This window comes from Mixophyes fleayi, chromosome 6 (assembly GCF_038048845.1).
Source record: "Mixophyes fleayi isolate aMixFle1 chromosome 6, aMixFle1.hap1, whole genome shotgun sequence".
Lineage (NCBI taxonomy): Eukaryota > Metazoa > Chordata > Amphibia > Anura > Limnodynastidae > Mixophyes > Mixophyes fleayi.
Window position 1 is genome coordinate 141,967,361 of NC_134407.1, and position 105,587 is coordinate 142,072,947.

The 105,587-nt window shown below is 41.6% G+C and overlaps 4 protein-coding genes across 7 annotated transcripts; 3 read left to right on the plus strand and 1 right to left on the minus strand.

Annotated features, from left to right (window-relative positions):
* Window positions 1–13,637: 13,637 nt before the first annotated feature.
* On the minus strand, window positions 13,638–26,771 carry ARFRP1 (ARF related protein 1). The gene is made up of 8 exons (XM_075176628.1): window positions 26,674–26,771; window positions 25,313–25,414; window positions 24,964–25,051; window positions 24,708–24,790; window positions 23,278–23,359; window positions 21,247–21,317; window positions 14,823–14,923; window positions 13,638–14,486 (listed from the first exon to the last, which is right to left on the minus strand). Exons 2-8 carry the CDS (start codon window positions 25,403–25,405, stop codon window positions 14,399–14,401), a joined length of 606 nt encoding a protein of 201 aa, XP_075032729.1. The 5' UTR covers window positions 25,406–25,414; window positions 26,674–26,771; the 3' UTR covers window positions 13,638–14,398.
* ZGPAT (zinc finger CCCH-type and G-patch domain containing) lies at window positions 26,772–43,933 on the plus strand. The gene is made up of 7 exons (XM_075176624.1): window positions 26,772–27,074; window positions 35,847–36,453; window positions 39,358–39,491; window positions 39,647–39,805; window positions 39,884–40,006; window positions 40,387–40,798; window positions 43,661–43,933. Exons 2-7 carry the CDS (start codon window positions 35,897–35,899, stop codon window positions 43,797–43,799), a joined length of 1,524 nt encoding a protein of 507 aa, XP_075032725.1. The 5' UTR covers window positions 26,772–27,074; window positions 35,847–35,896; the 3' UTR covers window positions 43,800–43,933.
* A 113-nt stretch (window positions 43,934–44,046) lies between these two features.
* On the plus strand, window positions 44,047–55,799 carry LIME1 (Lck interacting transmembrane adaptor 1). Of its 3 annotated transcripts, none has more exons than XM_075176625.1 (6): window positions 44,047–44,505; window positions 45,454–45,585; window positions 48,491–48,563; window positions 53,178–53,265; window positions 53,847–54,178; window positions 54,788–55,799. In XM_075176625.1, exons 2-6 carry the CDS (start codon window positions 45,476–45,478, stop codon window positions 54,995–54,997), a joined length of 813 nt encoding a protein of 270 aa, XP_075032726.1. In that variant the 5' UTR covers window positions 44,047–44,505; window positions 45,454–45,475; the 3' UTR covers window positions 54,998–55,799. The 3 variants fall into 3 exon arrangements, with proteins under 3 accessions (XP_075032726.1, XP_075032728.1, XP_075032727.1); XM_075176627.1 differs by having other exon boundaries at window positions 44,048–44,505; window positions 48,509–48,563; XM_075176626.1 differs by lacking the exon at window positions 44,047–44,505 and having other exon boundaries at window positions 44,940–45,585.
* A 15,537-nt stretch (window positions 55,800–71,336) lies between these two features.
* On the plus strand, window positions 71,337–95,782 carry SLC2A4RG (SLC2A4 regulator). Of its 2 annotated transcripts, none has more exons than XM_075176629.1 (9): window positions 71,337–71,577; window positions 77,681–77,865; window positions 78,839–78,912; window positions 91,469–91,674; window positions 91,767–91,867; window positions 91,979–92,231; window positions 93,225–93,308; window positions 95,061–95,143; window positions 95,353–95,782. In XM_075176629.1, exons 1-9 carry the CDS (start codon window positions 71,350–71,352, stop codon window positions 95,462–95,464), a joined length of 1,326 nt encoding a protein of 441 aa, XP_075032730.1. In that variant the 5' UTR covers window positions 71,337–71,349; the 3' UTR covers window positions 95,465–95,782. The 2 variants fall into 2 exon arrangements, with proteins under 2 accessions (XP_075032730.1, XP_075032731.1); XM_075176630.1 differs by having other exon boundaries at window positions 95,279–95,371.
* The last annotated feature ends 9,805 nt before the right edge of the window (window positions 95,783–105,587 follow it).

Genomic DNA, 105,587 nt, shown 5'->3' on the forward strand with positions numbered 1-105,587 from the left:
GTGTGTACCCCTGATTCTGTCTGATGTCACAAATGTCTTAGCCACATGAATGAGACCATGTCTACGTGGTTTTTTTGTATCTCTTTACAAGAAAAGAATGAGATACTGACAGAGATGTAAAGGATGAGAAATAGGAGAGCAACAAATAATAATAAAAAAACATTTGCAGACAAACAAAAAAGTAGTGAAGCAGAGAAGCAGCTAAGCAAAGTATGAGATTTTACAGCAAAATGACAGCTGGATTGGACACTATGGGAAAATGGTTCTACTTTTCCACTAGCTATTCACTAAACTATGACCCCTCCCCATTCTTCTCAAGTTTAACTGGGAGTTACGTCACCCATCCAATTCAGTGTCGTCCATCGTTAGCTCGTATAAAACTCGGTATCTCATGATCACATTACCTATATACCTTTGTGATAGACTCATGACTATAATGGAGAAGTGCAAAGTTAACCCATTGTGACACATACTTTATATCTCTCATCTGTGTCCACCTGAAATACATAAAATAACATTAGAGCGAAGTATATGCAGACTTCATTTTAAATAATGATTCTCAACCAAATAAATTATCATGAGTCACTGCACTTAGAAGAATGTTACAATGACCCATTGTTAATTTGTCTTTCAAGGGAAGCTTTGTACTCCTGCAGCAATCCCCTTAATCACTAAATATATATATTTCTTTGTTTGTTCTTATCTACAGAAAAAGGGGAACAGTCAGTTTCAAATAACAAAGAAAAACAAAAATTTTCATTCCTTACCATCGACCAGCGACAGTGAGTAAATACAAGACAACATGATACAAACAGCAAAAAGAACATATACATTTAGGTTAATTTCTCTCTAACCCTGCACAATGACACTTACCACAGATTAATATTCACCCTTAGGTGGTCATAATCTCCTTGCTTTCGCTCTAGTTCTTTCTTTACAATCCTTCCTCAAGTGTCCCTTCTTATGGCAGTTAAAACACTTCAAAGACTTCTGTTTCTTTCGTCCCTTATAGTGGGTTTTATAAGTCTGAGGTTGTGAATGTAATCTTTCTAAAGCCTGGATACTCACCATCATTAGCCTATCACTCTGTGCATTTTCCCTTTTACATATGTTTTTAGCATGCTCCCCGGCAGACTCTCTAATTGCATCTACCGTGATGCCTCTCCAATTAGGTAAAGAGGTTTGTACCCGGGTCTTTAGATCCTCCCTGAGACCATCCATTAGTTCTTCCCTGTGTTGCACATTTTCCTTTATATCTGGTATCCCTGTGTACTTAGTCATTGCTGACAGAGCTCTAGCAAAATAGTCAGCTGCAATCTCACTATCTTTTTGTCCGATAGTGAAAATGTTGCTCCAGTTCACTATCACTGGAAAATATATGGTCAACTGTGAGATTATACGTTTAATATTTTCCTGATTATCATCCTCTGTTAAGGATCTATCCTCCTCCAACATACAATCCTTATTGAACTTTTGTATATCAGTATCGAGATGAAGAAAGGCCCTCAACACCAGTCGCCAATCTTTATTTGTGGGCTCATGTACATTACCTAAATGTCTAATAAATTTCTGACAATTGGCCAAATCTTTTCTAGTATCAGGGTAATCAGACATAATTGAAAACAGCTCAGACCTAGTCCATGGACAATGCACTACTACATATTTTATGGGAACTACACCATCTTTGTCCGCCTTCCCATTGGGAACTGCTATTGTGCAGACAGGATGCAAACCTACCAAATCACTACATTCTGGACTAGTTGCTGGAATTACTGAGACAATAAACAAAAATGGGGTCCGCGCTCCTAGACCTATGGGTAAGCAGCCAATGGGATGTGGATGGGGCTAGTACTAATCCCCAGAAATTTAAATAGTAGTAGATAGATTCCCAGGCGCTAATGTATCGTGAGAGAACATAACAAACAATATAAATCACATTCGGCTTCAGCCTGATTTATTATGACAATAATATGATATTGAAAGCCAATAATCATGTGCCGGCACACATAAAAACAATCACAATGAAGTCTGGATCACAGTACATAAATATACTTTGTAGTGCTATATATCGATACTGCTCCACTGGCATGCAAAATGTGCAGGACAACAATGGCTCAATGATTGCATGCACTAAGTGAGTGGTAGCAGAGAATTCAACTGAGTCCAAATGTAGGGGGCTTTTTAGTCCAATAGTCCTTGATATAGAGCAGTGGTGGCTAACCTGTGACACTCCAGGTGTTGTGAAACTACAAGTCCCAGCATGCTCTGCCAGCTATCAGCTAGTTATCTACTGGCAAAGCATACTAGGGCTTGTAGTTTCACAACACCTGGAGTGTCATAGGTTAGCCATCACTGATATAGAGGATGCTATGCACCAGGAGATGAGAGTCCTGGAAATTGTAAAATACCAGTGCAGATTTGTGAAGCACTAAGTGTGGTCATAGAGTATGAGTTCATACACATAGTGTGGAATTGGTTAAACTGAACAGCCACTGACCTATATCCGGAGGTAATACCCAACGCAATACTGGTCCGGTGTTATGGATTCCACGTGTGGCTGGACACCCTTCCCGGGTCTTGCAGCAGTGTGATGAGGAGTTCCCAGCCGGCCGCCCCTCCCCTCTGTACAGTTGGATAGTCGTGTCTCTGGCGGTTGCCATGAGTGATGCGCATGCGCAGAGACGCGTTATCGGTAGTAGAATAAATGAAAGAATATTAGCTCATGAGCTGAGAGTGAATACTGTGTATTAATCCTACACGTTTCGCCCACGTGGGGCTTCGTCAGGGAGTGTGCTAGACTGTAGTCCTCGATAAACTTTTTATAAGGGAGGCGGCTATGGAGGAACAATTTCCAATTGGGTCCTCTGCTGGATTGGCATCTGCCTGGGGTGGTCACTTAAACACATGTTCAGCATGATAATTACAATTCCCAATGAGAAGTCACATACTAAACTGGGGAAGCTCTCAGGCTAAAGCCCTTATTCGAGTTGGAGGGCATACATTAAATAATAAAGATAATGGAGTAGTACAATACAATATAAATTGGGTGACTTCATATAACCGATGGTAAAGGAAAATAAATAAAATAAAAATAAAGCATACCCAACGACATACATAGCAGATGATGCTAGCTGATATACAGTCAATAGTACATAGTATGCGGGATGCCTCTGATATAGTGCATGCATATAATAACTTGACAGCGAACATCTTAGTGAAGGAAATAGATGGTTGTACAGAAATGGTTATTCACAGAAAGCTGTTAATGTCGATGTCAATGTTCAGACCGTTAGGTAATAGGGTTTTTAGATTATATATCCATTTCGTCTTGATTTGTGAGATATGTTTAATATAATCTCCACCACGCCATAGTTTATTAACCTTGCAAATTCCCAGAAATCTTAGTAGTGAGGGGTCATGTTGGTGGTGTGTGGAGAAATGCTCGGAGACGCTGTGAGTCAGAAGTTGTTTTTTGATATTTCTGATGTGCTCTCCTATTCTGATTGAAAGTTTTCTGATTGTCCTACCAACGTATTGGTGGCCACAGGGACATTGGAGGAGATAGATAACTCCAATAGAGTCACAAGTGAGTTTGTCTTTAATACTGAAACTTTCACCAGTGATTTGTGATTCGAAAGTGGTGATTGGTTTAGTATTTTTGATATTTGTTGTTCTACAGGCCTGGCAGCGGTTACAATGGTAGAAGCCTGCTGCCCTTTAAGCCATGTAGATTTGATATTTGTATTTCCGTCTCCTTTGTCTGGCGGAATAGTACTATGTACCAGACTGTTCTTTAAATTTGCTGCCCGTTTGTAAATAAATTTAGGCTTTTTGGGGAGAATCTTCATTAAATCTTTATCTCCCATCAGTATATGCCAATGCTTATTGATAATTTTTTCAAACTTTCGGTGATCCCTATTATATTGGATGACAAAGGGAAGTGCTGGTGTGGCTTGGTCTGCCTTTTTTTCACAGTGCTCTTTTTGGGTAAGTAAAACTTCCCTATCTGTTTCTCGAAGTGCGGAACAGGCTTCCTCTATGATTTTAGTATCATAGTTCTTTTCTTGGAATCTTTTCTTTAAAGTCTCTGCTTGTTCATCATAATGAGCGATGTCAGAGCAGTTGCGCCTGAGGCGAGTAAACAGCTCAGACCTAGTCCATGGACAATGCACTACTACATATTTTATGGGAACTACACCATCTTTGTCCGCCTTCCCATTGGGAACTGCGATTGTGCAGACAGGATGTAAACCTACCAAATCACTACATTCTGGACTAGTTGCTGAAATTACTGTTGCAGTACAATGAATGTTCCCCCTTCTATTAATTTCTACATTATTCTCACCAATTTCAGCCGCTGCCCCTGCTGATGGGACTGTTCTTTTTCCTTGTCCGTGTGATGTCTCTTGCATGTTACTGGCATGGGCAATGGCTGAAATGACTGTGGGTTCATTTTCTTCTTCTGAAACATTACCTATAACATGACTTAATACATCATAAAAATTACTAGTTACATTTTGAAAAATTTTGGCATTGGCTGTACCTATCACCCCAACCACATTTTGCGGCCGGGGCGCGCTTGCACTCAGTTCTCTTCGCTTTGCAACGCTTACTTCCAATACGCATGTATTATTACCATGCCACGTGATACCTTCCTGTTGCCACAGTTTTAAACAGTCATAGTGTTTAATTCTCTTTTTCGTTGGTTCGATCAACCGTATTTTATCGGTTACAGTATTTAGTTTCATCATCCAGTATAATGGGAGAGTATATTGCTTCGTTTTTCTAATAGCTTTATAAGCAAAATTGCGTTTCCTACTGAGGGTTCTAAATATATCTATTAAGATCTACAAATAAGTTGAACAGGTTCTCTTTAGTTACTGGGGCAATCTTGAGCCCCTTCTGTAGGAGTTTCAATTCAGACTGTGACAATTTCTTTGAAGACAAATTAAATAATCCCTTGCCGGTTAATACAGGCGCATGTTTTCTAATTGATTTGAGAATCCCTCCTCTGAATCCTCTAATTTGTCCACTCTTGATATTTTGGGTGTGTGTAAATTTGGTCCTTGAACTCTATGTGCATACGATTGGGGAAGATGACCTAAAAAAGAAGAAATAGCGGAAACAGACATTATTTAGAGGGACAGAATTCTCGCTAGTGTCAATGTAGACCTGGTGTTTCTTATCATCATCACCATTTATTTATATAGCGCCACTGATTCTGCAGCGCTATACAGAGAACTCATTCACATCAGTCCCTGCCCCATTGGAGCTTACATTCTAAATTCCCTAACATACATACACAGAGAAAGAGAGAGAAAGACTAGGGTCAATTTTTGTTAGCAGCCAATTAACCTACTAGTATGTTTTTGAAGTGTGGGAGGAAACCCATGCAAACACGGGGAGAACATACAAACTCCACACAGATAAGGCCATGGTCGGGAATTGAACTCATGACCCCAGCGCTGTGAGGCAGAAGTGCTAACCACTTAGCCACCGTGCCGCCCCATGGTACATGGTAATCACCAGTCCCATGATTTTCAAACAAGGATTTTCTATTTCTCACCGATGTGGTCTCAAACTCAGAAACGTGACCCCTTGAACCCATTCTTTTCTCTCTAGGGACGGGTTCTCTACCAGTGAACCTTCTTCCCAAATCTCTACGGGAACCTGATCTGTGTGGAGAAGCAGGGGCAGTGCTGATGCCATTCAAAAAATGGTGCCCTCCATGTCCAGACTCATGGCAGATGTATCTATAGTTGGACCTATCTCCCCCTTTGGATTGATTCCTGGAATATCTATTATAAGTCCTAACCACGCCCTTCTTGTAATCCTGAAGATCCCTCATTAGTTTATTATCTTTATGTGTTATTAATGATTTTTCAAAATCATTATTAATAATAATAATAATAATAATAATAATATTAATAATTAATCACTTGTTTTTATTATAGGTTTTCTTTTGATGGGGAATCTGAGCCTATCCATACTCTTGTGATTCACTATTCGCTGGTTACCTGATTTTATGTTTTCTTTCATGTTTTTATACATGCAAATAGATTTGTTAACAGTTTATGTGCTAGCACGGTGTCTTTGATCTTATGCACTGTTTTTATATGCTTGTGATTGAATATGTTATTATATCCGATCTTGACCGGGAATGAGTTATCAGGTGGAACGTAAGGATGTCATATATAAACATGACTCTATTCCTGCTATATATAAATATGACTATTTCCATAATATTTTCATAATTGCATATGATATGTGAATGTACTAGTTCACAATTCTTAAATCCATGATGTGTTTTATGTTAAGAATTTGTACTCGTTTACTCTGAAACCATGAGAGGCATCACTGATTCTACGTGGGCCGCACTTTTCGATTAGTTTGAATGGAGACTTTTTTCGACTGGCTGCCATGGATCATGTGACCATCGGAAAGGCCATTGATGGATTCAGAATAGGTGATCGTGGCTGGGTGCTATTTATAGTTCCCCGATATGCACTCTAGTCATGCCTCTGATGAATCGGCATGCTATGAACCGAGAAACGCGTCAGGCAATCATCAAATCTTTTTGGTGTGAATTGTTGTTTCACGAAACCCCTGGATTAATCTACTCAGCAGCAGCTCCAGGTGCTCAAAGTTAAGCTAGGTACCCACTACAGGGTTTTTGTCCAATAATCGGCTCCACCAGCCAACATAAGATCATACGTTTGAAAATCGGGCAAGTATGTGTAGTGACATGATGGTCGAAAGTCTTCCCAAATGGACGATTGTCACCTCATTTGGTTGGTAGTTACGTTCAATATTTTTGTTCCAATTTCCTTTCCATTGTGTAGTGTGTATAAATTTCGGACCCATCCAAGACAATCCTCTGATAGTTCCTGGACCTGGGGGACGTGTGTATGTAAATTTATGATGCCTGCACCAGTCCCATGTGGTGCGGTGTCCGCACATCACGGACTTGTGTTTTGTATACATGTGCATTGGTATCAGTGGTATCTAAACAGTCCTTCTCACTGTTAATTCTTTGTTCTGACAAAAAAAAAATCTCTGTTACAAATCAGGCATTCGCATTGCTTTGTGTGAAACTAGAATGAAATACATACAGTCCTTTAAACAAGTACACTACACGTGCTACTCACTTTTTTTAATGTTGTAGTTGTACTGGTCCAGTACTTTTATCATCATCTCCACTTCTCTTGGGCTCATTGGCAATGCTCTTCTTGAGCATCTCCATCCCCCACCTTAACTTTTTCAACAGTTTTTTGGCCCTTTCAGCACCATCTCTGACTCTGTCTCTAGCGCTGCAACCCCCACTGACATCTTCTCCTCACCCGCCATCTTCTCACGTTCCTCGGCACCAGACATGCTCCTGTCATTTTATACACTCAGACATGGGCGTTCGTTTCTCCTGTGGATCAATCAGAGATGATGCCCGCAGAGAATGGAGCATTGTGGGTGATGCCTATTCTTGTATAATAACCTCGTGTATGGAGTTTTTGGGCTATTACTTTAACCCATACAGGACCATTACATACGAAGGGATTTTAATATTAGGGAATAATTATTGCATTGCACTTTACAAGTTAAATGTCTTCTCTTGTTATGCGGTTTTGAGTGTTAACTATAGTGAAAGCTCTGCCCCTTTATGCTAATGTCTTTGGTATTTCGTTACATGCCCCGCAAATGATGCTTCAGTGTGTACAAAATTAAAATCATTGCTCGTGACAGCATGGCTGTAAAAAGTCGTTACATGGACAGCAGCTCTTCACTTTATCGGCTGAAATAAGACTAGTTTGTATGCAGTTATATGGACCGTGCGATCAGACCATCGATCGGATATAAAATCGATAGGCATAAAAGGTTGGTAGAAATTCTGTAGTGTGTACCCAGCTTTACATGTTACCTGACCAAGTAAGTAACGGATTTTCAAAACACTTTACTCTGCAGACTGGAGAATCGGATAAGTACTAACTTTGTTGTTTGGAAATTATTTCTCCTATACACCGTGAGTTGTTCTTTCTAATGAAAATCTGATGCACACAAAGCTGTAATATCTGGGCTATACAGCCTATCAGTATTTTCAATCTGCCAATTTCAAATCCCTTATCCCATTTGAATTATAATATCTACATGAACTGTGGACGTTTCCTAACAAGGTTTTCTATTCCTAAATCAAGATTGTCTGGAGTTGGACTGTGTCAATGTGAAAAACATCATGATTTGATTTGTTGCATTCCACCAATAGATATTTGCCTTTTCATCTATTAAGATTGTGGCTATATGTATTAATTGATTTTATTAAAGAGATATTGTTTGGTTTTAAATGTAGCGCTCTTTTGTTGCTTTTTCTTTTCTCACTGTTGATGCACAGGTTCCAGAGCCTGTTATGAGAGCTGCAGCTTAAGACTACTGATCACATAAAACATCTAAGGAATGTGTCCGTTAACATAAAAATCAGGAGCTCCTGTGAATAATTTTGACCTGTTTTTAAGAGACCACGAAAGAAGCATAAACATCCACTTCAGTGATGCTGACTTTAACTAATCGAATTAAGTCTTTATCTTTATTTAAAGTTTATATTGTGTGTTATATTCATTTTCTTTCACTTAAAAACATATGATGTTTTGCACTGTCTAGGAATTATCTCCTTTGAGACATTCTAGTTTTCCCCATGTTAATCTAAAACAATTGGCTTAATTCCACATGGATTAGAAGATTCAAACTTTAAATCTCCAACCTAAAATAGTTCCTGTACTGCAGCTGCCCTCTGGGATTACCTGCCCCCCACTATTGTGCTAAGCACAGCAGGAGTAGGCCCAATCCACACAGTACCACCAGGGAGAGGTAAAACATCCTTTTTTTTAAAATTATATCTACATTTCATACTTATAGGAACAGAGCACCGATCATTGACCTTTCAGGTGTCAGATCACCAATCATTAGACGGGTATAACACGGCTGCCCCAATAATGTAATAACATTTTGAGCAACAGTTCAGTGATTCAACACATTTTGTGGCTACATTTCTGTTCAAGTTGGTCACACACACAGATGGCCAATTGCAAAATGTTATCTTATGACCGCACCCATGTGGGCATAGCAAAGAAACACCATTCATACTGCACCTCGGACCCGGGAATTTCCCGGGTTGACCCCATTCATACTGCACAAGTCTGTGCCCTGGCAATTTGTGGGAGTCATCACCAGAGCAGTTTTCATTGGCTGAAAAATGGTGATGTCATTGAAAGGTGACTGTTTTTTTTTTCTTCCACGGGCTCCCACCGATGACATCATCCTCCAGAGACAGGCAGACAGCCAATCAGCTTGTTTTCTGTGCAACCCGGGTTGAAAAACCCAGGTTGCACTATTCATAGTGCAGGCAACCCGGGTCCGACCCGGGAATTACCCCTCGATAAATCCCGGGTTGAAGACCCGGGATTTTTGACTTGTACCATTCATACTGCACCAAGACCCGGGTCGTTTGAGCTCGCCCCGGCAAAAACCCGGGATTTTGGTGCAGTATGAATGGGGTATAAGATGCCAAATTTTCCACCTATCCTTAATATAAACATCCATTTATTTTTTTTTACTTTTTTTGGCGAGGACAAGGCTGGAGATCATTTTGTCAAGCTGCCCGAGTTAGAACAGCAGACTGGAAGCTTTAAAAGGAGGGTGGTGCTTGAAATCAACTTTCTTCCTGTTAACCATGGTTAACTGCTTCACAGGCAATGATATTGCTACTTGTAAGATTGCGCATAAATCAACCATTTATTGGATCATCAAGAACTTCAAGCAGAGAGGTTCAATAGTTTTGAAGAAGGCTTAAGGGCGCACAAGTACGTCCAGCAAGCACCAGGACCGTCTCCTTAAGTTGATTTAGCTACAGGATCGGGACACCACCAGTGTAGAGCTTGCTCAGGCATGGCAGTAGGTAGGTGCGAGTGCATCTGCACGCATGGTGAGACAAAGACTTTTGGAGAATGGCCTGGAGTCAAGAAAGCCAATAAAGAAGCCACTTCTCTCCAGGAACAACATGAGGGACAGACTGATATTCTGCAAAAAGGTACAGGAATTGGACTACTGAGTACTGGGGTAAAGTTATTTTCTCTGATGAATTAATCCCCTTCCAGATTGTGTGGGGCACCTGGGAAAACGCTTGTCCGGAAAAGGAACGGTGAGCGCTACCATCAGTCCTGTGTCATGCAAACAGTAAAGGATCCCGAGACCATTCATGTGTGGGATTGCGTCTCTACCAGGGAGTGGGCTCACTCACAATTTTGCCTAAGAATACAGCCATGAATAAAGAATGGTACCAAAACATCCTCCAAGAGCAACTTCTCCCAACCTTCCAAAAACAGTTTGGTGATGAACAATGCCTTTTCCAGCTTGATGGAGCACCTTGCCATAAGGCAAAAGTGATAACTAAGTGGCTCAGGGATCAGAACATCAACATTTTGGGTGCATGGCCAGGAAACTCCCCTGACCTTAATCCTATTGAGAATTTGTGGTCAATCCTCAAGAGGCAGGTGGAAAAAACAAAATCCCACAAATTTTGACAAACTCCAAGCATTGATTAGGAAAGAATGGGCGGCCATCAATCAATATGTGGCCCAGAAGTTGATAGACAGCATGCCAGGGCAAATTGCAGAGTTCTTTAAAAAACGGGATTTATACTTACAATAAATCTTTTTCTCCGAGTCCATCTGGGGGACACTCCTTAACCATGGGGGTTGAGTCGGGGGGAGGAGTCTGGCACCCAAAGAGTTAACTTTTTTCAGCTAACAACATATCAACCCCGCCCATTCCCATACACCTCAGTTTGATTACAAAAGCCATTAGGAAGATAGGCCAATCAACCAAGACACACCACTCAACTGAGGGGGGAGTGGAGACAAAATAACGAAAAGACGGGGGGGATCGGAGTGTCCCCCAGATGGACTCAGAGAAAAAGATTTATCGTAAGTATAAATCCCGTTTTCTCTTTCATCCATCTGGGGGACACTCCTTAACCATGGGGACTTACAAAAGCAATCCCTCTGAAGGGTGGGACCGCTCTGATCTCCTTGCACTCAGAACACTACGGCCAAAGGAGGCGTCCCCAGACGCAAATATATTAAATTGGTAGAATTTCGTAAAGGTATGGACCGAGGACCAGGTGGCTGCTCTGCACAGCTGGTCCGCCCTGGCTCCATTACGAGCCGCCCAAGACGCCCCAACCGACCGGGTAGAATGGGCAACAATACGTTTCGGCACAGGGAGATTAATACGGACATAAGCCTCCCCGATAGTCAGGGTAAGCCATCTGGCAATAGTTTGCTTAGATGCTGGCCATCCTCGTTTGGAAAAGTCAAACAACACAAATAGAGACTCTTACGTATCTTTGCAGATCTCTTAACATATATACGTAATGCCCTCACTACGTGCAAATATTTGTCTTTGTTCCAGGAGTCTGAGGGTCCTCTCTCTACGGGACCCTGTAGGGCAGGTTTTACCTGCAGCCCCAAGGCCTTGCTAGGACGTCCCTTACCAGTGGATCCCTTGTTCTTGCGCAGAACTCTGGGACTTCCCTGTCTTTTGTTCGGTTCTTGTCCAGCAACCACCAGCTGAGGACCTACCTCCTCCACTGGTACCTCGAACACGGGAATGCTCCTCTGGGGTGGGACCCTGCCCAGGGTAAGGACGCGAAAGATGTCACCATCTTTCCCAGCAGCTTCAAAGACCTGGCTACTGACAGCCTCTTGTCTGACAGGATTCTGCCTGTCCACTCCATCTAGGACCTCAACTTGTCCTGTGAAGACAACCTTCTGCTGCATACCAAGTCCCTCACTAGTCTCAAGAAACTCATTCTTAGACAAGGGATTCTCTGTGACCCTTTCAGACTCTAGAAGTTCGGTCATAGACTGAACAACTCGTCTAGCCTTAGCACCCTGAATGGGTGTGACTAAAACCTTTTCCCTTACTGGAAATTCTAAGCCTGTATAGCTTCGTCTGAACGAAGCAAATCGACAGCCCTGAGCTCTTTCTGATTTGACAGAAGCCAGCGAGGTATTTTTTTTCAAAACCTGAGGTGAGCTGGTCCCATGAATTCTATCAAGATATTCTGGAACTACTCGTCTACCGAGGACCCTGCCTGCTTCCGGGCAAACCCAAGCAGCCGTCCTCCGACCCCACCCTCTGGGAATAACCTCTGGCCACAGAGGACCTACCCCGAACGGTTCTCTCACAAAGGGACCCCCCTGAAGGGATTGGTTAAAAGACCCAAACCTCAGGACCCTAGGTTTAGGGTACTCACCAGAAGAAAGGTACTTTTACCTCCCATGGCCTGAGACCAAAAAGGGCTGAGTTTGAGTAGGGAAGAGCCTCCAGAGATTTCATTTACTCTGCATCGGTATCCCAGGACCTGAACCAGAGAGTCCTACAGGCCACTGTTGTCGATGCAAAGATAGATGAGGAAACTGATTCTGTAACCTGGCTACCAGCTGGTCAGCCCAGGTCCCCATTGCCCGGACGAACCACGCTTAGGATAGCATAGGTCTTAGTGAGGCAAACCGCCCGTGTCTGACTGTACACTAGGAATCTTTACTTTACATTTGGAACAGGTGTAATATTTAGTCTGGGCAGTCTTACTCTTGTCATGGTTACATAACAAGGTAGTACTTTTACCCCCATTACCAGCCACTCGACTAGTATAGCAGCAGAAGGTAACAGCTCAAATAGAGAAAAAAAAAAAAAATTATATATATATATATATATATATATATATATATATATATATTTTTTTTTTTTAGAAAAGGGAAGGGGTTGCACAGGTGATATAGCCTGTTGGTTGTAAAGTTAACTATTTGAGTGCCTACTCCAAGTTCCCTCATACAACCCTAGGTAAGCAGGGTCCCCCAGGTGGAGGTAAGAGAAAATATGTTTTTTCTTTGTAAAGGAAGTTTTGCTTTGCTTTGGAATAAGTTTACATGTGCTTAATATGCAACTGTCTAGAAAGGAAAAACAAAGAAAAGAATAAGAAGGAGGTCTATAGAAAAGGGGTTAAAGGATAAGTGTTTGCAAACACCTAGCCCCTCTGCCACCTCAGCATCTGGCTGTCAGCCGTCTGAACTGACTAAAAGCCATTCGCATTCGTCAATTCAAGCCCAAAGATGTTGGGTAGATGATGCGACAGTGAGAGTTGCAGAGGACTGCATATACGTGGTCCACTGAACATCAAAACTTCCCAAAAAGTTGCCAGCTAGATACACTCTCTAGTTGAGTGTATGTAATAAATTATTAGAGGCAGGAAAATAGGGAGGAAAGAAACCCCAAAAGACCCTTTGGTCTATTTTGCACAGTTAACTGTGCATAAGTCCACCTTTGTGGCCTTTTATTTTTAACATGCAACTGTCAATGTGATGTCACAATTCACCGATTGTAAACTTAATGTGCACAGGTACATACAAGTATATTACTGCCAGTTTTCTGTGGAAATAGATAGAGAGATGGAGAATGTTGATTGATAACCGGGAATAACACTATAAACATGAGCGAAATATTTATAGCAAAAAAAGAAAAAACAACTTGGCAGTCATGTTCACTGTAACATTCAGTAGCTGAGTAAGTCCCTGCAAAAATACAGACACTAGCAGCTTCCAATATTTTTTATTAATGGTTTCTTCTAATGGAGGAGACACCACAAATATATTCTTTCCTTGAATAACCAGTAAGATCCCTCCCCCCGCACACAGTAAAACAGTTGACTGACCTTTAGTATATCCACTGTCTACACATAATTGGGGCAACCATTTTGTGTGCTAAACCAATATTGGTTGGAATGTAGCCTATCATGTAACTAAAACCCTGCAACATCACTTTGGCATAAAATGCCTCACAAGTCATTGAGCTCACCTGCTTCAGCTGACAAAACTGCTGAAGTGCCTCATACCTCATTGATGCCACTAGTTCCCAATGAGTTAATAGGATCCATTCTCAGGAATATTGGTTCAGACCACAAAATGGTGACCTCCACTGCATGTTGGTGATGAGTGAACTTTAAATAAGGTTGTCAACAGTTTAATAACCCACAAGGTCCAAACATGACGTTACCACCAGATGAAGTAACAATTCCTAGGTAAATGTTCCTCCTAGGAGTGGCAGTCAGTACACAATGGTTTCCACGTTACCTACATCCAAGTATATTAGAGATACAGAGTTACGGTAACGGTCACCATATTGGTTAAATCACCCGCAGTGCAGAGGAGTTTGCAGTAAGCAAAGAAATAAATAGATTGCTATAAACGAGCCTCTCTTCTTTATGTGTATATATACATTCCAGTCTGCTGAGTGAGTGGACACAGCTCCACATTAAGATCATCTCCAGTCTCTGGGTGGTGATGTAAGCAAGTGTCTATGTGATATCCTTTTGTCTGGGAGGGCGATGAATATTTCTCACCACGCATTTCACCATCCACTCAACACCTTCGTTCAGTCCCCTCCTGCAAAATCGGAGTAGAAAGTGGTAGGTCAATCGTATAACTGGACACAAAAATCCTGCAACTTGGGGAACAACTTATGCAAACTATAGTGTACAAGAAAAATGTGCTTTAGGCCACACCAACAAATCAGATTTCATCTGTCATTTTTCTAGTACAGTTTAACAAACAAAATAAAACATCCTCTGGTTTACTGTACCTTTTCCCATGCGCATCACTATTCACCAATGACATGAATACAGAAAAGATATGGTGAATGATACAGTGATCTAAGCAAGGTAATATGTTTTTACATGAATCCAATTATAATGAATATCCCCCCACGCAACTAATTCTTACCCTGAGAGAGCAGAGCAGGCTTGGGTCAGACAGTCCCTCTTGCCGATCTTATTGATGCAGTCACTGAATGCTGTTTTGATGTCTGGAATTGACAGACAACCCTAGGAGAAAGGGACAATTAGATAGCATATTATTATTATTGTTGTTCATTTGTGTGCTCCACATCACCAGACATTAGCTGCCTCACACATTTAGGATCAGGTCTAGCCCCAAGGTTCATTACACATCAATGTAATAAAAACAATTGCAACAGGCAATCAGGCACTCACTTCAGGTTTAACTGCAGAAGCCTCTTAGAGTGGTATTGTATGGACAAGAAAATGTGGAGGCTTTGTCTCCTCCTTCAGGTATAACATTAGCAGTGCATGACTACAGTTTTTATCTCACAATCCTGAATTGCCTTCATGTATAGGAATTTACAATGGCTATTTGTGAAAGGATTATAAAGTGGCAAATTAGTAGGTATGTTTATATAACATCTACCCGGCCCTCACTGACAACATCAAACACTGAATTCGTCTCCCCGTGCTGCACTCCAGAAATTATATCCTCCAGCTTAAGCTGGGTACACACTACAGAAATTTCAACCAACATTTTACATGCAATCGATGTTCTGATCGCTCGGTCCATGGACTGCATACACACTAGCCTTGTTTAGGACGATAAAGGGAAAAGCGGATGTCCCTTTAGCGACTTTTTACAGCCATGTTGTCGTGAGCAATGACTAATTTCATACTCACTGTTGTGGATCGGTCGAAAGTTTATACACACTACACAACGGAAACGAGATTGGAACGAAAATATTAAACGGTACGACCAACCAAATGAGGCGACAATCGTCCATTTGGGCAGACTTCTGTCCATCTTGTCACTGCACACACTGACCCGACTTTTAAACGAGCGGTCGTATGTCGGCTGATTTAGCCGATTATTGGATGAAAACTGTGTAGTGTGTACCCAGCTTAAGATCCATTCAACAGTAGCAAAACAGAAAAAGAACCAGGGTACACGCAGGCTTCAGCAAAGGCTATACTTTGCAACTTAGCCATATTTATTCATATTTGCCAGCTTGGGACATAGCTGAGATAAAGAAAGCACAACAATTTTGCAGTAAGTGCCTTCTCACATGTTTTGCACCTGAGAAGAAATCAATTGTACTATATATACACATATGGCAATGAGTAGCCAAGGAAGAGCCATTATTAATACTTTTTGTACATGTATATGGATTTGCTAAGAATCATGTCCGGAAAACAGAACATGCACATCTACCAACCAACAGACTCTGGTAATGGCAACATTATCCAAAGTCTCTATTAATCTCCAGCACCAGCACATTCATACGTTTTTACATAAACTACTTCTGGTTTTGATATGAAACATGCACAGTGGAACCAGAAATGCTTTGTATTCAGTAGATATAATCAAATTTATATTTGGTGTTTTATATGTATTTATAGTGAATACTGATTTATCTTTATGGCTCAGAGTTTCTTTATAGTATATGAATGTACTGAAGGTCTTTTTTTTAGATCATGTGACAAGTTATTTAGGTCCATTTGTGGACTCTACACTCCATTTCTTATGCCATCCGCCCGGCTTACTGAACCCAGAGGAAATCTTAACAATATACATAGTGGTAATCACAGAGGCTGCTGTCTGGACACATTTTCCTGGGAACAGGTCTGAATCTACCTTGTGCCTATGTGAGGCAAAAGGAGCACTGGGCTTCCATCATATCCAGCAACCCTGGGACTTTTGTCTTTCTACATAAGCTTATAGGCATAATTTTAATGGGTGTGCATTTTTATTCACTATTAAAGGTTTTGTAAAAATTTTACACCATATATCCAATTATGTTATTCTGAGATTCTAAAACTTGAATTGACGTAACCAGTGTCCACATCCTGTGAAGGTTTCCTCGAAACCAGATTCATCCAGATAAGCCTATTTTTATATTAATTTGGTATGAACCACCTATATATTTTCACAGTGCACTTTTATCTTATCCTTTTCAGATTTTAACAATTTTGTTTTTAAAGGATGATTGCCACCCTAAATGCACAAGGAAATATTTATATTTAACTATTTTTATGGAACTTAAATACTTTATTCAAAATTTATTACATTTATTATTTATTGCACATTAAGCACATGTAATACCATACTGTTTGGTTTAACAGATATGTATTACTTTACTTTAATGATTGTGACAGTGTTTGTCTAGGAACCCTATGGGGGAGTCAAGAAAAAAAAAGGACATTGGGCACTTTGTAACTTGGACAGTAGTAACGGCGCTAATCAAAGCCGCCACATCATCCCAGAAAGAGGCTATTCCCGGGCATGACCACCAGATGTGGATGAAGGACCTCCGATTCCCACAGCCCCACCAACATAAGTTTGAAGTGGACCCGTAGATTTTCTTCAGCCGGATAGGAACCAGATACCAGCGGTAATACATTTTGTAGGTATTTTCCTTAACAAGAGAAGATGGAGGTCTTGTAGGATGGAGGTCTTGTCTCCCATGTGTCCTCATCTGGCGGTCTACCAAGTTCAGCCTACCATCGAAGTACAAGGACAGGGGTACGGGGTTGTTTGGATGAGAAAGTTTTATAAAGTGAAAATTCCCCTCTGCAATAGTGATTGGATACATAAGGATTCCAGGGGAGTAAGGGGTCTCGCTATATCAGACCTAGAAAACGAGTCAACAGTTTCTCACTTGAAGGTAAGCAAATTGGCTAACAGCAGGGAAATCAAATTTCTTTTGTAACAGTTGTAACATTGGTCTTCTGTTAGAATATTCCTCACTATCCTGATATCCTTCTCCTGCCATGCCTTAAATTGAGAATGAGATAGCCCAGGGGAAAATACTGGGTTGTCCCAGAGAGGTGTTACAAGGGAGTGGGTTGAGGCGATTTCAAAATGAAGCTTGCAGTAGTCCCATATCTGACAGGTAAATAAAGCAACTGGATGAGCTCGCAGTGAGAGAGGTCTAACGCCCATTGTGATTCCCAATGCCGAGCCCAGGGACAGCACCAGGCAGCAGGAAATCAATCCACCTAGGGCCTTGTCTTTTTGTAAACCACACCACCGTTTGACTCAGGTGAGTAGCAGTGTAGTATAAGCAGATGTCCGGCAAGTCCATACCACCATTATTCGTCACCCTACGAAAAGTGGCAAAACTAGTATGCGAGGGTTTATGCTGCCACACGAACTGAGAGAACCAGCGACGTAGTTGAATGAGGGTGGACCTAGGCACCTGCACGGTCTGAAAAAGACAAAGAGGGGCAGGATATTCATTTTAAAGGGCGACTATTCTGCCCAGCCAGGAGAATATAAGTTTTTGCCACCTGAGCAGATGTACCTTAATTGTATTAATTATGGTGGGGAAATTTTCTGCATACAGAGAATCATAATGGAGGTAATAAAGACACCTAGGTATTTTAGCTTAGACTGACGCCAGGAGAAGCTGAAGCTGCTTTTAAAGGAGACCCAGGGTTGAGGGAGTTATGTGGAGAGCTAGGGATTCAGTTTTGGAAAAGTTTCTCTTATAGCCCAAGATGAAACTATAAAGCAGGGAGTGTGGCAAACAGATTTAGCAGTGAGGTATGGGGGGAGGTTAATGTGAGGAGGATGTCATCTGCGAATAGGCTGAGTTTATATTCATCAGAACCCACAGTAACACCTTTGATATCTGGGGAGGTGCGAATTTTGGCTGCCAGGAGCTCAATCACAAGCAAAAATCAGGGGGGAGAGGGGGCACCCCTGACGAGTGCAGTTAGCGATCAGGATTGGGGAGGAAAGCTCCCCATTTACCGAAATCCTAGTAGAGGGATTAGAATATAAGGCCTAAATACCTTGGAGAAAGGTGCCCGCAAACACAAATTTCTGAAGAGTTTCCAGCATAAAGGGCCAGCTAATTCGGTCAAAGGCCTCTCTGCATCTAGGGACAGTACTTTATCCCGCGCCTGGCGGGTCGAAATAAAATCCACTTATGGACCAAGTGTGGCAATATGGTATTAAGAAGGTCAGCAAGAGCCTTCGCATAGATCTTAACGTCAGCATTCAAGAGTGAAATGAGCCTATAGACGGGTCTTTGCCCTCCTTCAGGATAACAATAATACAGGCCTCAAAAGTCTCTTTTGAAAAGGAACCACCCTTTAACACATTATTGAACATGTCAACAAGATAGGGCGACAGAATCTCACTAAATGTCTTATAATACGTGGGCGTGAAGCAGTCAGGGCCCAGTGCCTAGTTTGATTTCAAGTGTTTGATGACTAGATATTTCCGGAGTTGTGAAATCCGCCCATATTTGTTCAAGTGTGCCCGGCAATAGTCTAGGTAAGTGGCACTGGGAAAGAAAATGTTTTGGAGGCCTCTGCTGAAGGTGGAGAGGGAGCGTTAGAGGAGTTTAGAGCCTTTTACAACAAACTATATAATATCTCACAATCTATTATATTTGTGGGATCCTGTGTGAAGCCGCCCGAGTGGGATTTAACACGGAGTACATTGCTCTGAGAGTTTAGAAAGTAGGCTAGTCGCCAGCCATCTGTCCGCCTTATCTCCTTTTTGAGATTCATAATTTTAATATATTTACAGCTGCTATATAGCTGAAATTTACAGATCTGATCAAACTGTATCAAAGCATATTTTGAAGCCACTATAATATGAGCTCACACACACTTATAAAATATATATAAATATATATATATATAGAAAACGACTGCAAACACTAATATTAAAGCCATGAAGGTAAATTACACTATTCAGTGTTACCCTGACATTCCAATGTAGCTCCATTATCATAGGAGTGCACAGCACATTTCATTAAGGTATGCACTCAGAGAAACCTAGAGGGGGATACTCTGCGCCGCAGTGATGCCCCTTCCCCACCGAAGTTCATATTACGGCACGCAGTAGTAACCACCCCTCAAGTTCATATTACTGCACACATTCATGATAAATCATGTATTTACTTTAAAAGCCTTTAAAACCTAGCACAGTCATGCCGGTAAATAAGAAAAAAGTATTTATATAGCTTGTTTTTCCATCTCCCTCTTTGTAGGGCCATCTCCATACTAAATGTATTGCAATGGAAAATATATTGAACAACAAATACCAATTCAGCAAGCTTTAGTTAGAGTAGGATTGCTAGCTGCTAGGACAACTTTCCCCGATGCTGGTGTAAGCCCGGGACTGATCTACAGCTCAGCCAATTTTCTGCTTGCAGGTTCCAGACCTTGTGTCACGACACCTAGGGCCTGATTCATCAAGGCATGTATCTGCTGTTTATAAAGGTATTGTTCGCAAAATCACGCTGCGCGTGCCGAGAGGAACGTCCTTGAATGCAGACCGCTCCACTGCGTCTTCGTATGCAAAGGACACTTGCTACAAGCTACAATTCTAAGAAGTGAACGAGGTGGGGAAGGTGCGTTTTGCCAAAGTTAATGTACAGTAGAAGCGTGCCAAACTCAAGCGCACGCAGCCACGTCCGAATCCAACTGAAAGTGTCTCAAAGTTACTTATTTTTCTGCCGTATCTCTTGCTCCAGCTAAAGAGCTAGTCTAAGTTCTGATCACTAGTCATGACAGCCTCTTATGCATGCTATAACATGTATTTTAGTATTTTATGTTAGCAAACATTAACATTCTTATAAATGTAGTTCATGGAAAAAAAAACTTTTTATTTTAACAGTTTTATCATAAATGCCTTTATTACTAACAGGTGACATTAAGTCAAGATTTTTTTTTTCCTGTGCATTCTTTTGCGAATTTATAATCCACATAGGTATTGGACGTATCCTGCAGCGTCTTGTGTAGTAGCGCACAGCAAACCTACACCCGATTTCAAAGGCATACGTATCTTGAGATCCATGCCTTGATGAATTCAGGAGTACGCAAAGCCAGCTACATGCGTATAATACTGAACGAAGGTTGCGCTCAGAATACATGTCTTGATGAATCAGACCCTAGTGAGAGAAACCATTAAGGAATCTGTAATAGTCAGTGAAGGGAAAACTCACCTGTTTGCCATGGCTACATTATTAAGTGTAAAGGAGATAGCTATAATAATATGCCATTTGGTATGATAAACAATTTATTTTTTCTTTTTGGTTAAAGGAAAATCATTAACTAGATAACTAGTATCGCATTGATCATGAATCTTGATGGTTAACCTAATACTTGACTCCTCTTCATTGCAATTTCGAATTGATTTGTGGCTTCCTCCACTGGCCGATACACCCAATCATGCCTAGTGTGCCAAAACTGAAATTTAGATTGAGTTTGGCTCTCTCTATACACACCACACCGCTGCAAGTCTCCCCATTCTTTTAAATAGACCACCCACATACAAAATGACATTTTGGAGATTATTATTTTGACAAGAACATGATGGTCACAAGAGTCACCGCCAAGATTACCTCCACATCCTGTTTATTTGCCAGCACTAAGATGGGTACACCTTCCAAGGCTTCACTGCTAATCATTCGCTCTGCAAGACACAGACATGAATGAGATGGAAGAACAGAGCTTACTGTACTATATCAATCCAAATAAAAAGTGGGGCTACCAAGCCTTTCCAGACTGCAGACTTTGGAGTGCCAATTCCTCCGAGCTATCAGCACCAGTCTGTAGATGGATATTTTTACTTATTTTGTTCTTTCTACACTTCCTCTTTTCTTGTCCGCACAAGAAAAGAGGGAGTGTAAATGGTGGACAACGGAACCTAAATGCACTAGTAGTGATTATTATTATTATTAGATTTAACTTCCCATTATTAGTACAAATTTCATATTTTTAATTGTTTGGAAGGTGCTATCTTCATGACTGATTTAAACCAGATATATGTGTAGAAAGAACAAAATAAGTCATATGTAATGGATACTTAGAACCCGTATATTCATAATATATATATACAGTGTGTAATAGATAAACAGAATTTAGGCAAATATATACTGAACAGCAAGATAGTGCATTGCCTTAAAACATTTTTATAACAACTATAGGGAATCTTTGAAGTTAAGCGGATATCAGTATACAGAACATATAGTTTGTAGACATTTGAATTACAGATATTTTAAATCACTGATGGACTACACTAGCTGAACAAGCATTACATATGGACTAATAATGAAGTAGAAGACAAATTAATACTGCTATATACACCAGACAAAGTGAAATCCACACATCAGATCAACCACTGGCTATTTTAAATAACCAATATATAATTTCTTATTCTTTCACCTCCATTTTTATATTTCGCTGCAAAATCGTGTATTAATAAACTTTGGTAACAATGACATTTTCATTTTAAATAAAAATTAGATTTAAATTACTTCGATTGTGCACCCATTACATATAACTTCTTTTGTTCTTTCTACACATATACTGAAAAACAAAACATTACTTTATTGGAAAGTAAGTGCACCACAAGAGGGGGCTGTTTGGTCTCATACTGGAAGCAGTAAGGTCAAAAGTGGGTGAACTCATTTATCACTCGATCTGTTTTTTCTATTTCACCCCAGTCTATTTTTCACCAAAAGGATTGTTGGGAGTTATTTATATTAGTGCATGTCCAATATGAAATAATATATGGAAATTCACCTTTAATAGGGCATCAGTATTCACCTAAACTCATGTGGAAAGTGAAAGTGCATTTTGTAAATTTTGTTTGTCCACGTTTGAGTGAATAAACAAGAACGAACTGCCAAGCTGATATTATCCAAAGTGGAATTTTTTTTAGTGAAAAGCTATTTACGTACACATTAGGAGAATTTGTGAATATATATATATATATATATATATATATATATATATATATATATATATATATATATATATATATATATATATATATATACTGTGTTCACCTACTTATTGTATTCCTAATGAGTAAGTGTTGTGGCACTCTTGGGTAACATCTGGGCAGCATTCGCTGAGGAGTATTTATTAAGAGAGGTATTAATTTATATACCGGTTGCACACCTCACAACATTTCGACATGCCAAATATGGACAAAACCTGTCCCATCCAGATATGCCCACTTTTGGGTGAACCTCCACCCATTTTTGAGTAAGTGCCACCCCTTTTGAAGTCTGCACCTTGGGACTTTCATGTCAAAAATCAGAACATTTGGGAGGTATGAGGTTAGAAGCAAGGTGGCAGGTTTTGCAAGTTACACTTCAGAACTTATCTCATCGAGTCATCCAGTAAATTATAACAGACACATCCCAAACAGTGTGTTCAGGATGCACGTGTGCTTACACACTGCAACCCTGTATTTCCACGCAATAACATAAGCTTAGCTGCCATGCTAACACATACTCCAACACTATGGGCACTTATAATATCATAGAAGCTTCCAGAGGAAATGCTATGGGAATCCATACATTGCATCTACAGTTAAAGTGGTGTGATAAAACAACACAAACATTTCACATTTCCTGACTCACCGAAAGCTCGTTTTGACTCTGATAAACGTGTCTCATCCGTGGAATCAATGACATATATCACTCCGTGGGACTCTGCATAATACTGAGAGAGCAGACATTAGCAAGTACTGGAAAGCTGTATAAAAGGATGACTAATAACATATAATAATGTACAGCTGTGCTATACACCCAGTGGTTTTATGGATGATACAAACCACATAAGTACAAGATGAGGAACAGGCAAAAAATGATAACTACCCTTCTCAATAGAACCCATCCCCCCTCCTCAAAAAAACAAAACAAGGGAGCCCCATCACGTTCCCTACCCTTGTCCTCTAATGAATGATCTTTTATTTGTTGGTATGCAGTATATTAGTTTAGTCTATTGTATATGACAAATGGTCAGATACATGTGGTTTTGATTCTGTATGCTTTAGGGAGCATTGTGTTCCATTCCCTTTATGAACCCTTCCCCCTTTTTTTTTTCTTCTGTACCCCTTTTGAAAAACTTTAAAAAATCAATAAAATATTTTATTCGTTTAAAAAAAACAAAAAAAAAAACAAAACATTAACCTGTCACATACACACAGTGGAGGCAGACATTTTGTGGGTTACATCAACATTTAAGAGGATGCAGTCTATAAATTCACTAGGATCCAGTGACATCACTGAGGCATAAAGTGCCCTTTAACTTTTAATACAATGTAATACAAAACAAATTGCTGTTAAAATATATAGCATTAATTTATGTTTGAAATAAACACTCTGAGGACACTTAATGATTTATAAAGATTAAAAGTGTATACAATGCAAACAATTCATATGTAATATGTACTGAATGCCTGCAAAACTGCAGAATTGAATATATATGTAAAATAGATTAAAAAAAAGAAAACCAAGAAAACACTGAAGTCTGTTAAAATTATTTATTTAAATCACTACATCAAAATTGATTGTATTTATTCCACTGAAGATGATGTTTCATACAGGATTAATGTATAAGCTTAACTGCAAAGAGTCATATGGGTAGATTTACTACAACTTCTAAAAAGGAAAAGTGGATGTGTGGCCCATAGCAACCAATCAGATTCTAGTTATTTTCTAGAATCTATTAGATAAATTATAGCTAGAATCTGATTGGTTGCTGCAGGCAACACCTCCATTTTACCTTTTTAGAAGTTTAGTAAAGCTACCACATATAGTGTTCCACTACGAATTCTAAACTTAGGGGTATATTTGCTAAACTGCGGGTTTTAAAAAGTGTTGATGTTGCCTATAGCAACCAATCAGATTCTAGCTGTCATTTTGTAAAATGTACAAAATAAATGCTAACTAGAATCTGATTGATTGCATAGGCAACATCTCCACTTTTTCAAACCCGCAGTTTAGTAAATACACCCCCTTAGTGTTATGTGGTCCGGGGACTGACCCGGGTCATTATGAGGACTCACCTTGTCCCACAAAGACTGCAACTCTTCCTGTCCCCCAAGATCCCAGAACATTAAACGGGCTTTCCCCACATCGATCGTACCAACTGCAAGACAGAGAACCCATCCTGAGACTATAATTGGGAACCCAACAAAGAACAAGGAGGAGAGACCAAAAGAAGTAAAACTATTTTCTCCAGCTATAGATTATTTTGATATTTGTTTCCCACCTTATATTTGTTAGGGTCAACTCCCAACACTGCTTATATCAAATACTCACTGTTGAGGCCAACTGTAGTTGTAATTTTGGAGAGATTCATCCCTTTGTAGTTACGGCAAAATCTGATTTTAGTCTGTTCCAAAAACGTCTGGAAGTGAAAGTTCAACAATGAGCTATAACCGATTATTCATATATAATGATAAAACCCATCTTACTAGTATTGCCATTTAAACCCATAGCCACTCCTGATATACTACATAATCCACCGCAGCTACCTCTGATTCACTACCCACCCCATATTAACTCACCATCCTCACCACACAACAACCTAATATACTACCCTCTCCCATGTCATAACCAAATATATTGTTTACCCAGACCCCATACTAGGAGACATTTTCAAACTCACCGTCTTCCCAGCATTGTCCAGCCCTAGTATCAGGATACAGTACTCATCCTTCTGGAACATGTACTTGTACAGCCCAGATAGAAGTGTATACATGATGAAATCCTGTAGGGGGCAGTGTACTATGTTATCACTGTAACATCAGCAGAAAAATACATCACAATGTCACAACTGTCATCAGCAGTTCAGTTTCTCAACGAAAAGAGCATCAGACATTTATAAGAAATCTTATCAAAATGTGATAATAGATCATCATGTCATAGTGAATCTATTTTGAAAAACTGGGGGTAAATGTATCAAGCTGCAAGTTTCCAGCGGGTTTGAAAAATTGAGATGTTGCCTATAGCAACCAATCAGATTCTAGTTATTTATTTAGTACATTCTGCAAAATAATAGCTAGAATCTGATTGGTTGCTATAGGCAGCATCTCCACTTTTCAAACTCGCAGCTTGATACATTTACCCCCTGGTATCTTGGGAGCCACCTAACTGATGATAGAAATCCTATTTAGACATTTACACAGCTCGTTAGTTGTACAATATCAGCCAATGTCAAAAAGCTGTGGCCACGATCTTAAAGTGGTTTAATCTATACTGAACGCAAATAAGTTTCCAGGATAACAAGGCATTGCTCTATTTGCATATTTATCAAAGCTGCTTTAGAACAATATTTATATTAAAATATGTGTATATGTAACTGCACAAATTCATTAACATAAATCATGTAAGAAAACTTTATTTTCTTACATGATTTATGCTATCCACTGTGATCATGCTGTTGGGATATCAAGTTAGGAATTCATGATAATCTCCAAAACTGGCTCACACATTTACCCATTTCTGAACATCTCCTTAAACATGTCAAACTGATGTTTTGAAAGTATCTCAGTCCGATAAACGTAACCAGCAAATTGTTATACAATTAGATCTAGTTGTGACAATTAGAACTAATTGTGGGAATTAGACTAAAACAGACCAATGAGCATCATGTATAAGTATATAGCTAAATTTCTATGTATTATACTTCCAAAATAAAAGTTTTGAAAATTATAACCTTCTAGAAAAGTTTTCTATAACAAGTTTTTACATTATGATACATCTGATCTAGATATTCATATGAATCAGCTATTATACAGAAAATGTAGCCTAGACTAATGAAGGTCCCTGAGGAGCACCACTGGCCCCTAGATAACACGCAGGGGCCAGTGATACCAGTTATCCTATCAATAACACAGCTGACTCTCTCCATGTAGCAATAAAATAATAAGCATGAATGATTAGACCTTGTACTAAACACACATAAAATAAACTGCCCCTATCCAGGGAAGAGGAGATCTGCCACCTCTCCCATCAACCCATACTCACCTCCACCTCTACAGATCCCCATCAGCACAAAGCACAAATCAGGCCTCGGCCAACACTGACTTCCGTCGCCTCTCGCAAAGCATTCTGGGATAGGAAGCCTATGTGTGACTAGCGAGCGTCCATCTTGTGTGTGGCACTTCCTAAAACCTGAATCGATCGATTATATTATTTTTTTATTTTATTTTTTTCCCCCTTGTTAGATTGGTACAAATATCGTCATGCGAATATATGCGTGTGTGTGTGTGTGCACGACTGAAGCTTAATAATAATATACAACGAGCGGACCGCTGGCGTTAATGAATGGTTTCCACCAAAATGGCCGCAGGTTACGTCTATGCAGAGCTCTATGGTCAGTGACGCCATTAAGCCGGTGTCATGTCGTCTTTGTAAGAGTGAGATAGGTAAGATTTAAAATGACTGTGGATAATATCTTGTAACTTATAGCTACAGAACATCCCACGGCAAGTTGTGGCTCTGCAGCTGTTGTGGAACTATAAGACCCAGCATGTCTTTCCAGCCATTGGCTGAGACGCCAGTTGCCTAGTTGAAAACTAACTTCCAGGGACAGTCCCAGGGTTTAAACATCTACCTAGAAATATCTCCATTTTTCAACATTCAGCAATTGCACGACAAAATTACTCGTGCATATAGATGCAATTCTTACAATCTATTATTAAGTTCTGTGGTTTATAAGTTGATATTTAATGAAGAGTATCAAAAATGCTAAAAAAAAAAAGTATGTTGTGGTTTAATTATCGTTTATTATTCTGTAAACATGACATGGTTTGGAGTGGTTCAAGATCTGCAGAGATAGTATTAGGATTGTGTTCCTGGTAACTATTTTAAATGTTAACTGTACATTTTACACCATTTGTGGAAATACGAGTCACAGTATGGCTTTGCTGTTAATGCACGAGACTCCTACGGTACATATAGGTCATACTTGCTTACTTTTCTGGGGAGTCCAGGAGAGAAAGCCACCCTTCCACTACCCGTAGACTTGTATTGCGCACTAAGGGACAGGGTGTGATGATGCAAATTGTGTCTCCATGCCCCAACTCTTACCACTTAGACCTCCCCTCCAGGGGAGTACGATAATAGTCATACTTGCCTACTCTCCCGAAACTTCAGTGAGACTCCTTATTTTCGGGGAGTTTGCCTGGACTCCCAGCAGAATAATCCACATCCTGCTTTACTTTCTTCTGAAGTGGGTGTGCTCTTGATGATGCAAACTGCATGACATATAATTCGTGTTGTCACACCCCCACACTTGTATACAGCCTTGCAATTTTAATTTTTTAAAACTTTTTATTTGTAACAACAGGTAATAACAATACAAGTTATTGAGTACATTTAAATATTAATGACAAAGACTTCAAAAGAATAAATGCGTCCTTCGCAATGTGGTATAATACAGATAATAGCTAGGCGCGAAAGGTCTAGCTGACGTAGATAGTAGTGACGATCATGCCACCACAGTTGAGAGACCCTATAAGGTTGCGGATAAATGAAGATTAGAAAAGACTGCTGTTGTTTTTTTTTTTTTAGATTTTTGTAGGGAAAGGAAAGTGTGTGTGTGTGTGTGTGTTTTGGGGGGGGGGGTGTCTTCAGTGTGGATGTGATGTACGTCCCTGCACAGGAATACCAGGGGCCCCACACTTTATGAAAAGCAGGGACTGTATAGTTGAGGAGACTTGTCACATATTCCATGGAGGCAGTGTGCCAGGTTCTATTTATAACAGCCTCTCTAGAGGATTGCAAAGCTTTCTTCCAGTCACCGGCTATCTGAAGTTGCACTGCGTTATATATGTGGCAAATAAGTTTATCCGAGGATTTGGAGATCCCTTTGATAGGCTGACACAGGAGGCACAATAATTGAAGTAGCCTGCTTAATCAGGAGCAAGACATCATCCCAAAATTTAGCAACTATAGGGCATTCCCACCATATGTGGTGGAAGGTTCCCACTGAACCATAATTATGCCAACAAAGATTAGAGGCGTGGGGATAAATAGAGTGCATTCTCACAGGAACCATATACCATCTAGTATAAGTCTTATAGGTATTTTCTCGAATGGCTGTACTAATGGGCGATCTTGATATCCTTTGTCAAAGGAGCGACCACTCCTCCTCCTCCAAAACTACTCCAATATCCTGCTCCAACGCCCGTTCAAATGGTTGCGTGGGAGGGGATGTGGAAGACACGAGAGAACTGTACAGGATTGATATATAGCCTCGGCGTCCCGGGCTGTAAATGCAGTGACCAGTGACGTTCAAAGGGTGTTGGGGGGGGGGGGGGAAGGGGCGAAGCTCAGATGATTGTGTCTGGGCTTGTATAAAACTTTTTGCTTGCATATAGTGGAAGTATAGGTTGCTTGGGTGATCGTGTTGTTCACGTAAGTCATAAAGGAACATGGTGCATGCTCACCAATCAGGTGAATGAAATGGTCTAGACCCACCTTCCTCCAGGGGTAAGCAAAATTTTTAATGCACCCCAGTGGGAATCGAGGGTGTCTCCAAAGCGGAGTAAGTGGCGAGGGGTAGGGGGCCAATGCATATTGCTTGTTCAGTTTGTCCCATATCTCCAACGTAAAATGAATGGAGAGGATGGCATAGGCTGATGCCAGGGATCCAGGGTAAAAAGCTTACTCCCATGTCTAAAGACATCATTTCTTCGATGTCCACCCACTTTTTAGACCTACAGGCGATAGCCAAGAGAGGAGATGAGTCAATTGTGTGGCATTATAGTATTTATCAAATAAATATTTTTAGATTTGGCTAAACAGAGCCTACTACGTCTGGGTCTTTTATCTTGCCACACGTAATTACCACAGAGAGACTGAATAGAGCTCAGGAAGGAATCTGGTACTTTGACAGGGAGGGTTTGAAATGGGTATAACAACCTGGGCAGAAGGTTCATTTAATGGTATTTATTCTCCCGAGCCACGAGATACAAAGAGAATTCCAGGTGAGTAGGTCTTGTTTAATAGTAGATAGCAAAGAGGGATAGTTGGCCTGAAACAGAGTTTCATAAGAAGTTGTGAGGAAACGTCCAAGTATCGAATTGCACGAGGACACCACTGAAAATCAAAGTTAAGTTCCAATAGTTTCTTAGTGTGAGGCGGAAGGTGTATTTGGAATTATTCACTTTATCTCCGGAGAGAAAACCAAAGTTCTGCAGCTCCACAAATAGGTTAGGAAGGGAGGTCTGGGGTGAGGATAGAGTTAGGAGGACATTGTCCGCAAAGAGAGAAATCTTTGTCTACTGTTAGCATGGATTCCCTTCACATCTGGGTTCAGTCGAATCCGAGTAACAAGTGGTTCAATACATAGCGCATTAATGAGTGGGGAAAGAGGGCAAATTTGTCTCGTTCCATTTTTACTACCAAACATGGAGGAGCTCAAGCCATTCGTCGAGACCGAGGAGGACGGGTTATGGTATAGTGCTTGATTACCTTGAAGAAAAATATTAAACAATTCAAAGGTTTTAAGGGTTTGAAACATAAATGGCCAAGACAGCCTATCGAAGGCTTTCTCTGCATCTAACGCTAAAATTACCGAGGGTAGTTTGGATTGATTTATATAGGAAATCAAGTCTATTATCATCCTGGTATTATCAAGGGCTTGTCTATTAGGAACAAACTCATCTTAATCTGGATCGATAAGTTGTGACAGGTGATTGTTCAACCTGTTTGCTAAGATCTTAGCAAATAGCTTGATGTCCGTGTTTAGTAGAGAAATGGGCCGATAGTTGGCGCAAATTGTGGGGACTTTGTTGGGTTTGGGTATGACTATAATAGCGGAACGTGTGGTGTCTTTGTGAAACTTCCAACAGTGGAGAACCGAGTTAATAGTAGAAAGTAGATGCGGGGTCAGGACCAGGAGCCTTAGATGCTTTTTGGGACTTGAGGGTTACTTTAATCTCATTCTCAAAGATTTTCTTGTTCAATTTGGAAGCTATGATCCTATCTAGTTCTGGTAGTTTATAAGCCTTTAGAAATTGCTGAATAATGGCAGGTGAGGAGGATGAAGGGGGGCCATCAGTATTTAAATTATAGAGAGAGTTGTAAAATCTGTGAAAAGAGTCATTGATAACTGTTGGATTAAGTGTACCCTTTTTATCTCTTATTGTTATGATTTCCTGTGCTGCTTGTTTAGCTTTAAGTTTATTTGATAGCATAGTATCTGACTTGTTACTTTTTTCATAGAATTTTTGATTGAGCTAGCGAAAGACTCGCTCAGTTTTTCCGCCAGTAGCGATTGAATTTCGTCCCTAATGAAAATAATTTGTTTATAAACTGATTTTGAATGGTTTTGTTTATGGATATGTTCGAGCTGCTGCAATTGGGCAGTAAGAGAATTTAATTTCATGGTTTGCTGCTTTTTGCGAAAGGATGCATTATTGATAATGGCCCCTCTAATGACTGATTTGTGTGCCTCCCATACGGTGGCAAGAGAGGATTCAGGAGTCAGATAAAGGTCAAGATATTCTTGGATTTGGGAGCCCACCTGTTCTTTAAACTGGGGAAGTTTAAGCAAGGATTCGTTTAGTTTCCATGGCGATCTGCCTTTAGAATTATTCAGGAGATCAAACGAAGCTTTGACTACCGAGTGATCCGACCAGGGGTTGGGGAGTATATCAGAACGAGTAAAAAGTTGAATAGCTTTACTGCAACCCATTATCATGTCAATTCTGGAGTAGAATTTATGTGGGTGTGAGTAGATGGTATAATTACGAGATGAGGGATTAAGGGCCCTCCAGGAATCAAACAGACCAGCTCCAGCCATGTGTCTGATTAACGCTTTTGAGTGTGTAGTAAGTGGGGAGATATGCCGCACACCACCGGGTCTGTCCAGTTCCTCTGACATAATTATATTAAAGTCCCCACCAATCAGGAGAATGGCCCTCTATAATTTATTTAGTTCTAGAAAAAAATTGTTAAAGAAGCTAGTCTGTCCTGAATTGGGAGCAAACAAATTTGTCACAATAATAGTTTGGTGACCCACCAGTATAATGAAGCGGCCCTCGCGATCTAGACTAGAAGCGGTAAGCTGAAAAGGCACGGAATTCCTGGTCATGATGGCAACTCCATTCCTCTTGGCAGGCAGGGAGGCATATTCCACGGTGGGAAATCTACGAGAGGGCAAAGAGGGGTGGTCGCCCCTTTTAAAGTACATTTCCTGCAAAAATACAAAATCTGCATTTAAGTTCTTAACAGTTCTATGTAGAAGTGATCTCTTCTGGGGGGTGTTAAGCCCTTTAACATTAATGGATACAAAAATGAGTGACATGGCTCTCCGAGGTAGCACTAGGAGACGTACGAGAGTGAAAGAAGGGAGAGGGGAGAGACAAGTAAGGTTTTGAGTATCAGGGAGAGGAGAAGGTGGAAAGGAAGGGAACAGGAAGTGGGTGGTGGTAAAGGGATAGGGGTAGACAGTGGTCAACTACTCTCCCCAAGAAAGAATGAGAGGAGACGTGGCCACTGAGATTGAGCCCATGGAACGGTGGGAATTTGGTACATCCTGGTTGGAACGGGTGGAATGGGCTCATAGATTGGGTTTACAAGTTTTTGGAAGTGAAGTAATGGTATCAAAGAGAGGATGGGAACTATACCGTCCCCACACTCCTAAAACCCAGAATATAGGGGGGCAAGGCCGGGCAGGCAAACCCAACCCGACCCACCCAGAAACACACAATACAGTTAAGCATAAATCCTATAAATTGTAACAATGAAACAGCAAAATGAATGCAAGTACATATTAAACATTAGTAAGGACATAAAATATGAACCTTAGGATTCCACATAACCCGAGATGTTGAGGGGCAGTCAAGCCCTGTAACTAGCCTCCAGGAGCCCCAGACAATAGGTGGAAACAAAATCTTTGCCCGAACCGACCTGCGGTAGACAGACAGGACAGAGCACCCGGAGGGGCAAGAGGACAAGTCCGTGGCTCTTACTGTAAATGGCTACATTAAGGAACGGGTAAGAAACCAAAATGTAACAAAAGCATATAAACTCTAGGCATGTAGAAACAGATATAACTAGTGAATATATAAGCACAGTAAAGGACGAATGGAGACAGGGGGTGCCGTATCGCTCTGTTCGGGGCCCAAAGGACTCCACAGGTGCCTGGAGATGAGCTCCACAAGTGGGTACAGGTAGTAGCAGTATCAGACCCGTTTAACACGGGTAATTTGGGTCTTGTGAAGCGCAGCTCTCGGCAATGTCAACCGTCGGAAATGGTGCCCAAGCCATGCCCCTGCACTTTTTATTTTACTGAAAGTCAGTAATATTATAATAACCCTGAAGTATTTACTTTTTGTCTTCAATATTTAGTATCAATATACTTGGATGCACTCGTAGTAGTATAATTCAATACAAAGAAAAAGAACTACTTTCGGCGCATGCCACTCCTAGGTTATTGATATGGAAAGTGTATTGTTGAGGATCCAATACAGAGTCTTCATATCAGACTTAATGACCAACCTGGGCAGAATTTTTTTTTTTTCCGTTTAAAACAAAATGTAACTTTTATTTTGTACCCATAAAACCTTACTTGTGTTAAAAGCTAAATATTAAAAAAAATTGGGTTAATGGAGAGGTGATCAATATTCTACTGATCAATTTGATACTGAATGTATAGTGGGGATATTCCACTAACCTCATACTCCTCCTGCTGCTGATTTGGCAAGGTACCAAGCCCAAGATCGTTTAATGCAGCCTGTCGATCTTATGAATAGGCCAAAACTCCCCGGCTCTTTGTGGACAAATGTAAAAACTCTTGACTTGTTCTCGTGTCTCTTTTGTTGTAGAGGAAGGCTAGAGGTTGTGCAAACAGGATGGCATTGTGTGTATATTAGTATTGGAATAGTACTATGTTATTTATGCTATGTTTTAATAAAAAAGTATGAATTATAACAGATGCTGAGAAATTATTACTTATGTATGTAATCTGCTGTCTGTTTTGATATAGTATTTTCTTCTTCGTGGAGTCATCCACCTCCAGGAAGTTGGTGTTAAAGTCCCTGGGGGGAATTCAGTTGGCTGAAAGGTACTGCAATGTGTCTCTGGAACAGTCCGTGGAGACACATCGCATCAGGGTTTTTACTAAAATCTCAGCTCATTTTCCCAACTGCCCCATAGAGGTGTGAGGGAAAAGGAGTGGAGATTTCTGTGCAATGTGCACAGCCAGAGATCGAGGTGATGACCAGTGGGGCCGCAGCCAATTGAATCCCCCCTGTAGGTGTAGGTTATTTTAAACATGTTTTTCACTTTCAAACAATTTTACATGACACCTGCAACTTCTACAGTGTAAACTACTTTATCTTTATGGCTTCTTTCTTGTTGTCCTCCAAAGCCTTTATATTACACACACAGTAGTTTTGTTGGATAAGACAAATGCTTTGTGTATTGGATAACGTTTTATTCACAGACTAGTCTTTTGTCACATACAAAGGCAATGGAAATAGGCAGTTCAGAGTGGATGGTATATAGCCCATGGAAATTATATAAGGAGAAGTCAGTCAGTCAGTCTTCCAGTCGGGGTCCCTCAGGGCTCTGTTCTGGGACCCTTACTCTTCTCTCTATACACCTCCTCCCTGGGTGAACTCATCAGCTCCTTCGGCTTCAGCTACCACCTTTACGCTGACGACACTCAACTATACCTCTCCTCTCCTGATCTCTCTCCCTCCCTCCTCTCTAGGGTGTCCGCCTGCCTCTCTGCCATCTCCTCCTGGATGTCCTCTCGATTCCTCAAACTTAACCTTGCCAAAACTGAGCTCATAGTTTTTTCTCCCTCTCATACCCCATCCCCTTCTGACCTCTCCATCACTGTCGACAACACCTCTATCTCCCCTGTCCCCCAACTTCGCTGCCTTGGTGTCATCCTCGACTCCTCTCTCTCCTTTGGCCCCCACATCCTCTCTCTTGCTAAATCCTGCCGCTTCCAGCTGCGCAACATCGCTCGCATCCGGCCCTTCCTCTCCCATGATGCCACCAAATGCCTTATCCACTCTCTGATCATCTCCCGCCTGGACTACTGCAACCTCCTCCTCACTGGCCTCCCCCACTCTCATCTCGATCCCCTTCGATCCGTCCTTAACGCTGCAGCTAGGCTTATTTTCCTTTCTCGCCGCTCTTCTTCTGTCTCCCCCCTCTACCTAGCCCTTCACTGGCTCCCATTCCCCTTCAGAATCCTCTTTAAGCTCCTCACACTCACCTACAAGGCCCTCGCCAACTCCACTGCGCCCTACATCTCCACCCTCCTCTCTATTCATGCTCCATCCCGCCCTCTCCGTTCTGCCTCTGACCGTCGCCTCTCTTCCCCCCTTATAACCTCCTCCCACGCGCGTATCCAAGACTTCGCCCGCGCTGCCCCCCTCCACTGGAACAAGCTCCCTCCCTCCATCAGAACTTCCCCTAATCTGTCCAGCTTCAAACGGGCCCTAAAAACCCACCTTTTTCTTAAAGCCTTTCTGTCTCCCACTTAACTTCCTACCTTATCTTCTGCCTCTGTCCCCCTACTCTCCCTCTCTCCCCTGCGTCTCTCTGTCTGTCCACCCCTCCCCTTTGATTGTACGCTCCTCTGAGCAGGGCCATCTCTCCTCCTGTTTCCACCACTTCTAACTCTGCTCTCCAGCTACTTAGCCCTCCTCCTCAAAGGTCCTCCACCCCCCGTCCACTTTCGCTCCCTCCTCCCCCCTGGGGGTCTCCCTGTCTTCCGCGCCCCCTTCTTGGGCCCCGTCGTTTTCGGATCCTCCCTCCCCCTTCCCCGCCCTCTCTAGCTGTGCATTGAGCGTACTGAGTTGCTGTGTTTACTGTACTGTGCTGTCTCCCATTGTATTGTGATTTTGTTTGTCTCTGTACGGCGCTGCGGATGCCTTGTAGCGCCTTATAAATAAATATTAATAATAATAATAATAATAATAATAATAATAATAAAGGAAAGCAGTGTATTTGGTAAAAAAAAGTTCAGGAGGGTGCATGTTCACAAATTAATACATTAAAGTTGATTGAAGGTTTAACTAATTTAAAAGGCTTCTGTATAAGTACAATGTCCTGTATTAATATTGTCATTTATATTTTATAATCTTATATATGGAGGTTGTCATTAGAAATATCGCCTCTATTTTTGGCAGTTGATCTCCTTTCAGTCTTGGGATTTTATCTTGCAGATTAGAAAGCTGTGAGTACGCCATAGCTGAGTGAAAGCTTGTTCCTGTACATGATGGATGAGGAGAGTCTAGGAGCTGCTTTACAAACCTACAGAGCTCAACTGGAGCAAGTGAGGCTTACCCTGCATGGTGATGTGGACTCCTCACAGAAAGCAGATCTCATTCAGCTCCAGGGAGACTTGCAGCAGCTAATAGAACTGACCGAGTCTAGCTTACTGTCTGTACAGAAGTACAATTTACTGTCAGCGCTTGATGGACCGTCGTCATCCTCAGCACAGGACGATGAATATGAAGCCTTCAGCATCGCCATTAAAGAATTGAGTAATAAAACTGATCCACCTGGGGCCAGTGATGTGAATACTAGTTCCAATAATTCAGAGGATGGAGAAGAGGAGGAGGAGGATGGAACCAGTGGAATGAAAGTGAAAGCCCCGTATTATAGCACATGGGGGACATTAGAGTATCACAATGCTATGATTGTGGGGTCAGAGCAAATGGAAGATGGAAGACCAGGAGTCCGAGTTCTATATCTCTATCCTACACACAAGGCCATGAAGCCTTGTCCCTACTTCCTGGATGATAAGTGTAATTTCAATGAAAGTTGCAGGTGATGAGAGATCTTTTGTCTGTTATTTATTTTCATGGCAGTAGCATACTCCGCAGTGGTTTACAATTGGGATCAAATACAGTAGTAAATAAGACTGGGTATTAAGACAGACAAAATGGTAATAGGGCGCTGCTCTCTAGCTTACAATCTGTTGTAAAATAGGAACTTGCTAGAGCTGTCACTTATTGCATATTGGTCCAGCGAGATGGCAGTGGGAAAAAGTGCTTAGTGGTTCTATATGATCCAATCATAGAGCAATGTTAGTTTGGGTGTCTGTAGGTTATTTGAGTATAGAATAAATGTAAGTTTTGTGTGAACTGTTTGATTAGGTAGAATAGCCTACAGAGGGCTATAGGGTGGTTCAGACATTTCATAAGTTTGCATGAAGAGAGTTTTCAGTGAATACTGGAAGGTTTCGAAGCTTGGGTAAACTCTTGTGCAATGAGGGAGGGAATTCCACAGTGTAGTTGTAGCTTCAAAAAGCCCTGTAATTGAGAATGGGAGCAAGTAGTGAGTGAGAAAGAGAGGACAGATCTTTGGCAGACTGGGGTGCTGAGTTGGGAGATATTTTGAGTCAAGTGAAGAGATGCAGTTTTGTTAATGACTTAGGCAACCTACATAGGTACTAGAGCAGCAGTAGAAGAACATTTTGTAAAGAAAATTATATATAGTTAGGTGTAGACCAGTAAGGAGGGAGGGATTAATGAGCAAGAGATAATGAGGGCTCAAATTCAAGTTTTTGCAGTGTCTTGTGTGTGGTATATGTGTGTTCTGTAGATGTTAATTTCATGTATGGAACGGTTTGGATGTGGGGAACAAAGGACAGAGTTGACTTAAGGATGACACTGAAGCAGCAAACGTAGGGTGTTGTCCATAGAAGTAGAGATGTCAGATTTTTAGCTTCTAAAGACTAGTGGAAAGATTTCTAGCTCCGTTTATTAAATATTGGGTTTAATATGGTGAGGGACATCCAAGATGAAATGGTAGAAAAAAATTCAGTAATACAGGCCAACATAGATGTTGAAAGATCTTTGGAGGATAGATGAATGTGGGTATTAGCCACATAAAGGTTATACTAAAACCCAAATGTGCATTAGGGTTTCAATATAGCCTAAGCTAGGAAAGAGCAGATAACCTAAAACTAAGGGGTAGATTTACTAAACTTCTAGAAAGGAAAATTATATTTTAGCTATTATTTTCTAGAATGTACTAGGTAATTGGCAGGATTTTTGGGTTGCTATGGGCAACACCGCCACTTTTCCTTTTAGAAGTTTTAGTAAATTCAGCATTTGTACGAGAAATTAGTGGTCGATAGTGTCAAATGCAGCACAGTAGTCAAGGAAAATTCGAAACAATTAGTGGCTACTAGATGCTTTTCAGTAAAGCTTTTTCCTGACACTCCACAGAAGCAGCACAAATTAATGGGTTCTGTGAGGAAAATAAGCGTGTGAGACAATCCTCAAAAAGGTGCATGGAGCAGTCTCAGGGATGTGTTGGAGCAGGGTATTAAAATTTGAAGTTATATGGTAATGCAGCTGTAGGGGCAAATGGGAAGAAAGAGGTTCATGTGTGTTAAGTAGAGGGGAGAGAAATAGTGAGGAGGCAGTATGGATAAAGGGGTGTGAAAAATGTTCTAATTTTAAGTATAATGCCATTGAGGGACAGTAATAAAGTCAGTTTGTTAGACAATATGGGATTTGATAGGGGTTTATGAATGAGTGAATAGGTACTAACACCTTTAAACAAAAGGAAGGAGTGAGAAATAAAATCTGCAAGTACATTGTCAAGGCAGTTTCTAGATGTAACAGAGACAAATTGTTCCTTGTGGTCCTCAGATGTTTTACAATGCTTGTTTAACTCTGTTGATTTAACTGATTTCCCATTGATTTGTAAGTAAATCTTTGGAAAGAAAATCTCAAATACACCCCTATACTGGTGTTCAAGGTGTTTACCAGAATGGGCCCCTGTGAGCAAGTTGGTCATTGATCAAAGGCATACATGTGCAAATAGGAAGAGCTGATGACAATTGAGGTAGTTCAGAGTCATAACATCATCAATGATCAAGAGTATAACACTGTAATAATTGTAGACACATATCTGGATTATGTGGGGTTTTTTTATGTTTTTTTACTTCAATGAGATTATCACTTATTGAAAGATTCGTCCCTTGGGCACATTTATGAAAACTGGCGCACAGTCTTGTTTAAAATCCGCTCCAAGTTCTTTTAAGATGAAGGATATCTTTTGGGCTCATCAACTTTGAACACCCCGGTCTCACTGATTCCTCTATTAACACCCCATCTCTTCCCTCCCCTCCGTTTTTCAGCTTCCCATGCTATACCAAGCTTTTCATGCTATATAAATGGCAGATTTAAATATAATTAAAATTTGGTTTTGTATTAAAGTGGAAATCTGTTATCATGCTGTAATTATTGCTATATTATTGATCCAAAAAGTTTACTCTCCCCTACCATCCCTTCTTCTTATTCTGTATTCCTTACCCCCAAAATTTGTTAGTTTTGAAAAATCTGGTGCACAGAAAAATGGAAGTAAGCAGCCAGCCACAGACCACTATGAGCAGGATCTCCCAACAGCACAGACTAGTGACATGAGGCTCTTGTAAAACTTTTTAGGAAAGTTTTAGGGAAAAGTTTTCTCTTTATTAGCTAGTGCTTGACGTTTTATCACACTGTACACACAACTGTCAGTATTACTGCTCAATGAATAGTTCTAAAAAATTGAAAACTTAATGGTAGCAATGGGTGGCATTAAGGCAGAGTGCCTAAACTTACCAGTGACCTTTGGTATTAGTGATACCATTTTGGTGTTCCCTCTCCATGGTAAGTGTATATGAGTAGCGAGCAGAGTTACTGTTATCTAACAACCTTTTCTTGATGTGCTCAGATTTTCACATGGACAAGTGGTGGCCGTGAATGAGCTCCAGGAATTTGAGGAGCCAGACCTTGGGTCTCTAGGGCTTGACACCTCCTGCCTGGCTAGACACAATGATAGCATCTGGTACCCAGCAAGAATTACAGGTAAAACCTGAGGTTGCACCAGCCACATCCAGACAGTAAGGATGCCAGCAGTCCACAGATGGTAGTTGGTACATCCTATCTTTTGTCCTCTCAATCTTTGTTCACTGTTACTCACAGACTCTACACTTTTCTTATATTTACCCTCCATGTTTCAGATATAGACAATGGATTCTACACAGTGAAGTTTGATTCTGTGCTATTGAAAGAAGCAGTTTTAGAAGCTGATGCCCTCATTCCACCTCTGCGGGAAAGAGACAGCTCCTCCTCGTCTGATGACGATGAGGAAGGAGCAGAGGATTCTGGGTACGCTAGAGGTAAGCTAGGTGAAATTCTCTGTTTTAACCTACCTTACCTTAGATGTGTCATGTGACCCCCTCACTTGCCTGTTGCAGTGCTCATGGACAGTGGAGAAGCTGGTACCGCTCCCTGCAGTTCTGAGTTTGCCGGGTGGGAGGCACACACTCGTGGTATAGGATCCAAACTCATGGCACGCATGGGATACGAGATTGGAAAAGGTGAGTGTTGTAGAACAAGTAACTGTGATAATATTGCTAGGTCTTAAGCTTCAAATGTAAATTCTACAGCAGTGATTCACATGAATTCTCTAAAATACAAATTATTTAGGGAATTCAAAACTCACTATGCTAAGCTTTGTAGTAATAGCAGTCTGACTCCTTTTTCTAAACTTGCCAGTACCAGCACTTGTGCTCTCTATTATAAGCATACCAGTCATACAGCATTTACACTCTGTATACTTTAAATACAGATGCATAGTACGTAAATATACTATACTTAAAAATGCAGCAGAACTCACTTAAACAACGCATTCCGTCATGTTCCTGTATTCCTAGTAATCTTCATCATGTTTGTATCTGGTGTTTGTTACACTTTTCAGGACTTGGGCGTTACTTGGAAGGACGAGTAGAACCTGTGCAGGCTGTGGTATTGCCAAAGGGTAAATCTCTGGACCAATGCTTAGAGTTGCAGCAAAGAAAGCATAAAGGAGGGCAGAACCCTCCCAAAGCCAGAAGGAAACGACCGTCCAAACTGCCAGCTGTCAGGCAGGGTATCAACGCCCCCCGCAATGTGTTTGATTTCCTGAATGAAAAGCTGGTGAGAAAAGACCCCAGAGGACAGACAGCAGAGACTCGCAGCAATATAGAGAGGAAAGGCAAGGAAATCTACAATGCCAGCCAGGGCAGTAAGCGGGCGCTGAATGTTGCTCTAGCAAAGACCACAGAAAAAATCCAGCAGAAACAGCGGGAAATAGGACATATGACCAAAGCTTTGGCACGAAATGTGGGAAGGTAGGTGAAGGCCTGGGGTCTTGGGACACAAGTCAAGTACAACATCCTTTAAACCAAAGGGTCACTAATATCCTTCTTATCTAGTCTGTTGATGCACATGACCCTTCTACAAATAAATTTGAATGCAGGAATACATTCCCAATGTTAAGAGTTTGAGGGATATACAGGATCCATATTATGTTGATCTGCACCAACACTGTGTGTAACTCCTAGAGTGACAGTACCTCTCACACTGGGCAGCTTAGAGAACCACCTGTTTGTGTAAAAGGCATAACCATAATATGCACCTGGTCTTTTTTTGAGGGAGAAGAAATTAAGTTAAAGTTCCAATATGTTGGTATTGAAAGCCTTTGTTAAGTAACTCAATAAAGTTTTGTACAAGTTGATTAACTTTAGTGTACATGGTGTCATGCAATGTACAATGCCAGGATGCATTACTTATGGTGACTCACTGATCAAAACTTTCTCTGCAAATTAGTGGCACTTAGACATTTGCCTGAGACTCCTTTTTTTATGTTTAATTTCTTCCTTGCAAAAGTACAAATAATTGAACATAATATTAGGATATCATTAATTTCTATTGACAGCTTGAAAATCATTTAGACGCACACACATCTCCTAGTACATGTCCTTTCACTAGCTCTTGTATGTTTCAGTGGAGCATGGTAAGCTATTTCCAATAATACAATGTCCTATTTCCCAGGTGCTCCACCCTGCTGTTTTTACTTTCCACCTGGCTTTTTGAGTCTGTTGGGGTCATATTATAAAAAGACAAACCATTGTTTGTCCTATTACAATAGGCACTGTGTCAGCACTGCAGCCTGCAGAGTGTGTTGGACCACTGACCACCAGTACTGGCAGTCAGTCCAAGCAGGCAGAGGCTCAGCAGTCAGGCATAAAAAAATAATTCTAAAACAAAATAGTGTGTCCAGTCCAACCAGCAAGCGGGCAATAACTGCAAGAGTCTTTATAAATAATATAAGTGTTGGCATTAACCTCCAACATTTTTCATTATTATTATTCCGAAGTATTACACTGCCCCCACCTGGCTACTTCTTAATACCACCCAACTGGCAACATTTCCTGGGGAGCACACTGTAATATGTACTGCCAGGTAGTGCTATAATTAGAGGTGACTTGGCATTTAATTATGTAATAAATTAGTAATTCCCTGAATATGAGTGCACTGTAATTCCCTCGTACTATATATGTGTATAACATATATCTGCATTCATTGGTATATAATATATGTCCCGGTGAAAAATAGCCCAAAGGATGACATTTCAAGTAGAATGCAGAACATTGGATCTCAAATAAACAAAAATGAAAATACGTTCAAATTTATTCATCAACATTTCAGGCCCATTCAGGACCCCTTTTCAAGACAAAATACATATATAACCGAAACCTTAAATAACTTTGTAATTATAAAATCAGGTGAATCCTTATTCAGCCGCTGGTACGGGTGTTTGCTATGGCAACCAATTTTTCAATGCCTCGGCCAGTTGCATACTGATGAGAGTTACACAATTGACATATCACATTGCTGATGAGTTAAAAACAGTATGTGAACAATGGCGATGCAGACTGTTACTTGGAAATGTGAGAAATGTAAACAAAACAATTTATAACCATAGGTGCTAATAAGACCACTATTTGAACAACAGTAAATGGCATATCCCTGAATCCACCTAAAGTACCAAGAGACTATACAGCTATAACTTATGCCAACATAATAACAAACACAGAATTTTATATTTCTGCAGCATATTTTATCTCAGAAATTGTCTAAAAATCTTAAAGGGGTCATCTCATCAAGCCTTATTAAGTTTTCATTGCTTTTTGGAGAATTAAATGCTCAGAACTCTTTTTAGATACCAGTGTCAATAAAATCTTTAGAGAGCATGCGATTGATGAGTCTTGGCACTGGTAATGATTTTTATATAACCAAATTAATTTGAGTCCTGTTTCATTATATTCTGCACTTCAAACTGAAAGTCAGTCTTTCTTGACTTAACCTACTCCTTTCAAGCCTCATTAAGATTGTTGGACAATTTCTTAGCCTTTTTGCATTATATTCTTAATAAAATATTTTTTACACAGCACAATTTTATGTGCAAGAGTTTGATATCCACCCTACATTACAGATCATTACCTTGCCACAAATGGTAGACCCCTACCTGATCAGAGGAGAGCAGGAAGCTACAGTGCGTTAGATAGTGGATGAAACTGGGTCCTCCAGAATAATAATGTCTAGATCCTGATGCGGGAATATTGAGTGCCACGCATACCTCTATTTCAAACAAAATTCATCAATTCAACTTGTTTGTGTGTGTGTTTTTTTTTATATAAATAAAATCCAATTAAAGATAATTTGTGACACAGTGGAGGCAGCAATTTTGTAGTCTAAACTAATGTTCATGTCCAGCCAATGGAGCAGGTCAATGAGCCAGTGACCACTGAGGCACTTCACAATAGATGTCTGAGCCATGAACAAAATTCAGAAGGAGCTGGTCTCTAGTACATTGATTAGCCCCACATTCTCAGATTTTTGGTGGGACCTCTGCTGAGTATAGGGGACACCACTTTTAAGAAGAAGCATATTGAAGTCTCCAAATAGTCATTTTGAAATATTGAGTGGTAAAGTCACATGTCTGAGGTTGGACCTGTCATAGAGAGCTGTGTGTTGATTTGTTACATCGCTTTATCGCAGAACAGATCTATGCTGGGTTTCTCTGCATCTCTTCACAGCCAGTCAAAGCAGCACACTGAAATAATACATTTTTTCATTTCAACCGTTTACTATTTTTCGAATGATAAGAACTAGCTGTAGATTCACCATCTGCTTTGATTCCCTTGCAGAGAAAACATGGTGTGTGCACAGCTGGAGTTACGTCTGTCTGAAGCTCGCACTGCACTTGTGGAACTTCAGCAGGAGGAGAGGAGCTTGCAGAGAGAGCAAAGAGCAGCAGATACACACAAGAAGATGACAGAGTTCTGAGCCTGTTTATCATGTATATATCTCTGTATAGATCGTGTGGCTGTCTACCTATGTATCAAATTGTACATTCCCCTTTTTTCCTCTGGACTGCAAAGTATGTATTTGTGAATGAGAATAAACCATTTTTATACATATCCCAAGTGCTGGAGTACCCTTCTGCCTACACCTGTTTTTATGTAACTTTATAACCCCCATCCCTTTGGTGTTATAATGTAAACGACAAGGGAGTGTCACACCACAGGCAGTTTCCTGTGAGGGCGCACTCTCTACATTCCCCGCCCTGACATCTCCTGCACTCACTCAGTGCTCTATGAGATCTTCGTTATTTACTTGTGTGTCTATTAATACCCTGCACTCACTTGGCGATCATCTACTCTCTCTACCTACACCAGTACCAAACTTGCTAATAATAGTTGTCTTCTGCTCTATGGACTGAGTTTGTCTGCATTTTCTTAACTCGCCACTGTACGTAATTTCCTCTCTTGCTTGCATTTTTTTTAAATTCACCTAAAGCTTGGTGCGAACAACTATACTCGCCCTTTATGCTCATTGTACTTGTTTGCTGATACCTCTTGTACTCTCCTCGGCTATTCTGAGCCATTCTGCAATCAAGTACTCCTCTCACACTCATTCTTTGCTGACCGTAACACAGGACGTTGCAATCAGAGGCAGACACTAAAGCAATGGTTGGATGTCCTTTTTAAAGGTAAGATTGGGAGGATGTGAGGGTGTTGCAGCACTAATACACATCTTGGGGTTGTTGAATCTGTCCATTCACACCAGTTCCATCTACCTGGCACTTGTGTTTAGACTGGATTGAGGAGTCAGTAATTTTGGCAGCAGGTTATTAAATGATTGGTCCCGTTTTTGAGCAGAAAGATTGATGGTTCCGTCACGTGCTGGTATAAGCAGGTATTGACTACTGCAAGTGGTAAAATAAGATGAAAAATGTTGGTTGTGGACTACAACATGTTGGAAGTTTTTGGGACTACTACACATGGAAAGATTATTGGTATTTTGCAGATTAGGACAGGGGTCACGGCATCACTACAGTTTTGAAGAGAAGTGTTGGCATGACTATAATTGGGAATATGTGGGAAGGGGAGGTAGTAATGGGATTATACATCACGGTTGATGTGTTATTGGCCACTGGCCTACTAGACTACTGTGCCAGTAGTCCTATCCTAAGTTGCCTTCATAATTGCACGCTTTCTATTTCCTCTGAGGCGCACAAGTGAAGTAATTAGTGACTGTCCTGTTCCATCTCTGATAATAGAGAGAGCTGGAAAACCCGCCCTTTTGGGATGTGTGAGTGAAATCTCTGCCATAGAGAAATAAGAATTATGGGATTTGGAGGGTAAAGGTATAACAAGCATTGTATCTAAATACAGGTTAATGAGTCATGAAACACAAATGAATAAAACCCTGTTGACTCGCCTGGTAAAATTGCTGTGTTAAACCACATGCCCAGTGTTGCACACCAACACACCTGCATCAGCACAGGAAGTGGTATAACAGCACAGTATGAATCCTCCGGGGCATTACACACTGTGCTACAGGATGCACCTAAGAGATAGCTGCACAGGAATCCAATGTGAACAGGATTTAGAATGGGTGCAGCTCAGGTGGTGACTGCTGTTTTTTTTCTGCACAGCTATTAGGTAAAGGTTGCCATTATGGCGCCAGGTCCTGTGACTCGTGTGTCCCCAGACCACATCCTCCCTATCTGTTCTGCGTTGGGGCTGTTTCTGCTGCTCTGTGGCCTGTGCACTCTCTGCAAAAGAAGGTACGTCTGCTGGAATATTATGCTTTGCTGATTTTAGCTCATCCAACACTGGTTAATTACATGTTTTGTTTTTTAGGAGATTTGTACAGTATGTCTGGCTTCCTGTAATTATGATGTGCCACTATATTATACAGTGTTGTACATTGAGGGGATTTTTATTAATAAATGGCATACAGTTACATGAACCAGAATATAAAGCTGGTTCTTTTCAAATGAGCTTACAGTCTAAAAGGTTTGGGGTACACTTGATATGTAATGTAGCTGAATAACAATTGTAGCTTCTGGTGGGGAAAATACATGTGACTACTGTAAGGCAGCAGCTATATCAGCCTCTAATGTTACAGCAGCCATTGGTGCCTGGTATTTCTGTGCATGAAAGATGAACTAGTCATTATGGAAATCTTGAGTCAGTTGTTGGTAATCGTGACTTGACTTTGTGTGTGTGTCTGTGTGTATACTCTGATCAGCCACTACATTAATACCACTGACAAGTGATGTGAATAACATTGATTATCTTGTTACAATGGCACCTGTGAAGAGGTGGGAAATATTAGGCAAGTTGCCGTTCATGGCAATGGTATTCCCTGATAGCAGTGGCCTCTGTCAGCAAGATAATGTGCTCTGCCACGCTGCAAAAATTGTTCAGGAATGGGTTGAGGAACATGACAAAGCATTCAAGGTTTTGACTTGGCCTCCAAATTTCCCAGATCTTAATCCGATAAAGCATCTGTGGGATGTGCTGGAAAAACAAGTCCGAGCCATGGAGGCCCCACCTCGCAACTTACAAGACTTAAATGATCTGCTGCTAACGTCTTGGTGACAGATACCACAGGACACCTTCAGAGGTCTTGTGGAGTTCATGCCTCGACGGGTCAGAGCTGTTGTGGGGGCACGGGAGGGACCTACGTAATATTAGGCACAGGGTTTTAATGTCATGTTGTGACATTAGCAGCGGATCCTTCAAGTCCGGTATGTTGCGAGGTGGGGCTTCCATGGCTCTGACTTGTTTATCCAGAACATCTCACAGATGATTGAAGGAATTCGGAGGTCAAATCAACACCTTGAACTATTTGGTATGTTCTTCAAACCATTCCTGAACAATTGTGCAGTGGGCATGGCACATTATTCTGCTGAAAGAGGCCACTGCCATCAGGAAATCTCTTTACCATGAAGGGGTGTACTTGGTCTGTAACAATGAATACCAGGACCCAAGGTTTCCCAGCAGAACATTGCCCAGAGCATCACACTGCCTCCACTGGCTTGCCTTCTTCCCATAGTGCATCCTAGTGCCATCTCTTCCCCAGGTAAATGATGCACACGTATCCGGCCGTGCACATGATGTAAAAGAAAACGTGATTCATCAGACCAGGCTACCTTCTTCCATTGCTCCATTGTCCAGTTCTGGTGCTTTTCGTAGGCGTTTTTGCCGGTGGACAGGGGCCTGCATGGGCAATCTGACCTGTCTGTGACTACGCAGCAAGATGTGATGCACTGTGTTTTCTAACACCTTTCTATCATAGCCAGCATTCATTTTTTCAGAATTTTGTGCTACAGTAGCACTTCTGTGTGATTGAACCAGACTAGCTAGCCTTCGCTCAGGGGCAGGAGGGCATATGCCCCCCCGGGTTGGTGCCATACTGGGCTACCTGCATTTTTTTTCCTTTAACGTGTTCCTAATAGGCTGCTGAGCCGAGTCTTGTCCCCCGGGCTAAAATTTGCCAGCCCTCCCCTGATTTCGCTCCTCATGCTTGTCAATGAGTCTTGGGCACCCATGTCCCTTTTTGCCGGTACATTAGTTGTCCTTTCTTGGACCATTTTTGGTAGGTACTAACCAATGCATACTGGGAATACCCCACAAGTCCTGCCTTTTTGGAGATGCTCTGACCCAGTCGTCTAACCTTCACAATTTAGCCCTTGTAAAAGTCACTCAGATCCTTACACTTGCCCGTTCTTCCTGCTTCTAACACATCAATGTCAAGAACTGACTGTTCACTTGCTGCCTATTATATTCCACCCCTTTACCGGTGTCATTGTAACAAGATAATTGGTGTATAATAATATAAATGTAAAAGTTTCTAATTAAAGACAGTTGACATTGATTGTTACCTATCCCTCATCACCAAGGTAGACTATAATGTCTTTCAATTGCCTAAGAGGAGATTTAAGGTTCAGTTCTGGTGCATTCGTGTCAATTGAGGGTGATTTTGTCTGTGGAGGGGTCAACATGAACACTCCCACCAGTCCATGGATATGCAGTAATTTGTGCTACAGTAGCTCTTCTAGCCATCACAATTTGGCCCTTGTAAAAGTTGTTCAGATCATTACACTTGCTTATTTATCCTGCTTCCAACACATTAACTACAAGAACTAATTGTTTATTTGCTGCCTAATATATCCCACCCCTTGACAATCAATGTTATTCACTTCACTTGTGAGTGGTTTTAATTTCGTGGCTAATCGGTGTGTGTGTATATCTATATATATATATATATATATTAATATATTAATGTGTGTGTGTGTGTATTTGGGTAATGGGGGGCGTGCCCGGCAATTTTGTTAATAATGGCAAATTATTCTAGTCAAAGATTCAGTTGTATATTATCTTTATTATGTATTGAGATAATTGCAGAGACAATTCAATTTTAAAATATTTATTCATACATTTCATTTTTCTAAGTGACTATGACCATATTATCTTTGTCTAAAATGTGTTGTGATTTAAACCACACCTAATTTTGATATCGCCAATTTGTAAAGACATAATTTGTGGGAAAAATGTTGCCTAAATATCCATAACTGAGTTGTAAGATGATTACACCACTTTTATATTTCATTTATTTTGGCAACACTGAGAATATGAAAGGTTTGTTTTAGGGACAGTAAGTCACAATTTCTTTCTTCCAAGATGTCTGTCTTTGATTAGGAAGAAGAGGAAGATGAGGAATGTTTGTTCCAGAGGAGTGGCCCTCGTGGATGTGGTAAATAAAATGAGATGACTGAAGATATAAGGATATAAAGACAATTTAGAGGAGTTTATACTGAGTTGATGATTAACTGAAAGACAGGGGAGCTTATAGTGTCACTGGTTACTTTACCACTACTATATATTACATTGCACTTCTCACCAACATACAATGGAGGAGACTATTTCTGGGCTGTAATAACATTTAGACAAATACACTAGTGAAGAGGTTCCTCAGTGATGTCATTAGTGAATTGATAAGTTGCACTCTCATGAATATTCGTTCCTGCTCAGCATACAATATGCAAAGGATGCGCACCCCAAATGGGCTTAGTTTTTGCACTACTGCTCCCATTTAGACTGCCTAGTGCATTTCTTCTGCAAACTAGAAGTGTTTGTAGATGTGCGTTGTATAAACATCTCATCAAAGTCCATTCTCCTACGATTTAATAGAACCACCCCTTTCATTAACTATTCACATTGTACAGTTATGGCCCAAAAATTTTGAGAATGACTCAAATATTGTTTTTCACAAAGTCTGCTGCCTCAGTTTTTATGATCTCAATTTGCATATACTCCAGAATATCATGAAGAGTGATCAGATGAATTGCAATTAATTTCAAAGTCCCTCTTTGCCATGACAATGAACTTTATCCCAAAAACAACATTTCCACTGCATTTCAGCCCTGCCACAAAAGGACCAGCTGACATCAGGTCAGTGATTCTCTCATTAACACAGGTAAGAGTGATAATGAGGACAAGGCTGAAGATCACTCTGTCATGCTGATTGCGTTAGAATAACAGACTGGAAACTTTAAAAGGAGGCTTAAAATCATTAGTCTTCCTTTGTTAGCCATAGTTATCTGCAAGAAAACATGTGCAGTCATCATTGCTTTGCTCTAAAAGTGCTTCACAGGCAAGGATATTGCTGCTAGTAAGATTGCACCTAAATCAACCATTTATCGGATCATCAAGAACTTCAAGCAGAGAGTTCACGTAGGTACACATAGGTTCACGTAAGAAACTATTTGGTTTCAAAATATTTGTTTAACACCTTGTCCGAAGAAGGGTTAAATGTTGATTTTGAAACCAAATGGTTCCTTAAGTGAACCTATGTGTTTCTGTAATGTAAAGGATATTGATAGTCCTTTTTTAAAAATTTTGTCCAATATTCAAGTCTTGTTCCCTAATTGGACGATTGAATGGCTTGAGGGTATAGAACATAGATAATACTGAATGCTCCTCATTACTTTTGTTTTCATTCTCTTAATGTGTGTAATCACATGCAGACTGGACTAATCAGACCCATATGAAGGGTAGACAGGAATGCATTAAATTAAGTTTTTCTCTCGTATAGATATACAGTTAGAATGAAATGGATATGGTTATTGATATTCGGCGAGGTGAACGTTAACTGAAGGATCGGCACTTAGTTTTTATGCACTAATTTGATGACCATTTGAATCGTATACCCCTAAGGGGGAGTATTTCTTGATTCCACTTGGGATAAAAGGGTGCTGCATGCTAAATTCACACGCTATTTAGAGCACATATTTTTATGACAATATTACACTATTATTGTCCTTTTGTTTTATATTGTATATATACCACTTTGAGGAAACTAGAAGGCTATGATTCAAGCCCGTTTGGTATGTGACTCTCCATCGGAACAGAGGATCAGCTGGGTGAACAAGGTTCTACCAACATTTTACACTGACTTTCTTTTTTAATATCTGGATCAGTCATTAGCGCCATCCCGATATCCATTTTGTTTGTGTATTGTGTGCCTCATTTGTGAATCGGAGGTGAGATATAGGGGACAGCTTACAGACTGAGGTTTACACTAGGATATCACTTTATTTTATTTTGTTTATGAATAAAGAATGGTACCAAAACATCCTCCAAGAGCAACTTCTCCCAACCATCTAAGAACAGTTTGGTGACTAACAATGCCTTTTCCAGCATGATGGAGCACCTTGCCATAAGGCAAAAGTGATTACTAAGTCGCTTGAGATCAAAACATCCAAATTTTGGGTCCATGGCCAGGAAACTTCCCAGACCTTAATCCCATTGAGAACTTTTGGTCAATCCTCAAGAGGCGGGTGGACAAACAAAAGCCCACAAATTCTGACAAACTCCAAGCATTGATTAAGTAAGAATGGGCGGCCATCAGTCAGTATGTGGCCAAGAAGTTGATTGACAGCATGCCAGGGCGAATTGCAGAAGTTTTCAAAAAGAAGGGTCAACACTGCAAATATTGACTCTAAGCATAAACTTAATGTAATTCTCAATAAAAGTCTTTGACACTGTAATTTTACTTCAGTATACCATAGCAACATCTGACAAAAAGGTCTAAAACACTGGAGCAACAAACTTTATAAAACAAATACTTGTGTAATTCTCAAAACTTTTGGTCATGACTATTAATTAGATGTGGGAAGTTTTTTGTTTGTTTGAAGTTTTTTGCAATATATGTCTAGGAATGCTTTTATCTGTTGATGTTTAACTATAATGAGGTACATGTTACACCATCCAATTAGAGAACGAGAGCTGATCATCACCAACTATAAAATGGTGGAAAACTCAAGTAATTTTGCATAGTTGAAATGGGTATGCTCCCATTTTGCAAAACAATAAACACTCTTAAAAATGAACTCCTTTCACCACATTTATCTCATTTGAGTAATCTCATCCTCAATAATTCTGTCATCGATGAAATCTCATTCTTGTATGACTCAGTAAAACTAGGCGCACCCATGCGCCTACTCCGTAATTTGTGAGAATGGCCCTCGCTCCACCCAGTACCTCCTACCGGCTTGTAAATACTGCTGTAGAAAGAAACTGTCACCATCATGTTCAGCAATCCCAAACACTTTGGAAATTTAGATGCGTCAGTGCAAGTTGAGGCACGTGGCGCCACTTATGAGGATCTTGTACTGCCCCTCAGCCACTCTGTGTGGATGGCCTATGAAGGCAGCCATTTTTTGTGCTGAACCAATACTCATGAGATCGCAGCCTATGAATTCACTAGGTGGACATTACTGGTGCACTTAGTTTCGCTGGTTCCTAGTAAATTCATATGTTACATTCTCAGACTTCTAGCTTCAGCACAAAAAATGGCTGTGTAAATAATGGGTGCGTTTTAAATATTGGGGCATATTTATCATCTTCCGATTTTTCTGGACAATAATTATCATTTATTTTTGCAGTGTTAAGAAATTATTTTTCAGTTCAATTTATCATTTTAGTTCAGCTGGAATATCGCCTTCGATAAATGGCTGTCCCAGCAAACCTCTTCTCTGGCAGGGCTTTCATCATGGGTAATAGTTGCTAACACCTTCCTTAGATGGCATTAGGAATCGGAGACAACCTGCAAATAGATGAGCTTTTCGGAGCTTGATAATATGCTCTATTTCGCAGTCCCCATAGAGAATTATAGGGATGGCGGTATTGATCATTACTATTGCAATCACTGCAGATATCAATATCTCCAGAGATGCAAGGTTGATAAATTGCTCTCATATTTAAATTTGCCTTAATCCATCGAAAAGTGCGTTTTTTTGCAGGATTTAAGGCTTTAAAGGGGTTGCTAAATTTGCCTCATTGTTTTAAATGGCTAATGTCTCTAATGAGAAGTAGAAAAGGAGTTTTGTCACATTTGTATCACAAGGATTCTCTTAGATTTTTTCAAATATTTACACACACCTTTAAGCTACTTTAATGTTATCTAAGTGCTACATATATTAGCGAAAACAAACAGGTAAATAGAACTGGTAGTCCTTACAAAAAAACACAATGTTTGTCAAAGTATTATTACAAAATGTAATTAACATATCATTAATAATTAGTGTATGACATGATGGTACACAGTTCACTGTTAGAATAGTGAAACACTTTAGGATATGCTATCCTAAATTCTGGTGACCTAATTTTTGGGTCCTAGACCCAGTGTTTCCCAAACAAATCCTCAGGGATCCCTAACAGTGCATGTTTTCCTTATCTCCTTGCTGGAGCACAGGTGTAGTCATTACAGACTGACACATTGTAACAGATCCACAGGTGATATAATTATTTCCCTTGTCACCTGGAAAACCTGCACTGTTAGGGGTTCTGAGGACTGGTTTTGGGAAACACTGCTATAGGTTAACAACCTTTATGTTAACCTGCCTGTTAAATTAGGATTACAAACTTTACAAAGCCAGACTTTACATTGGTCATTCTAAAGATTTGTCATAAAAATACAGTTTTTAAATATTGTGAACAATTAGTACACTTTTGCAATTCATATGTGTAGAAAAAAAACTGTTCAGTTTTGTTTTTATTTCATATTGTATCCTGATGTCCTCATTTGTAAAAGCAACAAAATGCTATTATATTAGGGCTCCATATATCAGCATATCTTGTCCGTTCACTAATACCCCAGGAAACTGCAGCTATTGCATTTAACAAGCTTTACCGTATGAACAAAAAAGGTGTGGTATCATATCCCTATACCTGTTGAATGTTCAGTGTGCACAATATATTGCTTGCACTATGTTGTGACAGCGTGTTTCTTAGACATGCAGGTTTTCTGTTGTAATGAAGATACAGGACATTGATCATATGAAGTATGGCTTTGTCATTCTTACAGACACTGCTTCGTCAGACTCAACTGCGATCGCTCAGCAAGTCTGACACTAAGCTGCATGAAATTCAAAGACCACGCCCTGGAGATGCCCGTGAGTGAGTCTACTACTGCACAACAAGGACATTCACCTGTGTAATATATGTATATACAGGAGTACACAGGCCTGAGTGTAAATTTATAATGGACCTATTATGACTGCTGGAGTGACTCTTCCCCCAAGTTATTACAATATATTCAGATATAACATATATACATTTTTCTAGTTCCTAAACATATGCATAGACACACACACCTTTTTTTTTAGCTGCATCTGGTGATTTTGTAAAAGGATTCTGGAAGTTTATCTTCCTCTGCTCCCTTTGTTAATTAGGCCTTGTTGTGAGCTGTATTGTATGAATACATAGGTCAAAATGCACCTAGCTGACAAAACACATTTATTGAATTAACAGAGCTCATTTTTGTTCACCTCCTACTTACATACTCTTCACATATTCAGCAGTAGAGTTGTGTGTTGATTTCTGATTGGCTGTTATCATATATTGCCATTTATTTTGTATTTCTAACAATATTGACTTTCATGTGCGAGTGCATCTCCACTTAATGTAAGTTACATAACCTGGGAATGTGTGGTAAGTGGTCAAGCTATACATTGTTTATACTCTCTTCCTCTAGAGCTCAGGCCTGTCAGTATGGACCCACTGTACCACTCTTCACAGTGGCGGCTCCAAAATGCCCCGACTGGTGATGATGCCACCTACTCCAACTTGAACTACAACCCCCAGCCCCTCAAGATCTCCCTGTACGAGAGTGTGGGGTCACGGGAAGAGATGGAGTGTTCCCGAAGTGAATGTGAAGTCAGTGCTGTGACAGCCGAGTATGCCTGTGTGCGGAAGGTGAAAAAAGGTGGCAACCGAGGGGCACTGGAAGCCAAAAAAGAGGAGAAGATCCATTCAACACCACCTACTGAAGATCCCTGTCTTCCTAACAGACCAGATGAGCTCAGAGTATGTATTTTCCTTAAACCATACATGCCAACTCTTCCTGATTTCGGCAGCCACATATAGAGAAGTTGAGGCAGGTGCTAGCTGGCATATTTTAGCTTGGGTGATTACACACTGCTCAGCAGCTTATTAGGAACATATTAAAGAAAATAAATGGAGGTACCCCCAGCCCAGTCAGTCCCTGGGTTGAGGGGTGGAACAGACAGGCTCGAAGAGGGGAAATAGGAGGAGAGGGGATGACTAGGAAGGAGAAGAAAGGTGGAGAATGGGAGACAAAGGGGAATGGGGTGGAACTAGAAATTAAAGTAGTTCATTGGTGGATGGTCCCAGGGAAGGAACCAGTCACTAGGAAGTATAACAATGGCAGGCGTTCCATCTTTAGGACAGGGATGGATCTGACAATAGCATACAGCCCCCCTTCTTCAACCCTCAGAATGAGTGAGGCCCTCAATAGATTATTGAAAACATAGTAAGGAAGTGTATTACTCCCTTCCCTAGTCCTCTTAAGGCTTTTTGGTCAACTGTAGCCTGTAAGCATGTGCTCTCCAATGTTTGGCTGTCCACCATAATAATAATAGGACTGACTGATAGTTGTTTTTGTTTGTCTTGCAGCTTGAAGAAATGTACTCCAAAGTAAACAAGAAAAAGAAGCCAGCAGGAAGAGAGAAGACTCAGGGGTCAATTAACATGGGTGCTAAATGCATTTCACATCCAGGGTTCCCAACCCTACAACCTGAGGAGAATTTGTATGAAAGCATATGTGAGATGAACAGCCATTCCAAAGAGTCTGCCAGCTCTCAGGGGGCTAACACAGAGTTTTAACCCAGTGATCACACTAATATTAGCATATCCTCATTTTGAGGAAAACTAAGCTTTAAGTATACCTATTGCCTAAACACAAATGACACAGCCATTTTATGGGCGAAACTAATATTTATGAGAAGGTAGCCTATCCAATCACTAGAAACCAGTGCCTCATGAATATTAAGCAGTGCCTCAGTGATGTTACTAGCTCCTAGCAAATTAACAGGCTGTATACTGGGTCAGCCCATAAAATGAATACAAGTGACAGGTCACTTACACAGTTTGGAGGAAGGCATTTTAGTGGGCTGAACCAATATTTTGCCTAACAATTCACTAGGATCTAGTGATATCAAAAATGACAAAGTAATAGGCTGCAATCTCATGTATATTGATGGAGCCCACAAAATGACTGACTACACTTTGTGTAGTGGATGGGTAAAAGTTGTGTTGGATAGAACAAAAGACTGTAACACTCACATAAATTTATGTGTAAACATTTTAAATACTGGATAGACACATTATTCCATGTACATTGCTGATTACAGTTGACAATTGCTTTCATTGAGATTCGTATTGAAATTCGTATACCATGCCAACACTTTAAGTTCAGTAGCAGTATGGGAATTTTTACATATATTTTTTTGCGAGTGTTGCAAGAAGTCAATGTTTATCTTCACAATAGACTAAATTAATTTTAGATTTTGACCATTTAAAGGGTGTTGTGTGGCTGACATGAGTCACTGGACTCTGCTCTACAAAAGACATGGGAACTGGCAGGAGTTATCTGAGATATTACTAAAATAAATGTTTTATTCTGTGATTGCATATGATTATTTGTTTTTGTAATGAGAAGTTTACTGTGCTGAATAATAGTAATATTGATAGCAATAGTAACTAAGTTGTGCCTGGATGGTCTGCCAAACACACTCTAAGCTGCGCTAGTACTCTTAGCTCTCAGGAGACACTTCTGCAATGTAGAAGTGCACCCAGGTGTATGGAGAGGCAGAAAAATTGGAAGAGGTGCACTGAGCAAATTTTTGAATGTCACATCAAAGTCGAGCCTCCTACCCAGTGGTGCCCACAACAAAGCTGTTTGGCGCTCCCATGCACACTGAACTGGTCCCCACACAAGAGCAGAGGTGGGGCATTTGGAAAGCAGACCAACATTTCCGGACACTCCCCCAAATTTTGCTATAGGGCACAGCAATGCTGTGTTCAACCATTGCTCTTACCACTTTAGAACATCCTATTCATTAAATTAAACCTTTATATTTTCCACCTAAAATACTGCTCAGTTCAGCCTCATTTATGACTTACATTAATAATGAGAGTAAGAGGACATCGGGACTGTGTTTGTTTGTTTTTTTTACATGCAACAATTGTGTGTGTGTGTGTGTGTGTGTGTGTGTGTGTGTGTGTGTGTGTGTAAAACTTTATTATTACATTGCTTGGAGTGCACTTGGAAATGTACATCTCCCTTGAAGTACAATATGAAGGTGCAAAATTAAGTTCATCAAAAGTATAGGACTAGACCCTAAAGATTGCAAGATCTGAGTTGGTGCAAAACTGTCTTTTTGTCTTCCGCACATCAAGGAGCAACACTAAGGGCTAGATTTACTAAACTGCGGGTTTGAAAAAGTGGAGATGTTGCCTATAGCAACCAATCAGATTTTAGCTGTCATTTATTTAGCGCATTCTACAAAATGACAGCTAGCATCTGATTGGTTGCCATAGGCAACATCTCCACTTTTTCAAACCCGCAGTTTAGTAAATATACCCCTAAGAATGCTCCCTCTCCACCCCTGTATCTCATTACAATAAACTTGCTCTACAAAAAAAACCTATTATATGCACTGCCTCGCAAAATGAGCCACCATATTTTATTTGGAGAACATTTACTCCGCCAAAACTCTTATACTCTGCCTATGCAAAGTCCTGCTCCTTCATCCATCTAAGCCTATGCATTTGGGAAGAAATCTAGGCACACTTGCCCAAGTCAAAGTGTTCTGGTTTTGCACTGAGGGGCGGTCATTTTGCAATCTGTCAATTACTTCTATTTAGTGTTAATCATTTTTTGTTGCTATACAGTATTCATAAAGCGCTGACATTTGCCATGGCACTGTACAACAAGTAAAGGGTATAACACACATTGCACACATATGCAATTCAGTATTAAAGGTATTGAGATCCCTGCTCGTTAGCGCTTACAATCTAAGGGGTATATTTATTAAACTGCGGGTTTGAAAAAGTGGAGATGTTGCCTATAGCAACCAATCAAATTTTAGCTTTCATTTATTTAGTACATTCTACAAAATGAGAGCTAGAATCTGATGGGTTGCTATAGGCAACATCTCCACTTTTGCAAACCCGCAGCTTGATAAATTTACACCTAAGTGTGAGGTTCAAGGCAGCACACAAAATAGGTGGTTAGAACCAAAATACTTAAATATAGTGTTGAAACTCCACCCCCAGCTCTATTGTGGTTGACTCGGTCTGTCACCCTGACGTCCACCACAATTTATGGGTTTCGCTGCACTGTCAGCAACAAGTCATCACTGTATGCTTCTATAGATGACATTCATCAGACAAGTATCAAATGCATGCCAATGTGCTGTCTGTTGTAGGAGGGTATCACTGCTACTGGTACCAGGAACAGCTTATGCTTCTGGGCAGTGGTTAACTGCTCCAGTATACCTTTACTGAATAAACTAGCTAAATCCTACTGACCCCTTGGTTTGGATCAGGATTGCTGGGTAGCCGGCAGAGCGCAGAGAGAAGACACTGGGTTAACCACAGGACAGCCAGGTTATGGATTTGTGTATGAGGAACGAAAACAACCAAAACCAAAACAATACTTTTGAGACCATAATTTACGTCCGGAATTTACACCAGAATGCAAGTACTACCTGCAATACACTACACTCCTCCCTTCATAGACGAAAAATAATTGCACATATAAAAGTAACAGTAACTGGAAATGCATCTTATTGTCATAGTCACCCCAAAACACTATAGCTTAAGTCTCAATGGAGGTTTTTGCTTTCGCTCTGGGAAATGATTATGGAACCACAATGTACTAGTCTCCGCTGGTTGGACTTCTGAAGACTTCAAAACCTCTGCCATCACAGTTGTAGACTCACTTATTGGATGCTCAATGGAACAGCTGGAGTCTCTTTTTTAGCATCTTGCATATGCCTCAACAAACCCACATGTTGCTCTTGTCATGGTTCCAAAATTGGACTTGTGACCTGCATCCAGGATCTGGTCTATGTTACATAGCCAAATAAATTCCTTCACTCACTGTGTATATTGAGAAGTTATTGTCCAGGCTGCCATTAATCAAACCGATAATCACCTGCTAACACTTCTTGGTCAACTCTGAAACTTCTCGTTGGTGCCTAGAATGTTTCTGAATTGTTTTTTGTGTACCTTTTTGCCCACTTCATGTTTTAGTAAGTTTCAGCATGATCTCAGGATCCTATTGGGTAAAGCACACAAAACATTAGGCGTTAATGGATATATTAGGGAGCTTCACTTAACTGTTGCTACACCATTTAGCAGGTACTTTGCAAGCTCTATCATCAGGAAACAACAAATCAACATACAAGGGAGCGCTGTTTAAAGTATATATAAAATAAAAATACATTTCACATTTATTTTAGTTCTAAATTAAAAATAAATTGTAAGCAATAAAATAAAAAATAAAATGTCACGTAATGATCACGCTAAATGTGGCAAGTATAAAGGTAAAATTCACATTCCAAATATATAATCTCAAATTTTTTCCAGCTCAATCATGCTCATGAAATGTTCATATTCTAATTGTCCAGCCACTTGCAAATATCAATCCTCATAGTCAGATTTATTTTGGTGTTCCAAACTTTGTGTTTTTACAGATCAAATAATGTCAGGAATCTGCTAGGATGAGGGAGCCATGATCCACGGCAGATACCACTAACAAGTGGAGCAGGTAAGCGGAGATTAGGTGCAGTACAATGGATAGGTAGCGGCTAATGATCCACAGCCATTGCCACTAACAAGTGGAACGGGTAAGCAGAGATCAGCAGCAGTACACTAGATAGGTAGCAGGTGATGATCTTGTCATGAGCCGCGGCGGTACCCAGCCGCCGCGACCCTCTCATCTGAGTCCCGGACGTCGCTATGGCGACCGGGACGTCACTTCCGGGGGACGCTGTTATAGTTAGCGCTGCGTCCCGGCATTAGCTCCAGCGTGCGCAATGTGGCCAGTTAGGTTTAATACAGCCACCTGTGGCTATAGCGATGCCTGCTCTTATTGGCTAGTACTGGTATTTAAGGCAGGGAGGGTTTAGCCTCCCTGCCGGTTATAGTTCAGTGCTCCTGTGCCTAGCCTGCTCCTGTGCCTCAGTTGGTGTATTGCCTTTGGATTTATTGACTACTCGTGTATAGGGATGTGCACCGGCCACTTTTGGTGTCTCGTGTTTTGTGTTTTGGATTCGGATTTGTTTCGCAAAACACCTGACGAAAGGTTTTGGTTCGGATTTAAGGTTTTGGATTCGGATTTATTTTGAAAAAAACATAAAAAGTGTTAAAATCCAGTTTTTTGGTGTATTTTCACTCCTACGCTATTATTAACCTCAATAACATTCAATAACAATAATTTCCACTAATTCCCAGTCTATTCTGAACACCTCACAATATTGTTTTTAGTCCAAAACATTTCACCGAGGTAGCTTTCTGGACTGCATAGTGCAGTGGTCCCGGTACACAATTTGGTACCGGGGCCACAATACCTCCGCCTTCAAATGGTCTGAATTCCACTGCACAGCTGCCTGCTCCTACATCCTCTGCAGCATATACAGGGTGTAGTTCGAGCGTGTCAATACCTCTTGTTTTTGACGATGACAGGTCATTTTCATTAATTTATGATTTGGCAGCAACAGTCAACGTTGTTTAATATCTGATACGCCTCTATCTGGACTGCATAGTGGAGTACCCAATTTGGTACCGGGGCCACAATACCTCCTCCAACTTTCAAGTGTAGTGTTTATAATTTATAAAAACTACAGTAGTTATAGCACATCAATAACTCTTGTTTTAGACGACCATGGTACAGAGCATTCATCATTGAGATCCCATCAAGTATGTGAAAGACAGACAGCGTCGAAGTGTTATTTGTTGACTTTGTTAACCAAAAAATCGTCCCTGTTGCAAATATTCGTGCAATGAAGAGGGACTTTTTCATTTAAAGGCTCAAGCTTTCAAGTGTAGTGTTTATAAGTTATAAAAACTACAGTAGTTCAAGCACGTCAATACCTCTTGTTTTAGACAACCAAGTGTAGTGTTTATAACTTATAAACTGGACCACTAGTCATGAACACGGGCCAGGGCCTAAGCTGTTCCTTGCCACTACGTGTCGTAAATGGCATATTGCCAACTTTACGTTTCTCCTCAGATGATTTTAAGTTTCTCTTTTTGCTACTTTTTGAGAACTTGGGCTTTTTGGATTTTACATGCCCTGTACTAGGAGATTGGGCATCAGGCTTGCCAGACGACGTTGATGGCATTTCATCGTCTATGTCATGACTAGTGGCAGCAGCTTCAGCATTAGGAGGAAGTGGGTCTTGATCTTTCCCTACTTTATCCTCCAAATTTTTGTTTTCCATTATATGTAGCACAAGAGAGCATACCCCTAAGCCACACACACTCGGCAAAGCCTTTAAAAATTATATGCGGCACAGGAGAGTACCACTGGACTTATACTGCTGAATCAGTGAACTTTGTAATATAGCAGTACCAATGGACTTATACTGCAGAATCAGTGAACTTTGTAATATTGCAGTACCAATGGACTTATACTGCAGGATTGTTTTTGGATATTTTTTTTTAATTTCTTTTTTTTATAATTTTTTTTTTATTATTTTTCTTATAACTTTTTTTAATTTTTTTTAGAATTTGGGAATAATGGGGAAATAACAATGCCCTTAGAAGGACAGAGCACAGGACACAGCACCACTGGACTGAGCAGAACACAGCACAGCACAGCACAGAACTGAACAGCACAGCACAGCACAGCACGAGATATAGCAGGACAGAGGACCACCTAACACCACCTCCCTCTACCCTGATCAATGCTCGAGTGAAGATGGCGGCGGCTAGCGGGGAATTTATAGAATACGAGTATCGCGAGATCCGACAGCGGGATTATGACTCAGAGCCTCGGTTTCAGTTTTGCAATTGGCGGGAATACCCGGATCTGTCTCGGATCCGGTTTGGAACGGCAACGTTCGGGTGGGCTCGGATTTCAGATATCCGAGCCCGCTCATCTTTACTCGTGTATGACCCCTTGCCTGCTTACTGGATTTTGCCGTCTTGCCTGTGTCCCTGATCTTTGGCCTGTACCTTGGATTCTGCTGACCTGCTCGTGACCCTGACCCTTTGGCGTGTTTTTGACTATTCCTTTCTACAAGTGACCCCTGACCTAGGCTAGTTTTCTGGATACGCTGTCTGCCATAACTCTCCATTCCTGGGTTCTCCGCAGCCGGTACACATCTCACGACCCTCCGTCTGTCTGCAGCCACGTCTGTCCCCACCACTAGGGGCAACAGTGAACACCAGACTTTCGGAGTAGACTCCGGGTTTTGTGGTACTGGCTGCTGGGGTTCCCAACATTATAACCGGCCAGTGAAACTGGGACACGCTTTCCATGGATGAAAGCGGAAAAAAACTTTCTCCAGCTCAGGTTTTGGCGGGCAAAATTCAAACATTGTCTCAGATGGTCCAGGGTCTGTCACATAGGTTGTCTGCGCAAGAGGAATCTGCCAGAACCTCACAAGCCCAGCAAGCTCCCGTGTCCGGTACGGTTGAACCCAAAATGAATCTGCCGGATCGGTTCTCAGGAGATAGAACCTTATTCCGCAACTTTAAGGAAAGTCGTAAGCTGTATTTTTGCCTTAGGCCTCGGTCTTCTGGATCGGAACTCCAAAGGGTTGGCATTATTATATCTCTCCTGTAGGGTGATCCGCAATCCTGGGCATTAGCCTGGCGCCCACAAGTCCTCCTCTCCAAACTGTGGATGCGTTCTTTGATGCCCTAGAACTCCTGTATGATGATCCTGATAGAGTAGCTTCGGCTGAAACTAGAGATGGTCACTGACCCCCGTGTTTTGGATTCGGTTTTGGATCTGGATTACCGTCGTGTTTTGGTTTTGCAAAACCGCCATTGCGTGTTTTGGTTTTGTTTGGTTTTGTTTTGCTATTTTGTTGGAAAATCAATGTTTTGAAGAAAAAATAAGTTGCGGTCTGTGGGGTGTTTGAGTCACCATGTGTTGATTAGCTGGTGTTCGTGAAGTGTGTTTCTCACTTTACGTTAGAGTTTCTCTGGGTACCTGGCAGCCTTGGAAGATTCATCCATGTCAAGATGAAGCATCCCATTCCCTTCTTTCAACGAGTCTACTTGGTCCGAGATTTTCTCCAGAGAAAGAGGTTGCCCCTAGTTGTGTGTGAAATTATTTACAAAGGTGTAAGATTGGTCGAAGATTTTCCATTTCAGCATCAACCCTCTATCCTTCGCTATTATTATAAGTATGAGGGGGTAATCATGACTACATAGGGAGGAAGCAGAACCTTGTTTGAAATGCATTTCCTGGAGTTTAGTAATGACTATCCTGTCAGGAGATATCTCAGCAGTCTGGACATTTTTTTCTAAGATGCTCAAACCCCTAATAAGGAATTAACCTATGCCGCTTGGGGGTAACTGGGGGGTGGTGACAGAGATAACCTCTAGCATAAAACATCATATATAACTATATGTGAAATAATGAACAAATGAAAGTGCACTAGGTTGTGGTGCATTAGGAAATGTGGGGCCTCTATCAGATTTTTGGGCAATAAAGAAAATGAAGTGCATCTTCCCACGATTGTCTAAAACCTCTATTATAACACTCAGAACAGAAATTCAAAATATATTAAGTTAGGACAATCACAAGACGTTACACAAACATCATAATGCGTTCACCTAGAAGGAAAAGGGAGATTCAACAAGAGAAACAGGAAATAAAACAATGACTTTGTGAAAAAAGTATTGTCTTTATTAGGGTGTAACACAGAACTCCGCAAAAATACATTTTCGGTTCTTCAAGTGTCCTTAGTGCTAGCGATGTCTTGTCTCTTTTTCGGATTCCTTCTAAGTTTGCTGGTCTTTTGGAACCTCTCTTCTCTTGAGGGGATGGCTAGTGAAAAATATGGGAGTGATAGTCCTGCTGCTCGGGTATCTTAAACTTTTGGAGCTCCAAGGTTGAACAGGAGGTTGGAAGGTCTGATGGCTCCCGAAGGGTGGCTAATATTCCATTATGAGTCACTTGCAGATGGAAGAGATATCCCCATCTGTATTTGATATTATTCTGACATAATTCACCAGCGAGAGGCTTCAACATTTTGCGTAACTGAAAAGTGTTCCATAAAAGATCTTGGAAAATTTGGATTCAATGGCCATCAAACTCAAGACCCTCGAGTCGCCTAATTTTCTGTGGAATTTTCTCCTTATGCGTAAAAGAGTGCAGTCTACAGACAACATTCCTGGGCCATCTATAGGCACTCCCCTAGGGCAGAGGGTTCTATGTGCCCTATCAAATGTGATAAGATTGTCAGGGTCCCGATCTAAGATTTTGTTAAACAACTTTGTCAGTACATCAATAATGCCTTGGGTTGGAATGTCCTTGGGAACTCCTATTAGACGCAAGTCATTTCTGCGGCCTCTATTGTCCAGGTCATCTATTTTATATTGCAGCCAGTTCAGCTCTTTTTACTTTCTGGTTTGCTACTGTGGTCTGTAGATTGTTGTGTTGTTCATCTGCAGATTCTCTGCACTTTTCTAAAGCTCATAATCTATGTGTCAGTTGTGTGAAATCTACTTGTAAATTAGCAAATTCTTGTCTGACTTCCTGGAGTTTTCCATCTAATATCTCAAAATCCTTTTCGATAGCAGTTCCTACTTGTTTGGCAGGAATTTGAGCATTTGGAGGATCTTTGCAAAATCTGGTTGATCTGAGGCAGCAGGATTATTTGCTTGCATATCCGATGTGAGTTTAGGATTAGTAGTAAGCAACTGGATAGAAGAGGGCTGAGGAAGAGTATCATTCATAGAGTAGAGGATGTTATAAAAAATGGTCGTAAATCTGAGCGTAGAAGCGTATCAGTAAGATTTCTGGAATCCTTCTGAGCAGTACCCTTCTTGTCCTTGCTCATTTATGCATACCAATAGAGAAGAAAATAAGCTATAAAAATGGGCTCAATGATGTAAGAAGTGTACTGGTCAGAAGATGGGTTGCCACTGACCAAGACCCCCATTTGGAATTTAGGCAGCCATAGCTTTTGCCTGGTGAAGGAGCCTATATATATTTAACAACAAGATAGTGTTGTAATTGCGCTTGGGGAATCCAGCAGGAGTCATTGTGGGGATGTGTCAGGCACTGGAACCGCTGACCACCTGGTTGGGCTCTGTCGCTCCCACCTACCTCTGACCGCCACTCCTCTCTGAGCGAGTCCCCATGGCTTGCGATGGCAGGCGCATTCTTGCCTGTCTGAACTGAACATGTGCAAAACCAGCCCTTTTCAAAACTCCTTCCATTCACCTGATTGATTGCCTGTCAGCCCTGTCTATTTAAATCACCTGTCTACGTACCTGAGTGCCAGATCTTAAGGTCTCCTCTCCTGTCTAGACGTGTTCCAGTCCTGTTCTCCTGCTGCTGCTGAGTACTCTCACCAATACCTGTTCTCAGCTATCCAGTGTTACAGCATTATCCTGCTGCAGAGTATTACCACCTTTACCTGCTTACAGCTCTCCGGTGTTACAGCATCATCCAGATGCAGCGGATTACTCCCTACACCTGCTCCCAGATCTCCGGTGTGTCAGCACTATCCTGCTGCAGAGCGTTACCACCAATACCTGTTCACAGCTCTCCTATGTTACAGCATCATCCTGCTGCAGGGTGTTTCTAACAGTCTCCATCTTCTGTACATTGGTGCTTCTGTTCGCTATCTATTGCAGACCATTGCACTTCCTCACGATTCTGACTTGGTTCTCCTCTTGGTCTTGCTTGTGACCCTCCTTGAGAACCGCGACCTGCAGTTAGGGAGCCGCAAAGTCCAAACTCCCTTGCGGGGGTCCCGGGTGAATACCTCCCTCTCTGTTTAGACTCCATGCCTCTTGGAGGGTAGTATCAACTCAAGCAGACCATATGGGTTCTTCCAGATTTTGGAGCGTGACAGGATGTATGGGACTGAAATATAGACTACTGATAAGTATATATGATTAACCCCACTATGCCTAGACTCCAACACTTGGGTGGTAAGCTACTTTCAAGATCAAGTCCAAGAGATATAATTACTAAATTGCAGGCTTTAAAAAGTGGAGATGTTGACTATAGCAACCAATCAGATTCTAGCTGTAATTTTGTAGAATGTACTAAATAAATGATAGGTAGAATCTGATTGGTTGCTATAAGCAACATCTCCACTTTTTCAAACCCACAGTTTAGTAAATAAACCAAGTGTTTTGATGTGAACAGTGGGTCTGTAAAACAAATTCTTCAATTCAAAGCCCTCTGCTGGAGAGAAGCAGTAGTATGTCTCCTATCACAGTGTCTGTGAAGCTCTGTTGCACGCTGTGATAAAATAATGTGCAGGAGCAGTGCTTGTAAAACATCCAAATTGACCCAGTGTGGGGTTAGACAGTACATATCAGGGTGTTCTCTGTTAGCTGAAATAAAGCTTAGGGTGGCCCCTATAGCAAAGAGTGTCACATACGCCAAAGGTTACTTACCACTGCATCCAAGAAGGTGGACCCCCGGGTGGCAGCCTAACATGAAATGGATGTTTGTACAAGTCACCCTGAGGCTAAGTTGGAGGGTAAAAGGCACCCCAGGCTGGGCAAACCTTGGCGAGATCACTTCTGGTAGGGGTGTAAAAGGGCAAATACAGCATCCAAACAGCAAAGTGGGTTACTCACAGCCTCCCTGCAGTGGTCAGCACCAGTCCCATGCAAAGGAAATCAGGTTCTGATCTACACAAAGAGACAGTCCAGTTGGGTTCCCCTAAGGCAGGGCCAAAATGAAACGAGTCACGTATGAGCCAAATGAGTCCCTCCCTGAAGGCAGATAACAACCTACCGGTACCAAGGCACGATCCGTGCAGCGTGTTGTAGAGCACACTTCAGGCTCCTCTCACCAGATAGTCCCAAGCTGTCGGACAGCTATACCAGAGGGTCAGCGATCAGGTAGGCAGCGATGGTGTTTGTCGAGAGTTGGTTGGGTTCCAGCCCGGCTGTTAGCCACTGGACAGAAGTGGCTGAGGTGCTCTTTGATTAGAGGATAGGCTACAGTCAGTTGAGTGGGACAGGGACCTCCACTTCAAAAAATAACTATACCTAATAACTGCAGGAAATGTTCTGGGGTACCGGGGTAACACTGAAATAAAGATTAGGGCTATGTGGGCCCTGATGAGAGTTGGATGAAGAGACAGTAGCACAGAGACCAGGAAAACTGCTTCAATGGCTGCCCGACATAAAATTTTAGGAGTGCACCCTTTACTATATCATAGTCCACACAATCCTCTGGGGACAAACCATGATAGTCCTCCACTGCATGTCCATGCAGTGTAAAGACCAAATCCTTCACCCAATTTCAGATCATCTCAAACAGGTGGCCATCAATAATATTGTCCTCAAATTTAGGAAAGAGCAGGTACCCTAGCTTGAGTACAGAGAATGGTACCTGTTCTCTGGTTGCTGTAGATTGTGAAGGCCCCTTGTTGCTCCTTGCATGAAGGACAAGCATCTGGTCCTCCACAGATGCACTTTTAGCTGCTAAGGTCTCCAGCTGTGGCGATGACTGGCTGCTTCTAGAGGACATTTGTCTCTTGGATTTCCTTGCTGATGCAGCTTTGTTGTCATTTTGGTCACAGTCACTGCAATCCATTGACCTATTTCAGGTATTCTTCCATCCATCTAACGCTCTCATCTGCTTAGCCGTTGCAGTATGTGTGACAGGATGGACCGCCTATTCCACCCTGTCTGTTGCTGCTGGGAACTGGCTGGGCTTACTTTGTCACCGTTCCCTTTAGTTATCCCAAATGCACCCTCTTGCCGCAGTAGGAGGGGCATACAAATGCTGCCACCACTGGACTCCTTACCGGCATCCAAAACCGTGTTTCTTCTGGGTAACTGATGCTGTGAGTGTACCGCGTTACTGGTGTACCTGGGCTGGTACTCCTGACCTCTTCCTATAGATTAGGGTTGCTGTGGATGGATGCCCCCTGGCCTATCACACTGACCAGGGCTGCAGGGTAGCAAGTAGAGCGGTGGTACCGGAAAAGCTGGGTCCAACCTCAGAAACAGCCGGAGAACAGATTAGATTTATGGTCTAATCTGCAAATCACAGGAATACAGCAATATTGAAGATGTTTCAAGCAGGTCTCTGAAGCAAGTGATGTTTATTTCCTCCCACACTGGTTGGTGGTACCAGTGATCAGATCAGATGAAACAAGAAGAACAACTTTTCAATACAAGCCAGTGCCTTTTATACAGTTTGGACACAGTCTATTTTTAGAATCAGGAAGCAATGTGTTTACACAAACATGGATTAAAATGTATTGTAAAGCCATCATCATCATCATCATTTATTTATATAGCGCCACTAATTCCGCAGCGCTGTACAGAGAACTCACTCACATCAGTCCCTGCCCCATTGGGGCTTACAGTCTAAATTCCCTAACATACACACACAGACATAGACACACAGACTAGGGTCAATTTGTTAGCAGCCAATTAACCTACCAGTATATTTTTGGAGTGTGGGAGGAAACCGGAGCACCCAGAGGAAACCCACGCAAACACGGGGAGAACATACAAACTCCTCACAGATAAGGCCATGGTCGGGAATTGAACTCATGACCCCAGTGCTGTAAGGCAGATGTGCTAACCACTATGCCACCGTGCTGCCCTAAAGCCAACAATATTTATACTTATAAATGAAATTCTAGAGACCCTGTGATGTCCTGCATCACATGCTGTTTACAATGTTCAGAAAGGTTTGAAAAAAAAAGGCCACACAGTAATGACCCCCTACTGGGCCTTTGGCCACAGCAGGCATTTGATACTTCATCACGTAACTTAGTTAGCAATTTCTGCTATCAGACTCCCTCCCCATATGCCTAATTGGAGGTTTCCTCTAGCAACCTTACAAACCCCAAACAATGACACTTCCATACAAAACACATCCCAATACACAATAGACCTCCATCCACAAAGGCTCATTGTATCAGATATATACATCAGAAATAAGGCATTTCCTTTAGAAAGGTTAAAACAGAAAAACTAATTTTCTACCCTGGTCTCAGAAATAACGATTTCCTATCTCAAAATATACACAATATAAAAAATAAGTGCATGTGCAATTATATAAATAAGCGCCCTGCATTATTTCCTTTAAATAAATTTATACCAGAAGTTATTTATCAGTAACACTCCTCACCCCCTTGTCCATGTGGCAACCAGCGTGCTATGTCTGACAATTTGGCTCCTGGTCTGTAGTCTCCTAGGGTTACCGGAGGTGATCCGGAGGATCCGGCTCTTCCTGCCGAAACAGTCCATCCGCATTGCTGTGAGCCTTTCCTTGCTTGTGAATTATGTCACAGTCATAAATTTGAAGTGCAAAGCTCCAGCACAACAAACGGCTATTTTCCCTGAGGTGTGTTGCAGCCACTTTAAAGGATTATGATCAGTCACCATAGTAAAATGTCGTCCGTGCAAATAAGATTGAAGTTTTTTCATTGCCCATCAGGCCCCACCTGGCTAAGTACTGCTCCCAGTCCACACTGTGATGCGTCAGTTTGCACAATAAAGTCCTTTTCATAATTAGGCGCCAACAATACTGGAGCACGAACCAGGGCTTCCTTTAGCGACTGAAATGCCAGCTCACAAGCGGGTGTCCAGTCAACTACTTTTAGGAGTTTTATCTTAGTAAGTACTAAAGTCTGGGACAGTACGTCTGTAGTTCCCTGCAGTCGTTAAGAATGCTAGTACATGTAATTGGGTCGTGGGCTGGGGCCAGTCTCGGATTGTCTTTACCTTAGCTGGATCTGACCTAACCCTTCTGTGACAGGATGGACCGCCTATGCCACCCTATCTGTTGTTGCTGGGAACCGGCTGGGCTTACTTTGCCACCGTTCCCTTTCGTTATCCCAAATGCGCCCTCTTGCCGCAGTAGGAGGGGCTTACACGAGCTGCCACCACTGGACTCCTTACCGGCATCCAGAACCGGGTTTCTTCTGGGTAACTGACACTGGTAGCGTACCTGGGCTGGTACTCCTGACCTCTCACTATAGATCAGGGTTGCTGTGGAAGGATCGTCCCCTGGCCTATGACACTGACCATGGCTGCATGGGTAGCAGGCAGAGCGGTGGTACTGGAAGGCTTGGGTCCCTAACCTCAGAACAGCCGGAGAACGGATTAGTTTTAGGGTCTAATCTGCAGGTCACAGAAATACAGCAATATTGAAGATGTTTCCAAGCAGGTCTTTGAAGCAAGATGTTTATTTGCTCACACTGGTTTGAGGTACCAGTGATCAGGTCAGATGTTGAAATGAGAAGAACAAGTTTCAAATAGAAGCTAGTGACTTTTATACATTTCAGACACAGGCTATGTTTAGCATCAGGATGTACCCTATTTACACAAACATGGATTTACATGCATTGCAAAGCTAACAAAATTTGCGCTTATCTATGAAATTCACTCTGGACAAAAGGCCACAAAGTAACGACCCCCTACTGGGCCTTTGGCCAGAGCAGGCATGACAATTCATCACAAAACTTCGTTAGCAATTCCTGCTATCAGACTCCCTTCCACATATGCCTAATTGGAGGTTTCCACTAGCAACCTTACAAATCCCAAACAATGACACTTCCATACAAAACACATCACAATGCACAAAAGACCTCCGTCCACAAAGGCCTATTGTATCAGATATATGCATCAGAAATAAGGCATATCCTTTAGTAAGGTTAAATCAGGACAAACGAGTTTCTACCCTGGTCTCAGAAATAACGATTTCCTATCTCAGAATATGTACAATATAAAAAATAAGTGCATACGCAATTATATAAATAAGCGCCCTGCGCTATTTTCTTTAAATAAACTCCTACCAGAAGTTATTTATCAGTGATCCAGTCACAGTATGTCAATAGGTTTTGCTTGTCACTGGGCCTCAAGATCACCATTGGTCCTTGTGTGCTAGTTATTGCCCTACTAGGAGACTGAGCTCTATCAATCTGAGGTTTGGGTTCTCACACAACTTGCCACCTTATCTGTGGCGGGATAGGTTTTCTTTGCCACCCTGATTTTGCTAGACTGTTAGCAGCAACTTATCAATAACTGCTCCTGCTGGAGATGCAAGGTCAAACCAGTCAGCTACTATGGTATCAAAGTGAGAGGGCATTGCTGCCACCACCAGGCTTCTTCACTGGCATCTGGAGCTGCTTTTGCTACTGGGTAGTGTAACTTTTTATTGGTTGTCCTGGCTAAGTCCTTTTGAAGAAGCGTTGAGACAGGACGCTGAGCTAAACACAATACATTTCCGAGGCATGGATTAAAGTGTGCTCTTTAATCTACTGGTCACTGTAGGAAAAAATGTCTCACCGGAACAAACAGGGTCTTAGTATAGATGAGATTCATTTGTTAATGTAGTTCTTTCATCACACTCAGCAAACTTGTAGGTAGTGATGTTATATACTTTACTTGGCTACAAGCCCTTCTTTTGTACATGTTATTCATACTGTCTGGAGGGGGTAACCAAGCCTCCTAAACCAATCCAAACTTATCCTCTTATCAATGCATGACAGAGGGCCTGCTTGTTTATATGTTTCACAGTAATATAAAAGTAATTAGAGTGATGCCCTGATCTCTACTTTCATGGTTCAACATTACACTACACTAATATAAAATTATATATGAATAAAAAAAGCCTTTGGCCTTGTCATGCTGACACTTATAGTCCCTCATTAGCTGTAATGTCACATCTGGCCAGTAACAGTAAAATGACAGAGGAAATGCCATAAGATCTGTATTCATAGATCAGACTGTGGAGTATTCATCATGACATATATAATAAACAATACACAGGCTATGACAGGGCCACGCCCCCTTGCTGTCAGGAAAGAGTTAAGGAGTCTCCAGGGCCCGGCACGCCTCCTTCCACGGCACATGACGCAGCCTATGAACAACAACAAGCCGCATCCAATGGGAGCCAAGAGTCTGGCCACGTGCCAGAGCGCAGAGAGTGGGCGTGACCTTGTTGATGTCTGACAGCAGCCAATAGGAGGCGAAAGAAGGCGTGCTCTATGTGGAAGGGGGCAGTGTGGGCGGGGTCCCGGTGCGCGCTCTCCGTTGGTCGGTTCACTGCTTTACTCTATTTCCCTCTGCACGGGAAGATGGCGGCAGTGAGTACTGGAGCCCGTGAGCGCACGGCCGGGAAAGCCGGGGTTCCACTCCGCCTTCATTGCCCAACAAACCCTGCCGCCCGGATACAGGAACCGCTGCACAGCTTGGAGGCCGGGAAGAGGACTGAGGTACCGGGGGAGGGGCGGCAACACACCCCCTCATAGTGGTAGTCGGCAGCGCAAACACCTATGTCAGCACCCGATATCACACGCCTCCACAGTAGCACCCGGCACCCCGCCCCCCTTCTAGTGACACCCGGCACTACACTTCCCCCAACCCCCACCTTTCTAGTGACACCCGGCACTACACCGCCCTCTTCCAGTGTGACACCCGGCACTCTTTCCCCCCACCTTTCTAGTGACACCCGGTTCTCCGTCCCATTCTAGTGACAATTGCTGCTTCGCCGCCTTTCTATTGAAACCAGTACACCCTCTCAGTGACACCCGAAACCACGCCCCCTTCTATTGACACAAGCTACTACACCCCCTTCCAGTGTCACCTGGTTTTGCCCCACCCCTTCTAATGAAGCCGGATACTCTGCCCCCTTTCTAGTGACACCTGGTACTATACCCACTCTACCAGTGACACTTGGCATTTTTCACCCCCTCAAAATGACACCTGTTACTTCACCTGCCTTCTAGTGGCACTCTGCCTCCTTATTAGTGACACAGGGGATTTCTACCCCTCCCAGTGAAGGCCGGCACTGTGCATCTCCTGTACTGGGTTTTTATTTTTTTGGAACTCCAGGTGTGTAGCTTCCAATCACTCAGTGCTGTGCATAAAGCACAACATACTAAAGGTTAAAGGGTCTTAAGGCTCACTTCTGCCACAAGGCTTTGCTGGACCCCATTCTCCCAGAGGTAGGCCAAAGCTTTCCCCATGGAGTTGTTTTATCACCTCCAGAGCCACAACTTAGAATTCTAGCGCCTGGGGCGAGAAAGACAAATGCTGGCCCCCTAGCCCACAATTGTAACCAAATGAACCTAAAATATTGCTAAATTGCAGCCCCCTTCAGCATTGCGCCCTGGGCAGTCGCCCCTGTCGCACAGCTTTAGTTACGGCTATGATCAGCTCCCGCAGAAGAAGGGCCCCTCCGACAACTTGTGGAGAGTAGTGTTCTCCCCAGAAAATTTTGCCAGCCGGGTGGCATTAACAAGCAGCTGAATGTGGGCAGTTGTAATACTTTGCAATAATAATAAAAAATGTTGGAGGTTATTGCCCACTCCTGCCAGGACTGGTCACACTAGTGGTCAGGGGTGTAACACACACACTGCTGGCTGTAGTGCTCACATAGTGCCTGTTATAATAGGAGAAACAATGGTTTATTTGATCATAATATGACTCTTTTGGGCTCAGTCAGCCAAGTGGCAGCTAAAAATAGCCAGGTGGAGCACCTGGGAATAAGGTGCTAGGGAGAACACTGGGAGAGGGTCATCCATAAGAGTATGGGCCCAAACACCACATAACGTGAATAAAGTGCCATAGTGCAAAGTGCTCAATAAATAAAAAAAAGGCTAATGGCTAGTGAGTTATAAAAAAATGTTGTGATCCTGTTGAAAGGCCAGGGCCAAGAAATAAAATGTTTTGCAGGAAGTTAAAAGGGGCATTGTGTTCTTTCTTTTAACTGTTCACAGTGGTGGTATAGAGTATAGACCCATCTGTGAGCACCCCTGTTCCTTCACTTGCCAGGGCACGCAGCACCTCAGGCCTCATGCAACCAGCCAGAGGGCCAAGTGTAGCACTTAACAAACATTCTGAGATGAACATATTTATTGTTTTCTATTTAAGTCCAGTGAGATACTGTGCTGGACACTTTGAACTTTGGACCCTTTCCTAAAGGGAAAATACCCCATTCCTTCCCATCACCCAGGAGCCAAAAGACCCCAGAGTGGGACAAGGGTCTTCAGATCCACCTTTGCTGAAGCTAGGGAGGGCCCCTTGACACCCCGACTTCCTGAGCCAAAAGACAAGGATCGTTGGGGCCACCCAGGGCCGCCATTAGGGGGGTACGGGGGGTACTGTTGTACCGGGCCCGGGCTCACCAGGGGGCCCAGTACAACAGCGCAGCACAGACTTACCTGGTGACAGCCAGGCTGAAGACAGAGTAGCGGAGACCAGCGGGGCCCCAGGTAAGTATGTTTTGCTGTTGCTCATGGGGGGAGGGTGGACACGGGGGGGCCCGTACTGGGCCCCATGATTGCTGAAGGTGGCCCCGGGGCCACCCACAATGAAAGAATCAGGCATACCATATTCTCCCCTTAGTAGGCCAGAGCTTTCCTTAGAAAAACTCTCTTCAACTTCCTCCTTAAGGGAAACTTGGGGAGAGGGTTGCCCATAAGGGTCTATACCCAAATCCCTTCCAAAAATTGTGACACGCGCGCACACACCTAAAACAAAGTGAATAAAAAAAATAATAATAATCCCTGTTTGTGCTTGCAAATAAGAGCTGTTAGCAACTGTCCTCAGGGAGATGCAATCTGTATAGCAAAAATAAATAATACAATTTTTTTGGACTGCTCTGGACACAGATCAAATATTGTACAGAAGAAAATAATTATGAACTGTTAATAAATATATAGCACACCCAGGTCTGTAAAAAATTACACCCCTTTATATGCCTTTGAAAAACCAGTAAAAATCATTGAGAGGGCGGCAGAGTGCAAATAGCATTTCTAAGATATCCAAAGAATACAATACAGATAGAACAAAAATATTCTCTGTTAATGAGTTGACCATTATGTATTATTCTGTATATCCCAATTGTAGCTTAAGAGATAACCTGAAGCAGAACTCCTTTAATAAAAATCCAAATATCTTATGGAACTACAAGCCCCAGGTGAGAATAGTATAACATATATTTGTGTGGAGAGTAGCTGTAGCGTATGTGATGTTTTTTTTTTTTTTTGTTCCAAAATAGTATGTCACAAATTCCAAATATTATAGTTCTTCAAGGAGGAAAAAGGAATAAGTACTTGCCCATTGGTGAATGTTTAAGTCTATTAATTAGCAATCACTTGGCTGCATGAAAGGAAAATCATCTGCCAGACTCTGACTACACAAAGATCACAACTCCTCACATACAGAGATCGAAGCAGCAACCAGCCGTATAAGTGTGTAAATGATTATACCCTTCTCTCTGTTCCAAGATAACTTCTTCATATGATAGAATAGGTTGTCTCTGTATACGGCTTTAACTTAAACCGAACTCTGCTGTGTAGGCTTACCTATGTGAGCCCACTTTGATGTTCAGAACTCCTTTGCTACATTCACCGCACGCATTGCTACGGAGTTGAATTTCAACAAGACGCACTCGCAGATGTCCAAAGCTCCTTCCTAATTAAAGATAGACCTTTCTACAAAAATAAAATGTACAAGCATATTTAAGGTGATTACATACTGTAATTCTAATTAACCCTGCATATCAAAATGTAAACAAATTGTTTTGAAAGAAAAAGTGCATGGTGCAAAATAAGTGGTGGTATCAATAAAATGGCAGAAGGCCCCAGTCTTGCAGCCGGAATGTATAAAAACATTTTTTTTGCCACTGTAAAGAGATGTGGATGTTGCTGAAAAAAAAAGGTGCTGTGCAAAGTGCCTTACCTGTGCAAAGGCTCTCCCATCCACCAGTGTATGTCTGGGCACCCCTGGCTCAGGGGTTAAGCTGCATCCTAGCCAATGGCCAGATGACCAGGTGATGGCTCATCACCTACAGGGGGTGCCTTTAATTCCTCTGCGTACATTGTCATCTACACCGATGTTGGTCAAAAGGCTGAGAAGTAGTAACCCAACTAATGGCACGCCTCTTCATAGTGACACCTTGACCCTGTATTAAACCCCATGTGGTGACACACCTCACCAGTCGAAGTGACATCAGCTTCCCCCCCCCCCACACACACGTACACACAGTAACATCCAGTGCTACTCAGACAATTTTTAGTACACTGCCTCATAGTGATCTCTAGTTCTGTAGATCCACAAAGGTGACAACTGGGACTTCCCATGACCACAGTGATGCTTGCTACAACACCCCATCATCATAGCAACACCCAGCACTGCAGTCCTGTTAGTACTATCTGCCATGCATCTGATTTTGTTTTGTTTTTTGTTTTTTGTTTTATTTCCCCCACCCCTTAGTGAGTTGGTAATATCCCCACCCATATTGTTACTCAATGCTACTCCCTCTTTCACAGTGGTCACCTAGTAGTAATCCCTATCCTCACCCCACTACTTGGCACTATCTTCCAAACATTGGTCAACTAGAAAAAACACTCCCACCAATAATGAAACCTGTAACAATCCCCTAGTGTTACTATCCCCCTCCAGCCGCCCCCTATTCTTGCATGACTCTGTTATCAACTGGTATTACGCTCCTCTCTTGTAGTAATGGGTTGGTACCTTTTATGCAAATTCCATTATCAGCCAAGTTATTCCTCCCAGGTCAATGCAGCAGATTTTCACTTAAACCTCTGTTGGATGGAAATTCTAGGGGCAAGCCTGCTGTGAGCTACATTCTAATCATGTAGATCGAGGACTGTGGCATAGATCTTTTATTATTATCCAAACACAGGTGACAGGGTAAAGCAAATCAGGATGGCAAACCTGCACTAGTTCCACAGGCACATTTAGAATGTGAAGAGATCAGCTGTCAGTCTTTAGCAAGTCCCTCTAGAGATGTAGGCTGGCTCACTTTCTACATTAGAATGCAGCTTACCATGGCAGTTTTCCTCCTTTGGAAAAGACTCAGGTGGCTGTAGTAGTATTGGTTCTACTAAAAACAAAAGTTAACAATATTCCTGGATGCCTGTCAATTCTGCTGTAATGAATAAGTAAAGGAGATGCATGCAAGAGCCCAGAATGTTTTCATACCTTCTTGATACTTTAGCAGATAAATAAAATTTGTCTTTAAAGTGTTTTATTTTCACAGAAAGCAGCAGAGAAATTAAAGAACTCCAGTATACTTTTTTTTTTTTTTTTGTTCCACCACCACATCTAAGTGGGAGAAGCGTACAGTGTTTTAAGAACATTTATTGGATGCCTGCCACCAATGAACGTTTTCAAAACGGTGCATTTATACCACTTTCACACTGCTGCCCTGGCAAAATCCCAGGTTTATGAACTCGGGATATTACTGGGAGACTGTGCAGGACACCCCAGCAAATTCCCAGGTAGACCAGTGTTCACACTGAACACTTGTCTGCCTGGGTCTACATGGCAACATCACAAGAGGAGCTTTGATTGGCTTTTCAATAGCTTTCGATGAGACCTGGGTTGAAAAACACGGGTCTCACCGTTGAGACTGGAGACTACCGTATTTGGACCCGGGAATAACCCTCCAAAAGACCAGAGTCTTATTCCCGGGTCATCCGACCAAGGTTCATGCCCCTGGACCTGATCACACAGAGCGTCGATCTAGGTCTTCGGGGCTCCCCCTGGCAATAACCTGGGTTTTGAGGCAGTGCGAACGGGGTATTAGTGCTTTTATCATGTATACTTCTCTAGAGTGTTGTGAAGAAAGAAGGAACAGGTACCAGTGCCAACTTTTTACAGGTTACTTGGCAACTACAGTTCCATTTGGGGAAGGGGGATTAATTCTAATTTTTACTAGCGTTCTTTTTTTAACACAAAACCTTTAATAACCATTTTATCAATTGGTGGATATTTAATTTAAAAATTGCATGTAGTTAAGGCAAAGAAGAAAATTTGTAGCACTCACTAATACTACAATCTCCTCATCCTCCATAATACTTCCTTGCTCTTATCTCAACAATGAATAACCCTAGCAAGTTGCTATCGCTATATCCCCAGTGATGCATGGTGCAGTCTCTGTCCTACAACATTAAACCACTTAATTTTACCAGTTGCTTGTAAATCATATTTTTATGCCAAGAATGTACTCTCCGAGTTTATGGATGGGCCTCTTGTTTTAACGCTTTTTTTCCTGAACTATGTAAATCATTTTGATTTGCTTGGGGTTTTGTTTTTTGGTGTATTGTAATGTTTCTGTCCCAACCTTTACTTCCACTTTTTTTTTTCCCTTTGTTTTGTGCCCTTAAGACTAATACCTGAAAGTACTGATACACTACTCATACTATCACTCTCCTAGCTATGTAACACATAGACAGATGTGTTTATACTAAATTCATAGCAGCAGACTCCCTACCACCATTTTATGCATATGGCGCACAACGTATCGCTCACCTGCATATGACTTCTGAGTATCTCTCTGTATAGGTATCTGTGTTCTACAGTGACACTAGAACGTCACTTCAGCTTGGCAAAATGCTGGAACTACAGAACGTGCAATGCCAGGACAATCTCCATGGATCACTGGAGTCTCCAAAAGCAACACCAACGCAGGCCCAACCTGTACAAAGCTGTACTCAGCCGGTGCTTTCCACTGCTGTCACTAAACACAGGTCAGGATCCATGTACTGTAGACTAGTCTAGAGCATAAGACTTGGCAGTATATTAAATAACAAGTGTGTAAACTGGGCATTACAGGGTTGTAGGACAAATGCTCAGTTTTCATAGCAGTGTGGGATGGTTACAGCATAGTATAGTGAATATAGATTCAGGCCTTTAACTGCCATTATGTGACGCTTATATACTGAGTAGCATTTAAACTAGTCATGTTGCAACCAGTGGCGGATTGGGGGGGGCGATCGGGGCAATCGCCCTCCCTAGCAGGGGCTTGCTGCCGGTGGCTGCACACTATGTGCAGGTCCGCTCAGCAGTGACAATGTGCTGCCCGGCTGCTCTGATTGTGCCTAAATCGCCCCCCCCCCCCCCCCCCCCAAATCGCCCGGGGTAGAATATCTTTCTAGATCCGCCCCTGGTTACAACAAATGTAGAGTCAAAAAGAATTGGAAAGTGAACATGTGACTTTGCTTTGTATTTACAACAAAGTGTATACAACACTTTAAAAGAGAAAAAAAAAGAAGCAAATATCTAGTTTTTATACTGTGGTTCTCCCGAGAGTGTACAATGAGAAGGATTGTATTTGTTCCATCTGCTGGCTTAAAACAGTGCTGTACAAAGCCAGTGTGTTACTTGTAAGATTCCTCATTCTCACTTTGACTATGGCCACACATGTAATATCAGAAAATGATCCTGATATCTTGAGCATTCTCGAAAAATATAACAAACAGTTGTCATCCTGTTTGTGAGGCTATCTCCAATAACAGGCCTCAAAGTGTACTTAAGTTTGAAATAGATACTGACTCACATGCTAGGTGACAGGTAGACTGATTTCCTTTGGGTGACCATTTATACGTTGTATTAAAGGGGACACTTGCTTGTGTGTGCAGGTGGAGAGTAGACCATTCTATTTGTAGGATATTGTTATAGGGAGCTTGATTTATATCTAACATGTCTGTGTCTTTTCTCCAGGCTCGATGAAGCAATAGCCGCAGCCGCTCTCACGAGTTTGTCCTCTGGTCCCATGGTCCTTGCTGCTGCAACAGGTATTTGTATGCCTAAGGACATGCTAAGAATACCTTCTGTTAGCAACCATCTTGGATTTTTGATTAACACACATGTCCTCTATATTGAAGTACATCAACAGTTGACATAAAGAGAGCATGACTCTAATGGACATTGTGTAGTTCTTAACACCAATGGTTGCCCAAAAGTATTCAATTGTAAGAGTTTACCACAGTAAAGGTAGACATGACTGGGATGACAATAGTGGAGCATTCCAGCCACAATTGCTTAATCTTCAAAACTTTGTCAGGCATTTACAACCAGAATAGACCTATATCTGTAAGACGGAGCTAATTGAACTGGCCTCAACCACAGTCTTAGAGAAGAAATTCAGTTTAGGCTGAATATCCTAGTAGAACCCAGTCCCAAAACATTAAATAGCTGGTGTCTGGTGGTCAAGTAATCTGGTCGGTCCCCTGACTTTTTGCATGCTCCCACTGCTGCAGCTCACTTCCTCTTGGTTGACGACATGCTATCTTACTGAAGAAAGATGGGTTTGGCAGGAGCATTGAGTCCCACAATGTCTTTTGAGATCCATTTTTCAGCAATAAGCATTCTGGCTAGAAACAATGTAGAGGTCTTTGGGGATTGCAGTTGAGACTGGGGGTTGAGAGGGAGAGAGACACAACACCCAGGGAAAGTCACTGGAATTCCAATGTTAGATTGTAATAAGTTGTTTCTATGAAATCTGTTGCATTTGAAAGCTTGTGTCTCCCAGAAAGAAGCGATTCAGCTGTGGGCCTCACATGACTTGGATTAAATACTCTGCTGCTGTTAAAATACCTCTAAACCCAAAATACAATTTCAAATATGAAATAGAGTATCCACTGGAGTATACACTGATCAGCCACAACATTAAATCCACCTGTCTGATATTATGTAGGTCCCCCTCCTGCCCCAAAACAGCTCTGATCCATAGAGGCATGGACTCCACAAAAGCTCTTAAGGTGTCCTGTGCTATCTGGCACCAAGATGTTGGCAGCAGTTCTTTGAAGTCCTGTAAGTTGTGAGGTGGGGCCTCCATTGCATGGACTTGTTTTTCTAACACATCACACAGATGCTGAAACTGTTTGAGGTCTTTGGAATTTGGAGATCAAGTCGACACCTACAACTCTGTCATGTTCCTGAAACCATTCCTGAACAATTTTTGCAGTGTGGCAGGGTGCATATTATCCTGCTGAAAGAGGTCACTGCTATCAGGGAATAGCGTTGCTATGAAGGGGTGTACTTGGTCTGCAACAATGTTTAGGTAGGTGGCAGGTGTCAAAGTAACATCCGCATGAATATTCTAGGCAATGTTCTGTTGGGGAAACCTTGCTTTCGTCCCATAGTGCATCCTGGGGTCTTCCCCAGGTAAACGACGCTCCCGGCCGTCCACATGAAGTAGAAGAGAGCAGGCTACCTTCTTCCATTGCTCCATGGTTCAGTTCTGGTGCTTTTTGTAGGTGTTTTTGGCAGTGGACACGGGTCTGCATGGGCAATCTGACCGGTCTGTGACTGCACAGCAAGCTGCGACACTGATTTCTGACACCTTTCTATCATAGCCAGCGTTAACTTTTTCAGCATTTTGTGCTATAGTAGCACTTCTGTGGGATTGAATTAGATTAGCTAGACTTAGCTTCTGATGCTCATCATTGAGCCTTGAGCACCCATGTCCCTTTGCCAGTTCACTTGTTGTCCTGTGTTGCACCACTTTGGTAGGTACTTGCCAGTGCATACTGGGAACACCCCATAAGACCTGCCATTTTGGAGATGCTCTGACCTAGTTGTCTAGCCATCAAAATTTGCCGTTGTCAGTGCCGCTTGGTCCCTTACGCTTGCCTTTTATATATCCCACTCCTTGACTGGTGCAATTGTAATAATCAATGTTATTCACTTCACTTGTCAGTGGTTTTAATTTTGTGGCTGATTGGTGTATAATATCAATATAAAAGTTTTTAATTAAAGATAATTGACATTTAATATCCCCTTGTTACCTAAATATAGGAAATTTGAAATAGAAACTATCTCTCGACCCAGCCTTTGTTTTTAGGTCTTTTATTTTGCCAACTTGTGTCTCTTTGTTTTGACTGTCCTTTTTTTCCCTTCTTTCTGGCACTGTGGCGCCTTACAAATCATAATAATGCATAAGAAACTGTGCAAAACATTGCACTTCGACAACAAATGGGTAAAAATTGGTTTGCATCTCTATTATTATTATTATTATTATTATTATTATTATTATTATTATTATCATTATGCCTAATTTATAAAGCGCCACAGATTCCATAGTGCCAGATACAGAAGCAAGTAACCAATAGATGAGGTAATATATGTCAGCGGCTCAAACGAGTGTGAGTAATGCTATGGGGACTTACTCAGAGTGCAACAAAAGACGGGACGTACGAGGGACAGGAGACATGGGACAATAGGTAGAGAGGACCCTGCCCGCGAGGGCTTACATTCTAAAGGGATGGGTGGTGAGACAGTAGGACCAACTGGGAGAAAAAACTTAGATGACAGAAGAGGTGATGGATATAATGGTTAAGCGGTGATAGGATAGGCAAGCTTGAAAAGGTGAGTTTTGAGTGAGCGTTTGAAGGACTGAAGGTAGGGGGAAAGTCGAGTCAGACGGGGTAGGGAGCTCCAGAGATTAGGGGCAGCACAGCAGAAGTCTTGGAGGCGAGCATGGGAGGAGGTAATGAGGGGTGAATTGAGGCGGAGGTCAGAGGCGGAGTGGAGTGGCCGGGTAGGTATGTACCTCGAGACAAGGTCAGATGTAAGGGGAAGAAGTGCTGGTAAGGGCTTTGTAAGTGAGGGTAAGGAGCTTGACTGAATTCTGAAATGAATAGGGAGCCAGTGAAGGGATTTACGCAGAGGAGAAGTGGGAGAGGAAGATGAACCTAGCCGTAGCATTCTGTATGGGTTGAAGGTCAGAAGTGCGAGAGTGAGGAAGACCAGTGAGAAGGAGGTTGCAATAGTGGAGACGATAAATGATTAGTGAATGGACCAGGATTTTGGTTGCTTTCTGAGAGAGGAAGGGACGGATTTTCATAGTGTTACGGAGGCAGAAGTGGCAGGATTTGGTGAGGGACTGAATATGAGGGGTAAAGCTGAGGGCTGAATCAAGGGTGACTCCAAGGCAGCGGGCTTGGGTGACAGGAGAAAGAATTATGTTGTCAACTAAGAGAGAGATGGTGGGAGGGATAGCAACATTGGCAGGAGGAAAGATGATGAGCTCAGATTTGGAGATGTTGAGTTCAGGAAGCGCTGTGACCTCTAAAAGAGCGGCCAGAGAGGTAGGAGGCAAACCAGGAGAGCGCTGTTTCACAAAGACCTATGGAGTGAAGGGTGGTGAGAAGAGAATAATCGACGGTGTCAAAAGCAGCAGAGAGAGATCGAGGAGTACGAGAAGTGAACATTGGACTTAGCTGAGAGCAAGTCATTTGTTACTTTAGTAAGGGCAGTTTCAGTTGAGTGAAGGGGACGGAAGCCAGACTGGAGTGGGAAGAGAGAAAGTGGGTCAGACGATTGAAGACAAGTCGTTTGCTTTCCTTTGCTTCTAAAATTCTCAGAGTTATGGGGCGATATTTGGAGAGAGAGAATGGGTCAAGGGAAGGTTTCTTGAGAATAGGAGAGATGAGAGAGCATGCTTGAAGGCCGAGGGGAAGATAGCAGTGGGGGGAGAGAGGTTAGAGGTGAGCAAGGTGACAACAGGCATTGGAAGAGAGGGAGCGGAGGAACTTGGAGGAGACAGGATCGAGAGGACAGGTTGTAGAAGAGGAGAAGAGAGGATCACAGTAACAGGTGGGTAGGAGTCAAGGATGGCAGAGTGAGTGATCGAGAGGACAGGTGAAGGGAGGCAAGTCTAACGAAGATATCATTCTGTATAGAGTCAATTTTGTCTTGAAGTAGGTGGCAAAGTCAAGAGCGGTGATTGAGGGGGGAGGAGGTGGGGGACGATACAGTAGAGAATTAATGGTAGCAAAGAGGCGTCTGGGTTTATTGGACAGGGAGGAGATCAGGCATGTGAAATAGATTTGTTTGGCAAGAGAGAGGGCAGAATAGTAGGAGGAAAGGATGAATTTATAGTGGGGGAAGTCAGCAATGGAGCCGGATTTTCTCCATTGGCGTTCAGAGGAGCTGAAGCACTTTTGGAGGAGACAAGTAAGAGGGGAGTGCCAGGGTTGGCGTTTAGATTGACGGGGACAAAGGGTGGTGGCAGGGGCTGCAGTATCAAGGACAACAGAGTGTGGTGTTGTAAAGAGACATAGCAGCGTTTGGACATGATAGGGAAGAAATGGAAGGAGAAGGACAGGGAGGGTTCAGGAGGAAAAACACTGAAGGTGTAGCCAGGAGACAGTAGGACACCTACACCACCTCCTTGGTGGTCCCCAGAACGGGGACTGTGGTTGAAGGAGAGATCCCCCGTGGGAGAGTGCAGCGGGGAAAGCTGTATCAGAGGGGGAATTCCACGTTTCTGTAAGGGCCAGGAGACCAAAGGAATGAGAGAGGAAGAGGTCATGAATGGGAGTGCGTTTGTTGCACACAGATCTTGCATTCCAGAGTGCACAGGACAGGGAAGGCGAGTAAGAGGAGTGATGGGAATAAGGTTGGCGGGATTGGATGTTCGGCGGAGACAGGCGATATTTGGTGGAGGGGAATAGGCTTGGGTCTGTAGTATGGAGTAGTGATGTGGGGGAGCCATGAAGGGGAATGGGTGGGTGGAAGTGCTGAATAAGGTACAGGAGATGTAGTAATTGAGACCTTGCAGAGTCATAAAATAGGGGAGCAATATTGCGTGGAAAAGACAAATGAGTATGGCAGAAGGTAGGGACTGTGACAGGTTACAAGTGAGGTGAGGAAAGAGAACAGGACAAGTGAGTAAAGTGAAAGACTAGACGTAGTAGGAGAGTGAAGAGGAAGAAAATATGTAAAAGGACCAGCAAGGGAAAGGGAAGTAGTTAGGACAGTAGAGATAAGTGAGTAAGAAACAGTAAGTCAGGGACATAGGGCAGGATTGGAGAGAGATTGTAAAACATTAGCCACAGTGGAAGGTGCACTGAGGTAGCTGTGTATGAACAGTTTGCAAGGGGGAGCAGGGGCGCCACTTAGAGAATCTGGGTAAGTGGAGCAACAAGTGTGTTTTGAAGGTGGGAATACAAGCAACAGCATAAGTGAAACCAACATTCATAATCAAACAGCAGATGCAAGAATTAAAGTTGAGAAACAGATCAACAGGGTGTGCAGGCAATGCTCAGTGCCGGTGGTGGAGGATTTCAGAGCTCACAGAGGATTGTTGAATGTTTTCCTCATGTAGCAGTGTTTCCAGATAGAATATTCTCCTTTTGTTCTCCTCTTGTTCAACTCTTGTGTAACTCTTACTATGTTATCTAAATTTTAATACACTTAGAAGTTATCCTCACTTAGAAGAAATCCTTACTAGCTAACACAGCCTAACCTCATGCAGCATATTTGAATTAACCAAGTATTTGTATTATCATTGAGGCACAGAGCATATCTATACAAAATTGAGACTGGAGCCTTACAGGGAAAAAACGTAACATTTTTGAAGCCTCGGTATTGTTGTGGTCTAGAGCCACAAATATCATTTCCTTTTACCATTTCACTTAAATGTATTAAGTTCTGTCCCTGAGAAGAGACATGAATAGAGGCAAGATAATGGCTTGACAGAGCTACAGCTGAACTGATAAACTGTGTTGTACCCTAAAGTTCTTAAGTTGGTGCCAGTTCAAAGGAGACTTTCTATATTAGAACTTTGGAGGCTCATGCGTTTGGTTGTCTCTCAGTTACTTTAAATAAAAGCTAACTGCTGATTAAAGGAGCAGTCACTAAAGTAGAAAACCTTTATTCACTTCCAGTTTAGGTGGAGACAGATACACAAGTAAAAACATCCCTGGACAGTATATAAGGCTACTCCTGCTCTTGCCATACGGCTTTTACTGTCTTTAGATAGGTCAGGTAGTGTTTGTTCTTTTTCAGTAGTGCAGGGGCTTACCTACTTTGTGGTCCTGGCAATGCACCATCCGTAGTGTAAGCCGAAGACTGGACTGGCTATCCATAGAACACCAATTAGCTACCTTTGGGAGCAGATCTGGTGTGTAATTTGAATCTTCCGCCACATTCACTTATATCTGTGCTATCCCTGCATCGTGTCATAAGTCAAAGGGTGCCAAAATGGAGGACCAGGCAAGCATAGGGCTTGGTACTGCTCTTAACATTCCCTGTTCCTGTGAATAGGAGTCTGCTACCTTCACTGGTGGTATAGCACCCAGACATCTGAGGTTGGACGCATGCTCCAACGTGCTTCAAACAGCGGAAGGGTACCTGATGTAGGTAAGCCTCTGAGTCTGGAGTGCTTTATTATTCCTGTATTAATATATTGTAGTTAGTGGTTAGTAATATCCAGTCCTTTCAGTACTTTTGTAGAGCTTGTGAAAGAGATGAAGAACAGCAAAGTACAACAAAATAAAGTTTGTGGAGCCTGTGATAAACCTTTTAATAGCTGAATCTGAAGGGGGTGTTTTCTGCAATATGTTGTTCTCAAGCTAAGGGAAGACTCTTGTAGCCTGGATGAAGGCATTTTTTGTAACCAAGGATGATCTGTGTGCTATGTAAAGCAGAAAGAACAAGATTTATGACAACTATGTATTTTGAAGATGGGTACGATCAAAGTGGGATTGTTCAGGGAATTTAAATGACTGCTATAGCAATGAATCTTGGAAGATTAAAGTGACACATAGGATGTTTAATATGGATAAGGTGGAACTTTTGCTCAAGTCTTATCGAGTTGAATGAGGGAACAACTTCCACTGCAGCTCAGAAATCTCTTTGAAGACTATAATAAAAAAGGGTTTTTCCTGTACATATAGTTGTGAAGGAACCTATTGATATATGTTTCAATCTAACTCAGAGATCAGAACATACCGTACTCTTCCATTCAGTGATGAAGAGGCACAGAAATGGAGCTTGGTTCCAAAAGTGACTGCACCTATAACCAGTATGTCGGCAAGAACTATGATCTCTTTTGAAAATTGGGGCCCTCTAAGGGGGCCCTTTGTGACTGAATGGGCGTACTATTCTATCCGGTCTTTAGCAGTGATCGTTGGGTGAGGGACCTTACACAGTTTATCTGGGTTTCTTTCTCCCTGTCGGTAACCAATTGTTACTGACCACTTCTACTGGTGTCACCTGCCCCTAACCACTCACTGACTGAATGCCAACTGCACAATAGGTGCAGGAGGATAGTGCTGCCACCAGGCTCCTTTACAGGTGCCTGGAACCGTTTACTTCTGGGTAATTGGTATAAAGCCTGCAAAGCCACATTGCTGTGGGCTCTATGGTACCCTCTGACTTGTTTGTTATGAATCAGAGCTGCTGGGTAGAGCATTGACAAAGACACGCTGGGCTCAACGCAGGACAGCTGGGGAACAGATTGGAGTGTAAGCTCTTATCTGTTGGTCATAGGATACAGCAGGGAATAGGCATCAGGCAGAATCTTGAAGTAGTGATGATTTATTACTATATTACTTTAACTGTTCCACACTATTTTGATGTACTAGTGATCATCCAGAAGTACAACTGGTATGTATCATTTGAAATACAAATTACAACTTTTATATATTTTCTGACACATGTGTTTGTAGGCGGTTATCCTGCTCCCTGCCCATACATGGCACCACAAAGTATGAGATCAATATTCAATATTTAGCATCGGGATGCAGTATGTGCTCTAAACTTTGTATTTAACATAATTTAAACTTAACAAAATTTACATCAATTTGTGATTTCCCAAATTACTTGCTGTTCCATTATTCAGATAGTTCCCCTGTCTCTCTAACAGGACACACAGAATAAAAGGATAATGTCCCTCTGCTGTGAATTCAGGCTTAAAAGATGTGTTGGTTACTTACATTAAAAGCTTAATTAGCATGGAATTTCTGTCCTTCAGAAAAGTTACAGAACCAAGTTGCCCTTAAATGACATACTACTCATAAATCGATACATGAACAATAATAAAATATATTTACATAATGTAATAACCCTATCGTCGCTATGAGCCGGTTACTAACTGGGCCGCAGCACCCATACATTGAATATATACATTTAAATTAATAAAAATTACCCTAAATACATTTTTAAATCCACTTGTGCCAGTGCTGGGGTTTAACCATGCATCAGGTATTAACCCATTTGATGCTGTGGCAGCCATCTTGACCATGTGGGAGGTGAGGGGGACCCGGCCACTGTCCCTACAGATAGAAAGATGAGCTTTTTTAGAAAGCTTCCTATTTCACATTGAAGTCCGGCATGGTCATGTCCTCAGTGGCTATAGTGCTCAGACTATGGGAAGAGACCTTTTATTCAGATGTCCATGAGAGAGTCAGCAGGCAAAACATGGTAAAGTATTACGGTTATGAAGAGAGGCATAGAATTTTTTATAAAGTATCTTTGGACACCATTGCCTTTTCAGCAAGGTCAATGGCATCATCAGCGGTGGCTAGATGAGCCCTCAGGTTACTCGGTCAAAAATAGCCTAGCCAATATTCCATTTGAAGGGTCCCTACTCTTCAGTGACAAATTATTGTCCATTATACATCTGGGGGTAAATCTAACTGCTTGGCACGGGATCAAAGGTCAAAATACTTCCATTCTTCCTCGTCAACACTTCAATGTTGGAGATCTTGGCAGTGACAATTGCCAGGATCAGTCCCCAATAACACTGTAGAAGGTAGAATCAAACAATCTGCTCAAGTATGGGCCAACTCTATCACTGGTTTGGGATATTGTAAGAAATGGATACAAGATAGTTCCATTAGTATGCCAGGGGAAACTTCTTTGTCCAATCCAAGACCCTAACAGCCTCAGCAGCCTTACATATAGCAGTCTTTACACTTTAAGAAGTGCTCAGGCAATTTCTCTTGGTCTTGCAGGTTGAGTGTACAGGAATTTATACCAGAATTTTCCTTGTTAAGAAGTTGTCAAGAGCCTTTTGCACTGTTCTGGATTTGGAGAGATTCAACTGGTATGTCCATACCAGCCACTTTCAGATTAAATCCGAATACTTTCCTCTTGGAGATTCGCAAAAGGGATTTTTTCTTTTATTTATTTTTTTACATCCATAGCCCTTCAGGATACCTATTTTCATATCTCTGTTCCAGTACACCAAAGGAAATTCCTTACGTTCTGGGTCACAGGTCTATCCTTTTGGCCTGACTACATCCCTGACAACTTTGGTAAAAGTGTTTAGTTACTTTGGAGTAATTAAGAAAGTGTGAAGTTATTATATGGCCCTATTTGGATAGGAATCATCACATGGGCATGGTGACACACATGGTGTCTTCATCTGGAACTCCTGAGTGGGATCACAAACAGATTTCTCTGAATCATGCCATCACACTTTCACCACCAAAAAGTCTCTCAACTGGTTTCAAAGTCCAAAATTAAAGACAAGAGGAGTATCTTTTTTTTTTTTTTTTTTTTTTTTTTTTTTTTTTTGGAGCCTGAGTGGTCAATATTCAATGTGGACTCCAGTATAGCATGCTGGGTGGGCCCATCTTCTGGAAAAATTAGCACAATGGACATGGTCACAAAACGTGAAAAAAATTCACGGAAATGTATTTGATATGGGAGCAATGTGGAAGGCTATTCAACTAAAATGGAAATACCTCAGTATTTTCTCAGACAATGAGAGAGTTGTGGCCTTCATAAATCGGAAGAAGTACCAGAAGCACAAGTATCAAAACTCATTTCATGGGCTGACAGAAGTCTGAAGTAACTCTCAGCATTGCATGTAGAAGGCAAACCTAATAGCCGATTAACTTGGTCACAGTCAAGTTAATCTGGGGTAGTGGGCTCTGCATCAGGAAATGTTTCAGCTAATAATATAAAAGTTTGGTCTTCCTCAAGTGGACATCATGACAATAAACAAGAATACCAAGGTAATCCAAATTCTTCTCTCAACACAAAGGACAGTGGAAATAGAAGCTCTGACCGTTCTATGGATGATGCATTTGGGGTATGTCTTCCCTCCGTCTCCTCACTCGCAAAAAAAATAAAATATAAATAGAAGTGATAGCAATCCTTTTGTTTTGGCCACATTGTCCATGTTTTCCAACAGCCTAGAAGATGCTACACTAAGAACAATGGCCTCTACCTCTTTCGCCAAACTTCTTGCATCAAGGCCCAATTCTTCATCCAAATCTGGAGCGACTGGCTTTGATGGCATGGAGATTGAGTGGGAGCTGCTCAGAGAAGGGAGTCTCTGTGTTAACGCACTTTTACAAGCAAGAAAGAACTCTTAAATCTAATCTATTATGAAGAAATGTATCACATGGTGTAGGACATGCAGCAAAGGTCTTGCCTTATCTATGTTTGAGGGACATGTATCAGCACTGCGTGTCGTGGAGTGTTGATTATTGTTTTCCAAGCAGTGAAGAAGGTCCGTCCCTCTATTAAGCACTAAATTGAGGTCCCATGGAGCCACAAAAGGACTTGATGTCTGTGATACTTGATGTCTGTGAAACTGATGTCTTATCCTTTTGAACAACTACAAGAGGTTTCTCTGAGATGGATGACACTAAAGGTGGTGTTCCTAGTGGTGGTTACTTCTACCTGTAATGTTGAAGAATTACAAGCACTGTGGTGCAAAGAACCTTTTCTGAATATCTATGCAGATCGAGTGGTACTTTTTGAGCCCCTACCATTTCTAGGTGGATCAGAAATGTGATTATACAAGTATACAAGAGGAATGCGCGTAAGGTGCCAGAGATTCCAAGTGTCCACTCAACACGAGTGGTAGTAACATCTAGAGAAATAAGGGCTCTTGCTTCAATGATAGAGCTTTGCAAACCAGCTGGATGGATGTGCATCCCATACCTTCGCTAGTCCTTATCTGGATGTCTTATCTTCTATTGACTCAGTTGGGAGACCTTTTCTCCAAACATGCACTGAATTCTTGATTATGCAGCATATGTGACTGACCGTATATTGTATTGTAGTCCTAACTACTATATTGCTTGAGTACATCCCATTGTCATGGATGCCATGGAGGATTAAAGAGGAAAAATAGTGAATTATAGTTACCGTTAATTAATTTGCCTCTAAATACTCCATGGCAGCCCAGTTACCCACTCATGTTTTATTTATGCTTTTTCAGATAAAACTTGGTAAGTCACTCAGAGGAAGAGGGGAAACTGCCTTATATACTGTTCAGGGGCATTTTTACTTAATCTATCAAAATTAGAAGGGAATTTACCCATTGTAGTGACTGTCATGGAGTATTTTGAGAAAAACGAACGAACAGTAATTATACACTGTTTTTCTAGTTGACATGCAGTAATTTGTAGCAGCTTGTAAACAGCAAGCTTTCATTTATTAATTATTTTATTTGTTGTAGTCATATAGCCACAAACATTATTGGGATAATTGTCAACAAAATAAGTAATTGTAATATCTAACATGATAAATACAAAGTTAAACAGATAAATAACATTACAAAATGTTCCCTATTGCAAAGCTAATAGATTGGATTCCTGGGCGCATGCAATGTATATATGTGCAAATGTGACACAGGATAATAGGTGATATTTAATTCAGATAATGTAAGACAAACATAAACAAACAAGTTCTGGCCAGAACAAATGTGAAAATCACAATATAATGACAATAATATCTTGTAGTGATATAGGAGATATACTGCAAGTGGTGCTTCCGATTAACCCTGCAGGTCTCAAAGCACAGAAAAGATTCTGAGGATGGGGACTCCCCTCCATCACCGTATAGGTTCCATCCCGTGGCTGCACTAGTACCGATTAGGAAGCGCTGTCTCGCCCATCTCCTTTACTTGTCTAAAATGTTCCCCATTGTTGAAACTGTGGAAATAATTGATGTAGTTCTGAGTAAATTACAGATTTGGGGGATTTATATGTATTACATTTGGTTCACTTAGACGTTGTGACATCACTGAGGCACAGTGATGGGTTGCCTTATCAGTGATTCATAAGTGAAGGAATAGGCTGCTTTCTCAGTGTTGTCACCTGCTCCTAGTGGAGTGTCTGTCTTTGCAATGATGTCACTGGTTCCCAGTGAAGTGATAGGCTGTCTTTGAGGTGATGTCATGGGTTCCTAGTGGATAGGATACATTTTCATTAACATTGTTTCAGCCTACAGCATTGGTGCCTCAATTATGTTTTTAGGTGACTTTTATTTTTAATCTTGCATCACAAACTGTGTTTTGTTGACTGCCTTCTTTTAAAAGAGCTTCTGAGTAATGAAATAACAACAGTAACCATAATAAGCACAAATAATAATGTATAACTTATCCATTAGTAAAACAATAGTAAATGAGGTGGAGCCATATTGGCTTGACCACCACCCGGAGCAATCCCACCCGTGCATACATTGTTTCTCTTAGCAGTACAAGTGGAATAATTAATAGCTCACAGTTGATGGGTCCACTTAGACTCATTTTTTTGCATGACTGAATGGCAAAGTATATCATCTTGTTTGGTCTTTTCTACCTTGATGTATTTGCAGGAAGTAACAGTGAGGCATGTCCTGAGAGTGTGGTCATTTCATCAAAAGCCAGCAGTTGTAACAGCTGTGACTTATATAATTATATCCCCTCCACGCCGTCTCCTCCACTGCAGGCTGCAACATTGTCAGCCCACTCTGATGCTGGCCTTGAAGATTCTGACACCACCCACTTCCTGTTTGGTGAACCTGTACCACGGAAAAGGAAGGTGAGGATATTTTTTTTTTTTTTCACCCCATTGACTTTTCTTGGTCCAAAGCAACTTGGACCGTTCTTGAACTCCACCTTGTCTTTGTACAGAACTCTGGGAGACTAATGTTTCGCTGTCTGTGGAAGAATTGTGCAAAAGTTCTTAGCACGTCCGCTGCCATTCAAAAGCACATCCGGACATCACATTTAGGGTGGGTATGACAGTTGTGGTCAAGGGGAAACATTGCTGTCCTGAGTGGACTGCATCTTGCTGCTTCTTCATTTATAGTGTAGATGTACAGCACTTTTCTTGTTGTGTGCAGACCCAGTACAGAACAGGAGCACAACGATGGAGAAGAAGACTTCTACTATACAGAGATGGATGCTAATGTGGACACATTGACTGATGGACTATCTAGCCTGACGCCCACCTCACCCACCACCACTGTCCCCCCATCCTTCATCTGTGCAGGGTCCTTAGGAGCAGCCAATAACACAGAGTTGCCTCTCGTATCTCCCCTCAGTCTATCCGCTCCCAGCACACTGTGCCATGTGCACACCGACCATGCCTATCAAGTGAGTACATGTTTGTGTGTAACCCATTGAACTTTTCCCATTATCTTTTGAATGTTTGGTTAAACCAGCAGATTGATCGCACACAGCATACCCCAAACATTGTGTGGGTTTATGTGTAACATTTGGAATTGTCCATGTGCAGCTGCCCATTGACCAATCCTGCTGCTTAGCCAAAGCACTGGCAGAGCTGGAGATACATGTGTGGCCAAAGTAGACACTGATCCTGTCAAAGTGGCCAGATCAATTCTGGAATGCATCAACAACAGGTTGAAGAAATGGTACACACAGTGCTGTTAGTTTCTAACACATTATGCTAGTGCTTGTATTAGAAATTAACACAGAACTGTTTGTTTTGCAAACCTCCCAGGTTCTTTATGCAGGGAGACAATTTGGTATAGTGTTGGAAGGGGCAAATATTTCCAGTTGGTCCCCAGCTGGGGGACTACTTTTAAAAATAAAGGACATGTCCAGTCACACTTTTTTTTTTTAAGATTTATTGTAAGACAATGGGAGCTTGTAAGAGTAAGCCACTTTCTAAAGCTAACTGCAAATGGAAATTACAAATGTGTCTTGGATTGAAGCCAATTTGTAGCTCTGCCAAAGGCAGGCAGGATCATGCTGATATATGTAGTTTTACAACAAAAGGAGAGCCATAAGTTGATGAAACCCAGTCTAGATTTTAGATCAGGCCTGTCCAACCTGCGGCCCTCCAGATGTTTGTGAGACTACAAGTCCCAGCATGCCCTTCCAACTATTAACAGGTTGTCTACTGGCAAAGCATGCTGGGGCTTGTAGTTGAACAACACCTGGAGGGCCGCAGGTTGGACAGGCCTGTTTTAGATCAATTCTCCATAGAAAACTGACACAGCCCAGTGATGAAATGCCAGCTAAACATGAAAATCCTCTTGAAATATGACACAAAAATGGTCATAAAATATTAGATTGTATACTTGGATATTTTTGAGTTGTGTTCTCCTGTCGTCATGCCCACAGGCTCCCTCTCCCATCAGTGTATCCGTCACCTCTAAGGTCAGCTTTTCCTGGCAGTGTCCACCACTGCTCATCAAGGCACCTCCAGTAAGTACCATTGTGCCAGGGCTTATTTCATAAAATAGTGCTATGCAGCATACACACCGATCAGCCACAACAATAAAACCACAAGCCTAATATTGTGTAGGCCAAAACGGCTCTGACCTGTTGAAGCATGGACTCCACAAGACCTCTGACGGTGTTCTATTGGTATCTGGCACCAAGACGATGGCAGCAGATCACTTAAATCCTGTAATTTGCGAGGTGGTGCCCCCATGGCTCGGACTTGTTTTTCCAGCACATCACACAGATGCTCGATCGGATTGAGATCTGGGGAATTTGGAGGCCAAGTCAATGCTGTGAACTTTTTGTCATGTTCCCCAAACCGTTCATAAACAATTTTTGCAGTATGGCAAAGTGCATTATCCTGCTGAAAGAGGCCACTGCCATCATGGAATATTGTTGCCATCGAAGGGGTTTACTCGGTCTGCAACAATGTTTGACATGTACCACCTACCTAAAGTAACATTCACATGAATGCCGGGACTCATGGTTTCCCAGCATTGTCCAGAGCACCACACTTCCTCCACCTGCTCTCTTCCCCAGGTAAACTAGGTGCGCACACACCTGGCTGTCCACACAATGTAAAAAGATGGAATTCATGCCCAGCAGCTTATTATTTATATTCTTAGAGAAACAAAATGTCAAATTGCTTTTCCCTGGAACAGTCCGGAACCACCTTCAATTTCATTCATTGACTGCATATAGTAAGTTTATCATATTGAATTTCCTGTGCTTGGAGTCCATGGACTGAGTACTATGGGACCTCTTCATCTATGGTCTGAGGTCTCCTCTTTGTCTTACACTTTTTTTTACTTTTTTGAACAGTGATTTCTCCCCTCTCCCTCTTTCTTTAATCTACTCCTTTCCCCCTTCCCTTTTGATAGAAGTTATCTTTGGCCTCTTTCTTTTGTTAATGTTTCCTGTTCAGCTGCATAATTATATTGCAGTTTACCTATTGTTTTAATCATAAATGCTCTTGTTTACAATTTGACTCTATATACCTTCCCTTGTTTTCCATATGTTTTTATTTTTGCAAAATTCAATAAACTTTTATTTAAAAAAAAAACAAAAAAAGGATGCCTTTCTATCATAGCCAGTGTTAAACTTTTCAGCAATTTGTGCTACAGTAGCTCTTTGGAATTGGACCAGATGAGTTAGCCTTCCCTTCCCACCCGCAATGAGCCTTGGGCGCCCATGACAAAGTCTCTGGTTCACCGGTTGTCCTTCCTTGGACCATTTATGGTAGGTACTAACAACTGCAAACCAGGAACACCCCATAAGACCCGCCTTTTTGCTCTGATCTAGTCATCACAATTCGGCCCTTGTCAAAGTCGCTCAGATCTTTTTGCTTGCCCATTTTTCCTGCTTCAAACACATCAACTTCAACAACTGACTGTTCACTTACTGCCTAATCCACCTATTGACATGTGCCATTGTAACAAGATAATCAATGTTATTCACTTCACTTTTCAGTTTTAATGTCGTGGCTGATTGGTTGCGATGGATTTCCACATACACCAATCAAATGTAAGATTATTAGACTGGTGAGGGTTACAGCATTGTACTTGGAGAAGAGAATACATTATACACTTTACATATAAGGGTAATGAGATGAGCATAATAAGTTAAAGTTTAGAGGCAGTGACTGTTTTGTGTTTATTTCAGCCTCGCTAACTATTTATGGTGTCCTGTTAACTTAACACTATATATTTTTTTACTTTATGTGACTTTCCCTAGGTCCGCCCCACTTTCGATATCAATGAGAAAAGGCCGCAGATCCTGACTGCTGCTTCAAATCCAAAACAAGTGCCCGGGACTCGGTGAGCATCGCACCTCTCCGTCCTGTCTCTTTGTAATGTGCGTCACAGTGTGGATGGGAATCGTTATTTAGTGGTGAGATGTGACCTGTCATGTGGGTGGTGCTGCTGGTTAGTGACTCATGATCTGTTACACAGAGTGTCATAAAGCCTAAAGAAAATATGAAGTCAGCCACTGATCCAGGCCACTCCTTCTTCTTCTTCCTCCCCAGGAAGCCCCGTGGGGAAGCCAAGAAATGCCGCAAGGTGTATGGAATGGAACGGAAAGACTTGTGGTGCACCGCCTGTCGCTGGAAGAAGGCTTGTCAGAGATTCATAGACTGACTGGTGCAGCCGCTAAACCTCAACTGCCCCTAAGGGGCACAACTGAGCTTTCTCTTTAGACTCAGTTTTATTCCAAACTTTTTTTGTGGAATTTAGGACCGTTGTTATACACCTGATATTTTTATAAATGGATTTTATTTCTTTTTCCTATGGTCTGGAGCTGCCCCTTGTGGGCTGGACCCTGGTTGACCATGAGAGTTTTGTTCTCGGGTAGCACTCCACCAATTCCTGAGATTATTGTGGACTGTTTGAGGGAGAGAAGACACATTTATTTTTTTATATCGCGAGACGTGTCTGGGGAGATGGAAGGTGCGGGGTTTTATGGGTGGGGGGTGATGTGTGTTTTACAATTTTTTTATTTTTTTTTCCCATTTTGTCGGTTGGTTTTGCTGCACTTTGCTTTGCACTTTGTGGAGGCTCTATGGACATGGGGGGGGGGGGGGGGGGATATTCAGGAGCAGCAGGCACATTTATTGGCAAAAAAGGGTTTATAGACCCAAAACTGGACTCCGGAGGTAGGAGAGAAAAGTTAACTCTGTATTATAAGCAGGCTGTCAAACACCGGTTAGTACAGCAGATTTTTCATTAAATGGGGATTATATCTTTTGTTTTTTAACATGAAAGCCAAGGTACATCTATGGCTGTCTGCAAGCTGCAGATGTTTTCATGTAACAACCAGTAGATGAATTGATTATTTGTGTGATATACTTATTCTTTAATCACCTGTCGCACGAATGGTGGAGTTAGACATTTTTATAAGCTGGACCAATATTCAGCAGATTGCATTGTCTTAGGAACCGGTGACGTCGCTGTGTCCTTCTGATATTATTGGCTGCCCTTCCTTGTTGCCTTAGTGATATCTCTGGCTCCTAGTGAGTCTGCATTGTGAAGAATATTGGTTCACCCCACATAATGTCTGCCTCCACCGTGTGTAGGTAAGGCTTCACTTTAATCACTTAACTTTCATTTTTAACAGCGCTTTCCCTGAATTTTGATGTTTTATAGTCTTGTGCAATATTTTGAAGGGAGACATTAACCGCAAAAAGACTATCTCCTTTTGAAGAGCCCTTTTAGTAGTTGCATGTCCTCTTTAAAAAAAAAAAAAAGCTTTGCTCATTTTTTAAACTATAATATTGCTTCTCTGCTCAAACAAAAATGTAATGACATTGTTCAACAATGCACAATTCAAACCTTATTGCTAAAGTATTTTCATGGTGGAGGGGCAATGCCTTTCCATGACTTTTATATATGTATTTTGCAGGTAAGTTTGTAAATTGGCACAAACTTCCCATAAAATGATCTATTACTCTACTAACTAGGATTAGCCCAGAAACAGGAGTGGTGGTGGGTTGTTTTTTTTTTTTGTTTGTTTTTTTATCAGAAAAGAAAAAAATCTGTGTTCATGTATTGCAGAAATTGTTAGTGAAGTACTGTAGTAATCTAGACAGAGAACCAGCAGGAGCACCTAAACCTAAACAAATCATAAAGATCACTGCACCCTTCCCTATGGAGTTCAGTGCTGTGGGTAGAAGTTGACTTGTTTTTGTTTGTTTGTTGGGGTTTTTTCCCCCCTTCATTTCAACATGGAGTGTTTAATGTCTCCCTTGAAAGCATGTTTGGATAAATGGCTGTTTGTCTTCCCAACCTTTCAGGTAATATTTATTGTATTCTATAACTAGCAAGGACTTCCACCATCAAGTTTGATGTACCTGCGTATTTAAATCCCATATACCTAATGGAAAATATTAGTGTCATACATTTCATTGCTCCCTGCTGTGTGATTTCAGGGAGGGTAAGGGCTAAAAGTATTTGCGCCAGGGCAAAAATGCCTGGTGTCCATTACGAGTAGCCAGCACAAGGGACCAGCAGCACTTTCAAATATTTGCGCCTGTAATATTGGTCATCTCTAGGACTAAGCTATTCAGGGTGCAATCATTTTAATATAGGCAGATCATGTCTCATAAGGACACAGGCTAGGTGTGATTATACAAGGTTGACTGATAAACCTGGAGACTATAAGACTCCACCCTGCCATGGGGTTCAGTATTATGCCCTAACTTGTGGCAAGGCTGGAAAGTACAGCTGCCCAATGCTTTAACTTATTTGCACAGGATCATGTGACTAGCGTGAGGTTTGGTGGAGTGGGTTGTCTGAGGTCTGTAGGAATGTTTAATATTTGTTTTTTTAGTTTTCATTTCTTTTTGTACTCTGCTTTGTCTTTTAAGTCACACTCAATGGGGGGGGTGGAGGGGTGTTCTAGTGCACAGTGTATTATAGTTGGGAGTGGGTTTTTGGTGGGAGAAGTGAAGAAGGGGAGTGCATGAAGAGTAGCAAAGCGGTGGGGATGGAAGAGAATAGATGACAGGGAGCAGAGTGATGAGTGGATTGATCAGTGCTGTGAAAATGGAGAATGGATGGAGAGGAGCAGAGAAGAGAGGATGCAGGAGAATAGAGGAAGTGGAACAGGTGAGGAGGATGTGTCTGCAGGTCAGGCAGTTGTCAATTGTGGACTGTGGAAACTCATTTTCCTGGAACACCACTTGGCTAAGTGGGCTTTACCTCACAGTATGTCTGTCCAGTATCTGCCTACATCTCCTTTGAGGTCATTGTTTTCTCACAGTCCACATGTGTTGGACTTCTCAAAGCAATATGAGTGTCCTGTTTAGAGTAGAAACTATTTTCTAAAAAATCAGTTGGGAACAGTACCCTATAGCAGCCTTTAGGTGGTGCTGTATGCAAATACCATGTATTTGCTTTTATGAGTGAAAGTGCAACAATACTGAATTTTACCAACACATCTTTAGTGGTGCAGATTTTGTTATTGGGGAATCTATTATTTTTATTAAATAAACAAAAATGTCTTTAATTAGGGCTATTGTCATAAAATGGTTGTGATACAATTTGCATTATGGAATTTTTGTTTTCTCTTTTAAATACAGAGGTGCTGACATACTTGTCTGCCTATCAGAACCTGACTTTATGGCTAGGAAGTTTCCCTGGGGAAGCCGCCCTTAGCTCAGGTGACTGTACACTTTTCTTTCCCGCATTGAAGTTTCTAAACCATGGTGCTCCTGCACTCTATAGACGGTGTTCCTATAACTGCCTTGCAATCCAAGAGGCAAGTGTGCAGACCCAGGAGCAGATAGGTGTGTACATGCTTTAGCACCTAGGTGTTTCATTAAATAATAAAGTGGGGGATACTTCAGAGTAATTTTTTGTGTTTTTTCCTGGAATATATATATATAATTACACAAGTTAACCCGTGCATGATACTCATGCATTCTAGTCAAATCAAGCTACTTAAGGTGTTAAAAGGGTTCTTGTCATCTTCATCGCCACACACACACACACACACACACACACGCTGCTAGGCTTTTATATATTAGATAATGCTAAGAATTTAGTAGGTCAGTGTAGTATATAACTCCGCCCAGCAGGTGGCGCTGCAGCTTGAGCACTCTGTCACCCAGTAGTTTTTTACACACACACACACACACACACACACACACACACCGCTAGGCTTTTATATATTAGATATATATATTTATTTATTTTTTACACACCATATACCCATGCCATTGAAGACCTGCATAAGAGAAGAGAAATGCAGATTTATTCCAACATAAAGTCTTGCTACATCAGATCCGTATGTTATATTATACACACTATTTGCATGTTTCTAAAAGGTGCAACGACAGTCTCTATATTTCTCCTCAATCTTGCTGCTCTGCAGATGTTTGACAACACCTTTTTGTATGGTTGTGCTTTCTGATGCATGGCTACTTCTGTTCTGTAAATAATGAGCTGAGTGTCATCATTGTAAGTTGTGCCATCCAGTCACAGCACCCTATATAATACAGTAAAATCTGTGCACATTTTTGTAAATATGCCACTTACACAAGCAGTTATTCTGCCACTGTTACATATGTGACCTTCCCTAGCATGTTTTGTGACTCTTTAGTCCTGATATTTGCGGCCGCTCCTGTTGTATTTTGTAGTTTTATAGAAACGCTGGTTAACGCATGGGAACATGATATTGCCTCCCAAGCTAAGCTTGCAACAGGTAACCTGTAATTAAAGTGGACCTGTCACTGTGCGCAGGCAGATATTTTTTTTTTTGGGCTGAACTAATAGGCTGCATCTTTTTGAATATAGGCTCAAAAGAAATTAGCGACATCACGGATTCATAAGGTGTTTTGCCTCATGCCTCAATTATGTCTCTAGTTTGTACTGAATTTTTAGTCTAATCCAAATAGGTCCAGTACACAAAATGAGGCAATAATTTTTGTGTCTGTGTTCACTGAACAAGCTGGAATATTAGATGGTTGTAAAACTTTTGAAAGCTTTTTCATAGATTTAGGGGGGTTTCCTGGTGGGTTTGTTGATCTGTGTTTGGAACCAGTTTCTGGTTTTGCTCAGTGTATTTCCCAATCAGTGACATTTAGCTGACAGATGATTTATTTCTGTTACATCTCGTATTGGCTACAGCAAGCAGTTTTGAGTAGGTAGCGCTATGGGAGTGTATTACTCTAGTCCTGGATTCGCATGGCACTGGGTTATCTTGTCAACTTTCATTCTATAATGCCAAAATGAGTGGGCGTGGATGTACGTATAGAGCACAGGAAACTTATTGTGCCATTTCTGAAAAGGGCTAGGAAGCATTGTAGGTTGGTTAAACAAATGTTTTGTGCCAGAGACACTTTTTAGTGACAACCACAGGGAACTGTGGGGCAGTGTATCACAGATATTGCATGGAGAAGGCATTAGCCAATGTCCAAGGCACATTACAGTTATGTAGCGGAAAAAGAGGAGATGATGAGATATAAGCTTCATTTTATCTTTTTTATTTTTTTTAAACCATGATAATTTTTAAACAATTCTTGCACTAATTGTGGCCTGGAAAAACATGCCATAGACTTGCGAGGGGCTTGGGTGGGAGCCAGAGTCTCTCGTGCACTAGGGAGGATGGAGACTGCAGGAGCAGTGCTTGGTTCTGTGCCTGCAGGACAATTGAACGTCCTTGGAAAGGGGGGGGGGGGGGGGATTGTTTGTGTTTAAATGTAGTGGAAGGCTGAGGGCTGCTCAACCTCATCTTCCATTTCTTTAGCTGTGACTGTCTGACAGTATGCACACAGCACCACCTCATGGAGTCTAACGAGCCAAGCACACAGCTAAACCTTTGTCAATTATCCTGTTAAAATTAAAGATTTTTCTTTTTGTATAATGTTTCACAATATTTATTTTTGTCTCTAATTAATCTGTGTCTTATGCAGAACGTAATGATTATCAGATACAAGATGTATAAATATTGGTTAGAGAGGATGACCTAGATCACCCCAACTTCACAAGTTGCTGGTAGTGAGTGTTTCTGATCTGTGTATTTGTTTAAGAAAAACTATATACATTGTTGTCTGGTATACAGGGAATCTTTTCCAAACCAAAAACAGGATTGTGTCGAGTGTGCAAATCCCAGGTTGTTTCCACTCTTCCATGTTAAGAGTGTATCAAGATAGAATTGCTTATGAATTTGCAATCAGTGGGAATCTTGGTTATTCGTACCCTTATGAAGAGTTCATAGGGAAACACTAGTTGACAGGAGCTTGTGTGCAGCAGCAATGTGTTTTAAATGAACAGTAGTTGTCTGCTTACCAGGGATTTTTTTTCCCTTCTGCAGAGCCTTACGTACCTGGCAAAAAATGAATAAATTGAACTGTACTTAGAGGACAGGAGCCATGGCTTATTTACTAAAAAGTACAGGATACTGTTTAAGATAAATAAAAATCCACTTTAAAAAAAAAAAAAAAAAGTCCCATAGTGAGTACCACACTCTGCCACCCCAGTGCTGCCTCACTTTTTGCTTCTGCTACACCTTACTGCCCACAATGCTATTTACTGCACCATTGACAGTTGCATGTGGGAGGGGAGATGGTGAGTGGTCAGTTTTGCAATAAGAATAACAATTGCACGTCCGGACCTTTTATTCCTGGGGCAGTTTTTTTTTTTTTTTTTTTTTTTAACTTTTTCTCCCACAAAGACTTTATGTAACTTAAGATAGGTAATTAGCTAGACAATGTCTGACCAGGTTGATGTATATGAGTTGCAGTAAATGTAACGCATACAATTGGATAAGGACCTATGAATAATTTAGATACCTGTTGTGACCAGATGTGCTTAACTTCACCACCTGGTCTGTAGAGGGAAAAGAGGAATGTCCTTCCTGTATCTTGGTTTTCTTATCACCGTCAGTGACAGATCATTAGTGACTACTCCTACTGGTGTCACCTTGCCACCAGACACTTGCCTACTGGGAATAACAACTGCGCACTAATTGTAGGAGAATTCGGCTGCCACCACTGGACTCCTTTGTGGTGTCCAGAACTGCTTACTTCTGGGGTAGCTGGTATAGCAGCTGTAATGCCTCTTTGCTGTGGGCTGGCTGATACCTCCTGACTGCATACTATGGATCAGTGCTGCTGGGTAGTGGGCAGAGCATTGACAGAGACACTGGGTTCCATACAGGACAGCCGGGGCATGGATTAGAGTGTTAGCTCTTATCTGTTGGTCACAGGCTATGACAGGTAATAGGTGCAGGCAGAATCTTCAAGCAGTGATGGTTTATTGCATGAGAGTCCTGAGAGACTTTTACACACCAGGTTCTGGCACTGGTGGTCACCCAGAAGTTCAGATGGAAAATGATATAACACACAGCCACACACAGCCCCTAGTCTAGCCCCCTGATGCAATCAGCTACCGAAATGTCTGATATCCCATCAGACTATAATCTAATCTTGTATCTAACACAATTTAACTTTCTCATCAACCTGATTTCCTCAGATTTGCTGTCTATATTGTTTCCTATCTGTCTAACAAGACATGCTTCTGGGTAATGATCTCCTGCTGGGCATTCAGGCCAAAGCAGGTGTTTGTCACTTATGATGAAAAAAAATTAACTTCATTCAGGATTCCCTTTCCCCCTTTCTTACACAAATACACTTCCTCCACCATGGCTACTGCATCAGAAATTAATACATTTCTAATGCACATATAGAACACAGTATTCAAATCAGTAAGTTTGCAATGATATAAATTTGTGCGCTGTGCTAAATATTTAAATAGATTTTTGCAGTAAGTTATTTAGATGTGATCTAGCTACACATGTTTTAATGTACAATCTATCTCTGTGCTATCTGAGGAGTCCGTTTCTGCCTGTGGGGTCTCGAAGGAAAGAGCTTGACTTGTCCCAGTTTATGTACAAGTGAGAGAAAACACCAAAGTGCTTCACCAGGGCCAGGAGCAGTCAAATAATTAAGTGCAGCAATGGCATATACGGATACCCATTCCTCCACACAACTAAACGTTGAACCCTCGATGAGAGGAAATGAGCAGATCCAGATAACCATGGATCCAAGGGCCAGGGCATCAATGTAAGACAACCCTGTCTGGTGCTGCATATCAGCTGAGAAGGTGATGATATTAGTTAGAACCTTGGCTCTTTTTTTTTTTAATGAGTTGTATCTATGTAATAAAGTTATTAATACATGATGCCTTTTGCAAGCATGAAACCAGCTTGATCTGGATGGATTATATTCGAGATAACTACAAGTTAATTCTCTTCCATGCTTCTGGAATGAATACCACTAAGTCATCTGATAATATTTTTGAAAGGTATATTAGCCTCATAGGCTGTCTTAACACCAGGAGGTGGATGACCAATTGACCTGTATAGGTAGCATACCATTCTAGAAGATGCAGATCTGTTACCTTCTTTCCAGAGAATAATTGAAAGCCACCTTAATCGCTTTCTTTTAAAATAGGTGTCTTAGAAAATTTCTAACGGTAATATGTAGTTTACAGAACTATTTTTTCTCAAAAAAGTTAAACCCAATCTGCATAGCAGGCTCTAATAGGTTGTAATGATGCCTCTTTATGGGCCAATAACGCTAACCAATATGTTTTGTTTTTGTTCCCAGAAGTAAACATTCCTTGAGTGGCATATAACTACTTTCTATATTTCTTGCTAATATGACCAAATCACTTTCAATTCCCATTGCCTGTTAGACTCAGAATGATTACTGTGCACGGCCTCCTTCAATGTGGATGTTAATTTAACAATGTCATGTTATAAGGCTTAATGATGGAAGGATGATTAACTTGGGAGCTATGGCTTTAGCCATGGACTGGTCATTGATTAAAACCATCATGCTGCCAAGTTGAGCTGAAATACTACAATCTAAGAGAAAGGGTGAAGGCACACAAGATCAAGACATAATGGGGAAATGATCTGGCAGAGTTCCAGGCAAGTATGCAATGGCTAGAACCATTTGTAAAAGGTCAGGACTATTAAAAGCTAGTGCTATTCTAAATTGAGATGTGTGTATGGGAATAACAAGAATATGCAAGTAGCAGAGGTGGAGATCCATCGAGGGTGGGGTCAATTATAGCAAGTTACATATAAATAAGTTAAGGCTGTAGACAAGGCCAGACTGCCAAGTTTGAGGAGATAACTGAGGAGTGAACCAGTAGTGTTGACGTTCACCAGCCGAGATGTAGAGACAGGCAGGCTAGTATATTGACTTTTCATTTCTCAAGCTATGGATATCAAAAAAGCCCCAGCTTGTGATGTCAAGATCAGAATTGCATCCCTATCTTGAGGTAGATTAGCAAAAAGGGCTTTGGAGGTGCTCCTGGCAGTGGGGGTCTTGTAGGGGCCCATCTCCTTTCTGCAACCAAGTGCTGAGAAAATGTATTGGACCTAAAAGTAATGCATTACTTTTAGGTAACACATTTTCTCTGTATGAATCCAGGTATTAATTGCAGGTAATACCTTTCTTTGTGCTGGGTGTGTGCACTTCCAAAACAAGACTACTATCACTGTTACAGAGGTCATCCCCTGCTGGAGCTGCCTGGCTCAGGGCCTTAGGATGCAGTCTTGCACATTGCATGATGTTCAGGTGCCATTTACCTAATTGGGATATTATGGGGCAGTGTGCCTTCGCGGTAGCAATAGGCATACAGCATAAAATTTGGCTCCAGATCTAAGTGAGCCCACTGCTGGTGAGGGAGAGAGACAGAGGTGGACTCAGGAAGGCTGGCACCATTTTGCTTTTCAAGTGGAAAGGAAACAAACCGTAATCTGGCTTGTGGCCCTTAAGTAATTTTGGAGGGTGGAAACGTCATAGTAAAATTATGATTCATGTTACTGGAAGAGTAAGATATATTGTGAATTCTCACTGAATGAAAATACCCTACTGTGGCACTCTTGCCCCTTTTGGGGAATATATAATACAGGTAGATAGAAAAATATATACAAATAGTTCATACCTTCTATCAAATGACTATCTTTGACACTAGCTATGGCCATAGAAGGTCCAATCAAAGAGAGGCACAAAGGTTGACTGATTAAGAGCAAATAGATCTATGTATCAACCTTCTGGGCCAATTGGGAGAGATAACCCTTCCTGTCTGACATCAGGAAGAAGCAGTAGGGTCAAGGAAACATGTAGATAAACTTAAACAACCACTGTAGGGTGTCAAGGCAATATACACCTGGGTCCCAGTACAAAAAAAACCTCCAAAATCTGAAGCACTTCTGGAAAAACTTCACAAGTAAGGGACGCTCCAGGAAACAATGGCTCAAAAAGTCCACCTCTAGAATGCAGGTGGCTAATATTGTTGGAATAAAACATTCCATCCACTACACAATGCATTGAAGACATACTCACTGCCTAGGAGCAGCTGTTATCCCATGTTCCTAATATTCGTCAGTCTGTGTCATGGATACAGGACCTGAGCACATTTTTTTACATTGCTGGCAAGAGTCTTTTTCACCTGGGCAGGGATATTTCAGATTTACTAATAATTCCACCCTAATATAAATCTCAAAGTCCTACAGTCCTCTGGAATCCATAGGACAGTGTCTCGATGCAGTTTATATTATTTAAAAAGTATCCCAAAGTAAAATATTAAATTTCCGCACAGATATTTGTTAAGTGAAGGAGATGGGGAAGATTATGCTAAATATAGTGATCCATTATTTGTGTGTGTAGAGGGCAACCTTCTATTCACTAGGAACTAATTAATCACTTATGAGTTGAGCAGGCATAGTGCCTGGCCTGGTGAGGTC

Excerpts from the sequence above, each read along its gene's own strand:
- LIME1 (XM_075176625.1), top strand. The coding sequence starts at position 45,476 with ATGGCGCCAGGTCCTGTGACTCGTGTGTCCCCAGACCACATCCTCCCT. Across the intron at positions 45,586-48,490 it reads TGCACTCTCTGCAAAAGAAG|ATGTCTGTCTTTGATTAGGA; the intron begins GTACGTCTGCTG and ends CTTTCTTCCAAG. Across the intron at positions 48,564-53,177 it reads GAGTGGCCCTCGTGGATGTG|ACACTGCTTCGTCAGACTCA; the intron begins GTAAATAAAATG and ends TCATTCTTACAG.
- ZGPAT (XM_075176624.1), top strand. The coding sequence starts at position 35,897 with ATGATGGATGAGGAGAGTCTAGGAGCTGCTTTACAAACCTACAGAGCT. Across the intron at positions 39,492-39,646 it reads GTACCCAGCAAGAATTACAG|ATATAGACAATGGATTCTAC; the intron begins GTAAAACCTGAG and ends TCCATGTTTCAG. Across the intron at positions 40,799-43,660 it reads TTGGCACGAAATGTGGGAAG|AGAAAACATGGTGTGTGCAC; the intron begins GTAGGTGAAGGC and ends ATTCCCTTGCAG.
- SLC2A4RG (XM_075176629.1), top strand. The coding sequence starts at position 71,350 with ATGTGGAAGGGGGCAGTGTGGGCGGGGTCCCGGTGCGCGCTCTCCGTT. Across the intron at positions 71,578-77,680 it reads AGGCCGGGAAGAGGACTGAG|GTATCTGTGTTCTACAGTGA; the intron begins GTACCGGGGGAG and ends CTCTCTGTATAG. Across the intron at positions 92,232-93,224 it reads ACACCGACCATGCCTATCAA|GCTCCCTCTCCCATCAGTGT; the intron begins GTGAGTACATGT and ends TCATGCCCACAG.
- ARFRP1 (XM_075176628.1), bottom strand. The coding sequence starts at position 25,405 with ATGTATACACTTCTATCTGGGCTGTACAAGTACATGTTCCAGAAGGAT. Across the intron at positions 24,791-24,963 it reads AACTACAGTTGGCCTCAACA|TTGGTACGATCGATGTGGGG; the intron begins GTGAGTATTTGA and ends TCTGTCTTGCAG. Across the intron at positions 14,487-14,822 it reads GCCTGCTCTGCTCTCTCAGG|GAGGGGACTGAACGAAGGTG; the intron begins GTAAGAATTAGT and ends CCGATTTTGCAG.